This window comes from Mytilus trossulus, unplaced genomic scaffold, assembly GCF_036588685.1.
Source record: "Mytilus trossulus isolate FHL-02 unplaced genomic scaffold, PNRI_Mtr1.1.1.hap1 h1tg000050l__unscaffolded, whole genome shotgun sequence".
In the NCBI taxonomy this organism is placed as follows: Eukaryota; Metazoa; Mollusca; class Bivalvia; order Mytilida; family Mytilidae; genus Mytilus; species Mytilus trossulus.
This window is the reverse complement of record NW_026963292.1, coordinates 5,045,566-5,189,744: the sequence shown is the minus strand read 5'-3', so window position 1 is coordinate 5,189,744 and position 144,179 is coordinate 5,045,566. Positions and strand designations below refer to the sequence as shown.

General features: G+C 32.7%; 4 protein-coding genes and 2 long non-coding RNA genes across 9 annotated transcripts; 4 read left to right on the top strand and 2 right to left on the bottom strand.

The window, feature by feature from the left end:
• Positions 1-23,890: 23,890 nt before the first annotated feature.
• Positions 23,891-44,901, bottom strand: LOC134699390 (uncharacterized). 2 transcript variants are annotated; one of them, XM_063560991.1, is made up of 3 exons: positions 44,830-44,901; positions 41,141-42,359; positions 23,891-25,248 (listed from the first exon to the last, which is right to left on the bottom strand). In XM_063560991.1, exons 2-3 carry the CDS (start codon positions 42,326-42,328, stop codon positions 24,010-24,012), a joined length of 2,427 nt encoding a protein of 808 aa, XP_063417061.1. In that variant the 5' UTR covers positions 42,329-42,359; positions 44,830-44,901; the 3' UTR covers positions 23,891-24,009. The 2 variants fall into 2 exon arrangements, with proteins under 2 accessions (XP_063417061.1, XP_063417062.1); XM_063560992.1 differs by lacking the exon at positions 23,891-25,248 and adding an exon at positions 32,467-33,751.
• Positions 44,902-44,918: 17 nt separating this feature from the next.
• On the top strand, positions 44,919-61,444 carry LOC134699389 (uncharacterized). The gene is made up of 5 exons (XR_010103568.1): positions 44,919-45,153; positions 49,466-49,521; positions 50,572-50,634; positions 58,519-58,642; positions 61,284-61,444. It is a non-coding gene; the product is annotated as an uncharacterized LOC134699389 (long non-coding RNA).
• A 6,795-nt stretch (positions 61,445-68,239) lies between these two features.
• Positions 68,240-83,204, bottom strand: LOC134699226 (uncharacterized). Its single transcript, XR_010103531.1, has 4 exons — positions 83,044-83,204; positions 72,664-72,713; positions 70,066-70,115; positions 68,240-68,721 (listed from the first exon to the last, which is right to left on the bottom strand). It is a non-coding gene; the product is annotated as an uncharacterized LOC134699226 (long non-coding RNA).
• An 8,792-nt stretch (positions 83,205-91,996) lies between these two features.
• Positions 91,997-112,129, top strand: LOC134699303 (zinc finger protein 37-like). Of its 3 annotated transcripts, none has more exons than XM_063560913.1 (3): positions 91,997-92,051; positions 98,192-99,224; positions 108,075-112,129. In XM_063560913.1, exons 2-3 carry the CDS (start codon positions 98,202-98,204, stop codon positions 109,944-109,946), a joined length of 2,895 nt encoding a protein of 964 aa, XP_063416983.1. In that variant the 5' UTR covers positions 91,997-92,051; positions 98,192-98,201; the 3' UTR covers positions 109,947-112,129. The 3 variants fall into 3 exon arrangements, with proteins under 3 accessions (XP_063416983.1, XP_063416982.1, XP_063416984.1); XM_063560912.1 differs by having other exon boundaries at positions 92,029-92,137; XM_063560914.1 differs by lacking the exon at positions 108,075-112,129 and adding an exon at positions 102,608-105,731 and having other exon boundaries at positions 92,029-92,137.
• A 5,961-nt stretch (positions 112,130-118,090) lies between these two features.
• On the top strand, positions 118,091-119,179 carry LOC134699375 (uncharacterized). Its single transcript, XM_063560978.1, has one exon. It carries the CDS (start codon positions 118,091-118,093, stop codon positions 119,177-119,179), a length of 1,089 nt encoding a protein of 362 aa, XP_063417048.1.
• Positions 119,180-129,635: 10,456 nt separating this feature from the next.
• LOC134699232 (zinc finger protein 12-like) lies at positions 129,636-142,628 on the top strand. Its single transcript, XM_063560840.1, has 2 exons — positions 129,636-130,664; positions 140,599-142,628. Exons 1-2 carry the CDS (start codon positions 129,642-129,644, stop codon positions 142,318-142,320), a joined length of 2,745 nt encoding a protein of 914 aa, XP_063416910.1. The 5' UTR covers positions 129,636-129,641; the 3' UTR covers positions 142,321-142,628.
• The last annotated feature ends 1,551 nt before the right edge of the window (positions 142,629-144,179 follow it).

The following is a 144,179-nucleotide window of genomic DNA, read 5'->3' as shown; positions in this document are numbered from 1 at the left end:
ATTATAAATTTAATACGTCACAGAAAAAAAAAATTGTTAACTTGTGGAAAGGATGTTGTGCCACAAACATTCGGTGTCAATATTTCTTTAGTACACCATATCCGGATTTCGACAATAAATGTCTCTTCAGTGATGTTAGGGATCGACACGGTATTTGGAAGGCCATATAAAAAGCACCCTCATTTTTAGAGAAAGTACCCTCAATTTTAGATTAACTCTTGAATTTTAAGAGTCAATATATAGGATGAACGGATCATATAAACCGGAGGGAAAATATGATACATGCCCAAACAAAAAATATAAACGAGTCTAAATTGAAAACTACGTTCAAACCTATGACTGCGTTGGATAAAAACCGCAATTTTTATACGTGTGCATGTCAAACAAATTTCGTTGTAGAAGGGTCTAAAAACAGCACAAACAACATTTTCCAAAAGACCAAAAGAGTGAAAAAGTATATTTAAACAAAACGCATTTGACTAACAGGTCGAACAACTGATGTTATTTAACCCTGCTGACTGCCATTGGCGATTGCCAAATAAAATTGATCACAGGTTGTAACAAAATGGATCTTATTATAAATTTAATACGTCACAGAAAAAAAAAATTGTTAACTTGTGGACAGGATGTTGTGCCACAAACATTCGGTGTCAATATTTCTTTAGTACACCATATCCGGATTTCGACAATAAATGTCTCTTCAGTGATGTTAGGGATCGACACGGTATTTGGAAGGCCATATAAAAAGCACCCTCATTTTTAGAGAAAGTACCCTCAATTTTAGATTAACTCTTGAATTTTAAAAGTCAATATATAGGATGAACGGATCATATAAACCGGAGGGAAAATATGATACATGCCCAAACAAAAAATATAAACGAGTCTAAATTGAAAACTACGTTCAAACCTATGACTGCGTTGGATAAAAACCGCAATTTTTATACGTGTGCATGTCAAACAAATTTCGTTGTAGAAGGGTCTAAAAACAGCACAAACAACATTTTCCAAAAGACCAAAAGAGTGAAAAAGTATATTTAAACAAAACGCATTTGACTAACAGGTCGAACAACTGATGTTCTTTAACCCTGCTGACTGCCATTGGCGATTGCCAAATAAAATTGATCACAGGTTGTAACAAAATGGATCTTATTATAAATTTAATACGTCACAGAAAAAAATTTTTTTTGTTAACTTGTGGACAGGATGTTGTGCCACAAACATTCGGTGTCAATATTTCTTTAGTACACCATATCCGGATTTCGACAATAAATGTCTCTTCAGTGATGTTAGGGATCGAAACGGTATTTGGAAGGCCATATAAAAAGCACCCTCATTTTTAGAGAAAGTACCCTCAATTTTAGATTAACTCTTGAATTTTAAGAGTCAATATATAGGATGAACGGATCATATAAACCGGAGGGAAAATATGATACATGCCCAAACAAAAAATATAAACGAGTCTAAATTGAAAACTACGTTCAAACCTATGACTGCGTTGGATAAAAACCGCAATTTTTATACGTGTGCATGTCAAACAAATTTCGTTGTAGAAGGGTCTAAAAACAGCACAAACAACATTTTCCAAAAGACCAAAAGAGTGAAAAAGTATATTTAAACAAAACGCATTTGACTAACAGGTCGAACAACTGATGTTCTTTAACCCTGCTGACTGCCATTGGCGATTGCCAAATAAAATTGATCACAGGTTGTAACAAAATGGATCTTATTATAAATTTAATACGTCACAGAAAAAAAAATTGTTAACTTGTGGACAGGATGTTGTGCCACAAACATTCGGTGTCAATATTTCTTTAGTACACCATATCCGGATTTCGACAATAAATGTCTCTTCAGTGATGTTAGGGATCGAAACGGTATTTGGAAGGCCATATAAAAAGCACCCTCATTTTTAGAGAAAGTACCCTCAATTTTAGATTAACTCTTGAATTTTAAGAGTCAATATATAGGATGAACGGATCATATAAACCGGAGGGAAAATATGATACATGCCCAAACAAAAAATATAAACGAGTCTAAATTGAAAACTACGTTCAAACCTATGACTGCGTTGGATAAAAACCGCAATTTTTATACGTGTGCATGTCAAACAAATTTCGTTGTAGAAGGGTCTAAAAACAGCACAAACAACATTTTCCAAAAGACCAAAAGAGTGAAAAAGTATATTTAAACAAAACGCATTTGACTAACAGGTCGAACAACTGATGTTCTTTAACCCTGCTGACTGCCATTGGCGATTGCCAAATAAAATTGATCACAGGTTGTAACAAAATGGATCTTATTATAAATTTAATACGTCACAGAAAAAAAAATTGTTAACTTGTGGACAGGATGTTGTGCCACAAACATTCGGTGTCAATATTTCTTTAGTACACCATATCCGGATTTCGACAATAAATGTCTCTTCAGTGATGTTAGGGATCGAAACGGTATTTGGAAGGCCATATAAAAAGCACCCTCATTTTTAGAGAAAGTACCCTCAATTTTAGATTAACTCTTGAATTTTAAGAGTCAATATATAGGATGAACGGATCATATAAATATACACATGTTAATTAATTAAATTGATACATTACGCCTTGATATATGATAAACATGATAAAACAGTGCTTTCTTTTTATGAATTTAAAAAAAGTCATATTAAACTTTTTTCATTGTTTTGATTATAATTTATCCGCTTATATGTGGCATATTAAAAGTGCACCCAACTCTATTTTTTTTAATTTTATTCCGATGCTTATGTGTGTTTATCATTTGAACATTTGATACATGTATGTGTGATAACATTTGGGTGCATATGCGTAACTTATTTGTCTAAGTTGACATCTTGCATTTTTTTTATTGATTGATAGCTTAATTGGTTATTAAAGTCCCTTTTTGGCACTAATGAACTTTTAAGTAAGAGTCAATTTGTATTGGTGGTGGAACCAGAGATCGAGCCGGAGAGAACCACCTACTTGGTATTTTGGAAACTGACTTCGCAATTCATGTCAATTAAAATTGGAGTCGAGAACACATATGCAACATACGTACGTGGTTCGGATTTGCAATTTCAGGTCTGTCTGATTCAATGAACAGATCCAGGATACGAGCAAATTATCACTGTATCTATTCATACTAAAAAAGTTTTGATATTATGAATATATTAATTGGGATCATACTTTTTTAATTGTTGTATCAAGTTGGTTTATAAAATCGAAAGTCATCTGCTACGGATCTGCAAAGAATCACAGAACAAACACCTGGAACTTATCAGATAATATAGTAATTGAACTCTCAAATGAAACTACTCACTTAGGCCTAAAAAGATCAGGCAAAAAAGAAAATGAAGTAAATATAGAAGACCGTATAAAATCTGCTCGCCGAAGAACAAAATATGCCCTTATGAATTACGGACTGCATGGTACAAATGGATTAAGCCCTAAAATCTCCTACACAATATATAGGACATATGTGCTACCAAGACTTCTATATGGTCTTGATATCCCTCTTTAACAAAAGCTCAGATTCAGATTTTGGAGAGGTTCCATATTGGTATAGTACACTGCGTGCAATACAAGCTCTTGCCACGAGAACAGCAAAACCTGCGGTATACTTACTTCTCGGAGTTCTCCCTGTAGAAGCAGAAATTCACATGAGAAAATTGACATATTTACATTCCCTTACAAACTGCCCCAACAATAAAATAAAAGAAATCATCAGACAAATTGCAGTGAACTTTGACAACAACAATAGCTTCTTCTTTCAAACTGCCTTATTAATATCAAAATATAATCTACCGGATATCTTTGACAAAAACATTCCAATTCCATCAAAACTATCCTGGAAGAAATTAGTAAAAACAGAAATCACATCATTTTGGACCCTCAGACTCAAAGGGGAAGCTCACCAAATGTCCTCAACTTTGGCAATGCATGCAGACTCAACTCAGATGGGCCTCAGTAGAGCAGAATCTGATAGAAATTCGAAAAGCCTCTACTAAAGTAAGGATGCTGACAGGGACTTACATGGTGCAAGCCGACAAACACAAGTTCGGCCAATATACAATTGACCCCACTTGCCTGCTATGCCACAGGGAAATAGAGGATATCTTGCATGTTCTTGACACAGTTTCCTGTTCTATGCAATGAGAGAAAAGAATAATTCACTCACATTAAACAACTTGTGATTGAAAACTCTCCTCCTGGAACATGAGAACTGATATTTAACAATAAACTAGCAGTTACGCAACTTGTATTGGACTGTACAAAATATACGAAACCAACCTGGATTCAAAGAAGAGTTAATTCTTAAACTGGAAACGCTTACAAGACACTTCTGTTTCAAGCTTCATTACAAAAGATTACTCTACTGAAAAAGTTAGAACACTGACAGTTATCATTAAGATACGGATACTGAAATATAGATAATGAAAAGTGAAATAGTAGATACACTTTTATAAACTAATGTTATTGTATATATAGATCACTATATTTTGTAACAAATATTCATTGTTATAAAACTCTAAGAAAGCTATTTGCTGGTAAAATGATTGACTAATTATTTGAGTTAAGTGACTTCTGTAGATCGGTTTGTCATTTTTATGTACATAATTTTATATTTTATATGCTATGATTTTTTTTCTTTTTTACTACAATTCATTGTCTATGTTTAGTGTACTATCACTGGATTTTACTCTAATGTAATATATTTTATCCCTGTTTCTTCCCCCTTTATTAATATTTTAATATTTTAATATTACCCGATAAGGGGTGTTCCTTATAATAGGAAGCTCATACGAAGAAAAGAAAGAAAGATAAATAGCCTAATTTTACCAGTTAAAGAATATATATATACATCGTTAGGTTGATTTTCTATATATGTATATATATATACAACTCGTCTAAACATCAACCCAACAATGTTAGATCTGTAAATTTGCTTTCGCAAATTTTTGGTTCTTCCCTCGCCGGGATTCGAACCCATGCTACTGTGATATCGTGACACCAAATCGCCTGCACTGCAGCCGTCCCGCTAGACCACACGACCACCTGGGCTCTCAAAAAAAGAGCTTTCGGTGGCCATATGTTACCTTTCCACGTCAGTTTTAATCTAGCGGCGTACTACAGTACATGATATATAAGGCATGAAGATGTTATTGTTACAGATCAGCTAAATTATCTATAGTAAAGGATCCTTCAAATTAATGTAAGATACAGTCACAGAAAATAATTATATTCATAAGTACGTCTGAGTCAGTGACAACCCTACAACAGATGTATCCATCGGATCGCCATCAATGATGGTGATACATGGCTGTGTACATAATGTATATACAACTCGTCTAAACATCAACCCAACAATGTTAGATCTGTAAATTTGCTTTCGCAAATTTTTGGTTCTTCCCTCGCCGGGATTCGAACCCATGCTACTGTGATATCGTGACACCAAATCGCCTGCACTGCAGCCGTCCCGCTAGACCACACGACCACCTGGGCTCTCAAAAAAAGAGCTTTCGGTGGCCATATGTTACCTTTCCACGTCAGTTTTAATCTAGCGGCGTACTACAGTACATGATATATAAGGCATGAAGATGTTATTGTTACAGATCAGCTAAATTATCTATAGTAAAGGATCCTTCAAATTAATGTAAGATACAGTCACAGAAAATAATTATATTCATAAGTACGTCTGAGTCAGTGACAACCCTACAACAGATGTATCCATCGGATCGCCATCAATGATGGTGATACATGGCTGTGTACATAATGTATATACAACTCGTCTAAACATCAACCCAACAATGTTAGATCTGTAAATTTGCTTTCGCAAATTTTTGGTTCTTCCCTCGCCGGGATTCGAACCCATGCTACTGTGATATCGTGACACCAAATCGCCTGCACTGCAGCCGTCCCGCTAGACCACACGACCACCTGGGCTCTCAAAAAAAGAGCTTTCGGTGGCCATATGTTACCTTTCCACGTCAGTTTTAATCTAGCGGCGTACTACAGTACATGATATATAAGGCATGAAGATGTTATTGTTACAGATCAGCTAAATTATCTATAGTAAAGGATCCTTCAAATTAATGTAAGATACAGTCACAGAAAATAATTATATTCATAAGTACGTCTGAGTCAGTGACAACCCTACAACAGATGTATCCATCGGATCGCCATCAATGATGGTGATACATGGCTGTGTACATAATGTATATACAACTCGTCTAAACATCAACCCAACAATGTTAGATCTGTAAATTTGCTTTCGCAAATTTTTGGTTCTTCCCTCGCCGGGATTCGAACCCATGCTACTGTGATATCGTGACACCAAATCGCCTGCACTGCAGCCGTCCCGCTAGACCACACGACCACCTGGGCTCTCAAAAAAAGAGCTTTCGGTGGCCATATGTTACCTTTCCACGTCAGTTTTAATCTAGCGGCGTACTACAGTACATGATATATAAGGCATGAAGATGTTATTGTTACAGATCAGCTAAATTATCTATAGTAAAGGATCCTTCAAATTAATGTAAGATACAGTCACAGAAAATAATTATATTCATAAGTACGTCTGAGTCAGTGACAACCCTACAACAGATGTATCCATCGGATCGCCATCAATGATGGTGATACATGGCTGTGTACATAATGTATATACAACTCGTCTAAACATCAACCCAACAATGTTAGATCTGTAAATTTGCTTTCGCAAATTTTTGGTTCTTCCCTCGCCGGGATTCGAACCCATGCTACTGTGATATCGTGACACCAAATCGCCTGCACTGCAGCCGTCCCGCTAGACCACACGACCACCTGGGCTCTCAAAAAAAGAGCTTTCGGTGGCCATATGTTACCTTTCCACGTCAGTTTTAATCTAGCGGCGTACTACAGTACATGATATATAAGGCATGAAGATGTTATTGTTACAGATCAGCTAAATTATCTATAGTAAAGGATCCTTCAAATTAATGTAAGATACAGTCACAGAAAATAATTATATTCATAAGTACGTCTGAGTCAGTGACAACCCTACAACAGATGTATCCATCGGATCGCCATCAATGATGGTGATACATGGCTGTGTACATAATGTATATACAACTCGTCTAAACATCAACCCAACAATGTTAGATCTGTAAATTTGCTTTCGCAAATTTTTGGTTCTTCCCTCGCCGGGATTCGAACCCATGCTACTGTGATATCGTGACACCAAATCGCCTGCACTGCAGCCGTCCCGCTAGACCACACGACCACCTGGGCTCTCAAAAAAAGAGCTTTCGGTGGCCATATGTTACCTTTCCACGTCAGTTTTAATCTAGCGGCGTACTACAGTACATGATATATAAGGCATGAAGATGTTATTGTTACAGATCAGCTAAATTATCTATAGTAAAGGATCCTTCAAATTAATGTAAGATACAGTCACAGAAAATAATTATATTCATAAGTACGTCTGAGTCAGTGACAACCCTACAACAGATGTATCCATCGGATCGCCATCAATGATGGTGATACATGGCTGTGTACATAATGTATATACAACTCGTCTAAACATCAACCCAACAATGTTAGATCTGTAAATTTGCTTTCGCAAATTTTTGGTTCTTCCCTCGCCGGGATTCGAACCCATGCTACTGTGATATCGTGACACCAAATCGCCTGCACTGCAGCCGTCCCGCTAGACCACACGACCACCTGGGCTCTCAAAAAAAGAGCTTTCGGTGGCCATATGTTACCTTTCCACGTCAGTTTTAATCTAGCGGCGTACTACAGTACATGATATATAAGGCATGAAGATGTTATTGTTACAGATCAGCTAAATTATCTATAGTAAAGGATCCTTCAAATTAATGTAAGATACAGTCACAGAAAATAATTATATTCATAAGTACGTCTGAGTCAGTGACAACCCTACAACAGATGTATCCATCGGATCGCCATCAATGATGGTGATACATGGCTGTGTACATAATGTATATACAACTCGTCTAAACATCAACCCAACAATGTTAGATCTGTAAATTTGCTTTCGCAAATTTTTGGTTCTTCCCTCGCCGGGATTCGAACCCATGCTACTGTGATATCGTGACACCAAATCGCCTGCACTGCAGCCGTCCCGCTAGACCACACGACCACCTGGGCTCTCAAAAAAAGAGCTTTCGGTGGCCATATGTTACCTTTCCACGTCAGTTTTAATCTAGCGGCGTACTACAGTACATGATATATAAGGCATGAAGATGTTATTGTTACAGATCAGCTAAATTATCTATAGTAAAGGATCCTTCAAATTAATGTAAGATACAGTCACAGAAAATAATTATATTCATAAGTACGTCTGAGTCAGTGACAACCCTACAACAGATGTATCCATCGGATCGCCATCAATGATGGTGATACATGGCTGTGTACATAATGTATATACAACTCGTCTAAACATCAACCCAACAATGTTAGATCTGTAAATTTGCTTTCGCAAATTTTTGGTTCTTCCCTCGCCGGGATTCGAACCCATGCTACTGTGATATCGTGACACCAAATCGCCTGCACTGCAGCCGTCCCGCTAGACCACACGACCACCTGGGCTCTCAAAAAAAGAGCTTTCGGTGGCCATATGTTACCTTTCCACGTCAGTTTTAATCTAGCGGCGTACTACAGTACATGATATATAAGGCATGAAGATGTTATTGTTACAGATCAGCTAAATTATCTATAGTAAAGGATCCTTCAAATTAATGTAAGATACAGTCACAGAAAATAATTATATTCATAAGTACGTCTGAGTCAGTGACAACCCTACAACAGATGTATCCATCGGATCGCCATCAATGATGGTGATACATGGCTGTGTACATAATGTATATACAACTCGTCTAAACATCAACCCAACAATGTTAGATCTGTAAATTTGCTTTCGCAAATTTTTGGTTCTTCCCTCGCCGGGATTCGAACCCATGCTACTGTGATATCGTGACACCAAATCGCCTGCACTGCAGCCGTCCCGCTAGACCACACGACCACCTGGGCTCTCAAAAAAAGAGCTTTCGGTGGCCATATGTTACCTTTCCACGTCAGTTTTAATCTAGCGGCGTACTACAGTACATGATATATAAGGCATGAAGATGTTATTGTTACAGATCAGCTAAATTATCTATAGTAAAGGATCCTTCAAATTAATGTAAGATACAGTCACAGAAAATAATTATATTCATAAGTACGTCTGAGTCAGTGACAACCCTACAACAGATGTATCCATCGGATCGCCATCAATGATGGTGATACATGGCTGTGTACATAATGTATATACAACTCGTCTAAACATCAACCCAACAATGTTAGATCTGTAAATTTGCTTTCGCAAATTTTTGGTTCTTCCCTCGCCGGGATTCGAACCCATGCTACTGTGATATCGTGACACCAAATCGCCTGCACTGCAGCCGTCCCGCTAGACCACACGACCACCTGGGCTCTCAAAAAAAGAGCTTTCGGTGGCCATATGTTACCTTTCCACGTCAGTTTTAATCTAGCGGCGTACTACAGTACATGATATATAAGGCATGAAGATGTTATTGTTACAGATCAGCTAAATTATCTATAGTAAAGGATCCTTCAAATTAATGTAAGATACAGTCACAGAAAATAATTATATTCATAAGTACGTCTGAGTCAGTGTAGGGTTGTCACTGACTCAGACGTACTTATGAATATAATTATTTTCTGTGACTGTATCTTACATTAATTTGAAGGATCCTTTACTATAGATAATTTAGCTGATCTGTAACAATAACATCTTCATGCCTTATATATCATGTACTGTAGTACGCCGCTAGATTAAAACTGACGTGGAAAGGTAACATATGGCCACCGAAAGCTCTTTTTTTGAGAGCCCAGGTGGTCGTGTGGTCTAGCGGGACGGCTGCAGTGCAGGCGATTTGGTGTCACGATATCACAGTAGCATGGGTTCGAATCCCGGCGAGGGAAGAACCAAAAATTTGCGAAAGCAAATTTACAGATCTAACATTGTTGGGTTGATGTTTAGACGAGTTGTATATACATTATGTACACAGCCATGTATCACCATCATTGATGGCGATCCGATGGATACATCTGTTGTAGGGTTGTCACTGACTCAGACGTACTTATGAATATAATTATTTTCTGTGACTGTATCTTACATTAATTTGAAGGATCCTTTACTATAGATAATTTAGCTGATCTGTAACAATAACATCTTCATGCCTTATATATCATGTACTGTAGTACGCCGCTAGATTAAAACTGACGTGGAAAGGTAACATATGGCCACCGAAAGCTCTTTTTTTGAGAGCCCAGGTGGTCGTGTGGTCTAGCGGGACGGCTGCAGTGCAGGCGATTTGGTGTCACGATATCACAGTAGCATGGGTTCGAATCCCGGCGAGGGAAGAACCAAAAATTTGCGAAAGCAAATTTACAGATCTAACATTGTTGGGTTGATGTTTAGACGAGTTGTATATACATTATGTACACAGCCATGTATCACCATCATTGATGGCGATCCGATGGATACATCTGTTGTAGGGTTGTCACTGACTCAGACGTACTTATGAATATAATTATTTTCTGTGACTGTATCTTACATTAATTTGAAGGATCCTTTACTATAGATAATTTAGCTGATCTGTAACAATAACATCTTCATGCCTTATATATCATGTACTGTAGTACGCCGCTAGATTAAAACTGACGTGGAAAGGTAACATATGGCCACCGAAAGCTCTTTTTTTGAGAGCCCAGGTGGTCGTGTGGTCTAGCGGGACGGCTGCAGTGCAGGCGATTTGGTGTCACGATATCACAGTAGCATGGGTTCGAATCCCGGCGAGGGAAGAACCAAAAATTTGCGAAAGCAAATTTACAGATCTAACATTGTTGGGTTGATGTTTAGACGAGTTGTATATACATTATGTACACAGCCATGTATCACCATCATTGATGGCGATCCGATGGATACATCTGTTGTAGGGTTGTCACTGACTCAGACGTACTTATGAATATAATTATTTTCTGTGACTGTATCTTACATTAATTTGAAGGATCCTTTACTATAGATAATTTAGCTGATCTGTAACAATAACATCTTCATGCCTTATATATCATGTACTGTAGTACGCCGCTAGATTAAAACTGACGTGGAAAGGTAACATATGGCCACCGAAAGCTCTTTTTTTGAGAGCCCAGGTGGTCGTGTGGTCTAGCGGGACGGCTGCAGTGCAGGCGATTTGGTGTCACGATATCACAGTAGCATGGGTTCGAATCCCGGCGAGGGAAGAACCAAAAATTTGCGAAAGCAAATTTACAGATCTAACATTGTTGGGTTGATGTTTAGACGAGTTGTATATACATTATGTACACAGCCATGTATCACCATCATTGATGGCGATCCGATGGATACATCTGTTGTAGGGTTGTCACTGACTCAGACGTACTTATGAATATAATTATTTTCTGTGACTGTATCTTACATTAATTTGAAGGATCCTTTACTATAGATAATTTAGCTGATCTGTAACAATAACATCTTCATGCCTTATATATCATGTACTGTAGTACGCCGCTAGATTAAAACTGACGTGGAAAGGTAACATATGGCCACCGAAAGCTCTTTTTTTGAGAGCCCAGGTGGTCGTGTGGTCTAGCGGGACGGCTGCAGTGCAGGCGATTTGGTGTCACGATATCACAGTAGCATGGGTTCGAATCCCGGCGAGGGAAGAACCAAAAATTTGCGAAAGCAAATTTACAGATCTAACATTGTTGGGTTGATGTTTAGACGAGTTGTATATACATTATGTACACAGCCATGTATCACCATCATTGATGGCGATCCGATGGATACATCTGTTGTAGGGTTGTCACTGACTCAGACGTACTTATGAATATAATTATTTTCTGTGACTGTATCTTACATTAATTTGAAGGATCCTTTACTATAGATAATTTAGCTGATCTGTAACAATAACATCTTCATGCCTTATATATCATGTACTGTAGTACGCCGCTAGATTAAAACTGACGTGGAAAGGTAACATATGGCCACCGAAAGCTCTTTTTTTGAGAGCCCAGGTGGTCGTGTGGTCTAGCGGGACGGCTGCAGTGCAGGCGATTTGGTGTCACGATATCACAGTAGCATGGGTTCGAATCCCGGCGAGGGAAGAACCAAAAATTTGCGAAAGCAAATTTACAGATCTAACATTGTTGGGTTGATGTTTAGACGAGTTGTATATACATTATGTACACAGCCATGTATCACCATCATTGATGGCGATCCGATGGATACATCTGTTGTAGGGTTGTCACTGACTCAGACGTACTTATGAATATAATTATTTTCTGTGACTGTATCTTACATTAATTTGAAGGATCCTTTACTATAGATAATTTAGCTGATCTGTAACAATAACATCTTCATGCCTTATATATCATGTACTGTAGTACGCCGCTAGATTAAAACTGACGTGGAAAGGTAACATATGGCCACCGAAAGCTCTTTTTTTGAGAGCCCAGGTGGTCGTGTGGTCTAGCGGGACGGCTGCAGTGCAGGCGATTTGGTGTCACGATATCACAGTAGCATGGGTTCGAATCCCGGCGAGGGAAGAACCAAAAATTTGCGAAAGCAAATTTACAGATCTAACATTGTTGGGTTGATGTTTAGACGAGTTGTATATACATTATGTACACAGCCATGTATCACCATCATTGATGGCGATCCGATGGATACATCTGTTGTAGGGTTGTCACTGACTCAGACGTACTTATGAATATAATTATTTTCTGTGACTGTATCTTACATTAATTTGAAGGATCCTTTACTATAGATAATTTAGCTGATCTGTAACAATAACATCTTCATGCCTTATATATCATGTACTGTAGTACGCCGCTAGATTAAAACTGACGTGGAAAGGTAACATATGGCCACCGAAAGCTCTTTTTTTGAGAGCCCAGGTGGTCGTGTGGTCTAGCGGGACGGCTGCAGTGCAGGCGATTTGGTGTCACGATATCACAGTAGCATGGGTTCGAATCCCGGCGAGGGAAGAACCAAAAATTTGCGAAAGCAAATTTACAGATCTAACATTGTTGGGTTGATGTTTAGACGAGTTGTATATACATTATGTACACAGCCATGTATCACCATCATTGATGGCGATCCGATGGATACATCTGTTGTAGGGTTGTCACTGACTCAGACGTACTTATGAATATAATTATTTTCTGTGACTGTATCTTACATTAATTTGAAGGATCCTTTACTATAGATAATTTAGCTGATCTGTAACAATAACATCTTCATGCCTTATATATCATGTACTGTAGTACGCCGCTAGATTAAAACTGACGTGGAAAGGTAACATATGGCCACCGAAAGCTCTTTTTTTGAGAGCCCAGGTGGTCGTGTGGTCTAGCGGGACGGCTGCAGTGCAGGCGATTTGGTGTCACGATATCACAGTAGCATGGGTTCGAATCCCGGCGAGGGAAGAACCAAAAATTTGCGAAAGCAAATTTACAGATCTAACATTGTTGGGTTGATGTTTAGACGAGTTGTATATACATTATGTACACAGCCATGTATCACCATCATTGATGGCGATCCGATGGATACATCTGTTGTAGGGTTGTCACTGACTCAGACGTACTTATGAATATAATTATTTTCTGTGACTGTATCTTACATTAATTTGAAGGATCCTTTACTATAGATAATTTAGCTGATCTGTAACAATAACATCTTCATGCCTTATATATCATGTACTGTAGTACGCCGCTAGATTAAAACTGACGTGGAAAGGTAACATATGGCCACCGAAAGCTCTTTTTTTGAGAGCCCAGGTGGTCGTGTGGTCTAGCGGGACGGCTGCAGTGCAGGCGATTTGGTGTCACGATATCACAGTAGCATGGGTTCGAATCCCGGCGAGGGAAGAACCAAAAATTTGCGAAAGCAAATTTACAGATCTAACATTGTTGGGTTGATGTTTAGACGAGTTGTATATACATTATGTACACAGCCATGTATCACCATCATTGATGGCGATCCGATGGATACATCTGTTGTAGGGTTGTCACTGACTCAGACGTACTTATGAATATAATTATTTTCTGTGACTGTATCTTACATTAATTTGAAGGATCCTTTACTATAGATAATTTAGCTGATCTGTAACAATAACATCTTCATGCCTTATATATCATGTACTGTAGTACGCCGCTAGATTAAAACTGACGTGGAAAGGTAACATATGGCCACCGAAAGCTCTTTTTTTGAGAGCCCAGGTGGTCGTGTGGTCTAGCGGGACGGCTGCAGTGCAGGCGATTTGGTGTCACGATATCACAGTAGCATGGGTTCGAATCCCGGCGAGGGAAGAACCAAAAATTTGCGAAAGCAAATTTACAGATCTAACATTGTTGGGTTGATGTTTAGACGAGTTGTATATACATTATGTACACAGCCATGTATCACCATCATTGATGGCGATCCGATGGATACATCTGTTGTAGGGTTGTCACTGACTCAGACGTACTTATGTATATATATATATATACACATGTTAATTAATTAAATTGATACATTACGCCTTGATATATGATAAACATGATAAAACAGTGCTTTCTTTTTATGAATTTAAAAAAAGTCATATTAACCTTTTTTCATTGTTTTGATTATAATTTATCCGCTTATATGTGGCATATTAAAAGTGCACCCAACTCTATTTTTTTAAATTTTATTCCGATGCTTATGTGTGTTTATCATTTGAACATTTGATACATGTATGTGTGATAACATTTGGGTGCATATGCGTAACTTATTTGTCTAAGTTGACATCTTGCATTTTTTTTATTGATTGATAGCTTAATTGGTTATTAAAGTCCCTTTTTGGCACTAATGAACTTTTAAGTAAGAGTCAATTTGTATTGGTGGTGGAACCAGAGATCGAGCCGGAGAGAACCACCTACTTGGTATTTTGGAAACTGACTTCGCAATTCATGTCAATTAAAATTGGAGTCGAGAACACATATGCAACATACGTACGTGGTTCGGATTTGCAATTTCAGGTCTGTCTGATTCAATGAACAGATCCAGGATACGAGCAAATTATCACTGTATCTATTCATACTAAAAAAGTTTTGATATTATGAATATATTAATTGGGATCATACTTTTTTAATTGTTGTATCAAGTTGGTTTATAGGATTTAACATTTAGTTTACTTGGTTTTTTAGGGTATCGATAGATTCCCAAGGATTGAGAACCATGCAGTAAACATAAACAAACATTTTATTTTCTTATTACTTCATGCACAAGATGCAGACCAAAAATAATCCTTATTTTCAACCATAATGATTCAGTGCTCCATCTAGAAATTAAAGGGAGGACAGGACACCTTTTATGCCCCATTTATAGGGTTTATGTTTTCTGGTCTGTGCGGCTATTCGATCGTCCGTCTGTCCGTCCGTTCGTCTGTCCCGCTTCAGGTTAAAGTTTTTGGTCCAGAATAAAGATTTTGGTCGAGGTAGTTTTTGAGGAAGTTGAAGTCCAATCAACTGGAAACTTAGTACACATGTTCCCTATGATATGATCTTTCTAGTGTTAATGCAAAATTAGAGATTTTATCCACTTTTCACGGACCACTGAACATAGAAAATGATAGGTCGGATGGGACATTCGTGTACTTGGGACGCATTCTTGTTTAAGGTCTACGTTTCAATATTAATACAAAAAATAAATATCATGCGAAACACAAAACTGTATTTGGTTTTGGTATATGTATTGTACTATGCGACATATTGTTAACTTAGTAATACTGTCTGTAGAAGATAAATATCGTGTCATTTTATAATAGCGTTGTTTACTGTATACAAAGTAATTAAAATAGAAAAATACCGAACTCCAAGGATCGAAAATTCAAAATAGCAAGAGTAGTGGCAAATGATATAAGGAAAAGAATGTGACCAAAGTACACGGATGCCCCATCCGCAATATCATTTTCTATGTTCAGTATTACGTACATGGGGGACATATACTTGCCTCCCCATGCCGCTAAAGTTATCTTTGCTTAAGAGTAATAAAAACACATCTTTTTACATAGCACGTTTATTTCAAGTTACAGATAACATCACATGACAAATATGCATCATCATCATACAAAGGGACACAACTATCACGACTAAACTACAAAACACATACGACCATACAATACATATATCACAACATCAGTGGACCCTAAAAATGGGATAAAATCTCTAATTCGACATTAAAATTGGAAAGATCATATCAACATGATTACTCAGTTTCAAGTTGAACAAAAATTTTAACCTGAAGCGGGACAAAGGACGGACGCACAGACCAGAAAACATAAAGCTCATAAATGGGGCATGAAAATACTTTTTACTTAATCTCTTAAACATGTTAAAATTGATGAACATTTTGAAAGTTTTACAGACTATCATTTTCTATTTTTTTAAGTCAAGATATTTTAAGATAATCTTCCAAAACTTGTAATTTTATTCCCAAAAGACGGTGAGAAGTTTATATTGTAAATATCGATAAATAAAGTATTATACTGCATTTTTTGCCAATCATGATTGATATTTATTGATGTACTAATATATGATTGTTTTAAATTTGTTATTTCGGGGTCTTTTATACCTAACTTTGAGGTTTGATTATACTCATTATTCGGTGACCTGAAAGATACTAATTTTTGTGTCATTTTGTTTCTTGTTGAGAGTTGTCTCATTGGCAATCATATCACATTGTATTTATTCTATACTAGTAGTCATTGTCAAAATGCAATCTGGTGAAGAAATATTGGTACCGTTTAAATTAACAACATACTTTTTGTGAAGCGATGATAGACATTTCACAGCCTCTTTATCTCTGAAAACTTTGTTCGATCATTTACATTTTTCAACTCATTAATGCGACGTTTAATGAGACTACTGCTATCTTGTCCCCAAACCGTACCTTAACCAATACCCTAAGAAACATTTCGATAAAGTTTGAAAGTATTTGGCCTAGAAGTTTCAGAGCAGAAGATTTAAAAAAAAAAATGCACAATTTCCTTAAAAGTACAAATTTAGTGTCAGAAAGTCAACAATGGGTTGTTTGATTCGTCAGTAATTTCGAGACTGATAGATCTTGGCCTATTGAACAAATTAAGCCCTTGCCAAATTTGCTCTAAAAACTTTAATTTTTGAGATATAAGCCAAAAACTTCATTTGACCCTTATGTTCTACTTTTAGCAATGGCGGCCATGTTTGACGATGAAAGACAACTTCAGATTTATGAACTAGATACCCTTAAGAAACATTTATTTAAAACTTGAACGTATTTTGACCATTGGTTTCAGAGGAGAAGATATTTTAAATAGTTAACGACGACAGACGACGGACACCAAGTGATGGCATAAGCTCACATAGGCGGTCGGTGAGCTTACAAAAAACAACTTAAAACATACTTAAAATGATTAATTCAGCAGCTCTCATAGGGGGTCGCGGTGAGCTAAAAAAACTGGAAAACCATGTACTATGAAAATTAGAGGGTAAAAAAATGACTTTTCATTGGACGAGAAGGGGTGAGTACGTTCTAAGTACATGTATTTCTTACAATCCATATTTACACCAAATATAAAAGACCTATTGCGTAAAGTATTTGAGATATTAACCCGACCACCAAAACTTAACATTGTTCACTGATCTATATGAAATGAGATCGATGTTAAGTGACAGGCATAGGGACCTTACAAGGTATGAACATACCAAAAAAAAAGTTTTCCTATTATACTCATCATAAGAAAGAATAAACTGATCCCCGAAAATGAGAATAAGGACAATGAACATGTGACAGACAGAAACTGCGTAACATAAGGTATCTATACACAAAGTTCAAAGCATATAAAATTATGTCTTCCACCTTCTTAAATATAAAGCTTTTAAAAAGTTCGTTAATGCCGCCGCCGCCGGAAAACTATCTCTATGCTCGACTTAAGGCATCTATATACAAAGTATGAGGCATCCAGGTCTTACACCTTCTAAAATTAAAGCTTTTTTAAAAACAAGTTAGGTAACGCCGCTGTGCAACCACCGGATCGCTATCCCTATGTCGAGCCTTCTGCGAGAAAACAGACTCGAAATCAGGATTCAGAATAGTCTTTTTCTGTCATCTGTTAGACCACAATATGTTTTCCTATCAAATTGGGGATAAACATTTTATTTTAGGAGAAAACTATAACCATAACCCTACGGTACCCCTTTTGAAGTTAAATGGCCCGTCCCTAAAACTACAAAAAGACAAACAAGATACTGACTGCATTGAAATCTAAAGACCAAACAACGCTTTCCCAACATAAAGAGTGCGTATGCTCAGAAATAGTTGACACTATGACACCATACGTGTTGCGCAGGTAAATACATCTTCAGTTCTGATTCTCATTAATTTTGGGGATGTCACAATCTAAGAGGGTTTGGATGGGGTTAAATGATTAGAGAATAATGCCCATAAAAAATGAAGATTAGAGAATAATGGGCAAAATAAATAAAGATTAGAGAAATGCGTGGTCTAAAAATATAATGAATATTGAATGATAAATAAAAGAAAATGCTAAAAATTAACTGTTAACAGAATTTTCCCTTCTAAAAATTTAAAGAAAATTATAAAAATTATCATTGTAAAAATATGATAAAAGAGAAAACAAACTTGGTAGATCTAAACATTTTTTTGTTTCGTAATAACAGACTATAGGATTCAGTCAATGTGAACTGGTTTCCGATACTTCTACTCTGTCTTTCAATTCAGCGGTTGATCCAGAAAGCGTACGCCCCACTTTTGCTCAGACTTTTTTTTTTTTTTTAAATGATTAATCAGACTTAACTACGTGAACATGGTGAACTTTGCCATTTCTCGTGTACTACTATTTATTTTTTATACGACAATTCTTGACTTATAAAGACATTTTTCGCTGGAATTTACTGATTACCAAAGTCATGTGATTCGATATGGTGGAGTTGACCTGCAGTGGGTCGAATAAAATGTCTCTCCGTCATTTTGAAATTCAAATTACAGTAACACATTGCGTAGGCTGAGGATGACAATCATGACACCGTCAAAGCGACACAGGATTTAGCAAGAACATATTGACTTCTATTTCACTATTCCACAGAAATAAATGCTCTGACGGCGTGCACAAAGCTGAGTCTACAAATGTAACGTCTTCAAATTACAAAAACCATTTACGACGTCGGTATTTTCCCTCAGAAAACGTAAGCGTAACAAAAACACTGGACACTTAGTTTACCACATAATTCCAAACATTCACGTTCAAAATATTTTTTTTTTTTCGAACAAAAAAGTGCAGCAAATGCACATTTTGAAAATATGAATAAATATTTGCTACGAGCAGTAAAATGGAAATAATTAGCGACGATGCCGTGAATCCTTTTCAGAAAACAGCGTCAAAACGCCATTTCTTTAGAATGTAACATAATAGCTGGACATTTAAAAAAAATCAGGTTTTAAGCCTGGACTATCGAATCATTCATATGTTGCAGATTTTAATAAACCTCTGGTTTTGCACATTTCGAATACCAAGTTATTTTTAAAATAAAAAGATAGCAATTACACATTTTTTCTAACCGATTCTTCCACTTTGATTATAAACCTTCCAAATTACTATTTCTTACACATAACGAAGATCATTCCAAGCATATATACCATGGTCGTTTTTGATTTTTTTTGCGGTAAATTTCATATAATGTCACAGTCCGAATCTGAACAATTCTATTATACGAAAATGTGGGATACAATGTTAAATTTGTATAAGTTTTAGGTCACAAACTCTATTTTATGCTAATTTAATGTTACAAGTTACACCGATTTTTTTACGTTTTCTATATGTCCGTTTCGTGCTTTATAGATTAAATATTAATTTACCTTACTAGTAATGTGGATTCTTATGGCATGCATTCATCATTTTATCATGATAAACAATTCTTCTTGAAAAGATATTATGAATACATGTAAATATTTTATGTTTAAAGCTATTGAAAAAGCGTAGTTTACAGTTGCCGTCAACTTTGTGCACGCCGTCTCTACAGACTATTACAATATCTCATGAAAAAAATGTTTCACAGTAATAGTATCAACTACGGAAACATGTTTAACCCCTAACGCCCCAGCCTATTTTAAAATAATATAGCTGAATAATGATCCCCAGTCAGTATAAGCTCTATAATGATTTAAAGTACGAACCATTTGATTTGAGGAGACAGTCTAAGATATTTGAGAGAAAAAAAATAACTCTGATGTTTGCCTTTAACAAAAATTCTAGACGCAATACAAAAATCTTATCCACTTTTTTGCTATTACAAACGAAAATTCCCAACAGATTTATTTAGCATTAAATAAACATGATTAATGAAAGCGGGCATATTATTTTGTGGCAGGGGTTTTCATGTCTGACCGGAATGTCTGTTTTGCCGAACTGATATATATTTGGAATACTTTTTTCAAGACCAGACTGCAACCTGCCTGCTGGATGTGGCCTTTATGTATTCATTTGTCGGTCAGCATTCATACATTCGTTGTCATTTCAGACTCATTCTTAGCCTTTGATTGATTTAGAACCCTTTACTTCCCTTAATGTTGTTGGGTGAAACATATCAACCAAACATTTGGATAAAAATTGCTTGTTTGTCTTTTTTAACTCGTGTCGGTCGTATTTCAAATTCAATCGAATAGCCCAGCGTATATCTTGTTTACAAAAAAATCTCTGTGAGGTTATTCTAACTTAACTTACAACAAACGTGCGAGAATTTTCCATGCCTATTTTTTACTGACAAATCACACATTAAATTTTATGTATCAGTACATCATCTCATAATCCAAACTATCATTTAATGATAGCAATTAATAGGGAGATACAGCATCTAAAATGTCCAACCCTTACACCTTACCAGCAACTACAAAATATGCATGCCCACGCCAGGAACCGTTTAAAAAGTGCATATTTCACTTATTTTATGTTTTTAGTCCTAAAGAGATGCCAAAAACAAATTTTGCCTCGTTCCGCTCAGCTATCTTTACAAAAATATGTCCCTCTTCCAAAAAACCTGAATCCCCCTGTTTATAGCTGACTATGCGGTTGTCTTTTACTCATTGTTGAATGCTGTACATGATCGTAGTGACCTATAGTTGTTAATTTCTGTGTTGGCAATTACACCACATCTTCTTATATGTAGTCAAAATCACTGGAAAGAACTGATGAGAACTTGGACTTGTTACCATGGTTACTTCAAGGAACTAGCACTTTAATCATGCAGAACAATACACATCAAGACGTCATTGTTGAGAAACAAATGAAAGCATTGCTGTTGTTTGGAAATCACCGTTCTCATTCATTTAAAAGATTTTTTTCTACTTTTCTTTTAAAGATTAAAGAAACTGGGGAAAAAAGAGAATAATGGGTAAAAATCACTTTTAAAGAATAGACTTATTTTTTGAAGATTAGAGAAAAAAGGGTTGAAAATTAAATGTTTACAGAATAACAGACCCCCCCATTCAGACCCTCATCTAAGACGTAACTGTGGTAAAGATAATTATGAGCATATCCATCATGTCCATGGTCATCCGTGAAAAAGATATCATGACGGCAACTAACTGGTGAGGATTTCGATAACAAGTTTAAAGGTTACCGCTTTGAAGCTTTTGCCTCCTCCTCGAAAACAACAAAACCTTTCAATTTATAGAAGACGCAAGCTATATATATATGGAATATCGGAAATTGAGATACAAGGCAGGATTAATTGTAACAGACTCATCTATAAAGAGGGGGGCAAGGGGGGTCCCAATAACAGCAAAACAGCAAATTGATTTGGCCTATAACAGATAACAAGGAATTGTAATGGACAAAAACAGATAACAGTAAATGAAATATTAAAATAAGTCGGGTCCTTGACAAATCCAGTATTTCTTATTACGGGTATAATCCTTTGTAATAAATTCCTTTTCTATGAACATGGTTTTTAGATTTATGTATCTAGATATGTATTTAGAATATTCGTGTCCGTCCGTCGTCAACATGTCGGACATTAACTCAAACATTCGTTAACCAATTGACATAAAACTTTAGGAAATTGATATATCTATTGATGCTCCCTATCGTTTATTTTATAAATTTTTAATTTTAAGGCCGAGTAATGGGGTTTTATTCAATAAAAAATGTATTTTTCTTCAGTTTTCTGATAATATCTCAAAAATTCTTTCACAAATTTACAAGGAATCTTGTTGAATTGTTTATATATCTATTGACATGAGCTCCCTTTTAATTTTTATAAATTTAAGATTTTACGTTTCTGAGTTAAGGGGTTTTATTAATTAAAAAGGGGGATTTTCTTGTTTTCGGACATTAACACAAAAACATTTTCAGCTGTTCTCATGAAACTTTGCTGAATTATTTATATCTATTGTTGTAAGCGCCCTTTCGATTTTTATTAATTTTCGATTTTATGTTATTCAGTTAAGGGGTTTGTTCATTAAAAAAGATGGTATTATCCAGTTTTCGGACAATAACTCAAAAATGTTTATAGTAGTTCTCATGATACTTTGATGTATTGTTTATATACATGATATATATTGACTGAAGCTCCCTTTCAGTTTTTATAAATATCTGATATGACATTGAGAAGCAATCGAATATTTCAAAAAGGCGATGACGTATCATGCGCTCATGGCGTAGCTGTTTATTGTTATATAAGACTTTTTTCAGCATTTATTTTTGTACAGTTATAGAAACTCACGCATGCTGGTAATTTAAATAGTGTGTAATACAATTTAAAATGGAAATGAGGAATATGTCAAAGAGACAAAAATGATATCTAGTAAAAATTCAAGGGCAGCTCTGGTATCAATTGACAAAGAGTTGTGCAAATTTTTCTGAATAAGACTGAGGCAAAGATGTATATAGGGTAGAAAAATAAAAAAAACACCAAATATAAGCATGCAATTTATCAAGTACCTTAAACCAATTTTGACACTCCAAAAGTAATTTATTCCACTTTTTTCAAAGGCCTTATTTGAACATTTTTGTTATCAAGTTTTTGATTGTACCAAGTCTGCTAGTGAGTGGAATACATAGTTTAGTAGGAGAACAATGGCTTGAAGACGAAATAAATCTTTGTTTGTAATGACTTATGTGCAGCTTCGGAACCCAGTACATGGTGGGAACTTTCATTGTACTTTGAAAAGAGCTGAGTCTATGTACCATATAATATAAAAGGTTAACTGGTTGTAAGGACCTAGTCCTTAATTGAGATCCTTGTCAGATATTCTTGGCCATATTATGTTTTCCTTTTTGTCATATAAAGAATTGTTCTAATTAAATATGTTCGTACGGGAAACAAGGAATATAAAAAAAAATTAAGATAATTCTAAAAAAAACGTTCCAAAAAAAAATGGAATGTATTACAAAAGATAACCATAAGATATACTGGAATTGTCCTGGACCTCACTTCTGTGATGGGTATATGTTAATGGAATCCTTCTCCGAATACAGGACCAACATATTAGTAGTGGTAGACCCCAATGTCCAAATTGTCCAATGATCTTCAATTTCTACCGAACATTTGGCTCTCAAAAAAATGCTAACATTCCAATTTTCAATAACAGTTAACATCAAATACATTATCACAATAACAGATAACAAAAAAACTAAAAGCCCAATAACAGCTAACAAAGAATAAGACAATAACAGCTAACAGCAAATATATTTTCAGAATAACAGATAACAAAGAATTAAAATGCCCCATAACAGCATAACAGCTAAACCCCTTGCCCCCCCTCTATAAAGTTAACCTAATAATCATTTCATAAGTCAAACATACTCCGTTTTATTGAATTTTCTTATTTTGTTCCAATATATATATAACACTGACAATTTATAACGATCACTGATCCATGAAATGAAGTCAAGTACCCTATATGAGTCTCATCTCAACTAGCTTTATTAATACCAGAAACACCTTCAATCTCAAAGGCTCCATTTAATAACTGCAAGTCAATCACATTTTCAAGTTGGCTTTCATTTTTTTCACTATTACTGTTACAGGCTCTTGATAGTATCGGGGGCATGTCATTTATCAAATCTTTGGTAAATGGATAAATTCCAGTATGTTTAAAACCAGCCTGCAAATTACTAGCTGATAATGCATCTCCGTAAGCTATGCATGCCAAAGAGCAAATATCATCGAGAGAAAGTGTACATCTCTTTGTTCTGATAGTTTCAGGACACATATTGTTGAATTCATTTTGAAAAGATCCATAACAGCTTACGTGGAGTGGTTGTAAAAAGTTGCTGGTGAGTGCGGGAATTAATTGTAGTATAATATTATGACGCCTTGCCCATAGAAGTGTGCCAATAGGGATATGAGATTTATCTCCATCTAACAATAACAATAAATGTCCTTCACCTGGGACATTTTTTTTGAAATGATTGCAGAGGAAATCCATAAAAATTTCAGAATTTGACCATCCATCATTTGAGACTGAACAGGAAGTCCCCGACGGAGACCCCTCTAACAATTTATCATTCATTCGCTGCTCTGGTAAGATAAAGTAAGGAGGCAATGCACTACCAGCTGCGTTTCCACACCCCAAAATAGTGACGATTTCATCCTTTCCACATATGGCAACAACCTTCTCGTCAACATTGTAGATTAAATGAGGTTTGTCAATGAGATCGAATTTTAGTAAGGTTTTCTCCAGTTCATTAAAAAACTTAATAATGATTCCTTTGTATTCTGATTTTGTCCTTGCAACTGAAAATGCCCTTTGACTAACAGCTTTAAAATGTGGCCACCGTCGAAGCATATTTCGAAACCATGTCAAACTCAAGGACATACAATCTTTAGTTTTCTGAGCAAGCACTATTGCATAGTCGTTAGCTATGTTCACCATTTCCTGACGACTATGGTCATATCCTAGTTCATCCATTTCTATCAAGCGAGTCATTAATATGAGTTCTTCCTCTGGTGTAAATATAGGCATATTTGACAAGTTAGAACACACAGGAACTATTTTTTCAGCCACCATATACCCCAGTGTCTCGTATGGAACACCATACGAAGTCGCTGCTGAATGGACTGGAAGCTTGTCATCGATAACAGCCTTATAAGCTTTTGACATTGCTGATGGATTGTACCCTCGAAAATGTTCCCTCTTCATCATGGTCATCTATAAAAGTAATCATAAAAGTAGAGATATACACATATGTCATTATATTTTAAACGATGTGTTTTCCAAGCTCTTAAAGGGGCACTAGCTGTCAAATTTATGTTCACCGATTCCAATCAAATTCTCATATTTGATTTATTACAACGAAAACAAACATTTATCCAAACTATTAAAAGTCGAAATAAAACAATTAAATGCATCAAAATGTATGGAACGCCGTAACTGCCTTATGAGTACTTGTTTCTAGATACGCTTATACTTTTCAATATATGCACATAGTTTTTCTATATATGCACATACTTTTTCTCTATATGCACATAGTTTACCATATATGCACATAGTTTTTCTATATATGCACATAGTTTTACTATATATGCACATACTTTTTCTCTATATGCATATAGTTTACTTTATATGCACATAGTTTTTCTATATATGCACATAGTTTACTGTATATGCACATAGTTTTTCTATATATGCACATACTTTTTCTCTATACGAACATACTTTTTCTCTATAATATGCACATACTTTTTCTCTATACGAACATACTTTTTCTCTATATGCACATACTTTTTTCTCTATACGAACATACTTTTTCTCTATATGCACATACTTTTTCTCTATATGCACATACTTTTTCTCTATATGCACATACTTTTTCTCCATATCCACATAGATGACTCATAGTTTTCAAAAGATCCGTCCGTCCGTAAACTTTTACATTCTGATCTTCTCCTCTGAAACCCCTGGGTCAATTGAACTGAAACTTGGTATGAAGCATCCATGGGAGGTCCTTTACAAAATTTGCATAAATCATCCAGGTCCGTTAAAAATAAAATGGCTGCCATGAGGATTTACATGTTTTGATTGGTTGAAATTTAAAACTTCTTCTCCTCTGTAGCAGTAGAGCCAAATGTACTGAAAGTTCAAACTTGGTATGAAGCATCCATGGGAGGTCCTTTACAAAATTTGCATAAATCATCCAGGTCCGTTAAAAATAAAATGGCTGCCATGAGGATTTACATGTTTTGATTGGTTGAAATTTAAAACTTCTTCTCCTCTGTAGCAGTAGAGCCAAATGAACTGAAACTTGGTATGAAGCATCCATGGGGGGTCCTTTACAAAATTTGCATAAATCATCCAGGTCCGTTAAAAATAAAATGGCTGCCATAAGGATTTACATGTTTTGATTGGTTGAAATTTAAAACTTCTTCTCCTCTGTAGCAGTAGAGCCAAATGAACTGAAACTTGGTATGAGGCATCCATGGGGGGTCCTTTACAAAATTTGCATAAATCATCCAGGTCCGTTAAAAATAAAATGGCTGCCATGAGGATTTACATGTTTTGATTGGTTGAAATTTAAAACTTCTTCTCCTCTGTAGCAGTAGAGCCAAATGAACTGAAACTTGGTATGAAGCATCCATGGGGGGTCCTTTACAAAATTTGCATAAATCATCCAGGTCCGTTAAAAATAAAATGGCTGCCATAAGGATTTACATGTTTTGATTGGTTGAAATTTAAAACTTCTTCTCCTCTGTAGCAGTAGAGCCAAATGAACTGAAACTTGGTATGAACCATCCATGAGAGGTCCTTTACAAAATTTGCATAAATCATCCAGGTCCGTTAAAAATAAAATGGCTGCCATGAGGATTTACATGTTTTGATTGGTTGAAATTTAAAACTTCTTCTCCTCTGTAGCAGTAGAGCCAAATGAACTGAAACTTGGTATGAAGCATCCATGGGGGGTCCTTTACAAAATTTGCATAAATCATCCAGGTCCGTTAAAAATAAAATGGCTGCCATAAGGATTTACATGTTTTGATTGATTGAAATTTAAAACTTCTTCTCCTCTGTAGCAGTAGAGCCAAATGAACTGAAACTTGGTATGAACCATCCATGGGAGGTCCTATACCAAGCATACCAGGTGAGGTTACAGGCTCACCACTTGAGCCTCTTGTTCTATAACAAATTGGTTATGTGATTAAAAGGAATCCACTATATACTACTTGACTTTGACCTCATAAAACATTGCAAGTGCCAAATATGTCTTATTTCCATATTTATTAAGTTCACAGAAAACTTAACCCGTACATGTATTATTATGCTTAGCTCAAAGTGTAAATTCTTTATGCATTACAATTCACATCTACTTGTTCATAAAATGCAATCTTTTTGAATGAAATTTCATGTCATTTTTATGCCGCATCTTTGCAAATACAACAGCTTTTGAACACTTTGCAACACTAGTCCATCATTATATATAAAAGAACTGATAGGGGATAAAAAACACATGATATTGTAACGAAAATCGGTCATAGTTTATTTATTTTGATGTGAAACACCAGTTGTCTCCCTGTTAATTGTGTTTCTATATGTTTATAAGTTTGTCCATAGTTGGAGCACCATGTATTACTTAAAACACCCCTAATTTTGGTATAGTCTTGATTTTCACCCCTTCGCGTATAATGGACCGTGCCATATGGTAGTATATAAACCAGCTCAAGACAGAGAAACTTTGTCAGTTTTATGTGGACCGTTGAAGTGTTAACATCAGGATTAAATATTCCAACTGGTAAGTAGAGTGAAATAAGTGATTCCAAAGGATATATATGAATAGTGTTCGGATTTATATGTGGATGTTGCAATAGTGATTGTGATACAATGTATAAAGTGAATCTGATATATATATACAAGTGATTTGTATTAATGAGAATACAAGGTGTATACTTGCTGGTGTTGCAAGTTGTACTATGTGGAAGTGTGAATACTTCATAAATTTGTATTAGTGAGAATACAACGTGTTTACTTGCTGGTGTTGCAAGTTGTAATATTGTGGAAGTGTATTCGTGAAAGTGTACTGTGTTAAACCTTACCAGTTGGATAATATTCATTGTGTGTGAACTCAAGGAGATAGTTAGTGCGTGAGTTCAGCTGTGTTTATATATATATTCCTTGTGCATTGAAGGATTTGTGCATGTGTAAAAGTGTCATTGTGTTATTGTGGTTAGTTGTTGACTAGCAAGATGATACTACATATTGGTGGACATTGTAAATAGAAGTTGTATATATGTGATTTTGTGTTCATACGTTTTGTGTGATACGTACTTGATGCATGTTGCAAAGTAATCTGTTGGTGACATGGTGTAATTAAGGGCCGTATGCATGTTGCATAATAATCTGTTAGTGACATTGTGAATAAATCGGTCTGATACATGTTACATAGTGATTGCATAGTGACATTGTGTATATGTATTCTGTTATGATACAGTGTGTTTATGGATTGTGAATGAGTTACTTCACCTTGCATTTTGATTTATGTGCATTGTGCTGTGTATATAGTTTTTGTTGTGAATCAATTTAAGGATGGGTTAATTGTGTTGAATAGGACAACTGGTTGTGGTGAAAAATTGAGTTGAACACTTGAAATCCTGATTTATTCAGATACGGATCCATTGATCGTCCGGTTACACGTTACAATATATCATCCCACCACAGAACAGCACAAGGACATGCACAAAACAACAGCCAAAGGTCACTGTAGTGGTCTTCAACAATGGCATCACCTACACTACCAAGTGAGTTCAAGCAGGCTCCTTACACAAAGTGCAAGCAACTAGACATAAACAACCTGGAAGACACAGCGACAAAATGACCCCATGGAAACAAAACAATAAATAAAAACAAGACAGCCACTGAACACTGGATCCTGGCTTGGGACAGGCACATAAAGTATGTCAAGGTCACAAACTCTTGTAACTGGGGGTACCTTATACGGAATAATTTACTATTTATGTTGATGGGTACGTGGGGTACGTAGCCCTGTGTGAGCATTGCATAAAATACCTCTAGTTTTACTTTTATAACTACTACATGTCAATATGTTCTGTAATCAGAACCTGGTTTGAGACGAGCTATGTAATGCTAGATTGCCTATATTTTGTGGTTGCTGGTGAATAATAGAGAAAAGTTTAGGTACTAAGTTATCTTAACTGTTGATAAAGGTGCAGAATCAATACAAAATCTTCCTAGTACCAAAAACAATATTATGTCTTTAATCATGCTAAAACAACAACAACAACAATGTTTTACTTTAAATCACATGTAATTTTAATGATTTTGTTAATGTTAATTATTTGCCGAAATGATCTCCAAAGATTTAAATAGTCATCAATACCAAAGTTCTCGCCTGTTCGATTCAATTCATTATTTAGGATCTCCCTACATTGTTCATTTATAAGATTTAAGGGTTGAAATATTGGCCTTTCTCCATCTCTGGTAGCTTCATTGTTCTGTTCTCCAACTCCTAATTCTGGTAATTCCGTCTCATTCATTTGCATGCCAACTGGGTTCTGAACTTGCCCTGAGCCCCAAAGCTGCAGGGGAGTAGCCTTAAACTATGTGCATATAGAGAAAAACTATGTGCATATAAAGTAAACTATGTGCATATAGAGAACAAGTATGTGCGTATAGAGAAAAAGTATGTGCATATATAGTAAAAACTATGTGCATATAAAGTAAACTATGTGCATATAAAGTAAACTATGTGCATATAAAGTAAACTATGTGCATATAGAGAAAAAGTATGTGCATATATAGAAAAACTATGTGCATATATTGAAAAGTATAAGCGTATCTAAAAACAAGTACACATAAGGCAGCTACGGCGTTCCATAAAAATGCGTAGCTCCGTTTCGTGTGTATTTGAGTCTAGATGTCATCTAAATATTTATCGGGTTGACCGCTATAGTCATTCGATGACCATATACGCGATATAAACATAAATATAAATATAAAAAGATTAAGCAAACACGTGCTGTTGAATTATTCTAGGTCTATTTATTTTCATATTACAGATAAAAAATAAATGTTTGTCATCGTTTTTATCTGTATTAGAATGTTTATTTGTGGATCGAATCAGTCAATCAAATGATTTACCTTTGTTTTACTTTCAGTGTTGACAGTTTCTTCCTTTAAATAAATTTACACATACAATTCACGCGTTATCTATCTCAAGTTAAGGGGTTAAATCAAAGTTCACATGAATACGGATTCAATGAGGTCGAACTATTCACTTGCAAGTGAATAATTCCATAATCAACCTTTTTTGGCTTATTAAAACAAAATTGAACTTTATTGGCTACTAAAAAGGAACGATTACTTCACTATTTCTATTTCATTACTTATTGAACCCAAAAAAATATATATTAGGTTTTTCACATATCTCGTAGCTAGTGCCCCTATAAGTCCTTTACCTTTCTAGACATATAACTTGTGCTGTTGGCAAATGAATAAAAAAATCCTACCTACCCATAGGTAATAGGTATGGATAAGTTACATCAAACAAAGAATTTAATAATACACTAAGAGTTTCTCAAATTTCTACCAAGATAAGCCGGGTTCGTACTATTTTTTTCCCTCACAGTATTTTTCGTACAAGATCACATATGTGTTAAAATGTTTCAAAATTACCTCTACTATTAAATTTTAAGTAGTCATTTTGTCTCATCTTTAACATTGAGCTAAATCATTCTTTAAGCATCCAGGTACACACATGGAGCTTTTAATTATGGATTTCAGTAAAGATGAAACACCTTCTAACAAATTGAAATACAATTAATTCAGTTGAAAATGACCATTTGTGTAGTTTTTTTCTCATTCGATTAAAACATTATAATTTTACATTTTTTAATAAGAGGAAAAATGAAAGTGTTGTCAAAAACTCAAGGTACATTTCATTTTTGCATTCATTTGTGAGATCTCAATAAACATGCAGTCCTTTTTTAAAGATAAAATGATTTCCAATTTTTTTTAAATTCTTCAAGATTCGAAAACCTTCAAATAAGTTTAATTTACCACTTTTTCAATATTATTTTTTAGTTTGCTAACAATTGTCTATTTTAATGTGTTACAGTCAACAGGAGAACAGTCGTAATTCATCATCTTTATCTAAAAGAAATGAGTGCTGCTACTAGCACATGTAGGCGTGATTCAACAAGTCTTACTGGGCAAATACTAGGTTTAAGATCTCTTACAATATTTATTAATATAGAAGTTCTTGTTTTTTGGTCAGCATTATAGTCAATGTGTATTGCATTGTCGTGCTTTTTGCTCTGTATTCAAAGTATCAGAAAACAAGACGTGAGTGACCGACACATTAAAAAAAAGAAATCACAAAAAATAATGAGCTCCGAGGAAAATTCAGATTGGAAAGTACATAATCAAATGGCAAAACACATCAAACGAATGGACAACAACTGTCATATTCCCGACTTGGTACAGACATTTACAAATATGGAAAATGGTGGATTGAACCGGGTGTTATCGCGCTAAACCTCTCTCTTGTATGACAAATACAGTCGCATCAAATTCCATTATAAGCGCACATATATTTCTGTTCATCGCTGTTGAGATCTTGAGATATTTTTACAATATGTATTATGTTCCGTATACAACAATAAGAGAAATGAGTGACTACAAAATAATTTCCTAATAAATTTGAAACCTAAATTCAAATGTCCATTACCTGATATATCAAAGTTTTGCGTATTAAAATATAATCCTGGTACCTTTGATAACTATTTACACCACTGGGTCGATGCCACTGCTGGTGGACGTTTCGTCCCCGAGGGTATCACCATCCCAGTAGTCAGCACTTCGGTGTTGACATGAATATCAATTATATGGTGATTGTTATAAACTTTCTGTTTACAAAACTTTGAATTTTTCAAAAAAAATAAGGATTTTCTTACCCCAATGGAATTAATTACCGTAGCCGTATTTGGCACAACTTTTTGGAATTTTGGGTCCTCAATGCTCTTCAACATTGTATTTGTTTGGCTTTTTAACTGTTTTGATCTGAGCGTCACTGATGAGTCTTATGTAGACGAAACGCGCGTCTGGCGTATTAAATAATAATCCTGGTACCTTGGATAACTATTTGCCACATTATAAAGGTTAACTATTGTCACTGTCATGCTGTTGATATGAAAGCATTATGTGTAGCAGCGTGGCTCTTTATGAAAACTGTGAGGAAAACATTTTATGTGGTATTGGCTTTGCTCATTTTTGAAGTCTATTGTGACCTATAGCTGTTAATTTTTATGTCATTTTGTCTGTTGTGAAGAGTTGTCTCATTTGCAATCGTACCGCATATTTTTTTTTATATGTAAGACGAGAAAAAATCACTAACAAAATATCATACTCCCGTTATTTCAATGACAACTAATAAGGTATATTTTACACAAAACAAAATTACATTTTTCAGAAAGCAAATAATTAACAGATATCTACTCAAAATCAGATTCGCACATAACAAGAAACAATATCAAGAAACAAGACAATATGCTGTGAGTAAAATTCATCATAATATGTATTTATACATGATCGGCTTTTTATGTTCTCGGGACTGCTAAACACCAGAATTATTTTCAATGCTGCATAAACCAGATTTTACAAATGCTTCGCCAAGAATTTCTTGAGAGAATGCTGCGTTGTATGCTTCACATGCCACATCACAAAAACAAATTTGTTCATTTAAATGAATTTTTCTAAGACAAATTTCGTCATAACATTCCTGAAGCTGAGCACTACAGCATTGTTCTATTGGGCTGAGACTCGTATCGCAATTAGCAGGTATAACCAGTGTTAAAATGTTATTGTCTTTAGTAAAACCAATCAATTCAACGCAAAGGTGCGACTTAAATCCATCTAAAATCAATAGCACAGATTCGTTTGTGCGTTCTGGTAAACACTTGACAAAATGGTTTTTCATGTAGTCCAAAAATACAAAACTAGTGTAACCATTCTCCGACACAACAGTTGGGATGTTATTCATGCTGTTTACAGCATTATCGTGAGTTTCTTGTTCTTGGAATATGAAATACGGAGGAATAGCGATCCCGGACGCACTTCCACATCCAATCACTCCTATGCTTTGGGATTCTTTGGTTTTGATTACTGATACATGTAAATTGAATACGAAATTTGGCTTGAAAGTAAAATCATGTTTATCTAATAAATCTCCAAACTCTTTAAAAAATCTGTCCTTATTCTCAGCTGCAGCGGCTAATATATTACGCTTTCTAGGTCTTTTAGTATACAGCATTTTCAATTCTGGCCAGCGATTGAAGAATCTACTGTACCATTTGAGAGTTAAATGTTGATCACTGGTTCTCTTTTCCACCAGAACACAATAATCTGTGGCTATATCTGTAATCTCTTTACACGAATAAAAATAACCACATTTTGCCATACGACTGATCTCAATGGCTAATTTGTTCTCTTCTTCTTTTGTGAACAAAGTTCCTCGACCGATATTCTCACAATCTATACTCCTTTTCCCTTCTAATCGATCTCGGAGTGTTTCCCGGGGAATACCATAAAGTCGACAAGCGGTAAGTACTGGTATATCGCCATCCATTACAGCATAATAAGCATCTTTTAAGGCTTGGTGGTGATACTGCCTATTTTTCCTTTTAGGTTTTGGAGTATCAAATAAATCCTGAAAAAAAGAGTCAAAAGATACGATGGGGACAATAAATAAAAAGTCATTAAAACAAGCAAAAAATAGTACTATATATACAGACGACACATATCATTGTTCCGAATTCGATGGATTTTCTCTTTTAATTTTTTTTTTTTAAATTAACTGACAGAGTTCTGTTTCACTTCTCTAGTCTTAATGGGAAGATATATATGTATTCAATGGCATATAATTATTAAAACAAGAATGTGTCCATAGTACACGGATTCCCCACTCGCACTATAATTTTCTATGTTCAGTGGTCCGTGAAATTGGGATCAAAACTCTATGTTGGCATTAAAATATATAAAATATTAAACTGTAAAGCAGTATAACATATTTATTTTATAGAATTGGAATATATAAATAACATGAATAAGTAGTGGGTGTTCTCTTTAAGAAGAAATTGGTAGCTCATCTTTATGAAATAAATCTTATGCAAAGGGATTTATCTATTTGTGCTTTTTTTCATGCTCATTTGGTAATTTCTAGGAATGTCCTTCGTATATGAATTACATGTGATATTTTTTAATTATTTTTAAAATAAATGGATGTTTTTATTCTTATTAATCTACTATATTAATTATTCATGCTGGGGTTTTTTCCATGCTGTGTGTTCTTAAGTCTATTTGTACTCTTTTCGTGTCATGTTGTCAATATAGCGATATTTTATATTGCCATATAAGCGGGAGGTTCGACTAGCCATTTACCTGTTTAACCATCCTTTTTTCAAATGTCTTGATCAATGTCAAGAATATGATCAGATAGATGAGATAGATGTTATCAAATAGTCTGTTTAAAGTCATGTTCGCGTTACAGGTCGGGTTCCTTTTTCCATGCGAACAAAAGTTATAACATATATGTTTTAATATAGATGTATTTTGATTTATTCCTAAATGTTTTAGACTATGGTGTTTGATCATATTGAGCATCGATAAACTACTGTTCTCTTTATATAATAGTATTACAAGTATTTACAAACACAATTTTCTTGAGTACCTACATTCGTGCAATGCATGTTAATTAATGACATGATATAATTATTTATCATGTTCATTGTATTATCACCTGATCATGCAGAATACTCGTTATTCATTGGGCACTAAAATATCTTTATTCATGACTTATTGACTTTATATTTGTCCCTTGTAAATGTTACCTTCGTACACCTCGGTCCGTCAAGTACCTTTTACCCGCCCTTCTTAAAGTACTAACCAACAACAGAAAGGAGTTCAATGAACTTGTATCTTCTACAGGTGGAATTATGCCGTAGCGTATCACAAAGGTCAAAGCGACAGGAGTTATTAGATACAAAAAACATTTTTCAGATCTTTATAAGCGATTGACAAATAAGTGTATCAACGCCACATTGTTATAAAAAAATGGAAAACAACCTGTTTTTAATAATGTATTGTGTCCGAAGCGCTTTTCATACATGTGACTAACTAGAAAAGGGAAACTGTCAATTTTGAACTCTTAAATACTACTCTTAAAAAGGTCCTAATCAATCTTCATCAAAGCGCAAAGTATCGGCTGATAGTTATGGCAATTCCTCCTTGTCAATAGGTAAAACTCTAAAGCGATTAAGCATGTTGAGGGGAAGTAGCCTTGTAAATGATGATGCTTTTCCACTTGTAGAACTACAATCTGGGGTAGAGCTTTTCCAACTCTTTTAGTCCAACATCTCATGCGAATAGGACTTGACAACTTTCAAAGATTAGTGCAATCTGTTCACTTTAAAATTGGATTACTGTGGGAGGAATGGGGCTGTCTGGTACTTCAGTTCCACGATTAGCCAATCCTGTTCGTTTTGTCGTCAGTTCTTTTTGAAGATGCCTGTAACGAGGTTTAATCCAGACAATATATCTCTTGATTCAAGAAGAGGTTCGCATACTTCTACAGAAAAGTTAATTGGAAATGGTGAATGTGATACTTAAGGTTTCCATTCCTGTCATTTTGTTGCTTCCTCCTTTGACTATAAGCTTTTTATAGAAACTAATTGTATGATAGAGACCAGCAAATCTAATAATATTTTAGCTTAATTAATTTGCAACTTCTGTAAAACAACTTAACGAGGTTCGAATTCGTGGATACATTATTTCGTAGTTATTCCTATCCATCTATTTGATTAATATTCTAAATTATTTGAAGATCTAAATATAAAATATTCGCGTGATTTTTATTCAAGATTGATTACTAAATTGCTAACGAAAAATTACAAAAAATCAACTTTATATCCCCCGAAAAACCTTAGGAAGCCCCGATTTTTACTGGCAAACATATATATATATATATGATTATAATCCGATAAACTTGCAATCTTTGTTGAGCTTTGTCCATCTTGCAGACCAGTTAGCCAACAAATATACATGTAACTTTTGTTTACGTGAATCATCATTGATAATATATGTTTATTTACATTTTTTGTCAGTTTATGGTTGATGAATCGATATCATTACTTGCCACAACTTTCGGTTTTCATGTTTTTTTCTGATATCGCATTTTTTGCCTTCCAACTGTTTTGATTCAAGCCTCCAAATGATCAGTATTGACATGATTGAGTCTTATGTCAAAGCACGCGACTAGTTTACAAAATGTATGCCTGGTATCTTTTATGATTTTTTTACAATTAATGTACATATAAAGATGGACGACGTGACTGGAGCTGCCAGATAGTTATTTGCATATCCCTACTTCACCTAGATTTCAAACTTAACGAGGTTTGCAATGAAAGGATTAAATGTCAGATTTCAATCAAATGAAATGGATTCTCTGATATATAAATATATATACTTATTGCATCTAGGAAGTAGCACCTCACTAATATAAATATTGTACCGGCAATGTTTCATTAGTGTGGCTCCCACTAGACGATTCGCTTTTACAAATGTTTAGTGTCAAATCTGTCTTTGAAACACTTTCAGACCAGCATTTGTTGTCAACTACAGACACCTAAAGCGATAGTTGCCTTTCTTCATTACTATAAGGTCCTTGGCATTTCTTTCCGGTTACAAAGATAATTTGATTTTCTTTGTGAAAATCGCCATGCTCCATCTGAATTCCATGTTCATTCTAGCAAATCCTTTTGTAAATATGAAGTGGAAGCTCCTGCTAGTAGTATACATTGTACCTCTACTGTCTTTATTTGGATACCTTGTTGCAATCAGTTTGAATCACAAATCGAACAGCCCTTTAATCCATGCAATGTACAGTCACATAAACATGTATGTACAATGGATGAAAAGGCTGTTCAGTTGCATCTCTCCATCTTATTATTTCCTTTTTCATGAAATCGTCGCAAGACCATTCGACTAACAAAGACATGTATGATTTCCAAATGAACTTCAATATCTTCATATTTTACGGACACTTCGTCTTTTCACAGAATAGAATTTTCATTTCTGTTTGGACAAAGTTGGAAAGCCATATATATATAATATATATTTATTCATGCTTTGTAGAAGTATCCATCTCTCTGGAGCTGAGTGAAGGTCACGGAGCTGAGTGAAAATCACGGTTTCAGATAAGCTGTATGTAGAAGTACCCATCTCTCTGGAGCTGAGTGAAGGTCACGGTTTCAGATCAGCTGTATGTAGAAGTATCCATCGCTCTGAAGCTGAGTGAAGGTCACGGTTTCAGATAAGCTGTATGTAGGAGTATCTATCTCTCTAAAGCTGAGTGAAGGTCACGGTTTCAGATCAGCTGTATGTAGAAGTATCCATATCTCTGGAGCTAAGTGAAGGTCACGGTTTCAGATCAGCTGTATGTAGAAGTATCCATCTCTCTGGAGCTAGGTGAAGGTCACGGTTTCAGATCAGCTGTATGTAGAAGTGTTCATCTCTCTGGAGCTGAGTGAAGGTCAAGGTTTCAGATCAGCTGTATGTAGAAGTATCCATCTCTCTGATGCTGAGTGAAGGTCACGGTTTCAGATCAGCTGTATATAGAAGTATCCATATCTCTGGAGCTGAGTGAAGGTCACGGTTTCAGATCAGCTGTATGTAGAAGTATCCATCTCTCTGAAGCTGAGTGAAGGTCACGGTTTCAGAACAGCTGTATGTAGAAGTATCCATATCTCTGGAGCTGAGTGAAGGTCACTGTTTCAGATCAGCTGTATGTAGAAGTATCCATGTCTCTGAAGCTGAGTGAAGGTCAAGGTTTCAGATCAGCTGTATGTAGAAGTATCCATCTCTCTGGAGCTGAGTGAAGGTCACGGTTTCAGATCAGCTGTATGTAGAAGTATCCATATCTCTGGAGGTGAGTGAAGGTCACGGTTTCAGATCAGCTGTATGTAGAAGCATCCATCTCTCTGAAGCTGAGTAAAGGTCACGGTTTCAGATCAGCTGCATGTAGAAGTGTCTATCTCTCTGGAGCTGAGTGAAGGTCACGGTTTCAGATCAGCTGTATGTAGAAGTATCCATCTCTCTGGACCTACGTGAAGGTCAGGGTTTCAGATCAGCTGTATGTAGAAGTATCCATCTCTCTGAAGCTGAGTGAAGGTCACGGTTTCAGATCAGCTGTATGTAGAAGTATCCATCTCTCTGAAGCTGAGTGAAGGTCACGGTTTCAGGTCAGCTGTATGTAGAAGTATCCATCTCTCTGAAGCTGAGTGAAGGTCACGGTTTCAGATCAGCTGTATGTAGAAGTATCCATATCTCTGAAGCTGAGTGAAGGTCACGGTTTCAGATCAGCTGTATGTAGAAGTATCCATCTCTCTGAAGCTGAGTGAAGGTCACAGTTTCAGATAAGCTGTATGTAGAAATGTCCATCTCTCTGGAGCTTTATAGTGAAGGTCACGATTTCGGTGGAAATGATTTTTAAGCTGTTTTTTTTTAATATAAGTGGTGCATGTATACTAGGGCACATGTCTATACATTATTTAGTGCCTGTCATATATATGAGATAGATTTGAACGAGACAATTTAAGTTAAAAGTATTCCTTATAATGAGATACACATAATTATTTACAAAAATGCACCATGTACACTGACTAGTCTAAAAGTTTGGATTTTATTATAATGAGCATAAAAAGTATATATAAGCAAGATAAGAAAACAGGGTATTAAATTGAAATAACAAAAAAAAATGAATAATGTTTATATAAAAAGAAGCTGTTGTATGACATGTATGACATGTATGATTGCCAATGATACAACACTCCACAAGAGACCAAATGACACAAAAATTACCAACCATAGATCACTGTACAGCCTTCAACAATGAGCATGCTTTAGAGTCATAGAGAACAATAGAGTACATACACATGTATGCTTTAACTGAGCTATTATTTTTTTACTCCAAGTTAAAATGTTCCCTGAAGAGTATCTGGTCTTGGTTAAGGTAGACCATTTATATATAAGTAAATGTTTTTTGAGACAGATTTTTCTTATATTTTGCTAAGATGAAGATTTTACTATGCTTTTTTCAAAAATATGATAAAAAGTATGGTTCCCATATTTTGACTATTTTATTGATTGTGACTGTTTATTTAACGCATCATGTAAATGTAACGGAATTTGATGAGACTGTTATTAAAGTGAGAGGGTTAGCGCTATAGAACCAGGTTTAATCCACCATTTTCTACATTTGAAAATGCCTGTACCAAGTCAGGAATATGACAGTTCTTGTCCATTCGTTTTTGATGCGTTTTGTTTTTTGATTTTGCCATGTGATTATGGACTTTCCAAATTGATTTTCCTCTGAGTTCAGTATTTTTGTGATTTTACTTTTCACCGTGCTATTTTTCAAGCTATGAGTCGTTAAAAATTGCCTACATTTGGTTAGTTTGTTTTTTATTTGATCTTATTAGTACTAGTAATCAGAGAAACAGCAAATTTATACATGTTTTCTTCCAGAATATATGCATTTAAGTTGCTGCTGAACGTAAAACAGCTATCCATCACCATCATCCGGACTCCAAACTGACTTGAGTTATTTCTTTGGCAATCACACCACACCTTTTTTTCATATTGTCAGGACTCCCATTTTTACTTGGTAAAATTCATGGGAGTATCTTTAACATATGCATATATATAAATGTTAAAACTTTGAGAACCCTGCATTTTTGTATTTTATGGCTTTCATAAAATTTACTTATGTTCCTGTTTTTATATTTTTCAATTATTAAATGTACATGTAGTATTTTACATGGAAACCCAGCAAATACTTTTATTCCAGTTTAATGTCACTTATAAACATATGTAGATATAACACAATGTGGTACTAGTGATATTGTTTGTCTTAAATTACCGCAGATTAAAGGCGTTTTCCCCTGGAGAAGAATCCCAATTTGAAAAAAAAAATGGCTTAAAATTATTCCCCAAAAGACAACTTTTTTCCCAAACAGTGCAGTCTCAGTAGTAATTGTGCATGAATACAAACTGAAAAACACTCATTTAAACATTTTTCATGCCTAAAATAACTATGTGCAGATTTGAGGGTCTATTTATGTATCATCACTGATAATAAGGGGTTATACTTCTAGAAAGGGGGTCTGCCAATTGAAGTTGCAGTCAAATTCATGGTTTATTATAAATTTCTCAATTTGATCAAAATGAACACACATTTTCCCAATAAAAAAGGGTAGAGGTAGTATTAAAAAAGCCAACAATATCACTGGGTACGAGTGCCAATGAGAAAACTTTTTTTGAAAGTCTCAATTTGTAAATGTAAACCATTATCATGATTATAGGTCATAGTACAGTCTTCAACACAGAGCCTGGGCTTACACTGCGTTATTTACACTTTAAATTGTTTTTAAACATGTTCATCTTTTCTATTAATGCAATATTGTGTAATTAAAATTTATTTGATAATTGTATATTATATAGATGATCATGATGATATATGTGCATGTCTTTTGGATGGAGTAGAGCAATTTCAATTGATATTCAATAGTGCATGTACTGATGTAGTGTCTTCTCACGTTGTAATGTTAGTTTTATTTCAAGTTAGGATGAAGGTTTTTTTAGGATGAAGGTTGGCACTGGTTTACATGATTGTAAACCAGATCTATGCGTTGGTATGTACCTGTCCTACATGTAAGTCAGAAGTCTGTGTTTTCTATGTTTACTAGTTGCCATTTGTTGGTGTGGTTCATAATTCATAAGTCATGTAAGTGTTTCTCATTTCTTGTTTTTTTTATATAGATTAGAACATTGGTTTTCCTAGTTGAATCGTTTTACACTAGTCATTCTGTGGTCTTTTATAGCCTGCTGTTGATGGGTAGGCCACGTTTCTGTGTTGAAGGTCGTACTTTTACCTTAAACTGTTAATTTTTATTACATTGAGACTTGGATGGAGAATTTTTTCATCGGCACTCAAACCGCACCTTTGTGGCAATTTAATCATATTCATACTGAAGTAAATTACCTTTGGTTCCTTCTTTCCTTTTCGTCCTCTTTTCTTCTTTTCTCCATTTGTCATGTTTGTCTGTGGATCTTCTCCATTAAACAGGCTAACACAACCTTTACATATGTACTGTCCATTTTTCTTTTCCACTGCATCTTCTGATACTTTCTGACAAAGTTGACATGATTCCTGTTGCACTCCATCTTTACCTGATTTTCTCATGTCTGTGCTTGTTGATAAAGTTTTTGATTTATCTACTTCAGAAATGGTTCCATAACTTAAAGTTGTCAAGTTTTCATCTACATGATCTATATCTGACAACTCAATACATGCTGAATCAGTACTGGTTGACAGGTTTTTAGCTATATTCAACAACTCAGTTGTATTGTCTGCTTCATATGTGTGATCACTTTGTATGGGACTACTTGAAACATTTTTTGGAGCTATCTTGACAAGTTTTGTCTGGGGTTGGAAAATATTTGGACTTGTTTGAACAACATTAAGTGTCTGCTTTGAAACTCTTGCCTGCTTTTTTGGAATGCAATCATCATCCGAATGTGTGGCCTCTGTATTGTTTTTTCTCTTAGTATTTTCATTTGTATCAGATTTTATAACCATGATCCTATTTCTCCTTGGACTTTCTGATTGAGAAAATATATCTTTGGTTTTTAAGCTCTTGTCTACTATTCTTTCCATAATAATATTCGATTTCTGTACCTTTACAGGTACTTTAAATTGAGCAGAAGATGAGTCTTTGGCCATTTCTACTTCATAAAATATACGATTCATGTTATTGCTTCTTCCACCTTTGTCAAATTCCCTTTTTAAATTTGGATCATTATCAACAACACCTTGAATAGTAGATGCAAACACTTTAACATTCAAAAATGTGCAGAGTTTCAAAATATCAATTGCTCGATCATGACACAAGGTCAAATTTCCTGTATAAAGAGCTTGTACAAAATCAGAAACAGTTTTCAGTGAGTAATCTTTAAAATAAACTTGACATTGTGAGCTAGAACTGTTATCTGCTGAAAGTTGTTGCTGAAGGTAAGCACTGCCACATGCCATCAGTACCAGTTTATGTACAAAGACTACCCCATCTTTACACACTAGCCATGCATCACACAACACACCTGTCTGCTGTAACTGGTACATGTGTTTTGATAGATCTTGAGAGTATTCAGGAATGGTGATATCATAATCCATGATGGACAGATGGGCAGATGGACACTGCTACCTAGAAAAAAATAAATGTGTTTTACAGATCTTGAGAGTATTCAAGAATAGTGATATCATAATCCATATGATGAATACTGCCCCCTACAAAAAAATGTTTTGTCAATATAGAAATATTTTCAGATAAAAACTCAATGGAATATAGAGCTTAATATGCTTATATGTCTGTGTTTGTATAAACTTGAAAGTGGTCTTATTAGTTTGAGTAATTTTTGGTGCAAAATGGGATTATAATACATGTATCATCATTGGATAAAATTGTGGCATGAAATTAATTGGTCATGAATGGGTAATTGTAGTTTCTGGGATTTTAATACTAAGTGGTTGAGATGTTATCTAACAATGTAATATGAATAATCAATCAGATTTGTAAATTTGTGTTAAGAAATGTTCTGAAAAGTAATATCAAAAGGTATTCAACATTCATGTTGTGTAATGGATTTTCATTAAATTGCGGTCTAAGTTACTCCCGTTTGAAGAGATTTAGAAATATCAATGCATTATAGATCACTTAAATCTGGGACTATTATACTAACTAATTAGTACAATAGTCGTCACAGCTTTTATCTGGATCAATTAGATGTTGATAATAATTAGTTCATAATTTTGGTGCTCCAACTTTTCACCTATATTTATGGAGAAAAAGAAAATTGATGAAGTAATTTTAATTGTTTAAATCATTAGTTCAATGTATGTATGACACTAACTTTGACAGGACATGCTGCTTGACATCTAGGGTATATATCTTATAAATCAGTCAGGGGTACTACTTGTACTTGTAAAAGTTATTTTTATTTACTTGAAGAAGTAAAACAAAATATACACAAGTTAATTATAAAGATTGAATAATTTCCCCTTAATTTTCTAAAAAAATCACTTACAACATCATTAATAGTAAAAGTAAATTTTTCATCCAATCCCTCAAAAATTCTAAAGTTTTGAGATGTAAAATCATGCCTTTAATGATTTTCCCAGGTGAGTTCATTTTTTTCTATAAGAGTTCAGTGTTTCATCTCATTAATTAAACAAAGAAACTGTTTGCTCAAAGATCTTTTTAAAAAATTATTTGCGCAAGGCCTTCAAAACTTGCTCCTTTGCGGTTTGTAAATGACCCGTGTTCTGAAGATAACAGACAAATTGGATTTTCATTGTCCATCAAAATACTCTTTAATGATTAGTAAAGACATCTGCAAAGTAGCTAGATCATTTAAAATTCTATTAGACATGTTAGAGCAAAGAAATCCTAAGAATTCAATAGAAGAAGATAGGATGACTTTTTTACTTACATGTATACAAGTAAAAAATCTGAATATCTAACAGTCAGGGGTACTTCTTGAAAAAGTGATTTCAGAATCACTTCTTCAAGTGATTTTGGCTGAGAAATATTTTTAAAAAATCTATAAATAGACACTGACCCACAAAATAAAAGTTAAAATTTTAGAACTTATAAAAAAGGATACAAAAAGAAACCAAAGGCCGAATACCAAATTATGGTCCATATTTGATTACAGAAAAATTCCCAAGGGTACTTTTAAAAGCTTAAGCGCACTAACTTACTGCCTAAGCACTCTGGTGAGGTTAATATCCATAGAAAAAGGGATAATGGATCTATATACATGATGTACATGATGTAGGAAAATTATAGAAAAGTTTGTGAAAATATGGAAAATCAATGAATTTAGCATTTGAAGATCAAAGGAAACACCAAAATCACTTAAATAGGTGATTTAACTGAATTTATCAAATCACTGAAATAGGTGATAATGAAATCACTTGTTTAAGTAGCACCCCTGACTGTCTAAGGGACATAACTCGGCCATATTTATTTTTTTACCTAAACAAGTAAATAAAATATACTTGAATAAGTATCCTACAAATTTATTTATATATTAAAGTATATGTACAAGTAGTGCACTGACTGTAAATGGTGCTTGTTATTAGGGTGGTGTAATGTATGATTATTTTAAATTTGTATCAAAAGTTATATATTATCAGGCATATGAATGTCACTTTTTTGTATATATATCATGTGTATAAAAATGTCTGTGCTTTTCCTTCTTTTGTAATGTACTTTAAAAAACGCGTCCCAGAAAGAAAAAAAAATAGCATCATAATTATTTGGACTAGGCGAGTTGGTGGAAAAAGGGGCGATTTGCCAGCAGGACGAGTTGTCCTACTTCATTATCATTACTTGGAGGCAATAGTTAAAATTGAATATTATGTTATGAGATCAGGCACTTGTTTTCTGTGCATGACAATCTATTATCCCTATATTTATGACTTGCTCATAATAGAGAGATGGCAGATTTTGCCATGATTAGATAACAAGTGCCTGTGTTTTGGCGTCACGGAAGTGACAATTTTGGGGTGTAATTAGGTCAGTCCAAAGACTTCGTTCAATAAAACAAACATAACCGTTGTTTTACTTAAACAACAACTACAATTTGCGTGTATAATAAATTCATGTTTACCTGTTTAAACTAAACTGACTGCTATGTGTAACCTTTTCACTTTTAAACCAACTTCTATTTTTCGTCCATAGGGAGGTATATAATATGCAAGGTTCCTGATACAGTCACCGTAACTATCACCGTGGTCTGTGCGCATGCGCAAGAAACGCCCACTGAATTTCCTACTTTCATTTTTGAAAAATCTTCTATTTGGAGATAGATTTGTACGCATCTATTTACATTTTATCTGCGAAAGAAAATACACTTGCTCAGTTGCTGAAGTGGCTCTCTTTCTCGTCCTTAAGAGCACACATAACTTCTAAAACGTAAAAAAACATGTGAATGGTATGAAAAATAATGCATTGTAACAATGAAAACAAACATCATCTTTAAATGCAAAATAACATTTTAAAGGAAAGGAGGCTTCACCCCCCCCCCCTTTTTTTCCTTTTCCAACTACAAAATGTGATCTGGTTCAAAAGAGCCGGACAATTAATACTTTTTATGTGTATGTGTCAGGTCAGTGTTCATAGGAGGTGGCCGAAATGATTTCTTGGGGAGTCCAGAAAGTCTAAAAAGTTTGTTATGGATCGTGCATGTATGAGGGGGATAGGACCTTTATCGGGACACCAGGATTGGGTGTTTTTAGCTTCAGGATTTTGGGATTAACTATTTAGGTATCCAGGAATTCTATTTTTGAATTTCTGGATGTAGGGATTTAAATTTATTTAAATAAGGGATCTCGGGATTTCATGTTTTTAAGCCCAGGATTTTGGGATCATGACCCCTCCTACCCCCGGTCATGAACATGTATGAGGGTGATAATTGTAATCCCCTGGGAATCTTGGTACCCCTGTCTTCACTAATAACCGTTAAAAAAAATTGCCAAATGACAATAGACAATGGACAATATTTTTATTATGACATTTATAACAGTAATTTTTTATCCTTGACGATAAAAAAGTACACATTCCTTTAGGCCGTATTAAAATCAATTGTTTTTGACACAGTCAGGAGTGGATAAATATAGTATTGCACAAGATTTGGAGGTGAAATATATTTCTCTGTCTTTTAATGTCGTCACAATGGGAATTTCAGATGAAAGCATGAAAATTTTACGTCATAATCAAATATTGACCAATGAACAACTACAATGTAAGATCAAACTAACCACACCTAGATTAAATGAAAATAATCAACAGGTCGGGAATGCGATATGTCGAGTTAAAAAATATTTATAATAAAAACAATATTTATGATAAAAAAATATTTATTTTTTATCACCAAGGTAAACATACATGATATATATTACCATTGTATATACCTATCACCATTGCAAACATCTATCACCACTGTATATATCTATCATCCTACTGTTTTTGTGTCTCTCACCAATCTATATATCTATCACCTCACTTTATTTATCACTACTTTATATATCACCAATATATTAAAATCTCCACACTAAATATATCTATCACCACACTATATATTTATCACCACTCTATAAATCTATCAATCCATTGTATATATTTATCACCATTCTGCATTAATCACCACTTTATACAACACTGTATATATCTATCACCACCCTATCTATTTATCACCATTCTGTATCAATCGCCACTTTGTACAACACTCCCGTATATATCTATCACCACACTATATGTTTATCACCACTCTATAAATCTATTAACACACTGTATATATCTAAGACCACTGTATATATTTATCACCATTCTGTATTTATCACCACTTTGTACAATACTGTATATATATCTAACACCAAAGGTGTTTAATTCAGATCTTTCTATATATATTTTCCATTATTTATCACAATATATATCTATCACAATCTACAATATCTGTCACTTTATCACTTTATCTCTCTATCACCATACTTTATATATATACCACTTCAGATATAGATATCCACTAACTATATATCTATGTCTTTACTATACATCTATCACCTCACTTAATCTATCACTACACTTTTGTATCATCAACATATTTATCCATCACCACTTTATATTAATATCACCACACTGAATATATATACATGTATTACCACTTTTTAAATCTATTACTGCTTTATAATTCAATCAACACACTGTATATAACTAAAAGCATTATATATAACTATCACTGTTCTGTATAAATACCAATTTGTACAATACTGTATATATTATCACCAAAAGATGTTTATATTTGTATCTTTCTGAATACCTTTTACACCATTCTATAGTCATTAACTGCCTCCCTTTATATGTCTATGGCCTCACTGTTTATATTTATCGTCTCACTAGATTTCTTTTAGGTAGCTTCACATTTCTATCCCCTAACTTCATATATCCATCACCTAACATTATACACCAATCAGTGAATCACCTCACATTTTTCTCTTTCACCACACTATATATATATACATCACCACTCTTTATAAAGCTGTCACCACACTTTATATCTACCATCTCACCTTATTTATCTATCGCATCACTGTTTTACCTGTCATCTCTCTTTATATTTATATTAACATATTGAATATATCTATCACCTCTCTTTATATATATATATATATTGCCACACTAATAATCAATTACTTCTCTATACTTCTATCAATACATTTTTTATATTTATCACCATTCTGTATAAAATCATGACTTTATACAATGTTATACATATTTACCATAAAAGATGTTTATATTTTTATTTATTACCACTCTATGTATATATCTATGACCTCACTGTATATATAGACTATCAACTCTCTAATTATATATCACCATATTAATAAATATAAATCACCTCAATAGAAATCTATATCACCACACTTTATGTATCTATCACCACATGTTATATCTATCACCACACTATATACATCTATCACCACATTATCACCACACTATATACATCTATCACAACACTATATACATCTATCACCACACTTTATATAATATCTATCACCTAACTTTATGCATCTTTCACTTAACTGATCATATATCACCACACTTTATGTATCTATCACTACACTATACATCTATCATCTAACTGATCATGTGTCACCACACTTTATGTATCTATCACTACACTATACATCTATCATCTAACTGATCATGTGTCACCACACTTTATGTATCTATAACCACACTTTATACATCTATCACCCTACTAATCATATGTTACAACACTTTACATATCTATCACCACACTTTATATATCTATCACCTCACTATATACATCTATCACCTAACTGATCATATGTCACCACACTTTATGTATCTATCACCACACTTTAAATATCTATCACCCAACTCATCATATGTCACAAAACTTTATGTATCTATCACCACACTTTATGTATCTATCACCATACTATATACATCTATTACCTAACTGATCATATGTCACAACACATTATGTTTCTATCACCACACTTTATGTATCTATCACCACACTTTATGTATCCATCAACACACTTTATGTATCTAACACCTATCTGATCATATGTCACAACACTTGATATATCTATCATCACACTTTATATTTCTATCACCACACTTTTTATATCTTTCACCTCACTATATACATTTATCACCTAACTGGTCTTATGTCACCACACCTCATATATCTACCACCTCGCCTTATTTATCAATCACATCACACTTTTACCTATCATCTCTTTTTGTATTTATATCAACATATTGAATATATCTATCACCTCTCTTTATATATATATATATACAACCTGCTAAACATCAACCCAACAATGTTAGATCTGTAAATTTGCTTTCGCAAATTTTTTGTTCTTCCCTTGCCGGGATTCGAACCCATGCTACTGAGATATCGTGACACCAAATGGCCTGTACTGCAGCCGTCCCGCTAGACCACACAACCACCTGGGCTTCACAAAAATGAAGCTTTCGGTGGCCGTGTGTTACCTTTCCACGTCTAGCGGCGTAGTACAGTACATGAATATATATATATATATCGCCACACTAATAATCTATTACTTCTTTATACTTCTATCAATACATTTTTTTATATTTATCACCATTCTGTATAAAATCACGACTTTATACAATGTTATACATATTTACCATAGAAGATGTTTTTATTTTTATTTATTACAACTGTATGTTTATATCTATGACCTCACTGTATATATAGACTATCAACTCTCTAAATACATATCACCATATTGATAAATTTTAAATCACCTCAATATATAGAAATCTATATCACCTTACTATATATCATCTCTGTACTAAATTTATCTATCACCACACTATTTATCTATCATTACACTTTTTATTCTATCACCAAACTGAATACATCTACATTGTTCAAATCTATCACCACATGTTACGTTTCTATCACCACACTTTCTTTATCCATCACCACACTCCCAATAGCCATCATTACTATAAGTATTTCTATCACCACATACTGTATATCTATTTTTACTATATAGATTTATTACATATTTTTTTTTATATATTAAAGATTCATATATCCATATGTTAAAAAGTAAAAAAAACAGCTTTAATATATGTTAACAAGTAAGAATGGGCTTTATATAACAGTTTGTTGATATGGTAGAATGTCTTTTGATTTACTGAATTTGTAATGTTATTTTTTATATGAATTTTTCCAGATTGCTCTTCTACAGTGGACCTTGATAAATTCTGATGGAAAGGAAGTAATACAAAGGTACAAATCAAGAAGAAAACTGCTTCTCATTTTGATTATTCATTTTAATCATGCACAACTTGCCAGAATATTCATCATATTTGGAAGAAGAAGAAGCTATGTCATGAGAAAACTGCTTCAAATACAGTTGGTGTATCTAGAGGAAAGAAATGGATTGATTCAGGTTTTTTTTATTAGCTACCAACTATCCTGATTATATTGGATATCCCCACACTATATATATCAACAACCACACTGTATATATATAACAACACTAATAGTACATATAACTATACTTAACATGTATATCATTCAACACACAATTGATACTTATCACCCCTCTGTATATATCCATCACCACTTTGTTAATATGTCTACCACTACACTGGTTAAACCAATCACCACACTGTTTATATTTGTCACCACACAGTATATATGTATACCTCCACTTTGCTTATATATCATAAGTTATATATAATCGCTATTCTGTATATTCTTCACCGCACTATATTCAAAAATTACAATATATATATATATATATATATATATATATATAACTCGTGTAAACATCAACCCCACAATGTTATATCTGTAAATTTGCTATATATATGTCCTCACTTATCACCACTCTATATCTATGTATCACCACTTTATCATATTTATATTTATAAATTACCAGACTATATATCTTTCACCACCTCATCTTGTTATATATAATTAAACCCTTAAAAGTAAACAAAACAGTAATGAAGTAATTATTTATAAATATTTTGGTTAACCTTCATCAGTATGATCATGATGTAAAATGAATCACATCAATCTTCTTTGATTAGATTATAACAATTTTGAAATTTATACAATAAAACAGTTAATACCGTATAACTAAGTTGTAAAACTTGTACAATACTAAAATTTAACTTAGGTTATATAGCTTCTTAATATTTTAAATTTTAAAACGGTAGAGAAATTCCAACAAATTCTGCTTTTCCATTGATATATGTTTGTATAAGCTTGTAAACCTATAATGACTTCATGTAGGAATTATTATTTATATTTTGATTTTTCTTACAGAGATACAAAACACGATTTTAAAGGACAAAGATGTAATGGGTGAAAATGGAAGAAAAGAAAAAGGTATATTTAATTTCAAATAAAATAACAAGTATAATTTAATGATTTATAACAAAGAAGCACTCAGCAATTCTGTTTATAGTGATGGTGAAGGGTTTGTTAGAAAATAATTATTAGGAAAACTGCTACAGCATATCACACAATATTTATATCAATGACTTTTCTACATTCTTGTAATCATGCACATGTATTATGTAAATAAAAATAGGAATATGGTATAATAAATGTTGGTCAAACATCCTTATTGAATACATGTATATATCCTTTAGTAACAAATTTATATAGTGATTATTTTAACACATGAAATTTCATTTTTATCATACCACACACTGCAAATCTATTGCTACAGTCTCTATATCTAACACCATACTCTTAATATCTATCGCTTCAGTCTGTTACTTTATTCGGCCTTTTAAACTTTTTTGGATTCGAGTGTCACTGATGAGTCTTTTGTAGATGAAACATGTGTCTGGCATATATACAAAATTTAGTCCTGGTATCTATGATGAATGTATTTGTATATTACCACATTATAAACACCTATCACCTTACTATCAGCTCATGGTATATATCAATAACCACACTCTATAATTATCATCATACTGTCTTTATCTACCCCTACAGTCTCTATGTGTATCACTACATTATATATACCTATCACCTCACATATCAACCACCACTCCCTATATCTATACCTATACTCTCTATAGCTATCCCAACAGTCTCTTTGTATATCACCACATAATATACACCTATCACCTAAGTTTAAATACCTATCACCTCAATTAATGTATCAATCATCACACTCTCTATATATATACTTATCTATACCTATACTCTCTATATCTATCCCAAAAGTCTCTATGTATATCTCCTTATTGCCTCACCTATCAACTTACTTAAGATACCTTTAACCTCACATTATATATCAATCACCACACTCTATAATAATCATCATACTCTCTATATATATCCCCACAGTATCTATATATACCACCACATTATATACACCTATTATTTACTTTAAATACCCATCATCTTGCCTTATGTATCAATCACCTCACACAATATATTTATAATCTCACTGTTTATATGTAAACCTCTATTGATATATCTTTGACGTGACTATATATGTAGCTCAACAAATAATACATCTAACACATTTCTTTATATATCTGTAACCTTACTTGATACATTTATAACCTTACTTGATACATTTATCACCTTGCTTGATACATTTATCACCTCACTTTATATATTTAGCACTTCACTATAGCTATATATATTAATGTCCTAACTCTCTCTCTCTATATATATATATGTATATATATCTCACCTCATTTTATATATCTATCCAATAACTTTATGTATTTATCACCTAACTTTATGCATTTATCACTTTATACATCTGTCACCACACTGTATATCTGTCAACACACTTTGTATTTCTATCAAAACACTTTATATATCTATCACCACACTTTACAGATCTATCACCACACCTTATATATCTATCATCACACTTTATATATCTATCACCTCACTATAGCTATATACATCTATCATCTAACTGATCATATGTCACCACAATTTATGTATCTATCACTTCATGTTATGTATCTATCACCACACTATATACATCTATCATCACCTTTTATAAATCTATCACCACACTTTATATATCTATCACCTATCTTTATATATCTATCACCTAACTTTATACATCTTTCATTTAACTGATCATATATCACCACACTTTATGTATCTATCACCTCACTATACATCTATCACCTAACTGATCATGTGTCACCACACTTTATGTATCTATAACCACACTTTATACATCTATCACCCAAATAATCATAATTCACAACACTTTATGTACCTATCACCACACTTTGTATATCTATCACCTCACTATATACTTCTATCACCTTACTAATCATATGTCACTACACTTTATGTATCTATTACCACACTTCAAATATCTATCACCACACTTATCTCTCACCTAACTCATCATATGTCACCAAACTTTATGTATCTATTACCTCACTTTATATATCTATCACCTATCTGATCATATGTCACCACACTTTATGTATCTATTACCACACTTTATATATCTATCACCTATCTGATCATATGTCACAACACTTTATGTGTCTATCACCACACTTTATATATCTATCACCACACTTGATATATCTATCACCTCAATATATACATTTATCATCTAACTGATCATATGTCACCACACTTTATGTATCTATCACCACACTTTATATATCTATCACCTAACTATATACATCTATTACCCTACTATTCATATGTCACAACACTTTATGTATCCATCACCTCACTTTATATATCTATCACCTATCTGATCATATGTCACCACACTTTATGTATCTATTACCACACTTTATATATCTATCACCTATCTGATCATATGTCACAACACTTTATGTATCTATCACCACACTTTATATATCTATCACCACACTTTATATATCTATCACCACACTTTATATATCTATCACCTCAATATATACATTTATTATCTAACTGATCATATGTTACCACACTTTATGTATCTATCACCACACTTTATGTATCTATCACCACAATTTATATATCTATCACCACACTTTTATATTTCTATCACCTTACTTTATACATCTTTCACAAAACTGATCATATATCACCACACTTTATGTATCTTTAACCACACTTTATACATCTATTACCCTACTATTCATATGTCACAACACTTTATGTATCTATCACCACACTTTGTATATCTGTCACCTCACTATATACTTCTATCACCTAACTAATCATATGTTACCACACTTTATGTATCTATTACCACACTTTATACATCTATTACCTAACTAATCATATGTTACCACACTTTATGTATCTATCACCTAACTCATCATATGTCACAACACTTTATGTATCTATTACCACACTTTGTATATCTATCACCCCACTTTATACTTCTATCTCCTAACTGATCATATGTCACCACACTTTATGTATCTATTACCACACTTTATACATCTATTACCTAACTAATCATATGTCACCACACTTTATGTTTCTAACACCTCACTTTATATATCTATCACCACACTTTATACATCTTAACCCTACTATTCATATGTCACAACACTTTTTGTATCTACTCCCTTACTTTATATATCTATCACCACACTTTATATATCTATCACCACACTTTATACATCTATCACCTTACTATATACATCTATTACCCTACTATTCATATGTCACAACATTTTATGTATCCATCACCTCACTTTATATATCTATCACCTCACTATATACATCTATGACCTAACTAATCATATGTCACCACACTTTATGTATCTATTACCACACTTTATATATCTATCACCTATCTGAACATATGATACAACACTTAATATATCTATCACTACACTATACTTTTATCAACTTACTAATCATATGTCACCACACTTTACATATCTATCACCACACTTTATATATCTATCACCACACTTTATACATCTATCACCTCACTATATACATCTATTACCCTACTATTCATATGTCACAACACTTTATGTATTTATCACCAGACTTTATATATCTATCAGCACACTTTATGTATCTATCACCTTACTATATACATCTATCACCTTACTAATCATATGTCACCACACTTTATATATCTATCACCTCACTATATACATCTATTACCTAACTAATCATATGTCACAAAACTTTATGCATCTATCACCACACTTTATATATCTATCACCACACTGTATGTATCTATCACCACACTTTATATATCTATCACCTCACTATAAACATCTATCACCTCAATATATACATTTATCATCTAACTGATCATATGTTACCACACTTAATGTATCTATCACCACACTTTATATATCTATCAACTCATTACATACATCTATTACCTAACTAATCATATGTCACAAAACTTTATTTATCTATCACCACACTTTATATATCTATCAGCACACTTTATGTATCTATCACCTTACTATACACATCTATCACCTTACTATACACATCTATCACCTTACTAATCATATGTCACCACACTTTATATATCTATCACCTCACTATATACATCTATTACCTAACTAATCATATGTCACAAAACTTTATGCATCTATCACCACACTTTATATATCTATCACCACACTTTATGTATTTTTCACCACACTTTATATATCTATCACCTCACTATAAACATCTATCACCTAACTAATCATATGTCACTACACTTTATATATCTATCACCACACTTTATGTATCTATCACCACACTTTATATATCTATCACCTCACTATAAACATCTATCACCTAACTAATCATATGTCACTACACTTTATATATCTATCAGCACACTTTATATATCTATCACCACACTTTATGTATCTATCACCACACTTTATATATCTATCAACTCATTATATACATCTATTACCTTACTAATCATATGTCACAAAACTTTATGTATCTATCACCACACTTTATATATCTATCAGCACACTTTATGTATCTATCACCACACTTTATATATCTATCACCTCACTTTATATATCTATCCCCTCACTATATATATCTATCACCTCACTATAAACATCTATCACCTAACTAATCATATGTCACTACACTTTATATATCTATCACCACACTTTATATATCTATCAGCACACTTTATGTATCTATCACCTCACTTTATATATCTATCCCCTCACTATATACATCTATCACCTAACTAATCATGTGCACCACACTTTATGTATCTATATCACACTTTATATATTTATCACTTATCTGATCATATGGCACAACACTATATACATCTATCACCACACTTTATATATCTATCACCACACTTTATATATCTATCACAACACTATATACATCTATCACAACACTTTATATATCTATCACCAGACTTTATATATCTATCACCAGACTTTATACATCTATCACTAGACTTTATATATCTATCACCAGACTTTATATATCTATCACCAGACTTTATATATCTATCACCACACTTTATATATCTATCACCACACTTTATATATCTATCACCACACTTTATATATCTATCACCACACTTTATATATCTATCACCACACTTTATATATTTATCACTTATCTGATCATATGGCACAACACTATATACATCTATCACCACACTTTATATATCTATCACCACACTTTATATATCTATCACCACACTTTATATATCTATCACCACACTTTATATATCTATCACCACACTTTATATATCTATCACCACACTTTATATATCTATCACCAGACTTTATACATCTATCACCAGACTTTATATATCTATCACCACACTTTATACATCTTTCATTTAACTGATCATATATCACCACACTTTATACATCTTTCATTTAACTGATCATGTGTCACCACACTTTATGTATCTATAACCACACTTTATATATCTATCACCACACTTTATACATCTTTCATTTTACTAATCATATATCACTACACTTTATATATCTATCACCACACTTTATACATCTTTCACCTAACTGATCATGTGTCACCACACTTTATGTATCTATAACTACACTTTATACTTCTATCACCCTACTAATAATATGTCACCACACTTTATACATCTATCAGCACACTTTATATATCTGTCACCTCACTATATACATCTATCACCTAACTCATCATATTTTACAACACTTTATATATCTATAACCACACTTTATATATCTATTACCACACTTTATACATCTATCAGCACACTTTATATATCTATCACCTCACTATATTCATCTATCACCTAACTCATCATATGTTACAACACTTTATATATCTAACACCACACTTTATATATCTATCACCTCACTTTATACTTCTATCACCTAACTAATCATATGTTACCACACTTTATATATCTATTACCACACTTTATACTTCTGTCACCTAATTTATCATATGTCACCACACTTTGTGTATCTATTACCACACTTTATACATCTATTACCACACTTTATATATCTATCACCACACTTTATATATCTATCAACTCATTATATACATCTATTACCTAACTGGTCATATGTCACCACACTTTATGTTTCTATCACCACACTTTATGTATCTATCACCACACTTTATATATCTAACACGTATCTGATCATATGTCACAACACTATGTATATCATAACAGTTTCCATGTATATCTCCGCATTATACAGAAGCTACCCCCTTACTTTATATATCTATCATCACACTTTATATATCTATCAATACACTTTATATATCTTTCACCTCACTATACATCTATCACCTATCTGGTCATATGTCACCACACCTCATATATCTTTCACCTCACTATATGCATCTATCACCTAACTGATGATAGGTCACCACACTTAATATATCTGTCACCACACCGAACATCTGGTACCATGCTTTGTTTATCTCTTCAATTTATGCATTGATCACCTTACTTTATGTATATTTTACTTCGCTATACATATGTATCACCTCACTTTTTAAATCTAAGACACAACTATAATTTAAAACTAACCTTTATATATATATATTACCTCACTTTATATATCAATGTCCTCATTTTATTGATGTATCACCTCATTGCTAATATATTATTGGCCTGACTGTCAATATTTTTTGTCTTTCTCACTTTATATATGTAGTCCCTCCTCATATGAATCTGTCACCTCTCTGAAAATATCTTGATGACATCATTGTTAATGTTCTTTCCACCAGACACTTATCTATAACCAAACTATTTATATCTATTACCTCACTATTTATCTATCACCAAACTATTTATTTCTCTAATCTTACTATATATCTATTACCTCACTTCTTACATTTATCATCTCCCTTTATATATTTATCACTTCACTATAAGCTATGACCTCACTATATATATGTACATACATATCAATCACATCACTTTATTCATCTATCACCTCACTTTAAACATGTATCACCTCACTTTAAACATGTATTGCTGCACTTTATGTATCTATCACCTCACTCTATATATCTATCACCTCAATTTTTATATCTATCTCCTTAAGATAGACCTCATTTTATATATCTATCACCTTATTTAATATATCTATCACCACACTGTACATATATTACTACATTTTATATCTCTATCACCTAACTTTATACATATATCACCACACTGTGTATCTGTCACCACAATTTTTATATCTCTCACCTTAATTTATATATCTATCTCCTCATTTTATATATGTATGACCTCCCTGAAAATATCTTATTGACCTCACTGTTGATTTTTTTTCATCACATTTTATATATATTTTTTTATATATGTATCCCCTGCACATATGTATCTATTAACTCACTACACTGTTTAAATCAATCACAACACCATTGATATATGTCACCACACAGTATGTATATATATATCATCCTTTTGTTTATATATCATCACACTGTATATATCATACTACTGTTCTGTGTATCCTTCACCTTATGTATATACACATAACCCAACTATAACTAAGTCCACACTTATCACCAATCTATATCTATTTATCACCATCTTATCATATTTATAGTAACACAACGATTACATCTATCATCATTCTTTTTCTGTTTTTCACTAGACGATATGCTATTGTTGTATCTTCTATAAGTGAGAGAAATGAACTGGTCATTGTATAATTTACAGTGGAAGATTATATGCAGATATGCAATGTCCACTGAGATATGTTTGTATAAGATTGTATACTTATCATGTAGCAATTATAAAATTGATTATTTATATTTGTGTTCTTCTGACAGAAATACCAAACAAGATTTTCCAGGGATTTACAGGTCATTGGTGAAAATTGAAGAAAAGATAAATGCAATAACAAAAATAGTTAAATGATTTACAACCAAGCAGCACTCAGCAATAGTGATGATGGTAAAGTATTTTTTTTTTTATAAAAAATGATACTCAATAACAGATAAATAGTGTGGTGGTTGATAATTTACTCCATTGCTGCAGTCGCTGTATTCATCACCACACTCTCCATATCTATCTCAACAGTCTCAATAGCTATCCCCATACTATGATTATCTATCACTACAATCTTCATAACTATGCCAACAGTCATTATGTATATCATAACAGTTTCCATGTATATCTCCGCATTATACTTTATTTACTTTATTTATCAATCACCTCACTTTATATATCAATCATTACACTCTCTATATCTATCCTCATACTCTCTATATACACCCCAAATGTCTTTCTGTATATCTCCACTTAATAAACACCTATCACCTTACTTTATTTATCAATCACCTCATTTTATAAATCAATCACCTCACTTTATAAATCAATCACCACACACACTCTCTATATCTGCCCCAAAAGTCTGTATATTTCCACAAAATAAACACCTATCACCTTACTTTATTTATCAATCACCTCACTTTATATATCAATCACCACACTCTGTAATCTATCCCCATAATCTCTATATCTACCCCTTAAGTCTGTCTGTATATCTCCACATATTAACCACCTATCACCTCACCTTATTTATCAATCACCTCACTTTATATATCAATCACCACACTCTTTATAATTATCCCCATACTCTCTATATCCACCCCGAATGTCTTTTTGTATATCTCCACTTAATCAAAACCTATCACCTTACTTTATTTATCAATCACCTCATTTTATAAATCAATCACCACACACACACTCTCTATATCTGCCCTAAAAGTCTCTTTGTATATTTTCTCAAAATAAACACCTATCACCTTACTTAATTTATCAATCACCTCACTTTCTATCTCAATCACCACACTCTCTATACTCTAGATATCTTGTCCCCACAGTCTCTATGTGTATGACCACTTTACAAACACCTATCACCTTACCTTATTTATCCATCACCTCACTTTATATATCAATCACCACACAATATCTATATCTATCCTTATACTCTCCATTTCTATCCAAACATTTCTTATGTTTATGACCACATTATAAAGACCTATCCCCTTACTTTACATACTTTCACCTACCATAAATTATCAATGACCACACACTCTCTATATCTACCACAAAAGTCTCTTTGTATATCTCCACATATTAAACACCTATCACCTTACTTTATTCAATCACCATACTTTATATATCAATCACCACACCCTCTCTATATATATCCCCATACTCTCGATATATACCTCAAACTTCTCTATGTATATCTGCACATAATAAACACATATCACCTTACTTTATTTATCAATCACCTCACTTTATATATCAATCACCACACACTCTCTATATCTATCCCCATACTCTCAACATCTCTCCCCACAGTCTCCATGTTTATGACCACATCATAAACACATATCACCATACTTTTTTTTATCAATCACCTCACTTTATATATCAATCACCACACACATTCTATATCTATGCCCATGCTATCCATATCTATCAACACAGTACCTTTATTTATGTCCACATTATAAACACATATCACCTTACTGTACATACTTTCACCTCACATGAATTATCAATGACCACACACTCTCTATATCTATCCCAATTAACCCTATATCTACCCCAAAATTCTCTATGTACATCTCCACACAATATACCCTATCACCTTACTAAAATTACCAATCACCTCACCTTGTAAATCAATCACCTCATTTTATATGTTTCACCTCACTCAAAATATCTATCACCTTACTCTTTAGATGTTCACCTCAATTTATATATTATGTCTATCACACCACTGGGTATATCTCTCAAAGCCCTATTTATACCAATTTGAAAGTGGATTAGCATGAAACAATCCTGGTTGAAATGAAATAATTTAAAAGAAATGTTTTTAAAGAATAACTGCTTCAACATATTATGCAATATTATATGTAAATATCATGTTAAGTGTCTTTTCAATAAAAGCAGCAAATATGGTATACTAACTGTCTGTCAATGATTCTAACATTCATGATGAGTAAACCTAATAAATATATTGTTTCGGTGTTATTGTACATTGTCGACATAATACATCTGCTGGCACACACATATGTATATACCACCACATATTATGTATCTACTGCCACACATAATATATAATTATGACCACATATAATATATCTACTGCCACACATAATCAATAACCACACTGTATAAATCTGTCCTCACAGTCTGTATATCTATCACCACACTATGTTTGTCTATCACCACACTATTGTCTCTCACCACTCTATGTTTATCTATCACCACACTATGTTTGTCTATCACAACACTTTTTCTTTTAATCATCACAGTTGTAAATCAAAGGAAAGTAATTATCCAAGAAAAAAATGATTTGAACTTTTCATTTAAATGATTGGTCTCACACGTGAATTGAATTTCTGCATTATAAGTTTTACATTTTGATACTATCTTGGGATTCTGCCATTGCAATGGTGAAACATCCTATTTGTCCTTAGATATAAAGTAAATAACAACTGTTTGAAGCTTTTAAATTTTGTATTGTTTTGGAATAATCATTTGGTCAACTGAACCATATTGTTATTTTTTTTAGGTTAAACAAGATTTAGTGCCTACCACACAGTTAAGAAAGCATGAGAGACAAGAATGTCTACAGAACAGAGGAGACTATTTTTACTGCACTTAGATTTGTGTTTTAGTTATATTCAATTAGTATTAAAGAGCTACGTACAATAAATCATGTTATATTATGTTCTTAGATACTTTATGTCATTTTTCCTTCTCATGCTTGGGGTTCTTTGCCAACATGGGATACTCCTAGTAAAGTAAAAAATGCATATCTTTTTTTAACCTTTTTTCTAACATGTGTATCTGTAACAACTAGAAATTTCAGAAGCAGTTTTAATGTGCCTTTATACTTGATTACCTTTAAACTGAATGTAGCTCCTATTTAAGTTAGTGTTTAGAATTCATTTTATAGGGGAGTCATAATCAGTGCCAAAAAATTATTATTGATGGAGTTATTCCCCTTGGATATATAAATCATATGAAAAATTGCATGGAAAGCTTTTTCAAATTTACATCATTCATAGGATTGCTACAAAATTCATATTGAAGGTTTATCTTAGCAATAATTGGGGTTAGTTTGAAATTCATTTCAATTAATCCACTATTTCTCCATGAGTAATGTCCCTTGGAAATGCAAATTATATAGGAAATTGCCTTACACATGTTTTATATCAAATGCACTTTTGGCAATTACAGAATAATTTTACACCAGACTAAACTGGATTGATTTTAACCTACTCACTTTCTGAATGTGTTGACCCCAAGTTTTCTACACTAATGATATGGCTGGTTTTCTCCTTTGAACTAAATTATACAATATGGTATGTGTTTTGCCATTTTGAAAGTCTCCATTGGATAGTTATCTTCTTGATAATCATACCACATTTCAAGTGTATAATTTTTAAGCATGTGTGAAACAATGTTAAGTTGAAAGATTACTTCTAGATTTTCTTCATGTATTAGAATAACACATGATATGGGTATTCTTCCATGACACAAAATAAGAACATGCACAGCAAAAAGAATATGCTTCATTTGTATGAAGTAAAATAACAAAATTACAGAGCTCCTAGGAAAAGCAGAAACTGAAAGTTCCTGATCAAATGGCAAAATCAAATGATAAAATACATCAAATGAATAAACAGCAACTGTTATATTCCTGACTTTGTACCTGCATTATTAAATGCAAAAAATGGTGGATTTAACCTGGCTTTATAGCGCTTGTATGACTGTCACATCAAATTCCATTTATGTATAACGATGTTTGAAAAAAAACACAGACATATTTGGTATACCACCTGTCTTTTTACTGAAAGGGTACAGACATTTTCTGATGTAGAAACTGGTGGCTTTAACCTGGTTTTATAGCTAGCTTAACCTCTCAGGTGTATGAAATTCCATTATATTGACAACAATGTGTAAACAAACTTACATAAAAGGTGGGTCGTTAATCCACTTAAAACTATATGTATTGCATGTGTTCTTAATGAATTGTCTAATTGTTAGGTAAGTTAGTGTGTTTTGTCTGTGGTTCTCCTTCACAGTCTGAATGTATTGTCTGTGGTTCTTAAAAGTAATCTGAATGTAAATAGTCTGTGGTTCTAAAAACAGTCTTTGTATTTCGGTGGTTGTAAGATACATCTACAGGTTTTTTTATTGTCTGTGATTCCCATATACAGTCTGTATATGTTTTGTTTATGGTTATGATATGGTAAGAGGTATAGGCAGTTGGTATTGTTCTGGAGTCTGGGAACCAGCTTGTATCAGCCGTGATTCTGAGTATTTTGTTTGTTTGGATGTACTGAAACTATTAAAGAGTTGACACAGTTGATTAGCTGAAACTTGTTTGTTACTCAAAAGACGTTATCTCATGATTTTGATAATAGTTGGCAATTTATTATAAGGTGAAATATCAAATCACGAAAGACATAAGCCGACAGAATTTATCTCTTCATATTAGCATTGAGAGAATCAAGTCTTAATTATTCAAAGCAAAAAATATCATGAAGGTACCGGTAGATATTTTTAAAGTTTTGAAGTGAATGGAATCTACACGGTCGTTACTATCTTTTGATAATACACTTTTGTTCACAACAACACACGAACAAATCTAAGAACAATGTGGAAAAATTAAAAAAAAAACTACAGTCATGCGTTTTAATTTTATTTGCCAAACATTAATATACAGTTTTCATGGAGAAAATATATAGCTAATATGATATCATCATGGGTCTTTATAAGTATATGTGCCATATTCATCATTTTCCTGACCGAAGAGGACATGCTATTAGTTGCTGATAACAACTGGCTATTTTAAAAAAAACATTTAACCTATGAAATAGAAATGAAGTACGCAAATCAAGAAGTCACAACCATCAGTCGATTTGAAGGGAACATACAGGAGATGCAGTTATTTAAAACCTCCAAGAAGTTGAGCTAAGAGAGGCGATCGATATAAAAGGGACTTACAAACTGAGAAGTCGAAAATAAAGTGACAACATCAGGGATAAAAAAGAAAAAAACCAAATCACAAACACAAACATCAGCATAAAAGCACATAAAGACTTAGCAACACAAACCACACAAAAAATCTTCACTAAACATATCTTTTTTCCGTGGGTGGTTTAGAATGATTGAAGAAATACTGATATTTGTTAATACTACATACAAGATACAAGATTTGAAGAAGTTTTCGATATATTTTTCTGTTGGTTTGCATTCAGTTATTCAGTAATAATAGAAATGGACGTAGCATTAACACATTTGTTTGACTAAAAACTACTTTAGCGTCTGTCCGATGTTCAGATTTATAACATATTTTACAATGGAATGAAGAAAATATTTTAATTTCTTAAATGTTTCGATGAATGATGATACTTTATAAACTATAACCCGTTGATCTTAAAGTTGATGTGAAAACACCAGTTAAAATATGATTTACACCTATAATGTTGGACTTTTCAATACCATGTTGAAAAAGTGTTAAGTGCTTTATGGACACTTGATTTAACTGTCGCATAATTGATTAAAAGTTACTCCTCAATTTGGACCAAGTTTGTCTGCTATTTAAAAAATAAGGAAAACAGTCTGAAACAGCGAATAAAATTGAAGCAACATCGGTTATTTTGAAGACAATGCCTTTGTTCATTTTTATCAATGCGACTGAGAGAACAGCCTTTCGTGAAATTGTATATTAACTACTAAAGATTTAACCTTATATTTATAAAATAATTGAGATATTTTATTAACAGTGAATACAGGTTCATTTAAGGATTGCTGTATATGTGTTCAAAGTCCTATAACGCATGTTTCGTGTAAAGTGCCCATTCAGTGTATAATATTTAATTGTTATATAGTTTATTGCTGTTGTGTGTTTTAAGAGACTTGCAATTATAAGTTGTCTTTTATCAAAAGATATGTCCTACTGCATGCATTTTAAATTGTTAATGTTTATAAATCATTTTTATATAAGAAAATGTGGTTTGAGTAAGATAACTAGAAAACATTACATCCAAGTTTAACCAGATTAAGTGCATACAGATTTTTTTTCAAGTAATGCCAAAACGAATTTACCTTAAAGATAACTACAATTATATTTTGACCTTGCGTGCCAGTTAAATTCTGGCTTTTCATGGGAATATTACTGTATCTCCAAGTGTAAAGTATACGCTATAACAAATCTGATAAAAAATGAGATGCTAAAAGATTATATGGTTAAGATCATGAGAAAGTTTAATTTATTGAAATATATGGTTTTAGAAAATTAGGTGTAAAATATCATATAATATGGTTAAGATTATAAGAAGGTATAAATCATTGTAATGAAGGATTTTTAGAGTTTGTAGATAAAAATTGGCAAGAATTTGTATAAACCGCAAAATCCTTTTCAGTATAAAAATCCTTAACAATGTGTATCTCTCAAATAAACCTATTGCAAAATACGTTCATGCTTCGGCAAAGAAACCCACATACAGTTCTGACCCAAAAATCTACTAGCATATAAATTGCACTACAACATTAAAGAGTAAACATTATGCCAAAAGATTATTACATTTCGGTTAGGAGTTTTGGAGCAGATGGTGATCATTACAGTGAGTAAAATAATGAGCAGATATGATGAAGCGCATGTCCCACAAAAGTAAATACAAAAACAACTTGAAGATAAAGACACAGATAAAGAACTAACGATTTACGTTTTGTGGCGGTGCAAACATAAACGATACGATAGTTTGTGCAGATTCACAAATTCTAACCATAATCTTACATTTTTTATTATATCAAATGTACACAAAGGATTGTAGGTGTTGTTTCTCGAATTCAAGCACATACTGCCTACTGTATAAATGTACATTGATAGATTTCAATTATACCTAAGTAGCTTATAGCTCCTGAAGTCGGTAAACTCCCAAATGTGTACCTTTACAATAAAGGTTGTGGTTATCCTTGTGAAATTGTTTAACATATAATCCCTTATTTTAATGATTTTGTATTATCATTGTGGCATATATCAAACTCATTCGTTCAGTGTATATATTCACGTTTGTGGTAATATGTCCTTTGATTAAGTTAACCCATTTTAATTCATATTTTATAGTGAGGTTTTATATGTTGTGATGTCACACTATCGTTCATTTAAGGGTTAAGCTTGGTACCTTGGTATCAAAACATTTAATTCCACTGCATTTGTTTTTTTCGCCTGTCCTAATGAGGTACTTGATGTTCAGTGGTTGTTGTTTGTTGACGTGGTTCATAAGTGTTTCACGTTTTTTTCATTTAAAAAAGATCGTTTGTGGTCCTGTTTAAATGGTTCACACTAATGATTTTGGGGCCCTATATAGCTTGCTGTTCGGTGTGAGCCAAAACTCTGTGTTGAAGACAGAACTTTGATTTATAAATGTTATAATTGGTTATTTTTACCACTTGTTAATTAGATGGAGAGTTGTCTCATATCACATCTTCTTATATCTATTTATGAAGGATTGTAGATGTTCCTTCTCAAATATCACCACTTACATCCTCCTTATTATAAACAAGAGTGCACACACTGATATATCTTGTCTTCGTTACTAATCATTGGTATTATGTTGATAGTCCTAAGTAAAAAGCTTTATTACAACTGTCACATAAACTTAACATTAATCAAGATAGCTAAACAAAGACCAATGAACCATGAAAATGAGGTCAAGGTCAGATGAACCATGCCAGGCAGACATGTACAGCTAACAATGCTTCCTTACAACAAATATAGTTGACCTATTACTTATAGTTTAAGAAAAATAGACCAAAACACAAAAACTGAACATTGTGCAATGAACCGTGATATTGAGGTCATGGTCAAATAAAACCTGCGGGACTGACATATAGATCATAATATATTTCCATACACCTAATAAAGTTGACCTTTGGCATATAATATTAGATAAAAAGACCAAAACTTAAAAACTTAACTTTGACCACTGAACCATGAAAATGAGGTCAAGGTCAGATGACTTCTGCCCGCTAGACCTGTACACCTTACAATCATTCCATACAACAAATATAGTAGACCTATTGCATAAAGTATGAGAAATTAGTTATCAAAACAGACCAAAACACAAAACTTAACTATAACCGCTGAACCATAAAAATGAGTTCAAGGTCAGATGACATCTGCCAGTTGGACATGTACACCTTACAGTCCTTCCATACACCAAACATACTAGCCCTATTGCTTATTATATCTAAGATATGGACTTGACCACCAAAACTTAACCTTGTTCACTGATCCATGAAATGAGGTCGAGGTCAAGTGAAAACTGCCTGACAGGCATGAGGACCTTGCAAGGTAAGCACATACCAAATACAGTTATCCTATTATTTATAATAAGAGAGAATTCAACATTACAAATTTTTTTAACTTTTTATTCAAGTGGTCACTGAACCATAAAAATGAGATCAAGGACATTGGACATGTGACTGACGGAAACTTCCTAACATGAGGCATCTATATACAAAGTATGAAGCATACAGGTCTATCACCTTCTAAAATATAAACTTTTAAGAAGTTAGCTAACACCGCCGCCGCATCACTATCCCTATGTCGAGCTTTCTGCAACAAAAGTTGCAGGCTAGACAAAAAAGAAGATATGGTATGATTGCCAATGAGACAACTCTCCACAAGAAACCAAATTGACACAAAAAATTAACAACTAAAGGTCACAGTACGGACTTCAACTATGAGCACAAACCACAGCTTTATAATTTTCCTGGAAATATTTCATATTTCTGTCATTTCTTATATGTCATGCAGTCGGTAAAATACAAAATGTGTATGAAGGATTGTAGATTTTCCCTCTTAAATATCAACACTTGCAGCCTACTGTATAAATGTTCTTGGATAAATTTCTTCCTTACAAATAAACCAATATATCCCTTACAGTTAGTAAAATATCAAATGTGTATGAAGCATTGTAGATGTCATCGTAGTTCGACATTTGCAGCTACTGAATAAATTTTCATGGAGAATATCATCCATAATAGTGTACCTTTATATATATATCTCCTGCAGTTTGAAAAATACCATAGAACTGTGTATGATCATTGTTGATGTTCCCGCTCAAATATCAATAATACACCCTACTATGTAAGTGTCTTTTGGATATTTCACCCTGACTAAAGTACCTATGTATGTCTTACAGTCGGTAATATATAAAATGTGCATAAAAGATTGTAGATGTTCCCTCCTGAATAATCTGAAAAATTTCGGAAACCAATAACTCTATTTCATGAGTTTAATATACAACCATTTCAAGATATTCCAAGTCTCCCTATCATAAGACTGTTTACAATTTCTTATTATCATCATAGACACAATATTTAGTTCTTGTCAATAAAGTGAGGAAGAATTTCATTATATATATAGAAAAGCAATCATATAGCAATTGTTGCTGGAAAATAATCACATTGATATTAAGTAAAAGTAATAATAAAATTTTAGAACTTTTTATTTCATGAAAATCAAACCTACATAACATAGAACGAAGGTTTCAGAAAATTAAACATATTGTACAATTCTAAATATTCCAATATATAATGCATAAACAACGTAAATATATTCTTAACTACACAATACAACTGCTTTGATTTGTATTCAAACAACCAGGAATCTGTTTACTTTCACGTTTCACCTTTCAGATAACATTTTATACATGTAAATAAATTCTGTGTTTGTTACTTTAATGATAACCATTTTCCAGTAGTATAAAGTTCATGCATTTTAAATGATTGTAGGTCTTCAATATATAAGAACACAGTTCAGTTGTCCTCCACATTGCAGATATTTTATCCAAGGACAAATTACAATATCAGTTAATTATAACAAAAACACAAATCTAAGTGCAGTAAAATAGTCTCCCCTATTCTGTAAAGACATTCTTGTTCTTATTCTTTCTTAATTGTGTGGCCAGCACTAAATCTTGATTAACCTACAAAATAATATATGGTTCAGTTGAATAAATAATTAGTCTAATACAATACAAAATTTAAATGTCTCAAACAGTTGACATTCATTTTCCATCTGAGAATAAATAGGAGTGTTTCATCAATGCAAAGACAGAAAATAATCCCCAGATTGTATCAAATTGTAAAATTTGTAATGCAGAAATACAATTCATTTGTGAGATCAATCATTTAAATGAAAAGTTCAAATCATTTTTTTCATTAGAAATGCATTTCAAAGAACCATGATTTACCTTTTTTATGAAATGTCAATATAGGGAGAAAACAAGGCTTAATCATAACTATTTCTTTTTATCTAGAATTGGTAATAAGAATGTGTTGGTGAATATGTAAACTGTGATGATTAAAATATAAAGTGTCGTGATAGACAAACATACTAAAGCAATAGACAAACATAGTGTGGTGATAGACAAATAAATAAAAAAAATTTGTAAGGGTTCCGCTGAACCCAGTGTCTCGCCTACTTTTGCTGTAAATTGCAGGCTAAACAAAATTGAGGAAAAAAATCAATAAAAATATTCCTCTTGATACTATCTTATGATTGTAAGAAGCTTCTGTCCAAGCTTGGTAACAATCTAGGATAGCTAATGAATCTAATAAATGTTTTGAAAACTTTAACTGCAGACTGTATGTAATGTTAACTGGAAGAAAATCTAAGTCCATTTAAAAGTAAAATACAAAAAAAATGGATTTATCTTTTTACAAAATTTACTTCTGGATACTATCTTATGATCATACACAAGCTTCTGTCCAAGTTTGGTACAAACCCAGGATAGTTTTAGAAAGTTATTAAAATTCTAAAAAATTTAACCACAGAGTGAATGTTATGTTTCCCCGCAGAAAAAAACTAAGTCCATTAATAAGTAAAATACGGAAAAAATGGAATTTTATTTTTACAAAATTTACTTCTGGATACTATCTTATGATCATAAACAAGCTTCTGTCCAAGTTTGGTAGAAATCCAGTGTAGTTTAAGAAAGTTATTAAAATTTCAAAAACTTTAACCACAGAGTGAATGTTATGTTTCCCGCAGAAAAAACTAAGTCCATTAATAAGTAAAATACGGAAAAAATGGAATTTTATTTTTACAAAATTTACTTCTGGATACTATCTTATGATCATAAACAAGCTTCTGTCCAAGTTTGGTAGAAATCCAGTGTAGTTTAAGAAAGTTATTAAAATTTCAAAAACTTTAACCACAGAGTGAATATTTGTGGACGCCGCCGACGACGACGCCGACGACGACGGAATGTAGGATCGCTTAGTCTCGCTTTTTCGACTAAAGTCGAAGGCTCGACAATGAAGATTACCTTTTCCTTTTCTTCTATTTTCTATCTCTCAAATATCTAGTTTCCTTTTTCTGAAAAAAATAACAATGATAGGTGTCACATTGAGTAATTTTTAGTTTAAAATCTAAAACACATAAACAGATTTCTGTGAAGAAAAGTGGATTATTATTATGCTCATATCCACTTTGAAATTGGTATAAATAGGGTGCTTTGAGAGATATACCCAGTTGTGTGATAGACAAATTGAGGTGAAAATATCAACAGTGAGGTGATAGATATTTTGAGTGAGGTGATACATATAAAATGAAATGATTGATTTACAAAGTGAGGTGATTGGTATTTTAACTAAAGGCACAGGTGTATATAGTGTAGTGTGGTGATAGACAAACATAGTGTGGTGATAGAAAAACATAGTGTGGTAATTTATGAACACAGTGTGGTGATAGACAAACATAGTGTGGTGATAGACAAACACAGTGTGGTGATATACAATAGTGTGGTGATTGACAAACACAGTATTGTGATAGACAAACATAGTGTGGTGATAGATATACAGTGTGGTGATAGACAAACACAGTGTTGTGAAAGACAAACATAGTGTTGTGATAGACAAACATAGTGTGGTGATAGATATACAGTGTGGTGATAGACAATAGTGAGGTAATAGACAAACAAAGTGTGGTGATGGACAAACATAGTGTGGTGATAGATATACACACTGTGGTGATAGGCAATAGTGAGGTGATAGACAAACATAGTGTGGTGATAGACAAACATAGTGTGGTGATAGATAAACACAGTGTGGTGATAGACATTAGTAAGGTGATAGACAAACACAGTGTGGTGATATACAATAGTGTGGTGATTGACAAACACAGTATTGTGATAGACAAACATAGTGTGGTGATAGATATACAGTGTGGTGATAGACAAACACAGTGTTGTGAAAGACAAACATAGTGTTGTGATAGACAAACATAGTGTGGTGATAGATATACAGTGTGGTGATAGACAATAGTGAGGTAATAGACAAACAAAGTGTGGTGATTGACAAACATAGTGTGGTGATAGACAAACATACTGTAATGATAAATAAACATAGTGTGGTGATAGACAAACATAGTGTGGTGATAGACAAACATAGTGTGGTGATAGACAAACAAAGTGTGGTGCTATATATACATAGTGTGGTGATAGACAAACATAGTGTGGTGATAGATATACAGTGTGGTGATAGACAATAGTGAGGTAATAGACAAACAAAGTGTGGTGATGGACAAACATAGTGTGGTGATAGATATACACACTGTGGTGATAGGCAATAGTGAGGTGATAGACAAACATAGTGTGGTGATAGACAAACATAGTGTGGTGATAGATAAACACAGTGTGGTGATAGACATTAGTAAGGTGATAGACAAACATAGTGTGGTGATAGACAAACACAGTGTGGTGATATACAATAGTGTGGTGATTGACAAACACAGTATTGTGATAGACAAACATAGTGTGGTGGTAGATATACAGTGTGGTGATAGACAAACACAGTGTTGTGAAAGACAAACATAGTGTTGTGATAGACAAACATAGTGTGGTGATAGATATACAGTGTGGTGATAGACAATAGTGAGGTAATAGACAAACAAAGTGTGGTGATTGACAAACATAGTGTGGTGATAGATATACACACTGTGGTGATAGGCAATAGTGAGGTGATAGACAAACGTAGTGTGGTGATAGACAAACATAGTGTGGTGATAGACAAACATAGTGTGGTGATAGATAAACAGTGTGGTGATAGACATTAGTAAGGTGATAGACAAACATAGTGTGGTGATTGACAAACATAGTGTGGTGATAGACAAACATACTGTAATGATAAATAAACATAGTGTGGTGATAGACAAACATAGTGTGGTGATAGACAAACATAGTGTGGTGATAGACAAACAAAGTGTGGTGCTATATATACATAGTGTGGTGATAGACAAACATGTGATATACAAACATAGCGTGGTGAAAGAAAACATAGTGTGGTGATAGATAAACACAGTGTGGTGATAGACAAACAAAGTGTGGTGAAAGACAAACATAGTGTGATGATAGACAATAGTGTGGTGATAGGCAATAGTGAGATGATAGACAAACATAGTGTGGTGATACATAAACACAGTGAGTTGATAGACAAACATTGTGGTGATCAACAAAATAGTGTGGTCGTTGATTATGTGTGGCGGTAGCTATATTATATGTGGCCATAATTATATCATGTGATGTAGTAGATACATAATATGTGGTGGTATATACATTATGTGTATTCCAGCAGATGTATTATGTAGACAATGCTACAAGTACAATAACACTGAAGCAATATATTGATAAGGTTTACTCATCTTGAATGTTAGAATCATTGACCCACAGTAAGTATACCATATTTGCTACTTTTATTGAAAAGTTACCTGACATGATATTTACATAAAATATTGCATGACATTTTGGAGCAGTTATTCTTTAAAAAAACATTCTTTTTCAATTATTTCATTTCAACCAGGATTGTTTGATTGCTAATTAACTCTTTACATTCATATGTATAACACTATCAATATCAATGAAGATTACCTTTTCCTTTTCTTCTATTTTCTATCTCTCAAATATCTAGTTTCCCTTTTCTGAAAAAAAATAACAATGATAGGTGTCACATTGAGTAATTTTTAGTTTAAAATCTAAAAACACATAAACAGATTTCTGTACAGAAAAGTAGATTATTATTATGCTCATATCCACTTTGAAATTGGTATAAATAGGGCTTTGAGAGATATACCCAGTGGTGTGATAGACATAATATACAAATTGAGGTGAAAATATAAACAGTGAGGTGATAGATATTTTGAGTGAGGTGATATATATAAAATGAAATGATTGATTTACAAAGTGAGGTGATTGGTATTTTAACTAAAGGCACAGGTGTATATAGTGTAGTGATATACATAGAGATTGTGGGGGATAGATACAGAGATCATGGGGATAGATATAGAGAATGTGGTGATTGATATATAAAGTGAGGTGATTGATAAATAAAGTAAGGTGATAGGTTTTTATTATGTGCAGATACACATAGACTTGCGGGGTACCTATAGAATATAGGGATAAACAAAGAAAGTGAGGTGTTTGTTAAATAAAGAAAAGTGATAGCTGTTTATAATGTTGTGATATACAAAGAAATTGTGGGGGTAGATACAAAGATCATGAAGATAGATATAGAGAATATGGTGATTGATATATAAAGTGAGGTGATTGATAAATAAAGTAAGGTTATAGGTGTTTATTATGTGCAGATAAACATAGACTTTGGGGGTGGATATAAAATATGGGGATAAACAAAGAGAGTGTGGTGATTGATGTATAACATGTATAAAGTGAGGTGATTGATAAATAAAGTAAAGTGATAGGTAATTACTATGTGCAGATAAACATAGACTTTGGGGTGGATATAAAATATGGGGATAAACAAAGAGAGTGTGGTGATTGATGTATAACATGTGTAAACTGAGGAGATTGATAAATAAAGTAAAGTGATAGGTGTTTATAATGTTGTGATATACATAGAGATTGTGGGGATAGATACAATGATTATGGGGATTAATTATAGAGAGTGTGGTGATTTATATATTAAGTGAGGTGATTGATAAATAAAGAAAGGTGATAGGTGTTTAATATGTGGATATATACAGAGAGACATTTGTGGTGGATATAGAGAGTATGTGGATAGATATAGAGAGTATGGTGATTTATATATTAAGTGAGGTGATTGATAAATAAAGTAAGGTGATTGGTGTTTAATATGTGGATATATACAGAGAGACATTTGTGGTGGATATAGAGAGTATGTGGATAGATATAGAGAGTGTGGTGATTTATACATAAAGTGAGGTGATTGATAAATAAAGTAAGGTGATAGGTGTTTAATATGTGGATATATACAGAGAGACATTTGTGGTGGATATAGAGAGTATGTGGATAGATATAGAGAGTGTGGTGATTTATATATTAAGTGAGGTGATTGATAAATAAAGTAAGGTGATAGGTGTTTAATATGTGGATATATACAGAGAGAATGTTGGTGTAGATATAGAGAGTGGGTGATAGATGCAGAGATCATGGGGATAGATATAGAGAATGTGGTGATTGATATATAAAGTGAGGTAATAGGTATACAAAATAAGGTGATCAGTGTTTATTATTTGAAAGTATGCATAACTCTGTGGGGATAGAGAGTTTGAGGATAGATATAGAGATTGTGTGGTGATTGATATATGTAGTGAGGTGATTGATATATGTAGTGAGGTGATTGATATATGTAGTGAGGTGATTGATATATGTAGTGTGGTGATTGATATATGTAGTGAGGTGATTAATATATGTAGTGAGGTGATTGATATATGTAGTGAGGTGATTGATATATAAATTAAGGTGATATGTATGTTTATTAAGGTGGTAGATTAAATATAATGTGGAGATAAACATAGAAACTGTGGGAAAGATGTAGAAAGTCTGATGATAATCAAAGAGAGAATGTGATTGATTTATAAAGTAAGATGATTGATTAATAAAGTAATGGAGTAGGTTTTATATAGTGAGGACATATACATAGAGACTGAGGAGAAAGATATAGAGATTGTGGGGATTGATATCAAAAGCATGGGGATAGATATAGAGAGTGTTGGGATAGATATCGAAGGTATGTGGATAGATATATAGAGTTTGTGGCGATTGATATATAAAGTGAGGTGATGGATAAATAAAGTAAGATGATAGGTGTTTATTATGTGGGGATATACATAGAGACTGTTATGATATATATAGATAGATATATGAATATGTGGTGTGAGTGCCAATGAGACAACTCTCCATCCAAATAACAATTTAAAAAAATAAACCATTATAGGTCAATGTAGGGCCTTCAACACGGAGACTTGACTCACACTGAACAACAAGCTGTAAAGGGCTCCAAATTACAAGTGTAAAATCATTCAAACAGGAAAACCAACAGTCTAATCTATATAAAAAAAACGAAACGAGAAACATGTATAAATTACATAAACAAACGACAACTACTGTACATCAGATTCCTGACTTAGGACAGGTGAAAAATTTTGCAGCGGGATTAAAAGTTTTAATGGTACCAAACCTTCTCCCTTTTTCTAAAACAATAGCATGACATCACAACATAGCAAAACGCACGATAAAATATCAATTGGCAGGCTTAACTCAATAAAAAAATAGAGGCAATTATGATATAAATACAGACAATTATGTTACATAATGACGACTGTTGGCTTTGGAATGGAGAGTGTAGTGATAGATAATCATAATATGGCGATAGCTATTGAGAGTGTTGGGATAGATATGGAGAGTGTGGTGATGAATACAGTGACTGTAGCAATCGTGGAATATATCAACCAGCACACTATATATATCTTTTATTGAGTATCATTTTCTAAAAAAAACTTTACCATCACTATTGCTGAGTGAGAATAGTATTAAGATATATACTGGCTGGTGACAAGTATTGATGGTGTTGTAATTGATTTAAACAGTGCAGTGAGGTAATAGATACATATATAAAATGTGGTGAAAAAGTATTAACAGTGAAGTCAATAAGATATTTTCAGCGAGGCCATACATATATAAAATGAGGTGATAGATATATAAAGTGAGATGAAAGATATACATAGTGTGGTGACAATGCACAGTGGGTGATATTTGTATAAAGTGAGGTGAAAGATATACAAAGTTATGTGATAGATATACAAAATGTAATGATAGATACATAAATTAGGTGACATATGAACAGTGTGGTGATAGATGTATATAATTTGGTGATAGATACATAAAGTGTTTTGACATATGAATAAGGTGATAGATATATAAAGTGTGGTGATAGATATATCAAGTGTGGTGATATATGTATTAAGTATGGTGATAGATATTTAGAGTGTGGTGATAGTTATATAAAGTGTTGTGACATATGAACAGTGTGATGATACATGTATGTAGGGTGGTAATAGATATACAAAGTGTGGTGATAGATATATAGTGTTGTGATATATGAACAGTGTGGTGATAGATGTATATAGTGAGGTGATAAATATATTAAGTGTGATGATAAATATATTAAGTGTGATGATAGATATAAAAATCGTGGTGATGGATATATAAAATGAGGTGATAAATATACAAAGTGTGGTGATAGATATACAAGGTGTGCTGATAGATATACATTGTGGTGACAGATGTTTAAAGTTAAGTAGAAAATATGTAAAGTTAGGTGATAAATATAAAAAGTGAGGTGATAGATATATATATGTATATACAGTGAGGACATCAATATATATAACTATAGTGAGGTGCTAAATATATTAATTGAGATGTAAAATGTATCAAGTAAGATGATAGATATATGAAGAAAGGTGGAAGATGTATCAATTGTGGTGTTAAATATTTTCTCAGGTCATTGATATATCAATTAAGGTTTAGATATAAACAGTATGATGATAATTATAGAGTTTAGTGATTGATAAATACCGTGAGCTGATAGTTAAATGATAGGTTTTTATAATGTGGTAATACACAAAGGGACGTAGTGATAGATATTGAGAGTATGGTAAAAGATAAAGAGACTGTATACAAAATGTGATGATAGATACATAAAGTTAGTTGACATATGAACAGTTTGGTGATAGATGTATATAATTTGGTGATAGATACATGAAGTGTTTTGACATATGAATAGTGTGGTGATAGATATGCAAAGTGTGGTGATAGATAAATGAAGTGTGGTGATAGATATATTAAGTGTGGTGATAGATATTTAGAGTGTGGTGATAGATATATAAAGTGTTGTGACATAGGAACAGTGTGGTGATAGCTGTATATTGGGTGGTGATAGATAAACAAAGTGTGGTGATAGATATATATAGTGAGGTGATAAATATATTAAGTGTGTTGATAGATATTAAAAGTGTGTTGATGGATATATAAAGTGAGGTGTGATAGATATACAAAGTGTGGTGAAAGATACATAAAGTGTTATGACATATGAACAGTGTGGTGATATATGTATATAATTTGGTGATATATACATAAAGTGTTTTGACATATGAATAGTGTGGTGATAGATATATAAAGTGGGGTGATAGATATATAAAGTGTGGTGATAGATATATTAAGTGTGGTGATAGATATTTAGAGTGTGGTGATAGATATATAAAGTGTTGTGACATATGAACAGTGTGGTGATAGATGTATATTGGGTGGTGATATATAAACAAAGTGTGGTGATAGATATATATAGTGAGGTGATAAATATATTAAGTGTGATGATAGATATTAAAAGTGTGTTGATGGATATATAAAGTGAGGTGTGATAGATATACAAAGTGTGGTGAAAGATACATAAAGTGTTATGACATATAAACAGTGTGGTGATATATGTATATAATTTGGTGATAGATACATAAAGTGTTTTGACATATGAATAGTGTGGTGATAGATATATAAAGTGGGGTGATAGATATATAAAGTGTGGTGATAGATATATTAAGTGTGGTGATAGATATTTAGAGTGTGGTGATAGATATATAAAGTTTTGTGACATATGAACAGTGTGATGATAGATGTATATTGGGTGGTGATAGATAAACAAAGTGTGATGATATATATATAGTGTTGTAACATAAGAACAGTGTGGTGGTAGATGTATATAGGGTGGTGATAGATATACAAAGTGTGGTGATAGATACATAAAGTGTTTTGACATATGAATAGTGTGGTGATAGATATATAAAGTGGGGTGATAGATATATAAAGTGTGGTGATAGATATATTAAGTGTAGTGATAGATATTTAGAGTGTGGTGATAGTTATATAAAGTGTTGTTACATATGAACAGTGGGGTGATAGATGAATATTGGGTGGTGATAGATAAACAAAGTGTGGTGATAGATATATAGTGTTGTAACATAAGAACAGTGTGGTGATAGATGTATATAGGGTGGTGATAGATAAACAAAGTGTGGTGATAGATATATAGTGATGTGATATATGAACAGTGTGGTGATAGATGTATATGGTGAGGTGATAAATATATCAAGTGTGATGATAGATATATTAAGTGTGATGATAGATATATTAAGTGTGATGATAGGTACGAAAATCGTGGTGATGGATATATAAAATGAGGTGATAAATATACAAAGTGTGGTGATAGATATACAAGGTTTGGTGATAGATATACATTGTGGTGACAGATGTTTAAAGTTGAGGGAAAAATATGTAAAGTTAGGTGATAGATATATAAAGTGAGGTATTAGATATATGAATAAAGTGATGTGATTGATATATATATATATGGATATCAATATATATAGCTATAGTGAAGTGCTAAATATATAAAGTGAGGTGATAAATGTATCAAGTAAGATGATAGATATATGAAGAAGAGTGAAAGATGTATCAGTTGTGGTGTTAAATATTTACTCAGGTCATTGATATATCAATTAAAGTTTAGATATAAACAGTATGATGATAATTATAGAGTGTAGTGATTGAAATATACCGTGAGCTGATAGTAAGTTGATAGGTGTTTATAATGTGGTAATACACAAAGGGACCTAGTGATAGATATTGAGAATATGGTAATAGATAAAGAGACTGTATACAAAATGTGATGATAGATACATAAAGTTAGTTGATATATTAAGTGTGGTTATAGATATTTAGAGTGTGGTGATAGATATATAAAGTGTTGTGACATATGAACAGTGTGGTGATAGATGTATATTGGGTAGTGATAGATATATAAAGTGTGGTGATAGATATATTAAGTGTGGTTATAGATATTTAGAGTGTGGTGATAGATATATAAAGTGTTGTGGCATATGAAAAGTGTGGTGATAGATGTATATAGGGTAGTGATAGATAAACAAAGTGTGGTGATAGATATATTAAGTGTGGTTATAGATATTTAGAGTGTGGTGATAAATATATAAAGTGTTGTGACATATGAACAGTGTGGTGATAGATGTATATAGGGTAGTGATAGATATACAAAGTGTGGTGATAGATGTATTTAGTGAGGTGATAAATATATTAAGTTTAATGATAGATATATTAAGTGTTTTGACATATGAACAGTGTGGTGATAGATGTATATTGGGTAGTGATAGATATACAAAGTGTGGTGATAGATATATTAAGTGTGGTTATAGATATTTAGAGTGTGGTGATAGATATATAAAGTGTTGTGGCATATGAAAAGTGTGGTGATAGATGTATATAGGGTAGTGATAGATAAACAAAGTGTGGTGATAGATATATTAAGTGTGGTTATAGATATTTAGAGTGTGGTGATAAATATATAAAGTGTTGTGACATATGAACAGTGTGGTGATAGATGTATATAGGGTAGTGATAGATATACAAAGTGTGGTGATAGATGTATTTAGTGAGGTGATAAATATATTAAGTTTAATGATAGATATATTAAGTGTTTTGACATATGAACAGTGTGGTGATAGATGTATATTGGGTAGTGATAGATATACAAAGTGTGGTGATAGATATATTAAGTGTGGTTATAGATATTTAGAGTGTGGTGATAGATATATAAAGTGTTGTGACATATGAACAGTGTGGTGATAGATGTATATAGGGTAGTGATAAACAAAGTGTGGTGATAGATGTATTTATTGAGGTGATAGATATAAAATTGTGTTGATGGATATATAAAATGAGGTGATAGATACATAAAGTGTTATGACATATGAACAGTGGGGTGATAGATGTATTTAATTTGGTTATAGATACATAAAGTGTTTTGACATATGAATAGTGTGGTGATAGATATATAAAGTGTGGTGAAAGATATGTTAAGTGTAGTGATAGATATTTAGAGTGTGGTGATAGTTATATAAAGTGTTGTTACATATGAACAGTGTGGTGATAGATTAACAAAGTGTGGTGATAGATATATAGTGTTTTGACATAAGAACAGTGTGGTGATAGATGTATATAGGGTGATGATAGGTATACAAAGTGTGGTGATAGATATATAGTGTTGTGACATATGAACAGTGTGGTGATAGATGTATATAGTGAGGTGATAAATATATTAAGTGTGATTATAGATACATTAAATGTGATGATAGATATATTAAGTGTGATGATAGATATGAAAATCGTGGTGATGGATATATAAAATGAGGTGATAAATATACAAAGGGTGGTGATAGATATACAAGGTGTGGTGATAGATATACATTGTGGTGACAGATGTTTAAAGTTAAGGGGAAAATATGTAAAGTTAGGTGATAGATATATAAAGTGAGGTGATAGATAAATAAAGTGAGGTGATAGATATATAAATAAAGTGATGTGATTGATATATATATGTATAGTAAGTATATCAATATATATAGCTATAGTGAAGTGCTAAATATATAAAGTGAGGTGATAAATGTATCAAGTAAGATGATAGATATATGAAGAAAGGTGAAAGATGTATCAATTGGGGTGTTAAATATTTATTCAGGTCATTGATATATCAATTAAGTTTTAGATATAAACAGTATGATGATAATTATAGAGTGTAGTGATTGATATATACCGTGAGCTGATAGTAAGTTGATAGGTGTTTATAATGTGGTAATACACAAAGGGACCTAGTGATAGATATTGAGAGTATGGTAATAGATAAAGAGACTGTTGCAATAGATATGCAGTGTGTGGTATGATAAAAATGAAATTTCATGTGTTAAAATAGTCACTATAAAAATGTGTTACTATAGGATATATACATGTATTCAATAAGGTTGTTTGACCAACATTCATTATACCATATTCCTATTTTCATGTACATAGAACATGTGCATGATTACAAGAATGTAGAAAAGTCATATATATAGAGAGAGGTGCTAGATATATTCAGTATGGTGATACAAATATAAAGAGAGATGATAGGTAAAACTGTGATGTGATAGATAAATAAGGTGCGGTGCTAGATATAAAGTGTGGTGACAGCTTTATAAAGAGTGGTGATGCATATATATAGTATGGTGAAAGACAACAGTGAGGTGATAGATATATAAAGTGGGGTGATTGGTGTATAATGTTAGGTGATAGATATATGAATTGTGGGAAGAGATATGTGAAGCTACCTAAAAGATATCTAGCAAGGCGATGAATATAAACAGTGAAGCCATAAACATAAAAAGGGAGGCAGTTGAGGTCTATAGTATGGAAAGAAATTCAGAGAGATACAAAAATAAACATCTTTTGGTGATTAATTTATACAGTATTGTACAAATTGATATTTATACAGAACAGTGATAGTTATATACAGTGGTTTTAGTTATATATAGTGTGTTGATTGAATTATAAAGCAGTTATAGATTTATAAAGTGGTGATATATATATATTCAGTGTGGTGATATTAATATAAAGTGGTGATTGGTGATATAAAGTGTAGTGATAGATTACATGATGTGATAGATGTATAGTAAGGACATAGATATATAGTCAGTGGATAGTTAGTGGATATATATATATATATATACAACTCGTCTAAACATCAACCAAACAATGTTAGATCTGTAAATTTGCTTTCTCAAATTATATAAACAAGTCTAAATTGAAAACTACGTTCAAACCTATGATTGTGATGGATAAAAACCACAATTTTTATACGTGTGCATGTAAACATATATATATATATCTGAAGTGGTATATCTGAAGTGGTATATATATATAGTATGGTGATAGAGAGATAAAGTATGGTGATAGAGAGATAAAGTTAGGTGATAGATATTGTAGATGGTGATAGATATATATTGTGCTCAATAATGAAAAATATATACAGAAAGATCTAAATAAAACACTGTTGGTGTTAGGTATATATACAGTGTCGTACAAAGTGGCGATAAATATATACTGTGGTTTTAGATATATACAGTGTGTTGATAGATTTATAGAGTGGTGATAAATATATAGCATGGTGATAGATGTATACAGTGTTGTACAAAGTGGTGATTAATACAGAATGGTGATAAATATATAGCATGGTGATAGATATATTGTGTTGTACAAAGTGGTGATTAATACAGAATGATGATTAATACTGAATGGTGATAAATATATACAGTGTGTTGATAGATGAATAGAGTGGTGATTACGGTTATAATTGTCATTTGGCAATTTTTTTTTACGGTTATTCATTAAGACAGAGGTACCAAGATTTCCTGAGATAACAAGTATCGCCCTCATACATGACCGGGGGAAGGAGGAGTCCTGATCCCAAAATCTTGGGCTTAAAAACATGAAATCCTGAAATCCCGAATTTAAATCCTGACATCCCGACATCCTGAAATTCAAAAAAAGAATTCCTGGATCCCTAAATAGTCAATCCCGAAAAACACCTGATCTTGGAGTCCCGATAAAGTGGGTCTCATTGATGTCTAAGCGTGACATGGGATTGCCAATTCATTTGTAAGCATGACACGTGAAAGTCAAATTATTGTGTCATGAAAACAGGAAATGAGGTCTTGCGGGACCAGGGAAATGACAAAAAAATGAGAATTGCTTACGTATATAGTGTAAGCAGGATACGGGATTCTGATAAAACAGTAAGCGGGATCCGGGATCGGAACACCCCAATGAGACCCCTGATAAAGGTCCTACCCCCTCATACATGCACGATCCATAACAATCTTTTTAAAACTTTCTGGACTACCCAAGAAAATATTTTGGCCACATCCTATGAACACTGACCTGACACATACACATGAAAAGTATTAATTGTCCGGCTCTTTTGAACCAGATCACATTTTGTAGTTGGAAAAGGAAAAAGGGGGGGGGGGGGTGAAGCCTCCTTTCCTTTAAAATGTTATTTTGCATTTAAAGATGATGTTTGTTTTCATTGTTACAATGCATTATTTTTCATACCTTTCACATGTTTTTTTTACGTTTTAGAAGTTATGTGTGCTCTTAAGGACGAGAAAGAGAGCCACTTCAGCAACTGAGCAAGTGTATTTTCTTTCGCAGATAAAATGTAAATAGATGCGTACAAATCTATCTCCAAATAGAAGATTTTTCAAAAATGAAAGTAGGAAATTCGGTGGGCGTTTTTTGCGCATGCGCACAAACCACGGTGATAGTTACGGTGATTGTATCAGGAACCGTGTATATTATATACCTCCGAGGGCAAGGTCTTTGTGTATCAAATTGCGCCATAAGCTATGGTGTCCATGGTCAGATTGCTTCCAAGTATGGTGGTAAAAGATACGTGTATAAACCACTAAAAAGTTTAATTAACAACGCACCACAACGGACTGGCAATAAACCAAATTTCTGCTCCTCAATGCTTTAGAATTAATTTTCAGGGTATATGAAATCAACATTCATTTATACTTTGTTAAATTGTTTCAGAAAAATATTGTAAACAAAAATTGTTAGATCCAGCATGAGCATGCAATATATTATTAAAATTGAACAGATTAATACTGACGGTCTGAGTTTCGTAACAAGGACTCTACTTTAACTCATTTAATCATATTATATGATGAAATTTACGGTGAAAAATCCTGACATGCAAAGGGAAAGATATTTGATTTATTTTGTGGTATGTGCCAATAGCATGCGATCGGGTTTGGCATATGATACCGTTTCATTATTTGTCACAGTTTGTTTATAAATATAAACTGGGATAAAGGTTAATTTGCTATACTGGTTCCAAGGTTATCTTTCTGATAGACACCAAAAGGGTAGAGTAACTTAGATGGTCCATCTTGTGTCTTTTTCTGTTTTTGTTGTTTGGTAAATGACAAAGAAGATGTAGTTAAAAGCTAAAAAATAAGTTTTCAGATGATATATCATGGATTTTTTGTAAAACTGAGATTGATAGGCAGTAATTGGAACTGAAAACTTAATTTTGCCTTTCTTATACCCATTTTGGAATATGGCATATAATCTGGGATAACTGAGCAAAAGAAGAATCAGATCTTATTGATTCTGTACAACTATCTGGTGCTAAAATGGTGTCTGAACTTCGAAAGGAAACACCTAGCGATGATATAGATGGCAATTATATACACGGAACCAGGTTTGGGATTGCCTCTGAATTAGGCGACAGAAAACAAATCATATTGTTTCTTCATATTCATAAAACCGTTTAATTTTTTTTCCCTTATTACATTGCTGCTAATGTCTTATTTTTTGTCGTATGCAAACACTAGTGTCCAAATGGTGTAAGAAATAAAAAAAAATAGTTAAAAAGTCTTAATATAATACCGGTAGTTATGTAGTAGGACATTAAGGTTGATACATGTATTGTTAGATATCCTCAGTTTTTGAAAGAACTCATATCTGATAAATGTTAAATAATTCTGACTGTTCTCATAGTCTGTGGTTCGACACTTATATATTTTTATTTTAAAAGAATTATCTGCAAGCAGAACAGCGACATTCCAAACCGTTCCAGGACCGAACAAGACTTTAAAAATGTGAAAAACTGTTTTCAGTCCTGAAATGGTTTGGAAGGCTGTTCCATAAAGTAGCAGCAGCAAATTTGAACGATTTTTTTCACCGTAACGGGTTGACTTTACCTGTTGAATTTCAAGAATATTTACATACCTGAAAGAATATTTAGACCTTTTTTTTACATTCACCTGTAAGCACGCAGGAGCTATGTTGTTAATAATTTTAAAAGTTTCTAGAGCCATTGTTCTTCTCCGTCTGATCTGCAAGGAGGGCACCTTAGCTTTAAGTAAGAGGTCGTCGTAGGAGCTAGTAAAATCCTCATATACAAAACGGAGTGCTCTTTCCTGCACCTTTTCTAGGTTTTTGGAATTTTTCTCAGTGCACAAATGCCATGCCAAAGGGCAAAAATTAAAATTACTAAGAATAAAAGTATGAAATATTGTAAGTTTACTAAGTTTACTAAGTCTATCCAAAAACTGAGCCTAGACTTTTTAAAACATTTAATTGCTGTAATGCCTTCCTGCAGATTCAGCTGATATATGAACATTTAGCTGGTAGTCTATTTCTAGCTATGCCTAATAGTTTTTTCACATTTAAGGTTCGAATTTTGAATATATGTATAGATGGTGTTATGTTTATCTTTTTAATACTGGTTAATGAAATCATTACAGTGTGTACTGGCTGGTCATTATCGCGTATGATACGATTTTGACACGCCTACCGGCATATAGCTAATGCATATGCATGAATATAGATAAGATCAGCACGTGTAGCCTAAACTGGGAGTTGTAGATTTGTAGCGTAAATGATAAGATGTAGTTTTGAAAATACAGAATAGATACAAAAATATTGTTATTAATTATTAGTATCCGAGAACGTAAAACACGGATCTATTATGGTGGAGGACTCAAATTATATTTATTAGTATTGTGACTTTAATTTTAAATGTTTATATGAATAACATACGCAAACAATTGTCGAAAATTGAAGAAATTCCGTATTGAAACAATAATTTAACAAGTGTTCCGGTTATTTTATCTGACAACAAAAGTCGATGTTTACAAAATCAACTTAATTTCCGAAATTCAATTAAATGGTGCTATACATCAGGAGCTACGACAAAGGAACAGTTTAATTTTTTGAAGCGAAATTTAGCGGAACTTATAAATCAGTATAATAACATTACATTGTGTGTGTGGTTAGGGACAACCGATTTAACTAAGAAAGAACGGGATGGCAGTATTTCTTTGAAGAGCAGTGCATGGGAATGACAGTGTAAACCATATTTATTCGATCTACAAAGAAATTTACTTTTTCTTTCGTAATTTCGAAAAGGTCAAACTTATTTATATAGAAGTTCCGGTATATTCTATTTATTGGTGGAACGTTTTCCATTATCATTCAAATCCAGAACAATTTCGCCGTGAAGATGATCTGTGTCTACATACTCAAATAGAGCAGTTAAATATTTATATTCGTGACATCAACCGTATTTTACATGTACATTCCCCAAGTTTGTCGAATGATTTAGTGCAAACACGCAAACAAGGAAAACGAAAACATACGTTTTCTAGTTACACTTTTACTGGATATTATGATGGTATTCATCCGCGTCCAAAAGTTATCAAGATTGTGGTTATTAAAACTTTGTTGTGTATTTAATATGTACTGTGTTTAGCTATAATACCAGAGAATTCTGTCTGGACAGGGATTTATTTGGAAAATTCAACTCAAGTTATCTGTAAGTACGTTTCTCTTTATACTATATAAATGTATAATTGTATGTGCAAATTGTCGCGCTACAATATTCCAGTTCCGAATTAGGTATCTATTTGGGAATCTGCGTTACAAAATGCAAGAGATGAATAATTGTTTTCTGTATGTGTACATTGGTACGCTACAAATTGAACTGTAATTGACATGAGTAGTCCAGAGATTGACTTTTCTTCCGCTGAAAATAATAACACCGCTGAATCTACGTATTTGTATCAAAATGAAGATGATTTTTACAGTACTATTTTAACTCCAGATTTTCTTGAATTTAACGAATTTAAAGAACATGACATTTTTCACCCCCTACCAACACCAAAGAAAAGTTCCACACTAAAATTGCATTCTACACATTTAGATTCAACACCTCCAAAAAGCGAAAACTCAATTGTAAAAATGGAAAAACTTGCCAACTGCTCAACATTTTCGGGTTATTCACAGGACAACGCAAAGAAATTTTTATCGGAATTTAAATCATATGCTCTTTTGCACGATCTTCGTGATTTTGACGGGAAAAAAGTAGCCGCGTTTCATCTTCATTTAAAAGGTCCAGCATTAACCTGGTTCAATACTCTAAGTGAAAGATCAAAAGAATCATGGCCCGCTATCGAAGTTTTGTTTGAGGAAAAATTCACGAATTTTAAAAATCACAGCGCTATGGCCATGATGGAAGGTCAAATTTTTAATACCCTTAAATTAGGAAAATCTCAACAGCTTAAAGATTTCCATAGTCAAATCCTTGAAAAGGGAAACCTTTTACATAAACCTGATCATGAGGTCTTAGCTAGATTCATGGAGGGCCTACCAGAGAAAATGGCATTCTTCGTACGAGCTGGCCAGCCAGCAGATTTGTCCGCTGTTTTAACGTCTGCTAAAATGACCGAAACATGTGGATACCGTGAAAAAAATATTTGAAAATGCAGTTTCTACCTCTCCCTCTGACCAACAAAGCGATATTTCTAATATGACATCTCAGATTTCTAGCCTCACTTCTGAAGTAAATAAATCCCTGAATTTGCTAGTCTAACGAATGAAGTTGCTAAGCTCAGTAAAACTGTGTCGGTGCCGTTTTAATTTCGAAAGTCCCACAAGCATCACCAAATAGCCAATACGAGTCACCACAAAATAATTTTCAAAGGAGACAACAGTATCAATACCCAACCTCAAACCCCAATTCAAATTGTTTCAACTGTAATTTTCCAGGACATAGGAAACGAGAATGCAATTGGAATGGATTTGGACAAACAACAAGTAGTAAATGCCAAATTTGTCACCAAACGGGTCACACTGCTTATCGATGTAAAACCATTACACCAAATCAGGAAAACTACCAATACCCGGCCGATACAAGGCCAAATCGTTCGGGTCCATAAATTCGAGGTCTAAACAAGTCAACTATACCGATTCCAAACCAGATAACCTATCTTCTTTTGATAACGTAAAACACGGATCTATTAATGGGTTCTTTTCAAAGGTCTTTTTGCCAATAGTCAAAACTTGAATTTTGTCAGGATTTGCTTGCATTTTATTCTCCCTGAATCACTCACTAAGTATTTTTAAATCATATTCCAAAGTTGAAATTAATAAATCGAAATCGGGAGTACAGAACGAAAATGTATTGTCATCTGCATATATATAGTTATATAAACAACCATTTTTAACAAAAAGAGAAATATCATTTATAAATATGTTAAACATCAATGGTCCTACGGTGTTTATATATCTCAACTTGTACGATTCGCTTTTGTATTTAACAATGTTTTAGATTTTAATGAGAGAAATTTATGTATTACTGAAAAAATATTACACCAGGGTTTTCGATATCGCAAACTAGTCAAAACATTTACTAAATTTTATCATCGGTATAAGGACATCATTCGTAGATATAGCTCAACAAACAGACTTCTTTTACGTTCAGGTATTTCACATACAATTGTTATTGAAATATTCTTTATAAAGCACAAAAATGTCAGTATTCACCTCAGAAACTAACAAAACCTTTAAATAGACTTATCAAGAAGGGATATAGTTACGATACTGTTGTCACGTCATTAAAGTTTGCTTATTTTGGCGTTAATATTGATTCACTTATAGGGTCTTTGCATCGGAACTAAAAACATTTATTCAAAAACCAGTTGTTGCATGGCATGACACGGGTTATGTTCTTCTCATATATAAGTTATCATGGTATGATACTAAACCCCTATAAACGGGAAGGATTGTGCCTGATATAATATTCATATGATGAAATCATAATTTTACAATCAGTTTAATTGAAGTGTGGAGCTGGTATATCAGTTAACTGCTAGTATAGTCTGTTGTTATTTATGTATTATTGTCATTTTGTTTATTTTCTTTGATTACATCTTCTGACATCAGACTCGGACTTCTCTTGAATTGAATTTTAAATGTTCGTATTGTTATCCATTTACTTTTCTACAATTGGCTAGAGGTATACATGGTATAGGGGAGGGTTGAGATCTCATAAAAATGTTTAACCCCGCCGCATTTTTGCGCCTGTCCCAATTCAGGAGCCTCTGACCTTTGTTAGTCTGGTATTTTTTTAATTTTAGTTTCTTGTGTACAATTTGGAAATAAGTATTGCGTTCAATATCACTGAACTAGTATATATTTGTTTAGGGGCCAGCTGAAGGACGCCTCCGGGTGCGTGAATTTCTCGCTACATTGAAGACCTGTTGGTGACCTTCTGTTGTTGTTTTTTCTATGGTCGTGTTATTGTCTCTTTGACACATTCCCCATTTCCATTCTCAATTTTATCCCAGTATCGAACCCTGTGGTACGACTTTGTGGATGTCAGTCCAACCACTCAGAACATTGTATTTTTATAGTTCGTTCTTATGTTGTACTGTTATACCACTGTCCAAGGTTAGGAGGAGGGTTGGGATCCCGCTTACATGTTTAACCCCGCCACATTATTTATGTATGTGCCAGTCCCAAGTCAGGAGGCTGTAAATTCAGTGGTTGTCGTTTGTTTATGTGTTACATATTTGTTTTTCGTTCATATTTTTTACATAAATAAGGCCTTTAGTTTTCTCGTTTGAATTGTTTTACATTGTCTTATCGGGGCCTGTTATAGCTGACTATGCGGTAAGGGCTTTACTCATTGTTGAAGGCCGTACGGTGACCTATAGTTGTTAGTGTCTGTGTCATTTTGGTCTTTTGTGGATAGTTTTATCATTGGCAATCATACCACATCTTCTTTTTTTATATTGACTTTAATTTGCTGTTTTCGATAAGATAAATAGGTCTTTAAGGTGATATGGGTGTCTTTCGCCATCTTGGATTGTAAAAACAGAGAATCTAAGGTCCATATTTTCTATCAAGTTAGCAAAATTTGATGCAGGAATGCAATATTTAATGTGAATTTTCATTTAAAAGAACCAACTTATAAGAATATAACTTAGAAATATTAAATTTTTACAAGTGTAGATTATTTTTGGTTGTTTTTTTAATATTTTCAAATTGGCATTTTAAGGGGAGATAACTCTAAAACAGTGCATTTTCTGAAGGACTCTACATGAAATTTTCCTATTTTGTCTTTTAGCCGCAAAAAACGTACGGTGACCCTATCTTTTCTTTTGATATTCTAAGAGCATTGTCTGAAAGCTATCGTTTTCTAATTTATTATACAATTCTATCATTTTGTTTAGTTTCTATTCACAAAATGGTGCTTTTCCCTGTATAATCCATACAAAATTGGTCATTTTGTCACAACCTGTAGCTTGAGAAAATGTGCGGTGACCTATCATTTTTATATCATTTTTGAACATGTATCAATAGATACTACATTTTGACAAAGTATGAACAAATTCTATCATTTTTATTCTAGACTCCCATACCACCTTAAAAGAGCAACTGTATTGGGGGTTAAACCATAATATGCTGATAATTTATCTAGCATAATATTGTGAGGCAGGCTGTCAAAAGCCTTAGAAAGATCCATTAATACCGCTGCAATATACTGGTTTTTATCAAGAGCTTCACGCCTGTCTTCTAACACTCTGAGAAGTGTGGTCTGACATCCATGTCCGCGTCTAAATGCACACAAAAATGGATTAAATATTTTGTCAAAATAATCTGTTAATTGAATTTCAAATATTTTTTTTCAAAGATTTTAGAAAATATGGGTAAGACACTAACAGGACTAACTGGTATATAATATGTTTTAATAATGTGTCACTATTTTTATGAAGGGGGTCACTTGGGCTTCTTTAAGTTTATCAGGGAAACAGTTATTTTCAATTGACAAATTTACAAGAGTTGTCAGCTGTGGTACAATATAAGATTTACCATTTTTTACTATTTTTGCTGGAATACCATCAGCTCCTGTATCCTCCTTTATGTTTATTTTATTTTAAAAAATTTCGACATTATCTTTAGATACTTTATTGAATTCAAAATCAGAATCATACTTTCTGTTAATTATAATTTCTTGTATACTTGGGTGATTCGAGGGGTCATATATCACATCTACAGAGGCGGATTTAGGGGGGACAGGGGACCCGCCCCCCCCCCTTTTTGGTAAAAAAATTGGTTGCTTATTTAAAAAATCACTGAAGGGTGACCGGAGAGGGCCCCCTCTTAGGCAGTCAGTGGGCCCCGACTTGTCATGTGAAAATTTCTGGATTCGCCAGTGATCTGCTCCAATTTTGTCTGCTACTGTGGAGAAAAAATTATCAAAAATATTTGAAACTTCATTTGAACAATTTACAATTTTGTCATTTTCTCATAATAATTTTTTTTGCTCTCTATAGTTCCCCTTTTTTGAGAAAGATAGTTTGACTGTTTTTCCAAAAATCGCAAGATTGACCCACCAGAGCAACGTTCTAAAAAGTATACTTTCATTGATTTTCTCTTTATCTTTGTTACCAAATTTCTTTATTTTTTAAATTTCCGAGTCCCAATTTTTGTCACTCCGGTTTCATATATATTGTGAATAAAGCATTTGTTTCTATTTATGGCTCCTCATGAACCTTTTTTATTCTATCTTATTTCAAATAATATAGTAAATGCCAAGTTGAAAATGAGTCCATAATCATAGTGTACTTTGTACCCACACTCTTTATGAAATAATAATAATACCTGTGTAAAAAAAACCAGGAAATTGGTAGTCTTTGTATTGTAACAAGATGGTTTGCTAGTTAACGTACGTTTTGCCGGAGACGTATTCCGTATATAGATATAGGAAAATATGGTAGGAGTGTACATGTATATATATGCAGTGCAGGCGATTTGGTGTCACGATATCACAGAAGCATGGGTTCGAATCCCGGCGAGGGAAGAACCAAAAATTTGCGAAAGCAAATTTACAGATCTAACATTGTTGGGTTGATGTTTAGACGAGTTGTATATATATATATATATATATATGTCTCTTGTATTACAAAATAAAGGGCAATCATTCTTATTATTTATACAAAGAGAACAACATTGTTGCATAAGTGAATATGAGTAAATAAATCTGAAAAGATTTCTATGAATATGTCATATACGCGATTTTTGAAATTAATATGTTTTAAATGGACATGAATAAAATTAATTAATGTCCGTCGTTCTTTTGTTATGCAGTTTTTTTTGTGGGGTCTATTTGTACGCCTAATTGATTCTATGAAGATACAGACTTCATAAGTGACGACGTCTGTACACCGGAAACTTAAGATGATACAAAAGACCAAAAAATCGAGGTAGCGTCATGTCTCACCAACACAATTTATCAGTTTATTAACTATCGTTTTGACAGTCTATAAATGTTAAAACTATATAGTAAAGGGTTAGTATAGAAAAGCACTAGCTTTGAACTTGCGTTATTGTTTTATTCTATAGACAGTGTCTACGAGACCCCATATGCGGGGATGCAGTGCACAGGTCAGAACAAACAAAAAATAGTCTTGCAAGACATCATATTTATTTGGATTAGTGCTGGGGTAGTACAAATAATTCGTAGGAAGGCGTCCCAGAAAAAATAAATAAAATAGCCTTGCCTTAGGTAGGCATCCCAGAAAAAAAAAATAGCAAGTGCCAGATGTCATAATTATTTGGACTAGGGCAGGGGTACTGTTAGTCCAAATAATTATGACGTCTGGCAAGGCTATTTTAATTTTTTTCTGGGACGCGTCCCAGAAAAAAAATAAAATAGCCTTGCCAAACGTCATAATTATTTGGACTAGGGTACTATCTACTGTCTTGTTTTCATCTAAGACCCATGGCAAGATGTTATCGAGTTTGTTCACCCTGATTACCGGCTAGAAATTTACCACCATCCACATTAGTAAGAAATGTAAATGGTTGCTAGATAATTTAAGGTTCATCATAACCTTTTGGCTAAGATGGCCGTATTTACACCCCAAATTTTACTATGAGTACAGACTAACCTATACACCTGCAACAGTTTTAAGGGATGGCAGGAACTAGATTTATAAATTTTAAATGCATTTTATGTTTCAGAAAATTATAAACTTTTCTAGATTTTGCTATCCATTTTTTTTTGTTCCTGCAGAAGGTGCAAAAATTAACTAAGTAGTGAAAACGATTGAGAAGCTCCCCTCGTATAATCAATGTTGTGAGTAGTATTGATTTAAATGGACAATAGATGGACAATAGACACCTGTAAACAATAGGTGATTTAACAGGTTTAAACTGTGTAACTGAGTGGACCGTATCAAATGAAACTCAGGTGTTTGTTTATTTTGCTATCTTCGGCAGACTGGAAAAAAATGCACATCAAAATGCAGGTAAGTTTTTAATTTTCTGAAACGTAGACTTCATATAACTTTTATATATCTAGTTCCTGCCATGCCTTAAAACTTTCCTGGATGTACCAGTTTGTCTGTACTCATAGTAATTTTTGAGGTGTAAACACGGTCATATTTTTCAATTCCTTATGATGAACCTTAATGGTTTTGCATTGTAATAAGTCAATCGAATATATTCCGGGTGTTTTCGGTCTTGATCGTTCAGTTTAAACAGGTTTATTTATAGTAGATTGGGAAACAAGTTATTGCAACCAGATTATGTCTCTGTTGCAACTTACACAACTTTAGTGAGCCCTGTCCTCAAGTATGCCAGTGCTATATGGGATCCCTACCATCAACAGCAAATCATGTTAAATTTGGCAGGATTTTCACCTAAAAAATTAGTCTGTGTACAGACTTACCTGTGCGGTTTAAAAAGTTTTAAGGCCTGGCATCCACCATGTCCACTAGAAATATAAAAGTTAAAAATGCATATGGACCATAATTTGCTATTGGGCTCCGTTTCGTATAACTATAGAAAAGTGATAAAATGTGAATTACTGCAAGAAAAAGATGCAATTATTTTTATCAACATACAAGTGTATGCTACTCTTCCCTAGAAAAAAAATTGAAATATATGAATTATTTCCTTTTTTTTAATAAAAATTGTTTGTCTATTCATTGCTGGTCATACATGAAACATGTGACTAACATGTGATCACGCCATTACGGCAGGATGTACGGAATACTAGGTCTAAACATTGTTTTTGTTTCCAACGGGATGTTAGCAAGCATAATCTGTAGACTTGTTTCGTCTTGTTTAAAAGAGGAAAATAAAATTGTCAAAGAGATTGCGCCGGTGGTCTGTTATTTTTCCTAGATGTGCATAATGTTACATACGATCCTGTGTGAAAATAAATGCCCAATGACTTGACAAAATGGATTTCAGATTTGACAGACGTTAGAACACACTTCGTCTCCCGATAATGACGTGTAGAGTCCTTGGAAAAATCAATCGAAATTACGTCTCTTATCATTGTACCAATGCTCGTTGGATTGATTTAACTTCAGCACTAAATATTACTGTATATTTTAGGTGAATAAATATAATTTAATAAAAAATACATGATAATATACCGTTACACTTGGAATGTACAAAGTTGGAATCTTTGTCACAATTTTTAATTCTTATTTTTTATTCATTGTCTGCAAACACTTATCAGAAACGCAATAAACTTGTCAAAGGAGAAGTAAACTTTTACCATGCATGACTTGAAAGGAAGTACTTTATTAGGGTATAATGTTTTTGACCCGTCCGTCCGTCTGTTCGTCAGTCTGTCCGTCCGTCAGTCCTCTCAAACCACACAACAGAATTTCACGAAACCTTTTCAGATAATAAGGACATACTATGTAGTTGTGCATATCGACAGGAAATTGTGAATCAATTTTTTTTCTAGGAGTTACGCCCCTTTGAACTTATTTACTTTAATGTACTACTGCAATAGTTTGTCATCGCAACTCCTCTCAAACCACACAACAGAATTTTACGAAACCTTTTCAGATGATATGGACAAACTATGTAGTTGTGCATATCGACAGGAAATTGCGAATCATTTTTTTTCCTAGGAGTTACGCCCCTTTGAACTTATTTACTTTAATGTACTACTGCAACAGATTGTCATCGCAACTCCTCTCAAACCACACAACAGAATTTCACGAAACCTTTTTTGATAATAAGGACATACTATGTAGTTGTGCATATCGACGGGAAATTACGATTCAATTTTTTTCTAGGAGTTACGCCCCTTTGAACTTATTAACTTTAATGTACTACTGCAACAGTTTGTCATCGCAACTCCTCTCAAACCACACAACAGAATTTCACGAAACCTTTTCAGATGATAAGGACATACTATGTAATTGTGCATATCAACAGGAAATTGCGAATCATTTTTTTTCCTAGGAGTTACGCCCCTTTGAACTTATTTACTTTAATGTACTACTGCAACAGTTTGTCATCGCAACTCCTCTCAAACCACACAACAGAATTTCATGTAATTTTGTAGATAATAAGGACATACTATTTAGATGTGCATATTGGCAGGAAATTTATTTTTCTTATACAATTTTTTTTTGTTACACTTATTTAATTTCTCCAATGACAATGTGGGGACGTGGGGTATGTGAGCGTGCTCACTAAGGTTCTTTAATTGATTTTAGCCCACTAAAGTAGGTTAAAATGTGGAAACCATGTAGATGGTGTACAGGTCACAAGTATCACATTGTGCCTATTTTAAAGATTTTAATTCCAAGTTAAAAGTTTTTTTCTTTACTGGATTTAAAGAATGTTACATTGCCAATGATTTGGAATAAATTGTATATAACTGGAATTTCAAAACCAAATATAAATACATTTTTTTGGCTTAAACATCAAGATACAACGATTATGGTATCCTGTATCAATGAAGAAAAAATGGAAATTTCTGAATAAATTGTACTAATTGTTTTCAAAACATGCACATATTTAGGAGTTTTATAATACTGTTACATTAAAGATGGATTTTAAGAAAAAATATACTGTTCATATTATTTAAGCAGATTTTGCAATAAAATAAAACTTAAAAAATGCTTTCGGTTTCTTATGGTTTCCTGTCGCATTTAAAAAAACTTTAATTTAACATTGAAAATAGATTTTAAATATTAACACAAAGCAAGTAACACTAGTAATGGTGTTCATTTATATCTTATGCAATATATTGTGCAAAATAAAGAAAATAAAGATTGGTTTCCTGTTTGGTTTCCTGTCACGTAAACGGTGAATCAAAATGTATTAATTTTTTTCTTGAAAAACTCAATTGTTCCATTAATAGTATTCTAATACCAACACAACCCACAGAATAAAAGTTAAAGTTTTAGAACTTATAAAAATTAAAAAGGAAACCAAAAGAAACCAAAGGCCGAATACCAAATTATGGTCCGTATTATGCATATCAGAATGATGATATAGCTTTTGAACTTTGATGGGCATTTTTTTTCCCTTCCTGCAGAAACTGTAAAAATAAACAAACAACTGACTTGCATTTGATACTGTCCACCCAGGTACTACCTTCAACTAACCAATACATGTAGATGTGTAGATCTATATCTGTTGTCCCTGCCAATCAGGAACAATCAATACAATCATGACAATACAAACCTGTTTTTACCTGAAAAGAAGCATCTCAAAGTGTATCCCAACTTTGTTAATTTTTACACATTCTGCATGAAAGGAAAAAATGCTCTTCAAAATCTAAAAATATTTTATCTTTCTGGTTTGCAACTAGAGATAGGCCATTTTGTACATATGTACCAACATGACCAAGGCATGCAAGGGGAAACTTTGTGCAAAGCATTATTATTTTCTGTTTTATTGCATTAAATAGAAAAAGTGGACTTTGTGACAAAACAAAACCAAGATTTTTATAGAAAATCAACAGCCTTTAATACAGAGAATTTTGTTATAAGATTTCAAACATAGATTACTCACTTACTTTTCTATGATGCGTTAGTGTTTATTTTTTACAAAAAGGTTCTAAACAATCTTCAAGTTCCAAAAAACCTGGTGCTGATTGGCTAACGTTGAGTGCACCCTAAAATATATTTATATTTGTATTCAGCAATAACTAAATTAATACGCTTGTTTTTAAAAAAGGAAAGATAGCACTACATACAATAATCCTCTATCTATCAATCAGGGGTACTACTTATACAAGTAATTTTTATTTACTTGAATAAGTAAATAAAAATATACATTCATAAGTAAATTATAATGTTTGAATAATCTCCCCTTAGTTTTTCGCAAAATATTCTTATTCTAATAAATAAAATTTACAATCCCACCAAAATTCTCAAGTTTTGAGATGTAAAATCATGCCTTAAACGATTTTTTCCAGGTTAGCTCATAATTTTTCGATTAGCGTACAATGTTTCATCTCATTAATTCAACAAAGAAACTGATTGCACAAAGATCTTAAAAGTACAAAATGAAGTATTTGCCGAAAGCCTTCAAAACTTGCTCCTTCATTGCCCTTTGGGCTTGTAAAAAGTAAAATCACAAAAATACTGAAATCAATTCAGAAAGTCCATAATCACATGGCAAAATCAAATAACAAAACGCATCAAAAACGAATGGGCAAGAACTGTCATATTCCTGACTTTGTACAGGCATTTTCAAATGTAGAAAATGGGGGATTAAACCTGGTTCTTTAGCGCTAATCCTCTCACTTTAATGACAGTCTCATCAAATTCCAGTATATTTACATTAATGCGTTAAATACAGACACAAAAAATAAATATAAATGACCAGTGTTCTAAAGATAAAAGACAAATGGGATTTTCATTGTCCATGAAATTACACTTAAAAATGATTAGTAAAAACATCTGCAATGGGCAGACAAATCAAAATTCTATTAGAGCAACGGCATCCTGGGAATTTTAGAAATGATAGTAAAATGAATTTTTCACATACAAGTAAAAAAATCTGAAATTCTAAGGGACATAACTAAATCAATTTTTTTACCTTTACATTTATAGAAGTAAATAGTTTTCACTTGTATAAATATCCTACAAATTTACTTATAAATATAATATAATTTATGTATATATATTATATATTTTTTACTTCTACAAGTTAATAAAAATTTGTGTGCAAGTAGTACCCCTGACTGCCAATCAAGTACCAACTTGCCTAATATGAGAGTACAATGGGAAAGAATGAGGATTTATTATAAAATTTCCATATATATGTTTAACATTGAATCAACAAAAGGGTACAATTTGTACATCATCCTTAAAACACTTTGAATTCTTCTCTATTCATGCCATATGAATTATAATATATATAGTAATTGCCATTAGTTATTAAAATGAAACAGAAATAAGTCAAAAGCAAAGTGACAATTAATTTGACCAGATTGTTAGTTAACTAGCATCATGAGTATAGTCTGAATGATGTTTTCTGTTTAAATTGTGTAGAATAATATAACATGTTACATACTACAGATTAACCTGATTATTAATGATTTATCATTTATATATAATGTATTTTTAAATAGGTGCTGAAACATGGAAGGCAGCTTTACCATTCCTAGTCATGCAGAGGACCTGACAAAATGTATGTATGAACTACAGCAGGATGGGACATTCTGTGATGCAGGCCTCGAATGTAAAGATGGTGTCATATTTGTTCATAAACTTGTTCTTATGGCATGTAGAAGTCCATATTTAAGGAATCAATTGATGTGTGAAAGTCAAGGTGAAAGAGTTTATGTCAATCTAAAGAATTATTCATTAAAAACAGTTTGCCGTTTGGTGCAGACCCTATATACAGGACAGTTAAATATTTCTCAAGAGAATGAAGTAGATTTTAGACATTTGTGTGAGACAATAGAGCTTGACAATATAAAATCTGCTGCTGAAAACTTTATTCAGCAAGATCAAATTATTTATGAGGTCGAAAGCGTAAACCAATTTTGTGCTGTTCAAGTTGAAGAGGAAATAATAAAATCCCAGGATGGGATCATAGCACTAGTGGCATCTGCCAATCATGGACAAGATGACAACTTCATTGACAGTACAAGCACTGTTGATAATGTAGAGGATCACAACAATGAAATCAGTGATGTAAAAGTTGATGGTGATACGGTTAAAAGAAATCAAGATTTAGAAGGAGAAAGGGAGACCAATATATCTTTGGATCCACCCACCATGGCCACAGGAAGAGAAACCAGAAGCAACAAAAGAAGAAAAATTTTCCATAATGAGAACCCTTCACAAGCAAAAGACAATGCCACCTCAGCTAACGTGGCAGAAATATTGACCATTGCAAAACAATTGTCTGGAATAGACGAAGCACAGCCATCTAAATCTGCTTCTTCTTGTCTAGATCAAACTAAATCCATTGTATGTTCTCTATGTACAAAAGAACTTGACCAAAAAGGGGAAAATGTAACAGATCCAGGTAAACCAGTTTGTACAGAATGTATGGTTTTATTTAGTGGAGAAACCAATGATGACCAAGAGATGGGAACTAAGTCAGAGCAAACACAAAGTGACAACAGTGAAGATGGTGGAGGAGACAGCAAAAAGGTACTAGTAATGATAAACTTCTTCATATACAATTTTAGTATGACCACAAAAAACTGTGTTCTTACAATGCTCTCATGTTATTCATGTCGTTGTCTGACAACACATATGGTTTCCCAATAATAACTTTAGCTAATGCAAACGGGTCTCTATTTAAGGTTACCAGCAGATTCTTGTAAAAAAATAAATTATCAGTTTGGTCTATCATCATGTTCACAGGAAATAAATACACTGAATGTACATGATGTATTGTAAGATAATTCTACAGAAGGAAATCTAAAAACAAAAAATAGATAAAAGTTGCCATGGTTATTGGAAGTTTTCATCTGATATGCAATTGAATTAATTCATACATAATTTATCCACATGTAATCCATATAATATTTACATGATTTACCAGTATATAATATATCTGTTCATCAATTAATTATAGGTCTTTTCATGTTCTGCAATGTTCTGAATTAGTTAACATGGTAAAGGATGAAATTAAATGCTCCATCTGACACCTTAATGTCTTTGTATTGATTAGTGTAAAGATAACAAGTCTGCAGTGTCATGACTGTCACCCACAAATCCCATGTCCTGGACTAGTATCATTTTATTGGGACTAGTCAATCTTTTCTAAACTTTGCTTAGACATGTTAGACCCATATACAGGTAACAGTGAAATATTTTTTGCAAGCAGTAGAATTTTATTACATAATCTGAAAGATACAACCTTGAACTTTACAGGAAAAATACTCCCACTGCTGGGAAAAATCTGTTAAGAAGGTATCGGTTCATTAAGTAAGGACATTACTAGTATTATAGCATTTTTTCAACTAAAATATAATTTACAGCTAAATGATAGCATCAAAGGCATAAACCTTGCTACTTTAAAGAAGCAAAAAGTTTATTTTTTTCAATTTTACTTATGAACAGATATTATTTAAACCTATGTGTTTAAAATTTTGGTAAAACTACAAAATCACAATTTGTGACTTTGAATTTGCTTCTCCAATAAGTGATTTTAAAATCACTTATTTCAATAAGTCCCCTGACTGGTACATGTGGTATATAACACATGTTGGGCTATTTAAAAAAATGATGCCATTCCTTGGAATCTTTGGCAGTCTCTTGCACGTCTTGTGTGATACTATATATATGTGATATGTTTATGTCAGATAATGCATTATGGTTAGTTAGTTCTTACTACCATGACTACCAAAGATGGTAGCTGTATGTGCTATGAATAAAAAATTATGTCCAAAAAATGTCTTTCACTATTTTCCTTTTTTTTTTGTGAGATTGTAAATTTAGAACTGATATCACTACTGAATTTCTAACATTCTTCATTTAAACAGTCTTGGAGTAACTGAATAATATGTCAGGAGGTTAACAAAAGCATCAAAAACATATGTTTGTATTTTTGAAATGAAGAAAGCTTAAAATTGACTGAAGCGATTGGTGTGATATTTTCTGAGGATGTAATGAGATCAGATATGTTTGATTTCTTGTAATTTTTATAAAAAGGTTAAGATTTTGCAAAGACATATGAAAACTTTTGTTATAGAATATTAAAAATTGCATAAAAAATTGGTGAAATTTACGTATTTAAAAAAAACACCATTATATGAAAGGAAAAAAAGACAGGAAATTCACCTAATACCTGCCTTTTTTCCTTCATATGAAGGGATTTTTTTTAAATGAAGAAAGCTAATTAGTTAGTAATTAATCAGATCAGAACATAGATATGTTTATCTTTAAACAATTATCAGCCTTTTCATCTCTATATAAGTATGTATATACAACATGTAAGTGTTAATGACATGACCCTGTAGGGTGTTTATTTAGTAATGTGATTGTATTTCTTTTTGAATTTACCACACTGGACTATAATGTATTTTTTTTTGCAAAGAATGAATTATTGAACATGTTGAAAAAATGCTAGGAAATTTTAAAATAAGGTAACCTAAAATGTGCAAATTTTGTATTCTGCCTACATATATCATGACATACAAATGTAGTGGAGAAGAAAATAAAATTGAAATTTTGCAATGACTCCAAATGGTTAGGCCTAAATTAATATATTGTTTGTTTCCCCTATCCCGACCCTGCCTAGCCAGGTGTGGATAGGTACTAGGTAGGTAGGGAAATAATTTAATTTTTCCCTAAAAGCTGAAACAATGCCGGTTGATCTGGTAAGCATGAAAATCGGAAAGGAATAAAATAATATTTGACTAAGTTTGGACAATAAAATTTTATGAGTAGGACCATTTTCATGATTTTAGCAGGGTCCGTCGGGATTGGGGAAACAAAAATTTTATTTTAGGCCTTATCTGTATCTGTATATTAAAATGGATATATTTAGTCATAACACTATGGAACTACCACAAGTCTTTACTCTTATGTTTTGAAATAAGCTTAAAAAATCATATTACCCAGTAATACCTGTTTGAGGGAGTATTGCCCAGCCTGGGAAAACCGGGGTTTTCCCACCTGGGTTTTCCGGGGCGTGTAATACTTTGCCAACTCTGTGTTAATCACACGTAGGCATCATATATTTTCTTAAAGCCCCCTAACAATTGTCTTAGTGCTGTGTTACAAGAGAAATGGCAGAATATTTATTATCTTGGGACACTTGAACCGTTATGGAATAACCGTTTCACAAATGATATTGGATATGTTCCTTACGTCGTAACTACAATCCCCTTCCCTTTCATGAATGTGACCTACTGAATTAGACTATTTACCGGATTTGTAATCACATAATCAACACGACGGGTGCCACATGTGGAGCAGGATCTGCTTACCCTTCCGGAGCACCTGAGATCACCCCTAGTTTTTGGTGGAGTTCGTGTTGTTTAATCTTTAGTTTTCTATGTTGTGTCGTGTGTACTATTGTTTTTCTGTTTGTCTTTTTCATTTTTAGCCTTGGCGTTGTCAGTTTGTTTTCGATTTATGAGTTTGACTATCCCTTTGGTATCTCTCGTCCCTCTTTTGAAATACACATAAGCATGATAAGTGAAACATCTGAATTTGAAAAAAGAATTTACATGTTTTATAATCTTAAATAATCATGTCCAGTAATGAGTTTGTATGTGCTAGACTTGTCTTTATCAATCTGTCTATGGTATTTCATGCTTGAATTGTTTAAAATGGTCATTTTGTTGACGATTTTTGTTTGTACATGTATTTAACATTGTTTAAAAATGTAAATACGTATATATACACATGTTTTCAAAAATGTGCAAGAACATGATAAAATTTGTATTTTGTAATATATGTAATAGTTTAAGGTATATATGTAGTCTTAATTGTATAACCTGTATAATACATGTAGGTTTAAATAATAAAGTGCATTTGAAATTCTGAATGAAAAACAAAGAGTTTCAATCTGATTATAGGATAGTGGTGCCTTGGAAGAGGAATATTTAAAGAAGACTTGCGAAGAAGGATCACCACTTCCAGAAGAAGCTGAAAGTGAACCTTTACCATGGTTACAAGATCAGGTAGACGTTGATGGATGTGAAAAAAATGACATTTCTGACAGAAAGCTTAGATATAAGAGCCAATCAGATAAAAGAAAGACAGAAACAGGTGAGACCAATCAAGGAAAGATGTGGCATTGTAAAAAGTGTGAGTTTTCAACATGTGATAAGAAGGAACATGACAGACACAGAAAACGTCACACTTATATTGAAAAAAAAAATAGAATATCTAAACTATGTAAACGTCCAAAATATTCATGTGATGAATGTAGAAATGAATATAAAACTAAAGATGGTATGATTCGTCATAAAAAAATAGCGCATTCAAATAAGCCTATATTGAGATGTTTGCTGACAGGATGTAAAACACGTTTTGTGGAAGAATCTGCCTTACAAAAACATATGGTATGGCACAATTCTCAAGGTGTTCTGAAGTGTAGAAAATGTGCAAAGGTATTTGTTCTTAAGGGTGAATTAGAAAGACACGAGGATTATTGTATCAAAAGAGTAATGTTCAGATGTGATATCTGTAATAAAGTGTATAAAGGCCAAAAAGATCTTGCAGACCATGTGAGAAAATTACATGGTAAAGTTAAAGGCTTTAAATATTGGAAATCTGTACACTTAGAACAACATGACCAAGGGCATTATTATAACGATGCAGTCACCTCCAGTGAAGCACAAGTACCTAGTAAGATAGAAGGAATAAATATAAATGATGAAACAACTAAGCCTGAAGGTTATGTTGATAATGTTGCCGAATTTGTAAAAGAGATGAATTCAATAATACTCACCCAGAAGAATAAAAAAAAATTAAGCCAGACTAAAGACGTTTACAGATGTACGAAATGTGATTTCGCAACAGATGAAAAGAGAAAATATAACAGTCATAGAGGGCAACATAACTACGAAATTCGCAAGCAAAGAAGTGCAGAACCTCAAACATATACTTGTGATAAGTGTGAAAAAGAGTATAAAACTTCACTTGCTTTGAAAAGTCATACAAAAAAAGTACATACCGGTACTGTAATATTTGAATGCCCACAGAAAGATTGTTTTAAAATTTTTACAAATCAACACTTGTTAAAGGACCATGTATTAGAGTATGGGGAATCTGGTCTATTCAAATGTGTAAAGTGTGCAAAATCATTTGTTACTAAGCATAACTTGAAGGCACATGAGGATAGCTGCACTCCTAACAGAATAGTACCATGTGAAACTGCTCCTGAAAATAGTGGTGAAATCAATGCTGGTGATGATGATAGGATGGATGAGGATGATGAGGATGATGATGATGATGATGATGATAATGATGACGATGATGATATTGAGAATATTGTTAAAACGTTAAATAAAGCCATTAATAAGAAAAGAGTACAGAAGAAAGTTTTTAAATGTAAAAGATGTAATTTTTCAGCAAAAGATAAAAAGAATTATTCAAAGCATTTGGATCACCACAGGTATTTAGATAGGAAGCACAGAACAAGTGTTTCTGTACCACAGATGTATATTTGTAGTTATTGTGGATTGACATTCAGGTCCAAATCAGGATTGAGTAGACATGAGCTCAATTATCATTCAGACCATGTATTTAGATGCAAGGTTAAATCATGCAGAAGTGTTTATAAGGAAAAACAGCAGTTAAAAGAACACACATTGAAGCATAAACATAGTGGTCTTTTGAAATGCACGAAATGTGACAAGAAATAGGGTAACGCAACATGAAGACTCCTGCATAAGGAATATGTCTACATATGATCAGGCTCAGTGCCACTTATGTGAAAAACAAAGCACGTTTGATAGTTCACATGGGGCAACATAAAGATGACATGCTCAATTGCTCTTGTGGAAAAATATTTGACAGTATAGCACATCTTAATAAGCATAAAAAAATGTCATAATGATATTATGCTTATTCCATATTGTAAAAAAGACATTTGCCAAGACAATGAAAACAAATCTTATATAGTTGAAAAGGCAGAAAGCACATCTTTAAGTTCAAGTGCAAAGTACATTTCACAAAGTACTGTACTAAAGCAAAGCAAAACTTATCAAATAATGGAAATGTAGAGTGTGTATTTGAACCTGGTAATATCACAGACGTTCTCAAATTAACATCGATTGAGAAAGAAGTGTCATCAAACAGTGATACTAATTGTGGAATTTCATAAGAAAATGAACACGACAATGAGTCAGATGAGAGTAAGGAGTCCGACATGACGTCTTGCAGTGATGCGGATGCTAACATTGACACTGAATGAATCTTCCACTGGTATATGTCAAAATGAATATATAAGTGACTACGTAGTGACATTGATCAGTATGCATAATTTGTAGATGTTTTAGACCATTTAAGTATTTGACCATACGTGTATGACCATGACCATATTGGTATATTTGAATTGTTTTACATTGTCTTATCTGGGCCTTTTATAGCTGACTATGCGGTATGGGCTTTGCTCATTGTTGAATGCCGTACAGTGATCTATAGTTGTTAATGTTTGTGTCATTTTGGTCTTTTGTGGATAGTTGTTTCATTGGCAATCATACCACATCTTCTTTTTTATATATACTCGTTTGGTTATAAAAAAGCCAGACAATACGATAATTCAGACCTTTTGATATTTTGTTTCCTTGTCTTGGGTGTATACCAGGTTATATTAAGTTTGGACAAAGTTTTGATAAAAGATTTATGAAATGTTGTCAAAGTTAAGTTACATACTCTAGTGTTATGTGGAAGGCTATATGTTTAAATTAGCAATCAAACATTTTAGCATTCACTTTTCATTGCTTTCTTGTAATTTTAAGCTCACTGTTTGTGTCATATATACGTTGGTGGATATGTATGCAATCAGAATCTCACTTAAATCGAATATTCGGTAAATAAAATGGTAAAATATAGTAAGTTTTGGTTGTACCTATGACAGTCTGCATTTATTTGCCATGAGATATTTCAAGAAGAGGGTGAAAAATGTCATATACTTCATAAAAGTTTGGCTAGAAGTAAAATTTCAATAAATTGAATTCAGTAATACCTTTTCTGAAACTGTTTACATATATATATTTCATTAAATCAATTAAAATCATATGTCTTTCATCTCATTTTTTTTAAAAAGTTGCATCAAAAACTTCGTGTAGAAAAAAAGTGACTGTAAACATCCCATTACATTAATTTCTGGATCGGTCGGTAGCTAATAAGTATGTAAATACATAGAGTCACAGAAAATATGTCATAAAAGATGTAAAAAAAATATTGATGTCCTTTTAAACCGTCTTTGAAGGCTAAATTAGTACTTTTAAAACTGTCTTGACTGTTTAAAAATTATTTTTTTACACAATACCTTTTATATTTGAATATTCCTCTTGGAACAAAATGCGAAACCAAATTCCTAATTGTGTATCGGCACCTATACCCATAATTGGGGTGGATAGATGGAAGGATAAACGGTTAAAAACAATATGCCTCAAACTTTCAGTGGCGGGGACATAAAAACCCATAAATTATCATTGACTCTCTGTACTTTTTCATTCTCCCGCCTGACTAAAGGGGCATCAAGTTCTACACTTTTCGTCTGACCTTCCTGGCAAATTGTAGAATATTTCGATATGAAACATATAAACAATGGTTGGTACCACAACACTCAGATATAGTACGAATTTGGGTTGCGTCACTTTTAATGTCCATATAAACTCAATTGCTTGCTAGGGCATCTTCTTAGGTAATTCCTAGTTTATTTTTGAACACCCGTTTACAGGACGTTTTAGGGTATACCGTTTACTGTCTATTCGTCCGTCGTCAACTTGTTTGACAATAAGCTATAAACACTTTAACCAACACATACAACATGCATGAAACTTTGGTGAATTGTTTATGCTTATATCTATTAACATGAACTCCCTTTCGATGTTTGTAATTTTTAAATACTACGTTTCGGAGTTACTGGGTTTTATTTATAAAAAACGGATTTTCCAATGTTCGATAAATAAATGAAAAATGATGTCTGCAGTTCTGATGAAACTTTGGTGAATTGTTTATATCTGTAGGTGTAAGCTCCCTTTAGAATTTTATAAATTTTTGACGTTACCTGTCTTAGTTCTGGGGTTTTATTCATTATTAAAGAGTGATTTTCCATTTTGGACAATAGATCAAAAATGCGTTCATCAGTTCTAATGAAACTTTGATGAATTATTTATAGCTATTGATGCAATTTCCCTTTTGATCTTCATAATTTCAAATATGCCAGTGAGAAGAAATTGAACTTTATTTGTTTACATGTTGGTAAAAGATTAAATAAGTATTGCACAATAGCAATAACTCTTTAATTGAATGTAAATTCAATTCATATATATCATATAACCAATTTCAACTTTTTGACTAAATTTATTCAGAAACATGTATATTATTTCAAAAAATTAACTACAATCCAAATATAGACCTGTATCAAGCTTGAATATTGTGTCAATTTTAGTCCCAATTGTTTCGGGTGGGAACTGCGGGTGTTTCCAGCTGCGCTCACCGAAATAGTATATAAAATAAAGCTCGAGTTGATTTCCCTTTTCCACAAGTTATGACACCTTCTATACCAACATACTCTCTTTGGGTGACACTATTTTTTCAAAAGTAGTATGATTCCAATTATACTAAATGCCTTATTATTCAGGTATGTACTTTGTTATAGTACTTGATGGTGTTCGTGTTGCTTATTCTTTAGTTATCTATGTTGTGTCATTTGTACTATTGTTTGTCCGTTTGTCTTTTTCATTTTTAGCCATGTTGTCAGTTTATTTTCGATTTATGAGTTTGACTGTCCCTCTGGTACCTTTCGTCCATCTTTTATATGAAGGACAATTGTTAAAAGATAAAATGATGAATTAAGATAGTTCACTGATAACTCTACGGACTTTAATCATTGTTAGTTGAGCGTATTTCTTAATGCAATAACCGCTTTTAAGAATTCATTGTTATTTAAATTGAAAAAAACAATCGTTGAAAGATGGACTGAAGATACCGGAGAGTCATTCAAACTCTAGATCGAAAATAGACTGACAACGCCATGGCTAAGAAAGAAAAAAAAACCAGACAAACAAACAAAAGAACAACACAAGACACAACATAAAAGTTAAAGACTAAGCAACATGAACACCACCAAAAAATGGGGGTGATCGTAGGTGCTCAGGAATGGTAAGAAAATCTTGCGCCATATGTGACACCCGTCTTATTGCTCATGTTTTAGATTTACGAGTTTGACTGTCCATTTGGTATCTTTCGTCCCTCTTTTATTACAAATCCGGTAAAAAGTTAATTTCTAAAACGTAAGCTCTGCAGGTATTAATTGAATTTGAAATTCTAAATGAAAAACAAAGAATTTCAATCTGCTTATAGGATAGTGTTGATTTGGAGGAATGTTTAAAGAAGACTTGTGAAGAAAGATCGCCACTTCCAGATATCATTTCCTTAGAAGAAGATGACTGTGATCCATTACAATGGTTACAAGAACAGATAGAAGTTGATGGATGTGAAACAAATGAAATCTCTGACAGAAAGCTTAGAAATAAGAGCCAATCAGAAAAGGGAGAGACGGGATCAGGTGAGACCAACCAAGAAAAGGTGTGGCATTGTAAAAAGTGTGAATTTTCAACAGGTGATAAGAAGGAACATAAGAGACACTATAAACGTCACCAGTACATCGAACGAAAACTCAGAATGTCTAACTTATGTAAACCTCCAAAATATTCATGTGATGAATGTGGAAATGAATATAAAACAGAAAATGGGTTGGTTATACATAGAAAATTAGCACATTCGGATAAGCCTATATTGAGATGTGTACTTAAAGGGTGCAAATCACGTTTTGTAGAAGAATCTGCTCTACAAAAACATTTGTTATGGCACAAATCACAAGGTGTCCTGAAATGTAGGAAATGTGCACAGGTATTTGTACAAAAGGGTGCACTGAAAAGACACGAGGATTATTGTGTCAAAAGATTAAGGTTTCAATGTGACATTTGTAAAAAAGTATATAAAGCCCAAAGAAATCTTTCTGAACACATGAGTAAAATTCATTGTGAGGGGGGTAAAGGCTTCAAATATAGGGAATCTTTACAATTTAGTAATAATATCAACAGTGCGACTTATGGAGTTGATCAGAATAAAGGCGCAAGTTTAACAGTCGGGAATATAAGTTTAGAAACCACGATGGAAGAGTTTAATTCTGATAATGTTGAGGAATTTGTTGAAGGGATGAATTCAATTTTACTCGCCCAACAGAATGAAAAAAAATTAAGACAGACTCAAGACGTTTATCGTTGTTTACATTGTGAGTTCTCAACAGAAGATAAGACACAGTATACTAAACATAGAAAACACCATGATTACTTAAAACTAAAGCAAAAGCAAAAGAGTGCAGAACCACAACCTCGTTCCTGTGATAAATGTGAAGCAGATCATAAAATTACGCTTGCCTCGAAAATTCATACGGAAAAAGTACATTCTTTGGTATTTGAATGCCCCGAGAAAGGTTGTTTTAAATGCTTTCCGGATGAACACCAGTTAAACGAACATTTATTAAATCATGAAGAAATTATTTTAATAAAATGTGGGAAGTGTGAAAAATCCTTTGATTCAGAACATGATTTGAACAAACATGATGCTATCTGCATTCCTATAAAAACAGTACAATGTGATACTGCTTCCAAAAACGATGAAACAGGTAATGGTGAAGTTGATAATGATGACATAGATGGTAATGATGATGATAATGATGGTGGTGGGGGTGATGATATTGAGGGTATTGTTAAAACGTTGAATAAAGCTATTGATAAGGAACGAAAGTCTAAGGTTTATAAATGTAAGAAATGTAATTTTTCAACAAAAGATTCTAAGGAGAATGAAATACATAGACGCCGCCATCGTTATTTAAAAGACATGGAAACACAGAAGCACAATTGTAGATATTGTGGATTGACCTTCAGGACCATACCAGAACTGAGTAAACATGAGCTCACTTTTCATTCGGATCAATTTTATAAATGCAAGGCGAAATCCTGCACAAGTGTATTTAAGTATAAACTACAGTTAGAACAACACATGTCAAAGCATAAAAATATGGGTCTCTTGAAATGCAAGAATTGCAAAAAGAAATTTGTTTTTAAAGATAAGCTAACACCAAATGAAGATAAATGCATAAGGAATATGACAGCAAACGAACACTGTCACTTATGCAAAAACAATTTGGGAGCAAATCAGGATTGTTAAGGCACATGAGGAAACATAATGATAGAGTGCGTGATTGCTTTTGTGGAAGAAACATTGACAGTATTAAAAATCTTAATCAGCATAAAAAATGACATAATGATCCTATGCTTGAACGATTTTGTTAAAAAGATATATCCGAGGGGAGTGACGAAAGTACAGATTCAAATTCAGATGGAATGGACACATCTTAAAGTACAAGTGCATAGTATAATTTGAAAAAGTACTTCAAAAAAAGCAAAAGGTACTTGAATAATGGAAATGAAAAATTGGTTATAGAACATGTTTATATTGCAGATTGTCACAATTTGACACCAATTGTGATCATGGAATGGCAACAAAATTATGAAACAAGTGAGTAAGATGTGAGAAAGGAATATAAAAGGTTTTGGTGAAAAAGGGGATACGTTGATATTGAATGATAGTGACATGCTGAACATTTGATTGAATGAATTTATCTCTAATGTTGTAAAATGACGATATTATTTTATTTTGAGTCCCGTTTTCCAAATTGATTATATTAAGGTCAAAAGAGTCCTAAAATTCAATTTTGATTGATTTCATTAAAAATCGGGGTTTTTTTTGTCTTTGATATGCTGAATCAATTCATGAAGATTTTGGACATTGGACCATAATGTGTTGATTTATTTATTTTAAGTCCAATAAGACCACATTCATTCTACGTCAGAAACTTATGATGTGTCAAATATTTAATCACAAAACAAATTCAGAGCTGTATCAATCTTGAATGAAGTGTCCATACTTGTCCCAATTATTGTTTTTATTCCAATTTCACGGTCCTTCGAACATGGAAACGATAGTGCGAATCGGGTATTCGTGTACTATGGACACAATTCTTGTAGGTTATTATCTTGAATAGTATAATAGATATAGATAAACTGTAAACAGCCAAAGTGTTAAGCAAAGGAAGATTTACAAATAAGTCAACATGACCAAAATTGTCAATTGACCTCATAGAGTTACAGCTCTTAAATGAAAATTTTTCATACATTTTTTATACAAAAATCTAACTAAGGGTATCTAGTTATAAAAATGTATCTGATGACCCTGGCCAGAAAGCTAGATGGCCAACATATGTCTAAAAATAGAACATGGAGGTGTTGGTATGGATTATGCAGTGTTTTGGCTTATATCTTTAAAACTACAATATTTAGATAATATATCACAAGGGGTTGAAAAAATTTAAATGGAGATCTATCCGGCTAAAAAATTTCAGAAGCATCAGACAAACCATTGTAATGTTTCTCCACCATTATTGGTAATTTAAAGAAAATTTATAAGTTGCTTTCTGTTATAATCTCGAATAGCATAAAAGATATAGATAAACTGTAAACAACAAAGGTGTAAATCAAAGTTAGATCTACAAATAGTCATCACGACCAAAATTGTCAATTGTTCTTATAAAAATTGATTGCCCTTTACCGAAAAAAAATCACAATTTCTCAATCATTTTCTGTATTTTTACAAAAATCTTCTCAGAAACTACTTGTCCAAAAAAAACATACTTGGCCTAAGTCTTCCTTATGGTTTCTAGTTTAAAATATGTATCCAATGACCTCGACCATACACCAAGATGGCCTACATGGCACAAAACAGACATGGGGGCAAAATGCAGTTTTTTGGCTTATATCTCTTTAAAAAAGCTTTTAGATCAAATCTGACGAGGGGTTTAAATGTTAACATGTCTATTGGATCAAATCTAATGAGGCGTAAACATTTTTTTTATGCAGATCTATCTTGCTTACAATTTTCAGACGCTTCAAATAACCCATTGTTGAGTAGCTGCACATGAATTTGTAATTTTATGGAATTTATTTATTTTTGGTTATATAGATAAACTGAAGATAGCTAAATGGTTTAGCAAACTAAGACTTACAAATAAATCGTCATGAACCAAAAATACAATTCCCATAAAGAATAATTGCCCTTTTTAAAAGTCTTTTTTTTTCATAATTTTTCATGAATTGTTTGTACATTATTACAAAAATCCTTTCCTCTGAAACTACTTATAGATAGAGATAGTTGTAAATAGCAAGAATGTTCAGTTAAGTAAGATTTACAAACAAGTCATCATCACCAAAACAGAACTATAATGTATGCCCTATGTTTAATGTGCACATAGATCAAGGTGAGCGACACAGATTACTGAGACCCTCTAGTTTATTTTATAGTAAAATCATGTTTTAAAACAAAATTGTAATCATGTTGGTGTGTATATATTTGTACAAAAGGTGAGCATGGTGAGTTGTTAATAAAATATTGATTTGCATGATTCACTTGTATAAGCATTGTGATTTTTATTCAAATTAATGCATAAAGGAATATAAGCGCAAGCGACAGGCTCAATATGAAACATGAGGGGAAAAAAATGTCTCGCCTTAACGGAGTCAATTAGCAAGACATGTGCATGTTGTTTCCAGTGTCAAAAAAGTATAAGTTTGTGATTACGGTATTTGGTATGCATTTGTATTAGCATTGGCACATCTGATTTTCTTGGAAGTTATTCAACCCTTAACCTACAGTCATGGTTCATTGAATTTGAATATTTTCAAAACTTCCATGTTAAAGTATTGCTATTTTAATTTAACACTGCATCAAAATAAAAAAAAATAGGTGCGACAAAGCCCTGAGTTTAATGGTTTTAATATTTTGTGCAAGCGTTATTGGGAAGTTGCATAAAGAGACATAGGTATGCTATGTTTCATTGCTTTTTTTGTCATAATGATAATTTGTGGTTGAACCATTCTGTGAAACAAGATATTTTCCTTGAAACTGAAGATTACAATAGTTTATCTTGTTTATGATAACGAGGAAAGTACATTAAAGATATAACCTCCACTAAGCCATGTATACTATAAACAGTGGCGGATCCAGGTATTTTCATAAGTAGGGGCCCACTGACTGACCTTAGAGGGGGCCCGCTCCTGTCACGCGTCAGTGATTCCCTATATAAGCAACCATTTTTTTCCCAAAAAAGGGGGGGGGCGGATCCGCCTCTGATCAATATCATGTCAATAGCCTTTGGTTTTTTCGTATGAATCACAAAGCTGTCAAAATCCCATAGGATGAAAATAAATTCCACTGCTGTGATTGTCAATCGCTCTTTTACCTTGTTATGAGTCTTTTTTTTCATCAATTTGAGTGAAATGAAAATATTTGATTCTCAACAAGAGTACTAGACACTTTGATGTAATATTTTCTGCTGGCGATCAAGAGATCAGTAAAAATGCTGACATAATTTACCCAAAGTGACTTCAGCTAGATAAATCTGGTCATACAATAGTTAGTCCTTGGCATCCATTGCAGATATATGTGTGTTTACGTAAAAGGGGGACATTTCAACTTAAACCTGCTTTCGGAGCATATGAGATCATCCCATTATTTAAGTTGGTTCGTGTAGCTCATAGATATAGGAAGATGAAGATGTGGTGTGAGTGCCAATGAGACAACTCTCCATCCAAATAACAATTCAGTTTATTTTGTGTTGATTGGTGTTTTGTTCCTTGTCTCTGTCTTTTCTTCTTTAGCAATAGCGTTGTGAGTATATTCTCGACTCATCATATCATTAGTTTGAATAATAAAATTGAGAATGGAAATGGGGAATGTGTCAAAGAGACAACAACCCGGCCAAATAAAAAAAAACAACAGCAGAAGGTCACCTACAGGTCTTCAATGTAGCGAGAAATTCCCGCACCCGGAGGCGTCCTTCAGCTGTCCGTTTCCTTCGCCTCTCTTTAAAAAATACATGTACCAACATATTCGGACAGCAACTTTGCATTTCCATTTGCCGATACGCCAACTTCCTCCATTATTAAAACAGACAATGATATTAATAGTAACGTTAAACAACCAAACATTTTACATCAAATTAAACATATTCATAATTGTTTTAAAATTTATATGAAAAAATCGAAAAGGGTTTTACTTTTGATCTAAATGTAAAATCTTTGTTATGTGACACATGGAACAACAAATCAAAATATTTTGATGTACCCAAACCCTACACAAAAAAGGACCGACATATACCATGGTCAAACTGTCGAAGTCGAAATTAAACTGACAACGCCATTTGACTAAACAGATAAAGACAAACATACAAATAATAGTTCACAAGAAACAACATAGAAAACTAAGGACTATGAACAACACTACCTCACCAAAAACTAGGTGATCTCAGTTGCTAAGGAAGGCTAAGATCATAGCATAAAGAAGCGACTGAGGGTAGGTAGGTACACATTTTTTTTTCGGAAAAAGAAATGAATGTATCGTTAGTATTCCCTAGTATCTGATTAAAAAATAGCTTACATCAGAACAATTTTAAAAAGTTTTCGAGTAGACAGCTATTTTCTGGGTCCATAGGATTAGGACGAACACACATTTTTGAGATATAATTGCTTACCTTACTAGCAATCTGTAGACATTTACCATTGGCTCAGGGCCATACCCTCACGTCCATCGTTTTATTCTTAACATTAAGGAACATCTCAGGGACATTATGATTGTCTTGCTTTAAAAGGTAAAAACAAACAAAAGGGTTGAACTTAAACAACTTTCCTATACTGTTCTTCTCATTATCTTCATGATATTTCACTTGACTTATATGCGTGTGTTTAACAATATGGAAAATCAGAATTAAGCAGTATTTATATTAAATGTTTTTATAAATTTAGAAACACGTCAGAGGGAATTCCCCAGTTTTTATACGACCGCAAAATTTGAAAAAAAATTTCGTCGTATATTGTTATCATGTTGGCGTCGTCGTCCTCGTCGTCGTCGTCGTCGTCGTCCGAATACTTTTAGTTTTCGCACTCTAACTTTAGTAAAAGTGAATAGAAATCTTTGAAATTTTAACACAAGGTTTATGACCACAAAATGAAGGTTGGTATTGATTTTTGGAGTTTTGGTCCCAACATTTTAGGAATTAGGGTCCAAAAAGGGCCCAAATAAGAATTTTCTTGGTTTTCGCACTATAAATTTAGTTTAAGTTAAAAGAAATCTATGAAATTTTGACACAATGTTTATGACCACAAAAGAAAGACTGGGATTGATTTTGGGAGGTTTGGTCCCAACAGAATAAGGGACTCAAAGGGTCCAAAATTAAACTTTGTTTGATTTCATCAAAATTGAATAATTGGGGTTCTTTGATATGCCGAATCTAACTGTGTATGTAGATTCTTAACTTTTGGTCCCGTTTTCAAATTGGTCTACATTAAGGTCCAAAGGGTCCAAAATTAAACTTAGTTTGATTTTGACAAAAAATGAATGGGTTGGGTTCTTTGATATGCTGAATCTAAAAATGTACTTAGATTCTTGATTATTGGCCCAGTTTTCAAGTTGGTCCAAATCGGGGTCCAAAATTAAACTTTGTTTGATTTCATCAAAAATTGAATAAATGGGGTTCTTTGATATGCCAAATCTAACTGTGTATGTAGATTCTTCATTTTTGGTCCTGTTTTCAAATTGGTTTACATTAAAGTCCAAAGGGTCCAAAATTAAAGTTAATTTAATTTTAACAAAAAATGAAATCTTGGGGTTCTTTGATATGCTGAATCCAAACATGTACTTAGGTTTTTGATTATGGGCCCAGTTTTCAAGTTGGTCCAAATCAGGATCTAAAATTATTATATTAGGTATTGTGCAATAGCAAGTCTTTTCAATTGCACAGTATTGCGCAATGTCAAGAAATATCTAATTGCACAATATTGTGAAATAGCAATATTTTTTTTTAATTCGAGTTATCTTTCTTTGTCCAGAATAGTAAGCAAGAATATCTAATTGCACATTATTGTGCAATAGCAAGATTTTTTTTTAATTGGAGTTATCTTTCTTTGTCCAGAATCAACTTAAATCTTTGTTATATACAATATACAATGTATATTCACTTTTTACTACCAACTGATAAATTAAAATAATCTTTACCATTCAGTGATAACAAGCAGTTTTTTTTACATCTTAATATTTTATGATGTATTTAAATGAGTAGTTATTGTTGCAAACTCCATTAGAAATTTTAATTGAGATTAGTTTTGGAATAAGGGAAAGGGGGATGTGATTAAAAAATTGGGTTCAATTTTTCTCATTTGAAATTTCATAAATAAAAAGAAAATTTCTTCAAACATTTTTTTGAAAGTATTAATATTCAACAGCATAGTGAATTGCTCTAAGAGAAAATATTTTGTTTAAGTTCATTAGAACACATGCATTCTGTGTCAGAAACATATGCTGTGTCAACTATTTAATCACAATCCAAATTAAGAGCTGAATCCAGCTTGAATGTTGTGTCCATACTTGCCCCAACCGTTCAGGGTTTAACCCTATGAGGTCGTATAAAGCTACGCCCTGCGGAGCATCTGGTTGTAAAATGTGAGAGTTCTCTGAATTCCGATAAAGCTATTTCTGTCATATAAGAACTGAAGTGGAGTTTATCTTATATGTCACCGTTATGAAACTGATAGTTGATATTGTACTTTCATAAGGAAATAGAGAATCATCTAGGTCATTAAACTAACCTTGGTGAAAATATACGTTCTTGCTCCAGGGTTTGTTAGGTATTCATGCGCATGCGTATAGTTTTCTTAACTTCTAGGGGTATCAGATTGAATGGTTGTTCTGGATTCCCCACTCCATTGATGAATTTGAAACTCATGGAACCCTTTCTATGTATGCCTGCTTTTGAGGGTTATTGTTGTTGCATAATTTTAAATCATATGCATCATTTAGATAAAAAAAAAATGAAGTCAGCATCGTAAAGGTGTAAATTCAACACCCTTCATAAGAAATGGAGTCAATGTTGTCGTTTCGAACTGTCTCCCTTCCGGAAGTTACTTGCGTCAATTATGAATCAAAAATTATACGACCTACTACACGTCGAGAAAAATTAACTCCTTCTGGCGATAAACGTCGTATTAAATTAAAAACGATCGCAATTTAAACCGAGGAATGTGTACCCAAAGGAAATTAACTATTTAAAGAGTTAGGAATGGGGTTCCTCCTAGAAATTAGGTGATAAGATACGAAGTGAAATACCTTCTCTCACTCTGAGTCTCAGTGACTGCTGTGGAAAGTAAACTTGGAATTGATAGTACAAAAATAAAACACAATAAGTACATTGTTCATACACTTGTATCCGGGTTTAACTATTTTGTATTTATTCAGATTATGTTAATTACATTTAACATGTGCATTTTTTTTTTTTGAAAATAATATTATCCAGCTACATGTATACATGTGTCAATGAAAACAATGGCAATCGTATCCCTCAGATCAATCTGCTCTTTGATTGTTCAATCTGGCTGCAACACCTGCGCGAGCATTTTGCTTAATATTAAGTATGACGCATAGTCTTGCTTATAATATACAATGTCATAATAATATAATTTAAAAGCTCGTATGGTCATCAAGACATTTAAATGCAACAATGGGTTTGTCCTGGTGCGTGAACCGACGGTTTGTATTTCCACTCCCTTTTACATTTTTTTATCGTTTGATATTTCAAAATATTTTCAAACACCTTCAGTATTAAAAGCGTCTACATTGAAAGGCTTTCTACTGCTTTGTTCTTGGAGAGAATTTGTATCATCCTGCGCCTCTTTTTTTAATAGTTAATTGCTTGAATATCCCTACAACTACTGAATTTGCATGTCTAATACCCAAAACATATCAATTTCAATTCAGTGTTGAAAAACATACTTTGGCATAAAATGGTTTACTTTACAAATTGTGACTTGGATGGAGAGTTGTCTCATTGGCACACCTACCACATCTTCTAAAATCTTTATCAATTATTTCTTATTCACACCCAATAGAAACCATCTATGAAAACTCGCAAACCGTATTTTCCCCTAAATGAAATAACCGATTTCATTTCTGTAGAAGTGTCAGCCTTTACGTAATTCTTTGACTACGTTGAAGTCGATTATCTCCCTTATCTTGAAAGAAAAGAACTAGAAATTGTATATTGTTTCGGAAATGGTAAAAAGTAAAGTACTCAGGGTGAGACTATATTCGACATGACTATTTTAAACGGTAAGTGTGTGTTTCATCTCCTAGTTTAAAGAAAAGACTAATAAACTGTTGTTTATATTATTATAATTACTTTGTAGGACAATCAAGGAGAAGTAACGGAGATGAATTATGAAGAAAAAATGATTATAGCATACGAGGCAGTTGTATCAAAGAAAATGTCATTTAAGGAAGCATGCACGAAATTCAAGATTCCTGATAGCACACTACGAGATAGAGTGAAAAAAGGAAATCCTACGAAAGGGAGAAGAGGAAAAAATGCAACGCTGGATCAAAATGAATCAGAAAAATTGACCAACTGTATAATGATGCTGATGAAACAGGGATACAATTACACAATCGATGAACTGTGTACGTTATCAAGTCAATATGTTATAAGCATTGGCAAGCGTAAGCACGATAAACCAGTCACAAAACATTGGTTTTATTTGTTGTGTGAGAACTTTCCTAAGCTTAAGGAGTTGAGGATTAAACTTACACAAATGGATAGAACTCAAACACGGGATTTGACACGTGTCTCAAGTTTTTTCTCATATTTGTCTTCTTGTGTGAACAAACATGACTTATCCGAGAGGCCTTGTTCAATTTATAGTTTAAGCTCTACAGAATTATCTTACTCATGGCCTTATGCAATCAGAGAGGTCCCTTCTCATGAAGAAGCAATCACTTTGTTTATTTGTGCAAATGGCGCTGGCAACGTTATCCCTCCTTGGTATGTTTTTCCCGAGGGTAAATCAAATTTGGATATAAATCGTCTACAGGAAGATTGTAAACCAGGTTTCGGGTTTCTAGCAGAAGAGAGATTGTTTCCATCGGAGATATTTTTAAAATATCTGACAACTCATTTCCTTCGCCACACGCTACCTCAGGATCATAAGATTCTTCTCGTTGACGGACATGACCTGTATGTCTCTGTTGAAATATTGGAATGGGCAGAAAAAAACCAAATTACTTTAATTGTTCTTCCTGCAGACGAATACAAGACAATTCAGCCATTACAAGTTGATTGTTTAAGTTCTTTTGAGCGTTTGTTGACGGAGAACTGTAAAGCTAGCGTGTCAGGTTCGCAGTTAGATAGATCTGCTTTATGTAAAGCTGTTTCAGATGCATACCAACAAGCATTTACAAGTGAAGAAATTCAGCGTTCTTTTAGAATGTCAAAAATATTCCCGATTTCTACGGAAATGATTTGACAGAATTGCACTTTATGTAGCTCATATCAAATACAATCGCTGTTAGAAATTAACACTAAAAATTGTAAAGACTACGATACATTGAAGAAATGTCAGAGTATTTAAAATACATTAGAATGATTTGTATGTGTTTAACAAAGAAGACAAGTAATAGAAATACGTTCTGATCAATTTAAGAACTTTTTTTTTAAAGCCATGTCACAATTCTACATGAACAGAAACTAGTAACACATTGTATGTTGAAATCATTTTGTATATAAGCGTATAAAAAAGGAATTATATTTCATAGTTTTTACTTTTGAAAGTCAAATAAATGTACGCTTCAATCGATGTTTTTTTTTATTATAATGATATTAGTAATGGAAGTCAGTTAAACCGTAATCAAGATATTTTAATTCATTTATAATTTGAGACGTAAATAAAATTGAGAATGAAAATGAGGAATGTGTCATAGAGACAATAACCTGAACTAAGAACAGACAACAGTCACAGGTTAACAATGGATCTTTAATGCAGGGAGAAACTCCTACACTCCAAGGATTGCTTTTGCTGGCTCCTTAACATAATAAAAAAAATGTATACTATGTCAACTAGTCACTTTGTTCCTGTGAAACTTTTAAACCAGAGGAAGAACAAAGTAACTAGTTAATAAGTTCCTCAGAAACTTTTCGCATAGTTAGTTCTTTCCACCCGGAACTTTTTAACGTCGGAACAAAAGAGCAGTTACAATAACTTGGACATCGTATTAAAATCAGTATACACAAGAAATTAAAATTGAAAAAAAAGGTACAAAACAATTATGAAAAATAAATATGATATATGATATGAGCAACAATCACCACATTAGTGGGTCCTCACTATGGACACTGTCACGGGTACACACATAATGTTGCGGTTTAAGCATCTATCCCCTAGCAGAGGACAGGTGCATGTGCATAATCTCAGACATTGAATCTTTATAAATATAAATTAGGAATAACTTTTGAAAGTGGTAGGATTGCATAACATAAACATTACTGTACAAGCATTATTTGATACTTACGAGATAGCTGAGAACAATGCCTGTCTGTGAGATAAATATTTTGACTAATCCTTTACACTATTCATCTGAACTTGGCCAAGTTTGCCTTTAGGTTTTTGATTAACTGCCTATAGCACCCTTTGGTGCTTTGATTTGTTGATATAGTTATTTTTTTATGATCATAGGAATGATATTTTATGTCAACAAAGATGTGTTGATTTCTAGGTTGATACCCTTATGGAGGAATTTTCCATTATCAGCAGTAGCATCGACAAATTCATCATAACACCAGGATTGAAATTGTTTAAGATAAGCAAAATGAGTATGTTAAGTTTACTGTATGCCTTTTTGTGCTTCTTCGTTACATTTGTTGTTTTTAAAGTGATTAAGATGATAACACAATATTGACTGCTTCGACCCTATTTTTCACATTTTTTACTCTTTGAGTATGTCTAATTTGTTCATGCATCGTTGATAGTGTAATGGAATTTGATGCGACTGCCATACAAGTGAGAGGTTTAGCTAGCTATAAAACCAGGTTTAATCCGCCATTTTCTACAAACGAAAATGCCTGTACCAAGTCAGGAATATGACATTTGTTATCCATTCGTTTGATGCGTTTGGACTTTTGATTTTGCCTTTTAATTTTGGACTTTCCTTTTTGAATTTTCCTCGGAGTTCAGTATTTTTGTGGGTTTTTTTTCTTTTTACGCCTAGTGCGTGCTTGGTCTATAAAAAGAACTTACAAGTAACTTTGGTCAACTATTGTACATTCAAATAAAAACTATAACAAGAACCATACAAATCTATGAATGTTTCATTAGAATCCGTAATTTTGACAACAATCGCGAGGCATTCAAATATATCATATTTTTCTTCCCGTGTAAACATGATAAGTAAAATACAACAGCTACAGCTACACGTGCTAGTCGTCACAATGCTAAAAATAATGCATTAGAAAAACAAACGAAACTCCTTCTGTGACTTTCAAATTCATGGTTGTAGCAAACAAAGGACTATAAGTATTGGCTGCTTCTTTTTATATAATTGTATAGGAATATTACAGCGTTGATCTCGGGTGCACATCTTTATTTTTTACCCGAATGAAATGATAAGATGCGTTTAATCTTAGAAAGTTGCTTTTTTAAACTGAAATTTACAAAAAATGGCATAGTATAATTCGGTTTATCTAGATTAAGGGACGACCATTTGATATTCTGCAAAAGGGGGTGGGGTGGTGGAGGATTTTGAAAATAAATAATCCAGTCTTGATAATCACAAAATGAATAGTTTGTTCTGTGGTCATTTGAATAAATAACCTCACTTTTATATAAGCTTTGGATTTCAAATATGTTGGCCACGAGCATCACTGAAGAGACATGTATTGTCGAAATGGGCATCTGGTGCAGGAAAATTGGTTCCATTAATGTTATTCCAATGTATTGGAAATGAATAACTCGGAAGATCTTTTATGTTATTTTATAATTGCTATTTTAAAGTATGAGATGGCATCAGATTCTTCATAAAATTCATCGATTTTTCAAAAAAATATTTCGTGCATACTTCCCAAAATTTTAATAATAAAAGTATAAATATTATTCAAAAATACTTGAAATGGCTGAAAATGGCTTTCATTAAATTGAGGTATACTTTCTCAGTAACACTTACCTCACTTTAATCACAGGGCCGTAACTTCATTGAGACAAATTTCAAAACCAAAAGCTGATCTTTATATCATTTTTTTTAAACGGCGATTGTCTTGCAAGAAGCAAGTTCTGTTCTCCCTCGGATGTATACATATAGCCCCTGTTTACTCGGGATCCATATTTCTTTTTTATCTTTAGTTTTATGTGTTCTTTTCGTCTTCTTGTTTGTCATTTTGTGTTTTATCTGTTCCAGGGTTTGTCTTTTGTTAATGATTCACTGCCCTCCTGCATTCTCTTAGTGTTGCATTCCTTTTGTAATTGAGTAATTTTGTTTTAAAATTGATCATGAGTTTTATTTTATTTTTTATGGACTTTTTTAGCTTTTTTTACAACTTTTTTAACTACTTTACATTGTATCCCAGTTAGGAGGTTGTAATTAAATGAGTTATAAAAACTTGTATATGTTTTATCACTGATAATCAGTCCCCTTTTAAATTAATTTAAAATACACTGTGGCGGAGTTTACAAGTATTAAAAATTTAAATTCTGAATCTGAAACACCAAAAAAATATTAAAACAGAACTTGAGTTTTCAGATTAAGAAAGGGTCTTGGAAACGCCAAGAAAGTATGATTTTGCATAATTTGTTCCATAGCTTCTTGGGGCCTTCAGCAGCTCCAAAATCTTTCTTTATTTTTTTTACCATCGCTCTACTTACTGAAAGTATGTTTGGCAATACTTTAAATGAAGGTTAGTTACAGCCAACTTTAATACCGTGTATGTATGCAATAGATGTATATACAATTTGGAATTCGGAAGAGTAAATTTCTGAAGATGACGATGATTTATTCTGATCAAACGGCACATAATGACTCGACTGTATATGTATCATTTTATATAATATATATATATAGTTGTGAAATTAAATAATCAGTTAAATTTTCCTCGGCGAGGACTTTGAAATTGATAATTTAAATGTCGAGAGTGGATAAATATCGTATTACATGAGATTTGGTGGTGGAATCTGTTTCTCTAATGATTTTCTAACGTTATGCAGGCAAACTTATTCCTTCTTTTCGAATGATCTGCAAAAAGATGTGTTCCTTCTATGCGACGTCGTCAGGCATGGTCGCATTTTTTCATGCCGTCACAATAGGATATTCAGAGGAAAGCAAGAAAATTCGACGTCACAATCGGATTTTAACCAATGAAGTACTGAGATCAAACGAACCACACGTTGATTAATTTTTTTTATACAATGGGTGCAGAAAGTGATAAATTGACGAAGAATTAGAGAAACTGTTTTCTCAGAATTAATGGTAGGAATTGCAATAGTTCATGTAACGTCACAGAACCAAAGTCGCACCGGGTTTCCAAATTAGACCTACATGTACTGAACAAAAATATCTGCGGAAATCTAAAAAGTTTCATTTAATCTAAACAATTTGAATTTGTATGATTTGACATTATACCCATATTTTAGCATAAGTGAATATATTTAAATATGATCAAAACGTTCACGGTATATATCAACAGATAAAGGATTTATAAAAAATAAAATCTACGGAAACGATGTTCATAAAAGGTCATCTTTTTAAAATGAGCAAATAAAAAAATGTTACAAGCATCTATAAAACAACGAATAGTATAAAACAAGGACTAATGTCAAATCGTTTTTTTTTTATTTTTAAAGAAATGGAAGAGGGTGGTAAAGCACAGGCACTTGTCTCAAAAAAATTATTCCTATATGCCTTAATATAACATTAAGGTATATAGGAATATTTTTTTTTAGAGACAAGTGCCTGTGTGGTAAAGGGTTATTTTCGTGCAACGTTTTCGGCATTTTTATTTCACGTGTTTTCGTGTTTTGGTGTTTTATTTCTCGTTTTCTCGTGTTTGGTTCGATGTGCGTGCTTCGTATTTCCCCTTATTTATTTTCCGTGTTCCGTGTCGGTGCTCTTAATTTCTTGTTCTTGCATTGTTCCGCATTTCATTTAAAGTAAATTGGAACTAACTCAAAGTCAGTGCGTTATAGTACCTTTTGAAACTTGTGTAATATAATAGAAATTGATGTTGTTACCGTTCTACTTACTATTGTATAATTTTATGTATGCTATAAATGTAATAAATTTCATCAAACTATTATATTTTTTTTTCAAATCATATGTAAGTAGCATACGCTAAAAGGTGACCACAAGGTATGTATGTCCATTAACAATGTCTACATGATCTCGAAGAACGGCTGAGTAATAACTGCTGGTGCTAATTTTCTTCGTATTTACGATTTTATTTCTCGTGCTTCGTTTTTCCTGATTTTTATTTTTCGTGCTACGTGTTTGCGATTTTTATTTTACGTGTTTCCGTGTTCAGTATCCCCCTTTACCACCCTCATGGAACAAAGCATCTGTTGTACGATTTTTTAAGGATGTGAATTTAAGCATTGATGCAATTGGGCAAGGATTTGAAAATTGACACTATATAAATCAGTCTTGAATTTGGGTACCCCAGTTACAGGACCACGAATCGATTGGAGGTCAATTCAGACTCATTTTTCTATAATTCAAATAATATGGATTCAAAATTAAATCGATGTAAGTAAATAGTAAATTATGATAAATGTACAAAATAAACCAAGAATTTAAAATACTTTTGCTTGAAGCATAAAAAAACCGTTGTTGAAAAAAATGTCAGAATAGGTGCAATTTGAGTACCCTCACGTGACATGATTTTTTCAATTTGTTAAAGTAAATAATTAACGTCCGTTGTACAACTATTATATTATTTTCTTTTGGGTTCATAATTAGTTTTACGTCTAAATGATTCTATGAAGATACAGACTCCCCAAGTGATATAAGTCTGTAAACCGGAAATGTAGGATTTTTAAGGATGGAAGCTAAAACCGAAAAAAGTATCCCAAGGTAGTGTCATGACTGAAATACAATCATCTATCGTTTTAAACACTATAATAACAGTCAAAACATGCTAATGAAGATTAAGTACAAGGAAACCTCGAAAATTGTTATGAGCTCCTTTTTCTAGTTGATAGTGGGTCCTGATCGAGGGTTATCACTGAAAATAACAAACATTTGTTTTTGTGGACTCAAAAATCAAAGAACTGAAAAACATAATGATCTTCTTCTTTAGTTACAGAAAACCATCAACATTTTGAAGATAACATTCTGGCGCATGCCTGATTGAGGTTGCTTTTTAAAATTAATTTCAATTTTTCTTTATTTTTAAGCTTTACAATTTTTATTGAACTTTTATGATAATGTATGTTACACTGTTTCAAAGGGACAATATATATTTAGTTTAGTTTATATGTATATAAGTTCTAATGATATTACTATTGAGGGGGGATAGGACCTTTATCGGGAATCCGGGATTGGGTGTTTTTAAGCTCGGGATTTCGGGATTGACCCTTTTGGGATCCAGGAATTATTTTTTTTCAGATGTGGGACGCCAGGATTTAATTTATGTAAATTCCGGACCTTGGGAAATCGTTTTTTTAAGCCTGGGATTTCGGGATCAGGACCCCACCTACATGTATCCCCCCTCCTTTATGCTTACATGTATGTAAAAATGTTTACTTAACTATAGAAAGATATACATGATAAATAACAGTTCATTATTTGTTAATTTGTATCCGGTCGTTCTGGCCCCAAACCTATATGACCCCAAGTTGATCCGGCCAAAAGTCAATCTGGCACAAGACGATCCGACCAAAAGTCAATCTGGCCCAAGTTGATCCGGCCAAAAGTCAATCTGGCCCAAGTCGATCCAGCCAAAAGTCAATCTGGCCAAGTCGATCCAGCCCAATGTTGATTCAGCCAAACAATAAAATATTGAATAATATTATATATATTATATTCTATATGGACAGAATCAATTTGTGCAAACTTCATTTTGAAAAGGTATCTTTCTATTTTTTCTGATGCCATCAGATGCAAAACAAATAAGCACTATTAAAGTCAATGTTCTGTTCGAATTGTGACTGTTAAAGTCGAGTTTGTGAGTCCAACTACCCCCCCCCCCCCCCCCTGGAAATTCCTGGCTACGGGCCTGAGATGGGATAAAAAATCAAAAGCTAATAACACCCAAAACAAATGGATAACAACTCATACATATCATGCATATGTTTACTCAATAGTCTTGAAAACTTGTAATGAAAACATAATCAATTCAACATATAGTTGTTTCAAACTCATCTAATGAAAATATTCGTCAAAGGCAAACTTTTTTTTTACTGTTCACCATCACCTTTTACATGTATATAATCTTATTAATTTCATAAACTTTTATCTGTGATTTACAATTCATATATCTTCATAATAATACTTTTAATTTGGGCCGGATCAACTTTAGATATGGGGCCGGATCCACTTGGGCTTGATTGATTTTGGGCTGGATTGACATGAAAGCTTGCCAATTTTGCAAAGTACACATGTATTATTACAGAAAAAGATATGCCTGTATTAACATGATTAACCATGATAACTAAAGGGTGTTTTCACAGCTTTTCTATATCACTCCAAAGCACTTGCTCAGACATATATCATGGTTAATTACAATGTATTTTTATTCAGTCAGGGGTACTGCTTGTACAAGTAACTTTAATTTACTTGAAGAAGTAAAAAAAACATGTAGACATATAATATAAAAAGGAAGATGTGGTATGATTGTCAATCAGACAAATGTCCACAAGAGACCAAAATGACACAGAAATGCACAACGATAGGTCACTGTACGGCCATCAACAATGAGGAAATCCCATACGGCATAGTCGGCTATAAAAGACCTGAAATGACAATTTTAACAATTCTAACAAGACAACTAACAGCCTTGTCTATATACATGTATATATATAAACATGATAATAGATTACAGATAATGTGTATGTCACTAGTACTGTACACTTAATTCGAGTAACATACAGTTATGAACTTATGATACTCCTTATTTTAAAGGGGCACTAGCTACAAGATATTTTATTGGCACATTCATTAATGAAATGCATATATAGTGAAATAATAATTTGATTTTAGCAGCCAGTTTGGTTCAATTTTGTCAAATTAAGCTAAAAAAAACCACCAAACATTGATTAAGAATTATTCAACTGCAAGTGAATAACATGTGATCAGTATACATTGTACATGTGTAAAGTTATTTAAAGGAAAAGAATGTCAACATTGAAAGTGAAACAAAGATAAATCATTTGATTGACTGATTCGATAGACAAAAAATCATTCTTATACAGGTAAAAACTATCTATAATATTAAATTAAATAGACCTGGAATAATCCAATAGCACGAGTTTGCTTAATCTATTAATATCTTTAATTATGTTTACATCGCATAATATATGGTCATCAGATGACTTTAGAGGTCAACTAGATAAATTTTAATTAGATGGCGCTCAGACAAAAATACACACGAAATCAAGCTACTGATTTTCATGCCTGTGCCCTCTTAATTGTTAATTTTAGACTTTTAATAAATTTACATTGTTATAAATCGAGAATTTAATCAAAATCAGTGAACATGAATTTGACAGCTAGTGCCTCTTTAAAGGAAGCAACTATAATGTACTGTGTGTCAAAACGTTTTTCTTGGAACTTGCCAAATTGGCAAGCAGCTTTTCATTTCAACATATGAAATTCAAATCCCAATTGCCAGCTTGGCGAGTTTTTAAAATTTGAACTCGCCAACTTATTCATTTGTTATTCATATTTTAATGCAATGTTATAATCATTGTCAGAAATAGCTATAATCTAGTTTTTCAGAAAATTATATCAAGTGTCAGATTGTCTGGCAAAAAGCAGAAAGCAGTCAAGCATTTTTACCAAGTAAATGAAAAAAATACACTATTTATTTGTTTTAACATGTCCAATATTCATGATATTATATAAAACACTTTAATGCGATTAATGCATAATATGATACATAGAGAGTTTTTGAAATCTGTTTATCCTGGTGGTCCCTGAGAAAAATATGGTGGTTCTCACTTTTATTCCTGTTACAAAATGCGTACAACTGTGCTGTCCTTTGCAAATTTTGTTGGTCAAATGATAATGACTCAAATCCCTAGGACTCACCACCTTTCTAGAACTCTGTTCACATGATACATATATAAATGTTAAAATTATCTTTGATTATTGATCATGAAGTGTAAATTGTTTATGAACTAGTACCGCGAGTACATGATGACCCATGATCATAATCTGAATGATGTTTTAGGTTATTCTTAAACAAATACTGAACCAAAAATGTTTAGCAACAAAAATGTGAAATTTTACTTTTTTTTACAAAATCATAACAACATATAATTTTGATAATAAAAAAAATGGAATTATGACATGTCAGAAGCAACATGAATGTTTATGACTCACATTCATTAGGATTTTCTTTGTATGGAGCGCGGGAGGGTCAAAATGCCGGAATGAGTATAGTGTTATTCAAAATCAATTTTGCAGCCATGCCCTTAAAGTGCACCAATAATGGATTGGCAGGCACGCCAGCAGCTGCCCTTAGTCATTGCACTACTCATGTGGCCGGAAAAAACCTGTCACATGTTGACATAAAGCAACGGTAGAGCTCCTCCCTTGACAATAGTTTTTTTTGGTCTAAAAAATATCGACATATCCTGTGCAGTTGTAATTTATCGAAAACTGTTTGTTAGTCTCTAAACTGTTGCATAATGCACATTAAATCGAGACACAATGTCAGCAACACTCATTCTGTCATCAACCATTCAAAGAGCTTTCTGACGGTCATTTTCAGGGAGGCCTGGTAGACGCCCCTTGCAATTTTTTCAAAGGTGTATGGTTTTTTTCTTACCAATGGTGTGTTTCTGAACATAAGGGAAAAAGAAATTTTTGATATCGTTTAAAAAGTTAAGTTAAGGTACAGAAGGTAAAACATCATCAAACCTGAAATGGCGCGAAATCCATCACATTAGGATAAAGTACTACTGTTTTAAAGTACAAGTAAAACTAAGGATTATATCAATGCTGTTTAATTATTTTTTTCCAGAAACAACAAATTGTGTTTTTTTTTAAAAGTGTTGCTAAACTTTTTTGGCTCAGTATTTTACATGTACAGTTCACAGAGGGAGGACATAATCTCATACTCCCAACACAAATTCTGGTGTAACACAGTGTCTCTCTGTGAAGCACATTTTTCTCTCATAGAAACACCAAGTAATTACTCTATCTGGAAAGATATTATGACTTTTTGATTGCAGGTAATTATATATATATAAAAATCAACAAAGCATGATTATTAGATAGTAAAATCATTTACCTTCTAACATCATTTGTTAATTATCAAAAATGTTTAGTTTGATTTATAGTTGGAGTAAAAAAATATGTAATGATAAGAATAAATAACATGAATAAAAATGTATGTAAAAAAATTAGAAATTCAATATAGATTTCTTCCTTTAGTTTTCATTAAAATATAAAAGAAAGATTGAATAAATTCAGTATAATTATTCAACGTGACTGCCATTTCATGACAGGGAAACACAAGAAATGTTTATTGTAGTCAACAACTCCTGGCACACTTCAAAAGTAATTATAGCATTTAAAATCATGGTCACTGGCGGATCTAGAAATTTTCATAAGTGGGGGCCCACTGAATGCCTAAGAGGGGGCCCGCTTCAGTGATTACCTATATAAGCAACCAAATGTTTTCCCCAAAAAGGGGAGCCTGGGCCTCCACCCTATATCTATAAATATATAGTAACATTATTAATAATGATTTCTCACATTATCATTTTAAATAGGTGTTGAAACATGAAAGGCAGCTTAACCATTCCTCGACACGCAGAGGACCTGACAAAATGTATGTATGAACTACAACAGGATGGTACATTCTGTGATGCAGGCCTCGAATGTAAAGATGGTGTCATATTTGTTCATAAACTTGTTCTTATGGCATGTAGAAGTCCATACTTGAGGAATCAATTGGCGTCTGAAAGTCAAGGTACAAGAGTTTATGTCAGTCTTAAGAATTATTCATTAAAAACAGTATGCTGTTTGGTGCAGATCCTTTATACAGGACAATTAAATGTTTCCCAGGAGAATGAATTAAATTTTAGACTTTTGTGTGAGACAATAGGGCTAGACAATATAAAATCTTCTGCTGAAAATGTTAGTCAGCAAGACCAAAATATTTATGATGTCAAAAGCATAAACCAATTTTGTGCTGTTCAAGCTGAAGAGGAAATATTAGAATCCCAGGATGGGATCACAGCACTGGTGGCATCTGTCAATCATGGACAAGATGACAACTTAGTAGACAGTACAAACACAGATGATAGTTTAGAGGATCTCAACTATGGCAGCAGTGATGTAAAAGTTGATGGTGATACAGTGAAAGGAAGTAAAGATTCGGAGGTCGAAAGGGAGGCTAACAAATCTTTGGCTCCGCCCACAATAAGAGAAACCAGAAGCAAAAGGAGAAGAAAAATTTACCACACTGGTAACACTTCAATAGTAAAAGACAATGCCACCTCGGCTAACGTGGCAGAAATATTGACCATTGCAAAACAGTTGTCTGGAAAAGATGAAGCCCAGCCATCTAAACCTGCTTCTTCTTGTCTAGATCAAACTAAATCCAGTGTATGTTATTTATGTACAAAAGAATTTGTCAATGAACATGATGAAGGAGGAAATATAAAAGATCCAAGCAAGACAGTGTGTATAGAATGTATAGTTTTATGTAGTGAAGTAACCAATCATGACCAAGAGATGGGAACAAAACCAGACCAAACACAAAGTAACAACTATGAAGATGGTGGAGAAGACAGTGAAAAGGTATAAACAATGTTAATTTAAACTTTTTCTTATACATTTTCTTTTTGAAGGCAAAGCATTTTGCCTTCATCATGTCATCATGGGTGTTGTCCTCAGAAGATTCATTAGTTTTTTGTACAATAACTTATAAGTGTAAGTGAATTGACATAGATCTATGAAATTTGACCAGAATGTTTAATATGTACTCACACAATGCAGGTTGGGATTGATTTTGGGGGTTATGGTACCAACAGTTTAGGAATGAGATGTCAAAAACAAGCATTTTTAAATATAACAAAAAAAAAAATTGCAGTCTTTAATTGGTATCACGTTCATCGTCATGTTATAAAGAATTTAATTGCCCTAAAAGAATGGAAATAGAAAACAGCCAGTAGGTTATTGTTAAAAAGGAGCATTCAGTCTTTCACCATCATGACCATGTTCACAAGAAATAAATTGTAATATATTTTACTGTATGTACATGTTAATTCTAAGAAGAAGAAAAAAGGTTACAGGAAGTTTTCATCTGAGATGCAGCTGTATGATTATCATTTTTTTCTTTCAATTCTTTCTATTATCTAATACATAATTTATCAATATGCAATCTGTACACTAGTTATCAAAGGTACCAGGATTATAATTTAGAAAGCAAGACGCGCGTTTCGTTTGCATTAGACTCATCAGTGACGCTCAAATCAAAATATTTATAAAGCCAAACAAGAACAAAGTTGAAGAGCATTGAGGATCCAAAATTCCAAAACGTTGTGCCAAATACATGAAATACGGCTAAGGTACTAGTAATCTATACCTGGAATAAGAAAATCCTTAGTTTTTCGAACATTTAAAGTTTTGTAAACAGGAAATTTATAAAAATGGCCGCATTTTTTATATTCATGGGCTGGTGATACCCTCGTTGACGAAACGTCCTTCAGCAGTGGCATCGACCCAGTGGTGTAAATAGTTATCAAAGGTACCAGGATTATTATTTAGTACGCCAGATGCGCGTTTGGTCTACATAAGACTCATCAGTGACGCTCACATCAAAATATTTATAAAGCCAAACAAGAATAAAGTTGAAGAGCATTGATGATCCAAAATTCCAAAAAGTTGTGCCAAATACGGCTAAGGTAATCCTTAGTTTAACGAAAATTCAAAGTTTTGCAATGTTTTGTACATGTTGTAAACAGAAAATTTATAAAAATGACCGCATTATTGATATTCATGTCAGCACAGAAAAGTGTTGACTACTGGGCTGGTGATACCCTCGGGGACAACACATGTACTTTCTTTGTTAGTTTGATTCTTATTCAACAAAATTCAATGACTACTTTTGAACAATTTCAAGCATAACAAATACATGAAATAGAAGATTAATATAAAATTAAACAAGTTAAACGCCATGAAAATGCTTTGCTGAGTCTGATACAACCGCACATATCAAACCGCGAACAGTTGAGGCACATTTGAACACTATTTTTAAGCTGATGTTAAGGTGGCTCGGCGCTTTAACAATGCGCATATTTTAACGCATGTTTCTTACGACGAGTGCCTTGGAAACGGTCGTTTTCAGGGGTCTTCTCAAAAATAGCGTTGACGACCTTGGAACGCGGGCGTGTATGAAAGCACCCTTGACGATGTAAACAAGTGATGCAAAACGTTCTTCAAAACAGGAAATACGAACGGTCAGAAATTCAGAGTGCTTTCTTCATTTTTCGCATAAAAGACTAAAAGGAGAGAAATATACGTGATTTAAGCATATTAACATTAAAAAAAAGAATATATAAATACTGACAAAGTCACATGTATGACTGCGTCGACGGTGCCGCTTCGCTCCAAAAACGCATTCTCACCTTACACGGTCCATTTCGTACCATATTTTGAATTAAATATCGGTTGAATATTAAATGATGTCTTGGAGATTTATTTTTGAAAATGTTTTGCCCATGACGCAATGATAAACTTTGAACAAATAATAGCGATGTAAACAATTGCATGTCATCGTACAGCTTTCAAAAGCAGGTAAACCCCGTATAGTATGCTTTAAAGGCATTGGGGCGGGTACTTATCAAGATATCCGTTTAGCGTTTTATAACAGTTTGTTTCTGTCATAAATCTCTTTAATATCTTTATTTCCAGTTATTTTATGGGTTTAATTATTCCCGATAATGCGATATTTTTTTTTTATTTAATTTGCTTTTGATTTAGAACGGAAATAAATTGTGATTGAGATTAAAATTTTCGTTTGGATCTCTTGCTTTGTTAACATTTTCATTTGCATCAAACATGTTTAAATGGTAAGATCATTTTTTTTAATTTCGAGACCAGAATAAATCCTTCTAAAATCTTCCATGCCATCCAAGGAAATTAAGATTTTGATAAATTTCATGATAATGAAAAAGACCACAAAACATGAGAATAATTCTGAAGAAATATTTAAAAACTTAGAAGAGCTAGAAAAACATTTTCAAAACCAAGGAAACTGCTCTTCTGTCAACAAAGAATTTAAAAAAAACATAGAAACAGAATTTAAAAACATTGAAGATAAAATGTTATATTTAAACATCACTGACAAACCTTTTACATTATCAGAGGTTAAAATTGTTATAAATAAACTAAAAACAGGTAAATCTTCAGGACCTGATAAAATCTTAAATGAAATTATTAAATTCAGTAGCCCTGTTACACTTAAATCTTTTACAAAACTTTTCAATGCTATACTAAAATCTGGATGCTATCCTAAACTAGGGAAAAATCATATATTATTCCAATTCATAAATCAGGAGACAAATATGATTTAAATAATTATAGAGGAATTGCTCTAATGAGCTGTTTGTCAAAAGTATTTAGTGCATTGTTAAATAATAGACTAAATAAACATATGGAATCCAAATATAACCACTCACAGTTTGGATTTCGAGAGAATCATAGAACTTCTGATAGCTTATTTATTCTTAAATCTATTATAAATAAATACCTTCATAAAAATAAAAAGAAAATATATATTTGCTTCAGAGACTTTAAAAAGCCTTTGACTCTCTTTGGCGGCTAGGACTAATGTATAAATTGTGTAAACTAGGAGTTGGTAAACACATCTTTAACATTATTAAAGCACAATTCGATCATACTCTTGGTTCTTTCAAACATAAGAACTCTAGAGTCTAAACATTTTATTATAGATAAAGGAGATTCTTTAAGCTCCACTTTATTTAATATTTTTATTAATGACTTAAGTCAGATATTTGAAAAGCCAAACTCTACCCCTGTAAAACTTATAAATTCAGACATAGGAAGTCTTCTATTTGCAGATGACTTAATCATATTATCAGAGAGCGAAGACGGTCTGCAAAATAGTTTAAATAATCTCTCTGAGTATTGTGATAAATGGCAATTAACAGTTAATACAAAAAAATCTAAAACCATGATACTACAAAATAACCCAAGTAAAATAAATAAACCCTTTTTGAAATTTAAAGGAAAATACCTTGGAAAAGTATATGAATATAAATACCTTGGATGTGTTATAACATCTAATGGCAGTCTAACTAGTTGTAGTTCAGATCTTGCAAAAAAAGCAAGAAAAGTTTTATTTGCTATTAACTCTTACTCATCAGGCTTTGGACAACTTCCTGTGAGAGTGTCTTGCAACCTTTTTGAAACTTTGGTCAAACCTATTTTAACATATAATAGTGAAATATGCTATATGGACACTTATATTCAATTTTATAGAGCTAAACTCCGAGCTAACAAAAATAGCTCAACACCAGATGCTATTCATTTTATTGATAAAACTGTTTTAGAAAAAAACCCAGCTACATTTTATGAAACAAGTACTGGGGACAAAAAGAAGCTCAACAAATCTAGCTGTTAGAAATGAACTAGGACTTTTGCCATTAGAAACTTTCATAAAAACCCAAACTATGATGTACCTATCTAGATTAAATAATAAAAAATTTAAACCCACTTCTTAATGAAGCCTTTAAAGTAACTAAAAGTTTAGATACCAAGGGAACATACTCTTGGTATACTTTTGCAAAAGATGTGTCACAAGATATAAATATTGACATTAAACTTATTGAGGAAACTAAAACTTTTAGTAAAACGGACTAAAATGTTAAAACCCCAATTAAAAAAAAGTTACATCAACTATTATCAAACTCTTGTTTGTTTGGACTCTTTTTTTAATTCAGTAATGAAGATAGTTGATATTCGAATACAACATTTTAAAGAACATTTTACTCTCAACAAAAAATATAAAAACCCTATTTCGCGTATCAAAAATAAACTAACAGAACTAGCCAAGGAATTTGTTTTTGTCCCGGCTGATAAAGCTGCTAATAATATCATTATTGTTTGACGTAAATTTTATATAGAGGTTCTGCAAAAGGAAATCACGAATTCACCAACATTCCAACTGACTAATTTTCTGAAAATGAAGTGACTTCATTTTCAGAAAACGACATCTGTAACAAACATAAACTTTTAGCTACTTCTTTACAAGCAGAACCAAACACAATAAAAGTCCCAACTATGTACTGGCTTCCGAAGCTGCACAAAAAACCTTACAAATATAGATTTATTTCATCTTCTAGCCATTGTTCAACTACTAAATTGTCTGTTTTACTTACTAGTACACTTGGTACAATAAAAAACCTGATAATAAATTGTTCAAATAAGGTCTTTGAAATAGTGAAATTAATTACTTTTGGAGTGTCAAAAACTCGTTGGAAGTACTTGATAAATTGCATGCATATATTGGTGATTTTGAATCTGTTCAAAGTTTTGATTTTTCTACCCTATATACCACTTTGCCTCATATTCTTATTAAGAAAAAAATCACATCCCTAATTAACTGGACATTTAAAAAGTCGGAATGCGAGTACATATGTTCAAACTCTTTTAGATCATTTTTTAGTAGCAATAAACAAAAGAACTATGTCAATTGGACATGCTTTGATACTATTTATGCACTTGAATTTTTACTTGATAACATTTTTGTTCGCTTTGGAGATTCCGTATATCGTCAAGTCATTGGAATTCCAATGGGGACTAACTGTGCACCACTTATTGCGGACCTGTTTTTGTATTGTTATGAGTTACAATTTATGACTAAAATTAGCAAAAGACCCATCAAAACAACATTTGATACAAAAATTTAACAATACTTTTAGATATTTGGATGATATATTGGCTCTCAATAATGACGACTTTAGTATGTATACTAAAGAAATTTATCCTGTAGAACTTACTTTAAATAAAGCTAATGATAAAAATGACCACTGCCCTTTCCTCGATCTTGATATCTATATCATAAACGGGAAGCTTAATACAAAAATGTATGATAAAAGAGATGATTTTTCATTTTCCTATTGTTAATTATCCATTTTTAGATGGTGACGTTCCCTTGTCACCATCTTATGGTGTTTATATATCTCAACTTGTACGATTCGCTCGTGTATGTAACAACGTATTATATTTTAGCGAAAGAAATTTATGTATTACTGAACAATTATTACACCAGGGTTTTCGATATCACAAACTGGTCAAAACATTTACTAAATTTTATCACCGGTATAAGGAAATAATTCGTAAATATAACTCAACATGCAGACATCTTATACGTTCAGGTATTTCACATTCAAAATTTTATGGAAATATTCTTTATAAAGCACAAAAATGTCAGTATTCTCCTCAGAAACTAACAAAACCTTTAAATAGACTTATTAAAAGGGGATATAGTTACGATACTGTTGTCAGGTCATTAAAGATTGCATATTTTGGCTTTAACATTGATTCACTGATAGGGTCTTTGCGTCGGAACTAAACACATTTATTTCTAAAAAAACAGTTGTTGGCATGACACGGGTTATGTTCTTCTCATATATTTTATGATAGTATGATACTAAACCCCTAACGGGAGGGATTGTACCTGATATTCATATGATGAAGACATAATCTTTCAATCAGTTTAATTGAGGTCTGGAGCTGGCATGTCAGTTAACTGCTAGTAGTCTGTTGTTATTTATGTATTATTGTCATTTTATTTATTTTCTTTTGTTACATCTTTTGACATCGGACTCGGACTTCTCTTGAACTGAATTTTTTAATGTGCGTATTGTTTTTTATTAGTGGAAGAAGACGTCAAGTCTTCTGAAGACTTAAGGGGCTGACCATTGGCATTGAGTCTCCGTATACCGCATTCATTTCGTGTATTACAATTTCAAAACAACTTAGATTCCTGACACCGATTTTTACACATGATTAGGCACCTGAATCATTTAATTTGTAAATTATGATTGTAAAACAATTACTATCGTAAATATGACCCTTTTATTTATGTAAATTATTAGATTTCATCTCATCCACATGAACGTTATTTGTTTACTTGTAACAGGATGTTTTAACTGTAGATATTTGTGTTACGCATGCGTGAATTTGGTATCGGGACAACTCGCCCTGTTTACAAGTTCGCCCTTGAAGTTACGAATTTGGAATCCTGCAGACAAGAAGATTTTGTTTTTATATAAATAAAAAGGATATATAAAGTGTTGTCTTTATTCATGGTTTTCCTTTGTCATGTGAGTTAGATGCCCTTCGTAACATACATGTGAACCTCCCGTGTATGAAATTTTTCAGACGCCATATTTGATCATTTCTTACTACTGTACGGGTGTAATTGACACCTGTGTTAAATTTTACCTGAACATCAAAGAAGATGTATAATTATATGACTTCACTTGACAGCTTGGGTGTCAAACATACTGGTAATCAACGATGTTTACCTCCGGCTAACTGCCGTTGTGTTATCAAAACGATGTGTATTGGGAATATTGAAATACTTTTTTGTTACTTCCCTTTGTTTTATCCTGTTTTCAGTTATTTTGCTTTTAAAAATGTAAATTGTAAAAAGACTATAAATGATTAATATTTTAATCAAATAATCATAAAAGGATGTTGATTAAATGAATTTAAATGATTTTGGACAAATAAAAAAATTAAAATTTATAAATTATTTTAGCAATCTAGACCTCCTTTCAAGGATTAAATTGAAGTTTATATAATAAATTTGTTTATAACTGATTAGAAGTCAACATACAATATGTGCAACTAGACTAATAAAAGGTCTAGTAGTTAGATTAATTCCTAGTAAAATCTTGAAATTTAAATTTGTAAATGTTAGTATATATTAGATTTTATTGTGTAAGCTAAGAAATAGCAAGACATTTTACACTGTTTTTAAGTCTTTTTAAGCTTTCTACAGCTTTCTACAAATACGACTTTCATAATGCTTAAAATCCATGCAGTACTAGTGTTAGTGTATGTTATTTTTTTAATTAATTTACGATGTTGCAAATATACATGTGGAGCTTATTTCTTTCTTATTTGTCTATACATTTACAAATGATAAGGAGATGGAGACATGAACAAAAATATATACAGATAAGATATATAAATATAATGATTCATTTGCAAGCAGTGAACAATCAATGTCAAAAACAAAACAAAACAAAACAAGAAACAGATTTTATTTTATTCAAATAGAGAGGCAATAAGGGAACTATAAACATTACTATTTGATGGAAATTTGAAGAAAAAACACAATTTCTACATCATTTGGTTACATTTACGACAAAATTTATGTCGATAAAAAACATGATGTTTTGACCATTCAGTACTTAATAGATGCATAGTTCTTTGGGAAAAGTTTCATCAAATAATATGAATATAAATGACTTTTTTTGTGCTCATTTTTTACAGTGGGTTGTGATGATCTTCCAGTTAGGTTACCCTCATGTGGAGTGTTGTTCCCAACCTGTTTAAGGTCCATCTTTGTGCATAATTCAAAATTGGAAATTTCAACAAGCATCTAATATTCTTAATCTGGAAAATAAACCCTGGTCTACTAGCTTCATGTATATTTTTTCTACCGATTTAATATATAACTAGAATCATGCAAACAGACTTAAGGAAAAGGCATGTAAGTTCATTATACAAATATGACACTTTTTCTAGACAATCCAGATCTTGCAAAATACGTCGCTAAAAATTGTAACCTTTAAAATTGTTGTTGTGCAGTAAAAACCCATATGGGAACTTTCAAAAGTTGGCAGGTATTATCAAGTCTTACTTTTTTTATTCTCCATTTATGGGCAATATGTTTTCTAGTCTGTCCGTCCGTCCTGCTTCTGGTTATAAAGTTTATGGTCGAGGTAGTTTTTGATGAAGTTGAAATCCAATCAACTTGAAACTTAGTACACATGTGTTCCTCTTGATATGATCTTCTTAATTACTGCCAAATTAAAGATTTTACCTAATTTTCATAGTCAACTGACCATAGAAAATGATTGTACGGATGGGAAATCCATGTACTTATGACCTTTTCTTGTTTGAAGAAAAAAAATACATTTTAACGATAATGGAACAAAGCAGCCTGGGTAAGTGGGGCTGCTTTTATGGTAATTCAAGTTACCTTTTATTCACCTTCTTCCACTTCAGAGCTATCAGCTCTTTGATTCTTTTACTTTTCTACATTGGCTAGAGGTATAGGGGGAGGGTTGAGATCTCGTAAACATGTTTAACCCCGCCGCAATTTTGCGCCTGTCCCAAGTCAGGAGCCTCTGGCCTTTGTTAGTCTTGTATGATTTTAAATTTTAGTTTCTTGTGTATTATTCGGAGTTTAGTATGACGTCCATTATGACTGTACTATTATGCATATTTTAGGGGCCAGCTGAAGGACACCTACGGGTGCGGGAATTCTCGCTACATTGAAGACCCATTGGTTGCCTTCGGCTGTTGTTTACTCTATGGTCGGGTGGTTGTCGCTTTGACATATTCACCATTTCCTTTCTCAATTTTATCTTATTGATGATAAAATAAATAACTTAAATGAAAATAATAAAATATATCTATATAAATTTCTTAAATCTAATATAAATAACCAAATGCAATACTACCTATCACACCCAAGTAAAGAGACAAGAAAAATGTTAACCAAATTTAGAATAAGCGATCATTGTCTCTTCATAGAAACTGGACGATATACCAAAATACCACGAAATGAAAGAAAATGTAAAATATGTAATATCTTAGACGATGAATTTCATTTTTTCTTCAACTGTAAAATAAATAAAAATATAAGAGAAATCTTTCTAAAATATTATATACAAAAATATGTAAATTTTAATACACTTAATTTTACTGATAAACTCGTGATAATACTTAATCCATCAACACCAAATGATGTAAAAGCAGTTGTTTCTTTTATTAAAGAGTCATTAGAACTGAAGAAAGGAGAACAGTAACTGTTTTTATCAAATTTCTTATAATATTGTCGAGTTTTCATTATGTTTCATTATGTTTGTTTGTCAATGTATTTGCCACAACCAAAATTGGTTTTTGTATGTTTTGCAAATAAAGATATATATTATAAAATTGTCTTGATTTTAAAAGCAGGTAACAACAAATTACCTTTAAAAAAAACTAACGAATCACTTTCTCAAATTTATTTATGGCTAGCCTTAACAGAGCGACACAGGCTCTTTGTAGCATCTAGTTTATTTTTAATCAAGTTTGAGTTGATTCCTTCTTTCCACTTTTAGAAATGAGTTTTACCAGTGAGGACACCTGTTATATAAAAATACTGCCCTTGGGTGAAAGTGATGTGATCGATAAATTATCACATTTTTTACAAATCTTTCAGGGCCTTATATATAAACGCTTTATTATTCACGTGTGCACTATTTTGTAAGAATGACATGAATTGCAAAAAGATAAAGTGGTCATTTAAGATAGTTGACAAATATAAATGACTTAAATTGGGCTTATTTCCTGACATTGCAATAACGGCTTTAAACGTTCTTTTGTTATTTAAATTGAAAAACATCACTTACATTTAAGATCTTCAGGAATAAATTGTATTTTGAATATTTTAAATTTTCGAGTTTTTATCTGATTATAGGGTAGTGTTGATTTGGAAGAGGAATGTTTAATCACAACTTGTGAAGAAGGATCACCACTTCCAGACCACATTTCCTTAGAAGAAGCTGACTGTGATCCATTACCATGGTTACAAGAACAGATAGTCAATGAAATAAACGATGAAATATCTGATGAGACCTATCAAGAAAAGTTATGGCATTGTAAAAAGTGTGAATTTTCTACAGGTGATAGTAAAGAACAAGAGAGACACCGAAAACGCCACTCTTACCTCGAACAAAAACTTAGAATGTCTAAACAAGGTAAACATAAAAAATACCCGTGTGATGACTGTGGAAATGAATATAAAACTGAATGTGGTTTGATTCAACATAAAAAAATAGCACATTCGGATAAGCCTATATTGAGATGTGTACTTAGAGGATGTAAATCACGTTTCGTGGAAGAATCTACTTTACAAAAACATTTGTTATGGCACAAATCACAAGGTGTCCTGAAATGTAGGAAATGTGCACAGATATTTGTACTAAAGGGTTCACTGAAAATACACGAGGATTATTGTGTCAAAAGATTAATGTTTCGATGTGACATTTGTAATAAAATGTATAAAGCCAAAGAAACTCTTTCCAAACATATGAAAAAAGTTCATTTTCAGGAGGTTAAAGGATTCAATTACAGGGAATCTGAAGTTGATCAGAATAAAGAAGCAAATTTACCAGTCGAGAAAACAAATTTAGAAACCACGATGGAAGAGTTTAATACTGATAATGTTGAGGAATTTGTTGAACGAGTGAATGCAATTTTACTTACTCAAGAGAATGAGAACAAAATAAGGCAGACACAAGACATTTACAAATGTAAAAAATGTGAATTCTCAACAGAAGATAAGACACAGTATATTAAACATAGAAGACACCATTCTTACCTTTTTAGCAAGCAAAAGACTGCGGAACTCCAATCACATATTTTTGGTGATGGTGATGTTACTTATGATGACATTGATAATGATAATGATGATGAAGATGACGAGTATGTTGATGATGAGGAAGAGGGGGAGGATGGGGAGATTGATGGTATTGACAAAACGTTAAACAAGGCTATAAATAAGAAAAAAAAGTCAAAAGTTTATAAATGTGAGAAATGTAATTTTTCAACGAAAGATGATAAGGATTATGAAAAGCATACACGCCTTCATCGTAATTTAGAACGGAAGGAAACACATGTTATTTGTAGATATTGTGGGTTACGCTACAGCAACATGCAAGGACTGAAGAGACATGAGCTTACTACTCATTCCGAAAAATCGTATAAATGTAAGGTTAAATCCTGCATTGGTGTATTTAAGTATAAACATCAATTAGAAAAACATATATTGAATCATAGAACAAGAGGTCTTTGGGCATGCAAGAAATGTAACAGGAAATTTCTTTTTAAAAATCAGCTAACCAATCATGAAGATAAATGCATAAGGAATATGACAGCAAATAACATGAATAAACAATCCCAGTGTCACTTATGTGGAAAACAGTTTGGGAGAAAAAGTGAATTGGCAGTGCACATGAGAAAACATAATGATGGACTGTTGGATTGCTATTGTGGTAAAACATTTGACAATATTATAACTCTTAATCAGCATAAAAAATGTCATAGTGATCCTATGCTTAAATCTTATTATGAAAAAGAGGTTTCCGAGGAGAGTGCAGATAGTTCAGATTCAGATGAAATGGAAGATAGCACATATTAAGGAGATATACCTAGGTAAAGGGAAATAACTCTTAAAATCATCAGTACGTTTGTGTCAACCATTTTCATAAATATATTCTAAGCTTCTAGGTTACATAGATTATTTCCAGTCTGCTTCAGGTAAATGCTTAAAATTCAATGATGATACTTGACTTTTATAAACGCATAACTGATTTAAAGAGTTATCTCCCTGAACCAAGGCCTACCCCCTTAGAATTGAATTGTGCAAAGTATATTCGAAAAGTAATGAACCAATGAAAAAAATATCTGAATAATGGAAATAAAGAGTGTCTTATACATTTTATAGAACATGCTTTATATTTTCACAATTTAACATTGATTCAGGAAGCAGTGTCATCAAATGGTGATAATAAAAACAACATAAAATAATGAAATAAAATAAGTTAGATGTTAGTTAGGAATTTTGGCAAGACATGCTTAACATTGGCATTGAATGAACTAAATCTCTGATATACTGTAAATTCAGAAATTATTGCGATGTTTTTATTGTTGAGAAAAATGCGAAAGGGTTATAATCACATTAACATGATTAATGTAAACTTGCAATTTGAAATTTGTTGTATGAACTACAAACGATTTTTCTCAATATCACAAATATTTAGATCGCATTTTAATCTAATGGCAAATTCGCAATAACAAATGCAGGCAATAATATTGGAATTTTCTGTAGCAAAATGTAGATATTAATTAGTGACATTTATTAATCTGAAGTATATATAGACACACAAAACAAACAAAAAAATCCCAACAAAGAAAGTTCAAATTCTATGACGTATGTTTACATGTAAGAATTTTTTTTGTCTAGTCTGCGACTTATGTCACATAAACCTTATCAGACATAGGGAGAGTGATCTGGGGATAGTAGGTGCACGACAGTTGACAAACTTTTCAAGGACTTAATATTTCCGAAGTTATTGAGTTAAGTCCCAAAAATACAGAATTCCGAGGAAAATTCAAAACTTAAAGTCCTCAATCAAATGACAAATTCGAATGATAAAACACATCAAACGAATGAACAAAACTGTCATATTTCTGACTAGGAAGAAACATTTTCAAATTTAGAAAATAGTGGATTGAACTTGGTTTTAGTACGCTACACCTCTCACTTGTATTCATGACAGTCACATTAAATTCCATAAAATTTACAACGATGCGTGAACAAAAAAGAGATGAAAGAAATTGTCAGAATAGGGGTATATGACCTTAATTCGTCATTCTTGTAGATATAGTCCTTATGTTATAAAGGTTCTGTCTGTCATTTGTCCGTATGTTAATGGTTCATATTAATTTGGTGTAAAATATGGTTGTAAGTTGATCTTGTCAAATTGGCTTACAAAGCTGTTCAACTTCATATTTTATTTGATCCTATTCAACTTTGTCTCTGTCTATCTGACCTTGACCTCATTTTCATTGTTCGGGGGTTAAAGGGCACGATAAAACAAACATGTGAGTTTATAATATATAAAAAAGAAGATGTGATATGATTGCCAATGAGACAACTGTCCATAAGAGACCAAAATGACACAGACTATAACAGCATGTGATTTTGTTTGGTTCAATAATTTAAAAAGTAAAATTATAAAATATTATTTCGCTTTTAGCAGCCAAGATGGTTCAATTGTTTCAAGATGGTTTATTTGTTCCTAAGCTTAAAGAATTTAGAGATAAACTTGCACAAATGTAAAGAACCCAAACACAAATCTGATGAGAACTTATTTTAATAAGGTTGCCCAAACACGTGATTTGACACGTGTCTCAAGTTTTTTCTTATATGTCTTCTTGTGTGAACAAACATGACTTTATATCCGAAAAGCCTTGTTCAATTTATAGTTTTAGCTT

Bases quoted from the DNA above. Each gene is read 5' to 3' on its own strand.
- LOC134699390 (XM_063560991.1), bottom strand. From the start codon at position 42,328: ATGGATTATGATATCACCATTCCTGAATACTCTCAAGATCTATCAAAA. The intron at 25,249-41,140 runs GTAATTTACTTC...TTACTTTTATAG, and splicing joins AAGGAAAGAAGGAACCAAAG to ATGACCATGATGAAGAGGGA.
- LOC134699303 (XM_063560913.1), top strand. From the start codon at position 98,202: ATGGAAGGCAGCTTTACCATTCCTAGTCATGCAGAGGACCTGACAAAA. The intron at 99,225-108,074 runs GTACTAGTAATG...ATCTGCTTATAG, and splicing joins GTGGAGGAGACAGCAAAAAG to GATAGTGTTGATTTGGAGGA.
- LOC134699375 (XM_063560978.1), top strand. From the start codon at position 118,091: ATGAATTATGAAGAAAAAATGATTATAGCATACGAGGCAGTTGTATCA.
- LOC134699232 (XM_063560840.1), top strand. From the start codon at position 129,642: ATGAAAGGCAGCTTAACCATTCCTCGACACGCAGAGGACCTGACAAAA. The intron at 130,665-140,598 runs GTATAAACAATG...ATCTGATTATAG, and splicing joins GTGGAGAAGACAGTGAAAAG to GGTAGTGTTGATTTGGAAGA.